The sequence below is a fragment of the Camelus ferus genome, chromosome 15 (genome assembly GCF_009834535.1).
Source record: "Camelus ferus isolate YT-003-E chromosome 15, BCGSAC_Cfer_1.0, whole genome shotgun sequence".
NCBI classification, from domain to species: Eukaryota; Metazoa; Chordata; class Mammalia; order Artiodactyla; family Camelidae; genus Camelus; species Camelus ferus.
Window position 1 is genome coordinate 18588488 of NC_045710.1, and position 124282 is coordinate 18712769.

The following is a 124282-nucleotide window of genomic DNA, read 5'->3' on the forward strand; positions in this document are numbered from 1 at the left end:
AATGGGGGACCTGACTGAGAGGTGCTGCGTTTCAGTCTCCTTTGGGCTGGTAAGACTGCATATTGTCCCCCACCCTTGTCGAAGCTCACACACTCCACAACAGTGATCCAGATGGGGGCAAGGGCTCATGTGACAGAGCTGAGTGGGTTACAAAGAGCAAGCAGCTCTAAGCACCAAAGCCCAGAAGGACAGCAATGTCCAAGGGGTCCCTTCTACAGAACAGGCTCTAATGGGAACCAGCAGCGGGGAACTCTGTCACATTCACACAGGCCTGCGTTCCTGGTGGGCGCCCTGGCCAAGCACCATCATAACCAATGTCCTGGAGGCCCAACAGGGACTGAGGGCACTGAAATCAATGTGGTACCAGGCCCATTCAACCAGAGCCTTGGTTGCCATATAGACCAGCTCCTCATTTACTGATGAGGGGACTGAGACCTGCATGTGACATGGCTCACTCGAGGTGGTAAAAACCAGGACTAGAATTCAGTCCTCCTGATTCATCGTTCAGGGCTCATCCCCTAATACCATAGAGGTGTGACCCCCAGAATGTTCCTCTAGCTTCAGGTAGATGTTTCTTTGCCATCCTGAGTGTGACCAAGATACCATGGGAGTTGTGTTTCTTCTGTGGCCCTGCCCCATGACCCTCCTTCCAGACTGCCACCATTTCTCCAATGACTCCAGTTATAAGCCTGAAATAAGTAAACCATGTGTGTTCATTCCTCATTCACTTCACTTTCTCCGTTTGACTCTCACCCCCACATACAGAGACTTCTGGCCTTCTTCTATTTTTCTCCTCCAAGTTCCTTGCCTGCTTTTGTTTACCTTTATGATTTTTAATTCCTGTGCCTAATTTGAAAAGGTTTTTCCTCCATTATTCCAGGTAAAGTAAAAGGATAAGGTAGTTGTTCTGCGTTGCCCAATGTTCATCTTCCAGCTGAGACCTCACCCCTGCTGGTAAAGTGGGTGTGGTGGGCAGCATAACGCCTCCGCCCAGAGATGTCCACATCACAATCCCTGGAACCTGTGGCTATGTTAGGTTAGCTGGCAAAGGGGAATAAAGGAGCAGACGGAATTAAGTTGCTTATCAATTGACCTGAAAATAGGGAGAGTATCCTGGATTATCCAGGTGGGCCCAACTTAATTGCAAGGGTCCATAAAATGGGCGTGGGGGGTGGGGCAGGAGGTCAGAGTGATGCAATGTGAGGAGGACTTGATCCGCTGTTGCTGGTTTTGAAGACAGAAGGGAGCTATGAGTGAAGGAATTCGGTCAGCCTCTAGATGCTGGGAAAGACAGGGAAATATTCTCCTTGAGAGCCTCCACGAAGGACCACTGCCCTGCAGATATGGTATTTTAGCCCAGTGAGACCCTGACAGACTTCTGCCTTTCAGAACTGGAAGATAATAAGTGTGTGTTGTTTTAAACCACTAAGTTTGTGGCAATTTGTTACAGCAACAACAGGAAACTAATAGAGTGGGTCAAACTGCTTCAGTATGCTCACTCTTCTTCTTGCCCCCACACTAGACACCCAGCCATCCTCCTTGATCCAGTCTTTTGACTGTTCCCTCAAACCCTGTTAAGTACCTGCCCAAGCCCACTTCCATGGCTAGGCTGCTCTTCGAACACCCAGAGCTCAGGGATGTAAAGCCGCTGCCTCCTCCCCAACCTCTGGAACACTTGGGATAGTGAACTGTAATTTTCTGTTTACACATTTGTCTCCCACACAGACTTTGAGTTCCTCTCAAGCAAGTCAGGTGTGTCTTCTAGCTCCACCTAGCACTGTGCTAGGTGCTTAAGTAGAGAAAGTGCTTAGGAAATGCTGCTGGATAAGTAAGTGAATGACTTCTAGCCTCTACATGCCAAGTTCCAACAGATGAGCTACCAGACCATTCTAAGGAACGATAGAAATAAAGCTCCTCCCCACCCTTCTATATATCTCCACCATGGAATACTCTCCTTTGCATCTATGGAAAGCCTGTTCTGTTTCTCTTCCAAAAACAGTGCCTTTTCTGTAGCCATTCATGTGACACAGAGGAGGTAGAACAAAGGGGATATTGTCAGAGTAGAGCTAAACCAATGATCTGAAAAAAATGAACTGATTAATGATCAGCTCAGGTATGGTCCTTGGCAAAAGCACTCCATCTCAGAGTTACCTGAAGCAAAATCAGCTATGATCAGGTCTGAAGGAGCTGGAGGGAAGGCAGGAAGAAGCAAGAGCTATTATCTCCCACCTCCTATATTTTCCCCACCCCAACTCATCCTTCATATATCCCCATTTACCTTTCCAAAAGTGGATCATGCCAATTTCCTACTGGCTTCCCAGGGTCTAGAGGATAAAGTTTGAAATTGGCAAGCAAGGCCCATGACATATGGGGCTCAGATCCCTTTCCAACCTCATCACCTCCAAAGTCCATTAAGCACTGTCACATTGAACTACTTCCACTCTCCCAGCCTTGCCCTGCTGGGTCCCATCTCTAGGCCTTATCTTAAACCAATAAATCCATACAACTGGTTTGTTCTCTCCACTTGTCCTGATCCCCAACCAATGAAAATTCCTCAAGACCCATCTCAGATGCCATCTCCTTCAGGAAGCCTTCTCTAATCTCCTTCCTAAGGAATTCATTACTCTCTAAGCTATTCATCCTGGGGAAATTGGACTCTTATTTCTTACTATAAGGACTTCCCTGTCTTGTCCCCAGTATGGCAGGTATGAATCTCATATTCAAATGTAGGCGTGTACATGAAATAGCACATTTCCTTAATTGTGATAAATCACTTCCAGTTCACCTTCCCTCATCCTCTCCTGCTGGGATGCTTCAAGTTTTGAGGACTCACATGATACTACAAGCTTGGTGGAAGGCCCTCCAGAGAAGTGAATGTGTAAGCAGTAACCTGTTTGAGTGGTTCCTCAGGTCTGGGGCTCTTGATCATTCCCTGTCACAGCTGGGACTTGGGACTGTCTCTTGTGGTGGCAGTCAGAGCCCTTCTTTCACCTTGCCTGGAAGGGGAAACCCAGCCCTGGCTGTCCCAGGCCCCCAGACTTTTCTCTGCCTCCTATCAGAAGAACTCTCCACTCCTAGCTTCCTACTCTCCACTCCTAGCTTCCTGCCCTCCACTCATTGCATATTCCCACAAGCTCCATCCTCTTCCTTGACCCTTCACAATAGATTTTTATAGCCCATTATACCCAAAGTTAATTCCTAGCAACAGAAACACTAGCACTTTCCTAGAAGGAAGGACGCATTTACTCTTCAGACTCTCCTGGGAGGTAAGGAGAACTATTTTCATTCCATCCTTCTTGCACAACTAGAACTGAAAGAAAAACAGAAACAGTTAAATTTCCACCAAGTCACCCAATGTCTTCACACAGTAGGTGCTCAATAAAAGTTTTCTGAACATAATAGCCTCTCATTTCAACATCTTTGCCAGGCTGTTTTTGGCTGCGAAGGAGCCCGAACACCCATCAGACCCCTTGCTAGGCAGAACCCTGCAAACACGGAAAGACTACAAGTCCCAGGCTGCCTTGCGGGTGGCGTCACGCGCCGCGAGGCCCTGCGAGGAGACGTGGCAGAGCGTGGCGCGTCCGAACCGGACGGGAAAGCCCAGGGTGGTGGCCGTGGCGGGAGGGTCGGAGCCATGGCGGCCAGGATGGCGGGTGGGGGGCGCTGGGAGGTAGTGAAGAAGGGGCGGCGGCCTGGGGCCGGCGGCAGTGGTAAAGGCGGCGGAGGGGACCGCCGGGCGCTCGGGGAGGCGAATGGAGTGTGGAAGTACGACTTGACCCGTGAGTACCCACCGGGCCCGCCGCCGGCCCCGGGCCTGCACCCCCAGGTTGTAGCGAGCAGCCACCGGAGCCCAGAGGGTCACAATACCCCTGGGCTTCTCGAGGCGCGAGCTCTTCAGCCGTTTGGTACCTCCCAGTTGAGCCGGCACTACGCCGGCGTTGTCTCTCTTGAGCCTCTCAAGAGGTAGACGCCGCGAGGGAGGTCGCTGTCCTTACCTCGCAGATGAGTAAACTGAGGCTCCCCGAAGTTAGATGCCTTTCCCAGGACCATATATCAGAGGGATCCGGGATTCTGGTCTTTGGACGCTCCGCTGACTGTACACACGCCCTACCAGCTGTTCCCGGGCCCTAGCCTGGCCTCTCCTTGCAGATGTCCGAAAGCTAGGGAGAGACATCCTAGTGCATCCTACATGGTGTCCTCTCCATAAGTAACCAGCAGGTCGGGGATGGGGATGAGGACTGGGACACACTAGGCCCTGCAGTGAGAGAAATGACCCACCACACACTCTCCACATTCACCAAGTATTATTCTAAGTGGTGCCTTTTTCCTCGAAGCATCCTGAAAGAGTGGAGAAATCTTGCCACTTGTTGATTATAGAGTTGTCACATCTGAACCAAGAGGAATTGAGATAGAACCAAGACGGGAAAATCCTGACCTCCCAGACTGGTAGCCATTCAACAAAGTAGCCAGCCCTCTGTGCCCAACTCCTCCAGTTCTCACATACTCTGATTTCCTAATGAAGAAATGCCTCATCTCTGTGAAAGCCCATGAACTCAAGAGCTGTGATGATTGAAAGAATCAACCAGGAGGGCTCCCTGCCCGGCTTCTTAAGCAGAACAGCAAGAAGGGGCTTTGAGGCAGGCTCCTCAGGGGAAGGGACCACTACTCCTCTGAGGCCCTCCTGACTCAAGGCAGGCCCCCTTTCTCTGCCTGTCATCACCCCAGCTCCAATCCAGACGACAAGCACTCTGTACGAGCGGGGCTTTGAGAAAATCATGAAGCGGCAGAATAAGGAGCAGGTTCCACCCCCTGCTGTGGAGCCTAAAAAACCGGGAAACAAGAAACAGACTAAGAAGGTAGCGACCCTCGCCAACCAGAACCAGAAGCAAGGCCGCTTTCGCAGCCTGGAGGAGGCACTGAAAGCTGTGAGTGTGCCCTAGACTTTAGGCAGGGAAAGAATGTTGACATGAGGTGTAGAGAAAGGGAAAGGAGCGGGAGGGGGACGGGCCTGTGGAATGTGGGACACTGCTGGTTGAGAGGAGGCATTCAGGAGAGGATGGAAACCCCAAGGGATACAGTGTTTGCACTCTGGATAGAAAAGAAATAAATTCATAGAGAAACAGATTAGTGAGAGGAGAGCCTTGAAAATCCAGGGATACCAGAGAGGGTTTAAAGATACCCTTGTGGTTCCTCCTACCACGGAAGGAGTGATCTTTCATTTTCCACCTTACCTCCTATTTTTCCCCTTGAACATGTGAAGAGTCCATCAATATTAGGCCTTGAGATCAGCAGGTACACCTGTCCTAGTCTCTAAAACCTGGCATTCTACATACTTACATTTAAAAGTAGAAGTCATTTGTTCTTCCTAGTTCAGCCATTTTCCCGCTTCTGCCCCATTACCCTACACCCACAACTCACCATGAGGGGCCTGTGTTCCTGGCAGCTGGACATGGCAGCTCTGCAGAGGGAACTGGACAAGAGCCAGAGCGTGTTCTCTGGGAACCCATCCGTGTGGCTGAAGGACCTGGCCAGCTATCTCAACTACAAGCTCCAAGTACCTCCAAGTGAACCCACACTAAGCCAGCATACTCACGGTCAGTTCTCCCAACTCCCTCAAGCTCAGACAAGTTCAAGAAAATTGTGAAAGGGCTGTATGTAAGCACTTCACTTAGTGACTGAGTCCAGTGTCCCCTACTGCTTTGATTTACATGGGTGATTTGCCTATTGTCAAATCATCATGGCTTGAAAGTTTCTGGGCCTCATTGAAATAAGGAGGATGCCAGCCACAGTGCAGTGACCTGTGCCTCCACCTACAGTTCTCAGGGAGCAAATCAGAGCTGGCAGAGGCTCCAGGTCGTGGCACTCACGGGAGGCCTGTCGGCCCCAGATTATCCCTACAGCTTGGTGAGCCGGGAGCTGCGTGGGATCATCCGAGGGCTACTGGCGAAGGCAGCAGGGTGCCTGGAGCTCTTTTTTGACCACTGTCTGTTCACCATGCTACAGGAACTGGATAAGACACCAGGTGAGAGGGGCCTGTGAGGAATAGCCCAGCCCCGTCTTGGGAGCCTACTCCCTTTTTCCTGCTTCCAGAGTGGCTAGATGGTTCTGTTTCCAGTAGAGAAACATGCTAATTCCAATACTCTGGGAAAGGGAGGAGAAAGTTAGGACTTCCTGGGCCTGAGTTCTGGGCTCTCAGCTGCCAAAAGGGAGACTACAGTTTGGGATGTAGGTCTGAGAACATACATCTCTCTAGGGGAGTCACTACATGGTTACCGCATCTGTATCCAGGCCATTCTGCAAGACAAACCCAAGATTGCCACCACGAACCTGGGCAAGGTGAGCTCAGGGTTGTTGTGGGGACATTAGGAGGCTGGGACTGAGGAACTGGGAAGAATCTACACTGTTAGACTCAATTAAGGGATAGTGGGAGACCTTCTGAGACCAGTAATAACAGCTAACACCGTTAGCGCTTACTGTATCTACTTTGTATATATGTGAGGCAGGTACTGCTGTTATTCCCGTTTTATAGATGAGAAGATTGAGCCACAGAGGGGTTCAGTAACTTTCCTAGAGTTGGTCAACTAGTAAGTGGAAAATATGGGTGAAGGCCACAGCGGTGCCAGAGCCTGTGCTCTGAGTCACTCCACCACACTCCCGTACTGCTCCACTGTCCTGCCTATCCCTCCTCTCCAAGCTGGCATCTCTCTTCCTCCCTGGCTTTCGGGGTGCTCCTAGTGCTTTGCCCTTTCCCACCCTGCCTCCCTCACCGGTCTCCTCAGTTCCTGGAACTGCTGAGGTCCCACCAGAGCCGACCAGCGAAGTGTCTGACCATCATGTGGGCCCTGGGTCAAGCAGGTTTTGCGAACCTCACCGAGGGACTGAAAGGTAATGAGGAAGTGGGGAAGAAAGAAGGATGGTTTGGGAACCAGAAAGCTCCTCTTTAATGTCCCCAGTGGGTTCAATCCTGAGGCTTCCTCCCTGACCTTTGCAGTGTGGCTGGGGATCATGCTGCCTGTGCTGGGCATCAAGTCTCTGTCTCCTTTCGCCATTGCCTACCTAGATCGGCTGCTCCTGTGAGTGATGGCAGTGCCAGGGGCAGGGAGAAGTGCGGATCAGCAAGGGGAAGGCCCAGGGTGTTGGCAGGTGGCTATTTCAGCAAAATGGGATGCTGTGATCCTGGTTTCCTTAGATAGGAGGAAAATCAAGACCAGCTCCTTCCAACTCAGGATGTGAATGGTCAAGAAGGAAAGAGAGAGAGCCCTTAAGGGGTGGGGAATGGGGTAGAGTTTATGTCCTTTTTCCTAGATGATGTTCTCAGCTGGGACCGTGGTCTGGGTAGGTGGTCCCTAGTAAGCCTGTTTCTTTCTTCCTCCATAGGATGCACCCCAACCTCACCAAGGGCTTTGGCATGATTGGCCCCAAGGACTTCTTCCCACTTCTGGACTTTGCCTATATGCCCAACAACTCCCTGACTCCCAGGTAGGAATGCCCTGGGGCACAACCTGCTGTGAAGGATCCCAGCAGAGGGTTAGTAGGAGACAGTATGGCCCTATCCCTTCTCCTCCAGCCACCCTAGGTCTGAGATTATCAGCCTGCAAGTTCAAGGGGCCAGGGAACCCCTGCAATTATATGGCCCTTAAGTGTGATTGGCATATGGGCTTTTTCCTGGGGAGAGAACCCATGACTCGAAGCAAATTTTCCAAGGAGTCTGTGGGTCTAGAAAGATTCAGAACTATTGCAAGGTCTTTAGTGACTCCCCACCCGTCAGGCAGGGTACAGACTCTGAGGCAGGCAGAAGGGACACAGGGCACAGGTCCATTCAGAGTCTGTGCCTGACTCTGCTCTCAACCCCCTACAGCCTGCAGGAGCAGCTGTGTCAGCTCTACCCACGGCTCAAGGTGCTAGCATTTGGAGCAAAGCCAGAATCCACCCTGCATACCTACTTCCCCTCCTTCCTGTCCAGAGCCACTCCCAGCTGCCCTCCAGAGATGAAAAAAGAGGTGAGGAAATGGTGGGAGCTCCTTTTTCCTTCCCAGGAGTCTGCTGCATCAGTCCCTGTATGCTGACAAAGGCCCTGCTTCAGGGAGCCCACTTCCAGGGCATCCCCTTAGCTCACTCCTGACAGCTGCCTGCCCTGCTACCTCATTCTCTGCCCTCAGAGTTAGATGGAGTTGAAACAGCACATTCAGGTCTGACCAGTCTCTGATGTCCTGCCCCTTGCAGACAAGTGAACTTTGAGCTCAGGAGCCCCAGCCTCCCCCTTTATAGCCTCTTGGAGGTTTCTGGGGCCTGGGCACAATTTCTCCATCCCTTAGGGTGGACTTGTTACCAGGGTGGCCTCACTTAGAAGAGGGGGATTGCCTCCCAGTACTCTCCCTGCCACCAGCTCCATGCCCAGCAGTCTCTCCCTTCTCCTGTCCCCTGTGCAGCTCCTGAGCAGCCTGACTGAGTGCCTGACGGTGGACCCCCTCAGCACCAGCGTCTGGAGGCAGCTGTACCCCAAACATCTGTCACAGTCCAGGCAGGTGGCAGTGAGGGGGGTCACCTGCCTCTTAGCCACACAGAGAGGCCTTAATTCATGCTTCCTGGTGTGTCCCTGTCCTAGAGGAGAAGAGGAACATTTGTCACTGTTGTTCAGGCTCATGCCTCTCAAGTTTAGTGGGAACGTTGCTGGGAGGCCTCTAGGGAGCAGCTCCTCTGTGGGTGGGATGTGGAGTCTTTCAGCCTGAAGGAGTGGGGGGCCTCGTGGAGGGCAGGAGGGTGGGAGGGGCCAAGCGGGCCCCCTGATTGGAAAGGGTTGTGCTTTTCCCACAGTCTGCTGCTGGAGCACTTGCTCAGGTCCTGGGAGCAGATTCCCAAGAAGGTGAGGACATGGCAGGCTGAGCCTCATCTGGGTTCTGGGTTCGTACCCCTCAGCCACTGGCCCCCCTTTCTGAGAAGGTGCTCTGTTAGCGCATCTGGCATGGAAAGGAAGCAGACTGGAATCTCAGGGTTTCCTCCCGGGCCAAATCTTATGTTCTCAGCCCAGACTTTTCTTGTCCTATAGACGCAGAAGTCTTTGCAAGAAACCATTCAGTTCTTCAAGCTTACCAACCAGGAGCTGCTAAGGAAGGGCAGCTGCAGCAACCAGGAGGTCACCACCTGTGACGTGGCCTGCAAGGTGCCAGTGCGCAGCCCTCCCTAACACACCGTTCTGCATCTGTCTCGGCACACCCTAGGCTGGGCCGGTATCACATTCCTGCCCTGCTTGTCCCTGGAGCTCCTACTACCTCTGGGGCAATGTGAGGGCCTGATCCTTTTCCTGGAAGGCCTAGCCTGAGGCCTGCCTTAGGAGGCAGGGACCAGCCCCTCTCCCTTCTGACCGCTGCTCCCTACCCTTTCTCCTTCTAGAGGCTGTTGCAGCAGGCGCGGGGCTTCCGGCTGCCCTGGACACGGCTACTCCTGTTGGTGCTGGTCTTTGCCATAGGTTTCCTGTGCCACGACTTCCGGTCACACGGCTCTTTCCAAGGTGAGCAGGGATTGACAGGCGAGGGAGACACCACAGGGCTCTCCATGGGGCCTCTGTGGGGACACAGAGCTGGGTGTAGCACTCCCCAGTCCCAGCATACGCCACGAGACAAACACTTTTCAGACAGGTTTTTCTGTCCACAACTATGACATTACCAGTTCAGGTCTGACTAGTGCTTTGCAGTATAGAAATGCTTGCATATTCACAGTCCCATTTGAGTAGATTTTATCTCCTTTTTAACCTCTGAGGAAATTGAGACTCAGAAAGATTTACCAGTTAGCATAAGGTCACACCTGGTGAGTAGAATGGCTGACCCTCATACCCAAAGCTTCCTGACACCTCAGTCCAGGGCTCCACCTGGCTGCACCCTTCCTGCTCCCCTGGCTTGCATCCCTCTCTCCAGGCGTGCTCCCGAGCAGACTGGAGCCAGGTCTGCGGCCCCGTAAGCACACTAAGTTCTGCCCTATCCCTTACTTGGCCTGCTCTGGTGCCTGTAGTGTCTGTCTCCCCAGTCCCTGTTCCCCTCACCTCCCAGCTCATCTGAGACTCCCTTTGTTCAGCCTCCCTTTCTGGCCGGTTGCTTCACTCATCTGGTTTTTTGCCTGCTGGCCAACAAGCGTGTATGAGGATCTACTCCTACAGCCTGCAAGGCTACAGGTGAGCACCTCCCAGGGAGGGAAGGGGCAGGTGGGAGAGAAGGCTTGCATATTCCTGTGGTGACAGCATTGACAATCAGTGGGAAGTGATTGTGGTTTTCTTTCCCAAAGCCTCCCTTGCCCCAGCTATTCTTAGGGAGCCAAGCTACATGGGGAAACTCAAGAGACCTCCTTTCTTCTGTCTTCTCCTACAGCTGGCTAGAGGAGACATTGCCAGCCTGGGGCTCCCATCTGCTGACCATGGTGAGGCCCAGCTTACAGCTGGCCTGGACCCACACCAATGCCACAGTCAGCTTCCTTTCTGCCCACTGTGCCTCCCACCTTGCCTGGTTTGGTGACAGCCTCACCAGCCTCTCCCAGAGGGTAAGCCAGAGACAGATCAAAGAAGGGCTGTTTTCGCCAGGGGTTGAGTTCTTGGGAAGGTGCAGCCCCACATGGACTGCATTCCCCAGGCCCTCTAACCCCATCTGTTCTCCACGGTCCAGCTACAGATCCAGTTCCCCGATGCCCTGAACCAGCTGCTCCATTCTCTGAGGGAGCTGCTCCTGTTTCTTTACCAGAATGTCCTGCTGCCCATGTGGCACATGCTGCTTGAGGCCTTGTCCCGGGTGCAGGAGCACTGCCACAAGGCATGCAGGTGAGATCCCCACCCAGGGCTCCAGCCCTGTGGCCCCATGCCCTTCTCCAGGGACAAGCCTTCTCTGTTCAGTCTCTTGCTCTGTCCTGCCCCCTGCTCATCCCCTGGCCACTCTGGGAGCGGGTTGTGGGTCTGCACTGCAGCCCTGTCACTTAACACAGGTGAATACGTATCACCACTTCCCAACCCCGACACATGTTCTGCTTTCCTCCCAGAGGTGAGGTGACCTGGGACTGCCTGAAGACACAGCTCAGTGAGGCTGTCCACTGGACCTGGCTTTGCTTACAGGACATTACAGTGGCTTTCTTGGACTGGGCACTTACCATGATCTCCCAGCAGTAGGCCCTGCTCCCCGTCTGGAACAGACCATCTGAGACTGCTGCGGGATAGCAGGTGGCAGTTCTGCATGGTAGTCTTTGTTACTTGGTGCCTAAGTTCTCTCTCCTAGGCAAGTGGCTGGCTGCCTCTGCCTCAGTTCTTCCATCTTTGGTGGCAACTGAGCCCAGAAGTAGCTCAGCCTCCTACCCATGATTCCGCTGACCACTTCTCTGCCCGATTGCACATAGCTCCCAGCCTCTGACCTTGGGCTGGTGGCCTCTCTCGTCTCCTCTCTTGTCTCCTGCTCTCCACTTCCCTCTCTCTTATTCCTGAAGCCTCAAACAGCTTGTTTCCAAAAATGTGAGACTCCAGCAAGTGGCTTCTGCTTTCTTCTGACAAATGAGTCCTACTCCCAGACCTTAGCCACAGCAGGAAAAAGAAAGGGACCTCCAGAAGAATACAGCACCACAGTGGGCAGTAGGAGCTTCACTTCTGCCCACAGCCTGGGTGTGGCTGTCAGTGGACATGGAGGCCTGGGTGGAAAATGCTCATCTTAGGTCCTTCAAGGCCCTTCAATGCCTCTTCCATCGTATCCCTTCCACTTCCTCACTCTCCATTCCCCTTCAGTGCCGAGAGTCTCTGTCTCAGTATTCAGCCTCTCTCCGCTGCCCACCACCACTGTCTTTATGGAGAGCAGAGCCCAGGTAGTCATGTGCCTTGGGCCCAGGGAACCTTGCAACAGCCTGTTGAGACAGGATGCAGCATGTGGCTCATGGGTATGTCTACTTGGTGGAATAAAGGATACATTTGATTTCTAGCTTTCCTCTGTGCATCTTCATACAGGAATTCTCATAGTTGTGGGCGGAACAACAAAATTTGGGCACCTGCATGTTCTTTGCCCTCTGCACTTCTGGAGGTCATAGCCACTGGCTGTAGTTGAGCCTCTGGCAAGGAAAGCCCACATCCATCATTCTAAAGTTTGGCCTATTGAGGGCTCTAGACACACTCCTCTTGCTCACGTGTTGTCTCACTTGTCCTAGTGATTCCTGTCCCAAGGTTTGCCTTGGTAGCCTGAGTATTTTACGCTTTGAAAAGCAGGGGAGAGTTTCCTAGGGGAATTCTTGGCTGGTGATCAGGGAGTGTCTTCTTCTTTGCCAGGACCTTAATTTATTAATTGGTTTATTTTATAGGCAGTGAGTGAAAGATTTAGAATTCCAAGAGACATACGAGTCAAGGGTTTATCACCAGTCCCTTTTAATTTTTAACTTGGGACTGTAATAAGTCAGCTAACTGCATAGGTTTTCAGTTCTCAACTCAAGTTTCCTTGACTATTTCAAAATACAAGCAGTGCCCACTCCAACTCCAGGGGCTGATTTCTGCTTCCACCATAAACCCCTGAGAGATGTCCAGCAGGGATGAGGGCCAGCCACCACTTTCCTTCTCAGAAACTGCCCTGAGATGCTACTTCAGTAAGATTATAAAGTAGCAAGTATAGAAAAATCTTGACACAAAGCAAAGTCATGAGGACTATAGCATCTCACATTTTTGTTCCCTTTCCTTGTTAGGACATAACCACATTGCCAAGTTGGGCAGAACCCTGCTCTTCTCGTGGCAGTCAGCCATGACTATTTTTCCCAGGAAAAAACCCTGCCTGGCAAAGGACCAAGGTTCAGGACTGCTAGGCAGGACTGCCCAAGGGTCCCGAAACATGTTCCATTGCCTCAGTACTTCCTTACCAATCAGAAACAGATGCACTCAATTCCTAAGAATAGTGAATCCTTGTAACTGGCCTGTATTCAAGGCAAGCTGAAGAAAGGGGGCTGATGTGGGCCTAGATTGGCACCAGCACAGACAAATAAAATGATGACACTCTGTCCTACAGAGACATTGAGTCCAACCAAGGCTGCTGGACTGAATTCTTTTAATCCAGCAACTCAAGAGAATCTCACAAGTGCTTCACTGGTTTCTAATGTGTGTACTTTTTTCCCTTTGGGGTTCATTTAATTTCTGACATATAATCTTAGTGTGCAACATTTTTCCTTTAACTCAGATTAACTCGAGTCTCCACAGCCTCTCACAGGGACACTGACCCCTTAATTAGCTTTATTCGATAGAGTGGTTTGATCTGATACTGGAATTGTCATAATTTTTATTCTGTCAGTAGTCCAACACTGTACTGGCTGGCTGTTAAAGTCAAACCAGACATCCAGATGTTTCATTGTTGCATAACTGTCAACAAACAGAAATCCAAGCTGAGCCAGTGAGTTGAACCAGTGTGGACCGGTGGAGTACACTGACAGTGGGGTTGTTGTAAGAACAGAAATAAACTGACACCTCAAGGATTGTGTCTAGACATTTTAACTTTCCTTTTCACACACAGCTGGAGTTCTACAGATAACATATCATATGTAACTGAAGGGCAGTTTGAATATGGTTATCTCTCACAACTTAGTTATTACCAGTTCTTACAAGGACTCACAAATTATACCACGACTCATTAGGAACACTTCTTTACATTTCTCTAAGTCTTAAAGCATGGTTTTGGTTTCCTCTGGCTACTTGTACCCAGCACACAGCTTCAGCTTTACAGCAGGGCAGCTTTCTGGGGAGCCCGACTTAGTATGGATAGATAATGTTGCTGGACTCACCTGCGGCATTGCCCGTCCATTCTGAATGCCACCACTCTTAGAATGGAGTGTTCCACAGAGATGGGCATGCCTGCCCTGCCCTATTCCAGAATGACTCAGTTGTTCGATTACACAGAAATTTCCATGGTTGGATGACCTCTGAGTATTTTAATATACCTTATCTCTCCTAAAGGAGTTTGGATTTAAGTGAACACTTAAAGTGATTTCATCCTTTTTCTACATAATCTTCATGGTTCTGCTCCCAAAAGGACTTGAAGGGACAGAGGACCTTGCATTTCCCTACACGGCATTCCGTTTTTAGTTTCATTGTCCAGACTTGAGGTGTAAGAAGGAATTTGGGGGCAGGCAGGGGGAGCTTTCACCTTTCAGGGTATGAGTGAATATTAATTGAATAGTGAATATTCTCCCTATTAATAAAAACATTGAATTCAGACACATGTCTTGCTATAATTTTTCACTATGTTAGCACAGAAGTTACTGATTTTTTAATAAATTTTATTTTTTACAGCAGTTTTAAGTTCACATCAAAACTGTGCAAGTACACTCCCTTTGCTCTATACTTGTACAACTTCCCCCACTGCCAACATCAGTGACCCTATGCTGACATGTCATGATCACCTGAAGTCTATAGTTTACATTAATCAGACTTTGTATGACTTCAATCTTTTAATATTTATCAAGACTTGTTACCTAACGTGCACTATTCTGGAGAATGTTCCATGTATACACTTGGGAAGAATGTGTATTCTGCTGCTGTTAGGCGGAATGTTCTGTGTAGGTGTGTTTGGTCTAGTTGATACGTTCATCAAGGCTCCACTTCTTTACTGAGCTTACATAAATACATTCTTAATGTTAAAGAACTCTTACAAGTCAGTAAGAAAAGCACTAAACAACAATAAAAATACGGGTAAAAGACAATTCATAAAGGAAATGCAAATGAACAATAGACTTGGAAAAAGAAAAGTTCATTTCATTGGTGAAGAAGTACAAATTTAAAATAAGATGCTACTTACTGTTGCCTATCATGTTAACAAAGGTTTTTTTGTTTTGTTTTTTGTTTTTGTTTTTTTTTTTGTTTGTTTTTTTAAGTGATGCTATGCTCAGTGAATGCTATGATAGAAATTGGTATAATGTTTCTGGGAAGTAATCTGGTAATATTTATCAAAAGCCTTAAAAGTTTCATACTGTTTAACCAAGTAATTCCACTCCTATGATTGTATTCTAGAGAATAGAGAAGTAAACAGAAATAGGACAAAGATTTATATGCAAGAAGATTTATTGTAGCAGTAATAATAGTGAAAATTTGGATTTAAACTGTCCAACAATAAGATGAATATTTCAATAAATTTTGGTAAAAAGTAAAAGATGGCAAATGGCTATTCAAATTGTGATTTCAAAGAATCTTTAATGTCATAGGAAAATGCTTATTAATTGAGTTCACTTTATTGAAACATCAGCTATAATAAAAAAATACAAAAAGTGTTGGCAAGGATCTGGAGAAACTGGAACCCTCTGACATTGGTGGTGGTAATGTAAATTTGTTCAACTGCTGTGGAAAAGTTTGGTGGTTCCTCAAAGAGTTAAACATATAATTAGCATAGAACTCAGCAATTCCATTTCTAGGAATATACCCAAGAGAAATGAAAACGTGTATCTACACACTTTAACACAAATGTTTATAGCAGTATTATTCATTGAAGTCAAAATGTGGAAATAGGCCAAACATCTATCAACAGAAGAATGGATAAACAAAGGAATGGAATATTATGTAGCAGTAAAAAGGGATGAAGTACTGATACATGCTACAATTTGGATGAAGCTCGAAAACATTATGATAAATAAAAGAAATCAGATACAAAATCAGATACATATTTTAAGAGTTCCTTTATATGAAGTCTCCAGAATAGGCAAATCCGTAGAGACAGAAAGCAGATTAGTTGTTGCCAGGGGCTGGGGGATGTGGGGGTGGGAGTGATTACTTACAGGGTACAGAGTGTTCTAGGGTGATTTTTTTTTAAGTTTCGAAACTAGAGAGACGTAATCGTTTATACAACATTGTGAATGCACTAAATGCCACTGAATTGTTCATACTTTAGTTAACTGTGTTATGTGACTTTCACTCAAAACAAACAAACAAACAAAAACAATTAAATATGTTCTTCTACCCCTGACTCCCTCAAGAAAGAGGAGTGAGATAGCGAGCGCGCTAAACGCCGCTCCAAGAAAACTATACCAAGCTAACGCTCTCGCACACATGGTAGCATTTGCAGCAGCAGAAATGAAGTTAAATGAAGAAATAAATGGGAAGATGTTAACCTCCTGCTTTGTGGATGGACGCAATTGTGAATGAACCCCGTTCTGTGACAACAGAAAACAGATTTAAAGCTCAGCCTGAAATAACAAACAAAGCTCAGGCTGAGAAAACCCATAAAACGTTGGAGCTTCAAGGGGCTTGAATCCCCTGTCCGATCTGGATTTGCCCAGGGCGACTGTGACTCCAGGTAGCGCAGGAGGTTGCCGCAGAGCTGGCAATGGAGACTAGGCGTCCCCGCACACCCACCCCGCCACACTGCGAGGCAAAGCTCCATAGACAAGTTGGGTTTTAGGCTTTTTGTTGTTGTTGTTTTAAAACCCCGGGAGATTTCGTAGGCAAAGTATTGTCGACTGGCATGCCAGGCGCCTGGAAAGAGAGATGCAGGTGTGAGGCGGGCAGAGCGGAGGCCGAGTGGATGCCAGCTGCCGGGACTCTCCGCCCGGTCCAGGGCCCCGCCCGCAGTCGCTAATCCGGGGCAACCCGCGCCCTGCGCCTCCCGGCCCGCCTCCAGGAGCTCGGTGGTTTGTATCTTTCTTGTTCGTAGGAGGAAGAGATCCTGACAAAGTATGGGTTAATTAAATAAATGAATGTCCTTCACATCAGGAGGGCAGTAGGATTTTATTGGCGCCCCTGGAGATGACGGAGGGAAATGTGGAGCAGAGATAGAGAATAAGCCGTCCGCCTTGCAAACCGGCATGCGCTTGGCGATTGTAGAGCTCGTGTGCGTACCGGCCCCGCTGGAGAAACGCGGCCCAGAGTTAGCCTTGTGGGCCGTCTCTAAGCGTCCGCCTTTCCTGTAGCCACGGCGGGTGGAGGTTGTGGGTATAGTTTTGTAAAAAGCAAGGAAACAGAAGAGAAGTTTATTGCCCGTGTTTCCCTCCACCAGGGCTGGAAAGTGGATCTTTTGGCAGCATCATTTGCTCTCACTTCTGTCTCCGGCTTCCTCTGTTCTTGGTAGACTGGAGGAACTCCGCTCAGGCGAGCTCCTTTTGAAGATGGAGACCAGGAGTCCCCCAAATTACTGAGACCCTGGAATAGTACGGCCTCAGTAAGTATTAGAGGGCAGTCTCCGAGCTGTTAAAAAGCCGGAGCCTTCGATAGCTCAGTTGGTAGAGCGGAGGACTGTAGTGTACTAAATGTTGGCAATCCTTAGGTCGCTGGTTCGATTCCGGCTCGAAGGACTTCGCGTGAAATTTTTAACCTTCCTCCCTTTCATGGGAGGAAAGCTTTACAACGAAAGTCCATTGTTAATTTGCATGAGCACCGCCAATGTTCCGTGAAACACATAATGCAGTTAAGTAGTCAGGGCATAGGTAACCTGTTGTGGGTTACAAGCAAAGGAATGTTAACCTGTGCTTTTAAATAGAGCTTTATTATTGCATATATATAATTATTACATGTGTACTTTAAAAAATCTTGCCCACGGTAAATGAATGTACTGTATTGTGGTGAGTCCAATGGTCAGCGTACACCCCAGAAAAACCTGTAAGGCAAAGGAAAAGAAGCCGACACCAGCTGGGGGATTAGCTCAAATGGTAGAGCGCTCGCTTAGCATGCGAGAGGTAGCGGGATCGATGCCCGCATCCTCCACTTCGTTTTTTTCCCTCGCATTGTAGGATCCCCAAACCTGGGGAGAGCTACTGAACCGGTTGGGTGTGCTGTAGTACACAGAGAAGCTTGGTAGCCAATGATTAGCTTTACACACGGTCCTTTTATTTTGCAGGTGAGTCTTTTCCAATGTCCTTGCTCACTTTGTCTTCTCCTCCTCTGTGTGGGCAGGCCGTTAACCGTCTTCCGAGAAGACGCGGGTGAAGCCCTCACGCCGGTCCTGGGGGCCGAGCCCCCAAGCTGCACAGGATCAGGTACCCGCTAAACGTGCGAGGGAACCCCGGCGTGCTGACCAATGGCAGCAAGCTTTACTGGGCGGGTAGCCAGCTGTCCCCGCGGCCAATAGGCGAGAGACTTCTTGTTTCCTGGCAGAGCGGGGTCCCGGCACCGCGGCGCTCGGGTTTTGTTTGGGTCCTGGGCGGAGGGCCCGGGTGCCGGGGCCCAGGTGGCGCCTCGCTAGCGGGAGAGGGAGCGGGATCACCGGCCCGGAGAGAGGTGAGGGGCTCTGCGTGGAGTGCGGGCCCCGCCGGCCCGGCCCCGCCCCCTTCTCAGCCCCTTTCTGCCCGGAACCCCTCTGGAATCCCACCCCGCCCCACCGCCCGGCTGCCCCACCCTGCCCCTCGGCCGGGCTGTCCCCGGCCCCACCCCCACTTCGGTTGGCCCCACCTCTGACCCCTGCTCCCCGCCTTCCTACCCTCCCTCGAGTGTAGGAGGGCTGCCCCGACCCACCCCATGCCTCCAAACCGGACCCTGCCCGGGGCGAGCTCGGTCCGTGTGTGAGGGTCCTTCAGAGTTGAGGGTCGAGAAGCCACACCCCTGCCCCCAAGTGGGTCTCTATTGGCCACTTTTTTGAGGGGTGCTTAGAACACCTATTACCCACTCAACAACTACCAAGGTAGCTTTTTCAGGGGCTTCAGTGCTTACATGACGGGAGGGGATGGAAATAGACCCAGTACCCTCACTGGAATTGAGCTACAGCCTCCAGGTGAACAAGTGGCTCTGCCCGGTTTCTTTGGCTTGGCCAAGGCCACGCCTGTCTAATTTTCTTCCATAGCAGGCGTTGGGTAGTAACAAAAAGTAAGTACTAGACCTTCCAGGGCTCAGGGGAGCAACAGAAGAATGGTCAGTACTTGTGAGGACAAAGGAGTGGAGAGAGGAAGCTGCCCATTTAAAGTTAGAAACTTGGTTCTCTCCGCTGTGCTCGGCTGGAGAGTGGGAAGCCCATCTAGGAACCAGAGATCGGAATGATCCATCATTCAAGCTGGCCATGTGCTGTGGTGGGTGTATCTTGGCTAGGTTTGGGCAATCTGACCTCTCTAATTGTATTCTGTAATCTTTGGGCTGCAAAGAAGCTTAGAGCTCAGTATTTTTCAACAAACTTAAGCCACTGAGTACTTCATTTTGGAATACACAAGCTGTAGTAAAATAGGGTCCTTTTAGGTCAGTTAAAACCCTTATTGTGGGGACAGAATACTGCTTATTCTTGGCCTTTGCTGGAAGGCTACTTCTACTTTTTCTAATGGGATAGAGCTTCTTGCTTCTTAGGGCACTCCCTGAGAGTAGCTCTTATGTACCCAGAGATACCCAAAGAACTTGTTTTCATGTTTCTTCCCTCTCCTCCCCACCCCACCCCAATTTTTCCCCAGCTCTCAGGGCCTGAGTGGGGCAGGAGGATGCTTTCCCAGCCCCACCATGGAGCTGCGCTGTGGGGGATTGCTGTTCAGTTCTCGCTTTGATTCAGGGAACCTAGCTCACGTGGAGAAGGTGGAATCTGTGTCTAGTGATGGGGAAGGAGTGGCAGGTGGGGCATCAGCCTCCACCAGCAGCATTGCCTCTTCCCCTGACTATGAGTTCAACGTGTGGACCCGACCAGACTGTGCTGAAACAGAATTTGAGAATGGGAACAGGTAAGAGTAGAGTGATGGAGAGGGGAAGAAGAGGGGCTGTCCCCATATCCCTGCTTCCATTAGCCCTTTGACTTAGAGTTTGTGCCAGCACACTACCCTTCCTCCCCCACCCCTCCTCCCTCTCTCCTTCCTTCCCTCCTTTCTAAGCAGCCCTTTCCCAGTCTGGCTTGCTCCACTCTCCCACATAGCCCCTCTCCCATAACTCCATGTGTAATGACCTGTCTCTCTTACTCTGGCACTCAGGTCATGGTTCTACTTCAGTATCCGGGGAGGAACTCCAGGGAAACTCATCAAGATCAACATTATGAACATGAACAAGCAAAGCAAGCTGTATTCCCAGGGCATGGCCCCCTTTGTGCGCACACTGCCCACCCGGCCACGCTGGGAACGCATTCGAGACCGGCCCACCTTTGAGGTAAGTCCTCCGTGAGGAGGAAAGACAGACTTGGGTGCTAAAGGCAGAGGAGAGAAAGGAAAGAGGAGTTCCCTTTGAAACAGAGTGCTGGGCAGGTGGGACGCCAGGTTTTTGTTCCTCTGGTGCCAGCTGGAGTCCAGAATAAGCCCCTGCCTCAGGAAGCCTAGAACGAGCTGGTTGTCACGTGGAGAGTCTCAGAGGGAGGGCAGCTAATAAAGGTGATGAGGGTGTGAGGTCAGTTCTCAGTGACCCCGGTAGGATCTCAGTTCTGACACCGATGGCATGATGGCCCTCCCTCTCCCTCCTCTGCTCCTCAGATGACAGAGACGCAGTTTGTGTTATCCTTTGTTCACCGTTTCGTGGAAGGCCGAGGGGCCACCACCTTCTTCGCCTTCTGCTACCCCTTCTCCTACAGTGACTGCCAGGATTTGCTAAACCAGCTAGACCAGCGCTTTCTGGAGAACCACCCTACCCACAGCAGGTGCCAACCCCATTCTTACTCTTGTCACACAGCCCTGGGCCAGACGGCACCTCTGCTACTCCTGGAACTTGCCCTAAGGGCCCTGAACCAAAACCTCATCTGTTCTTTTCTCTGTACAGAACGTGGGACTTTGGGTACCTTTGATAAATGTCTCTGTGTGACTTTGATCTCAGCATACCACCACTCCACTCCACTCATCCACCTGTCTAGTTTAAACCTCTTAGTATCCCAGCTCCAGAATTTAGCCAGCACTGCCATTGCTCAGCGTAACTTTTATTCCTGCCCCAACAGAGACCAGTTCTCTGTGTCTCTGCAAAGTCATCTATCTTAGGGTGCCATAATCTGGGGAAAAAAATAGTAAGTCCATTCTGTCCTATATACTGCATTCTAGTCATATGGACCCACCCAAATCCTCAGCCTCATTTAACACTGTGAGGGGCAGTAAGGCCCCAGAGGTTAGGGTGCAGGACCAGATGCTACAAATCCTGGGCTCATGACAAGGCCCACCTGTTGACAGGACTTGAGGGGCTTCTCCTGGCTTCATGATTTTTATCCCAACAGCCCCCTGGATACCATCTATTACCACCGGGAGATCCTCTGCTATTCTCTGGATGGACTTCGTGTAGATCTGCTAACGATCAGTTCCTGCCATGGGCTTCGAGAAGATCGAGAGCCCCGTTTAGAGCAGCTATTTCCTGATGTAGCCACCCCCCGACCATTCTGTTTCACAGGCAAGAGGGTGAGTAGGAAGAGCATAAAGGTAGTCCCTTGGCCTGTGCCCAGCTCCAGGCTGAAGGCCATGTTATTGCTCGGCAGTGTGGACACAGCCTCAGCCTGCATTCTGAGGCGAGTGTGATAGCTCCTACTCCGTTTACAGATTCAGCCAGCTGGAAATCCAGTGGCTATTTCCAACTCATCCCACCGCCGTCCCCTCTCTGTTACCGTGGAACATAGAGCAACTGAGCTAATGACTGCTCTCCTCTCCACCTCAGATATTCTTCTTAAGCAGTAGGGTACACCCCGGGGAGACTCCATCTAGCTTTGTCTTCAACGGCTTTCTGGACTTCATCCTTCGACCTGATGACCCCCGAGCTCAAACCCTACGTCGCCTCTTCGTCTTTAAGCTGATTCCCATGTTGAACCCCGATGGTGTAGTCCGGGGCCACTACCGGTAAGAAGCCTCCCCAGCCTGTCTGGATTGTTCCCAGTCCCCTCGTGCCCTGCATCTCAATGAAATGCTGTCGGCCTCTCCTCTTAACTTCTGTACTCCCAGTCCTCCTGCACCCTAACAAGGCCAGATCCATCTGATCGCCCAGTGACCTGAGAAGGCGTGTGAGCCCATCTAGCAGCAGTCTGTAGAAGGAGCAGGGCCAGAATGACTGCAGGCCCGTCTGGTAGAGGGAGCTGTCTTTTAGGTCTCTGCGAGAGAGGCGATAGCTGAGCAGAGGGCCTGTCTGCAAGTCTTTCTTTCCTAATGCAACTTCAGCCTCTCATTTTATAAGTTAGCCTCCTTTTCATCTACCATAGTGTCCCCTTCGCTGGCTCTGCCCTCTAGACCCTGCTTCAGCCCTTGTTTCCCTACAGCACAGACTCGCGTGGAGTGAATCTGAACCGTCAGTACCTGAAGCCTGATGCAGTCCTGCACCCGGCCATCTACGGGGCTAAAGCTGTGCTTCTCTACCACCATGTGCACTCCCGTCTGAACCCCCAGAGTCCCTCTGAGCACCAGCACAGCCCCCATCTCCCTCCTGATGCTCCCTTTTCTGACCTTGAGAAAGCCAGCAATCTCCAAAATGAAGCTCCCCTTGGGCATTCCTCTGACGGGGATAACCCCGACGCCTGGACACACACTGACCCAGCAGAAGAGAAGCCTGGCAGCATGTGGATTATGCCACACCAGTCTGCTGAGGCTGAGCAGCCGGCGCCTGACACCATCCCCCCTAGAGAGAGTGGTGTGGCTTACTATGTGGACCTGCACGGACATGCTTCCAAAAGGGGATGCTTCATGTATGGAAACAGCTTTAGTGATGAGAACACCCAGGTAGGAATCTACAGAATGTCATGTGAGTGTGGGAAGTGTTGCAGGTTAGGAGGTAAAGGTTAGGCCGTGAACAGAGGGAAGGAGCCCTGGCAGGCTGCAAGAAGGAGACAACTTCTGAGTGAGCTTCACCGGGCCAAGAAGAGACAGCAGGGGGCCCTTATGTCTCAGTCGTTACATCAGGCCCTTTGAAAGAGGGTCAAGCTGTCAGTATTGTAACCTCTTCTAGAGTTTGGGAAACCAGGGGAGAAGGAGAATTTTGCATTATTGGAGACAAGAAAAGCTTAAAGAAAGGTAGAATTGTACCTTTCCAATACCTTGAAATAATGTCAAATGTCCAGTGAGAATTTAAGAAACACTGACTACTACTGATGGTCCTGAAGGTATCTGCTGTGTTAAGGCATAGGGCCCCATGCTTGCTGTTGCTTCCTTGCCCTCGTCCCTTCTTTCTCTCTGTCTCTCCTTCTGAGTTGCCTTTTTCCTCTCCCAAACAGGTGGAAAATATGCTGTATCCAAAGCTCATCTCCTTGAATTCAGCCCACTTTGACTTCCAGGGCTGCAATTTCTCAGAGAAGAACATGTATGCCCGAGACCGTAGAGACGGCCAGTCTAAAGAGGGAAGCGGCCGGGTTGCAATCTACAAAGCCTCAGGGATAATCCACAGGTTGGGTGGAAACTGGGATACAGTTGGTGAAATAGCTTCCCAAAGAAAACAATTCCCAGTCTAGGGTATTTGAGGGGCAGGGGATGGCCCAAGTCTTCTCAAAAGACAGACTCACAGTTAGTGTTACTGTCTTTAGTCTGGGATACTAGCTTTTGGGGACCTTCCTAGGAATATGGTAAAGTACCAAAGTCAGTTGCTAGTTGCTGGGGATTAGCACTTTCTACTTGTGTGCACGTTTTCCAGACAATTATCTCTAAGAACACCTAGTCTGTCCCCCACGGTTCTGTCTAGATTCTGTCCAGGCAGGACATTGATAAAGGTCTCTGTGTCTTAGCTACACACTTGAATGCAACTACAACACTGGACGCTCAGTAAACAGCATCCCTGCCGCCTGCCATGACAACGGGCGTGCCAGCCCCCCTCCCCCGCCGGCTTTCCCCTCCAGATACACTGTGGAACTGTTTGAGCAGGTATGAATGCAGGGCATGAGTAGGGAAAGGGGGAACCTCAAAGTCTGGAGAGGCCGTCACTCCTGCTGCCTGACTTTAAGGCCCTCTGAGGAGAGGCTCACCACTATCGCCATCTCACTGCGTGTTTATTTTCCTCAGTTAACAGGCGCAGGCCTCTGACTGTAATGGTATTGAGAGGATGAATAGGCATTACTTCTGCCCCCCCGCCCTGCCACAGAGAATTCCCTAGCACACCTGAGTCACATTCTTGCTTCTGAAATTGACTTCCTCCTTCTGTTGGGTTTGTTCACTCTTGATGACCCCGGTGTAGGAGGCACACCAGGAGAAGGAAGAGCTGTGGGTTCTAGAAGGGATCCAGATGCCTTCACCTGCTGGGAGAACTCCTTCCTGGTGCCAAAAGAAGGCCCGCCTGCCCCTGCTCACGATGGACGAGGGCCCCAGATGGGCGGGTGATGGTTTAGGCAATGGCTGTAAATTCACTTGTGATAAACAACATGGGCACAAGAGTTGGGATACTCATTGAGTAAATTTGAGGCCTGGCTTCCCCTTCCCTTCCACTGTGCTGTGTACCCCAAGCCAACACAGCACCCTGGGTTGGAAGACCAAGACGCTGAGCCAAACCAGACTCCTCCCACAGGTGGGACGAGCTATGGCCATTGCAGCTCTGGACATGGCAGAATGCAATCCGTGGCCCCGAATTGTGCTGTCAGAGCACAGCAGCCTCACGAACCTCCGGGCCTGGATGCTAAAACACGTGCGCAGCAGCCGAGGCCTGAGCACCACTGTGAACACAGGTGTCAACAAGAAGAGAGGCTCTCGAACTCCACCCAAAAGTAACAAGTAAGACCTACAGGGTAGAAGGGAGAAAGGGTATGAAAGGGGAACAGGGCTTTAGAGTGAGGAGTTCCAAGGAATTTGTGTTCCCAACTTCTAAAAGGATTGGAAAAAGGGATCTTCTCCCCTTTTACCTGGAACCACATACTTGCTAGATATCTGAAAAGCAGGCTAGGGGACTCTCTGTTCCAGAGCCCTGCACGAAATCAAATATTGGGGGGTGGGGGCAGGTCTCAGCTTCCAGTGGTGGTTAATGACTGAGGGGTCCAAGGGCAGCACCAAGGCAGTAAGGGGGGATTTACTGGGAGTTAAAGCTGCTCAGGTGGCCCTTATGGCTCTCAGTATCTTGTCTGGAGCAGCGGGTGTATGTGAACAAGGGCTCCCAGCCATCCTAAGATACCGCAGGTTAGATACCTCATCGTGGACACGATTCCCTCCCTGCTCCCTTGGAATGAGTCCCTGTGCTTTTGCATCCCAGAGGTGATGCTTTACTGAGCATGGGGAAGGACTTGAGACAGCCTCCCTGGCCCGGGGTTAACTAGCATCTGCTTCTTTGCAGTGGGCTGCCTGTTTCGTGCACTGAAAATACCTTGAGCCGCATGAGAAGTTTTAGCACTGGCACAAGTGCTGGTGGTAGCAGCAGCAGCCAACAAAATTCTCCACAGATGAAGAACTCCCCCAGCTTTCCTTTTCATGGCAGTCGGCCTGCAGGGCTGCCAGGCCTGGGCTCCAGCACCCAAAAGGTCAGCCACCGGGTGCTGGGCCCCGTCAGAGGTAAGCTAGTCTGGGAGCCCCTGCAGCAGGTGTTCAGTTGTTTGGGGCATTGCTGGGGAAAGTGAGAGCTTGAAGATGCACACTTGGCCTGGGACCAAGGGGTGAATCAATAAAATTAGTTTATAGCAGAATCTGCAGCCTCTCCTGCGACCTTGGTGTTCCCTGCGGCATGAGCTCCAGACGGTACTGTATGTGGCATAGGCGGGAGTCCGGGCTCTCTGGGTTTCAGCACATGCTGGGAGGCAAGGGAGTTTCCAACAAAGGAACACTGGCTAGAGCGGGGCCACGCCGAGACAAGGAGCCTGCGCGTCAAGGACAGGGTTGCTCTGTCTCGTTGGGAACATTGTAGGAAGTGCCTCACCATCCAAATTGCTGCACTGTAGACAGATCGAGAGTCCTATGCAGGGTCTCTATGGGCTGAAATTGTTCCTGGCTTCAGAGCCTGTTCAGAAAGCGTTATCAGAAGGATTTCAGCTCTTCCCAAGAAAAATGGAACAACAGACAGCTTCTGTTCCAGGCTTACAAAGCGGCAGTCTAGCCCCTTCCAGCAGTGGTCATAACTGCTAAACTGTGCCCCTAGGTTTGGCCAAGGAGACCCTGCTTGATAAGACAAGAGATTCTGGGTCAAAATGTATCCCAGAAACAGATGGTTCTTTAGGGGAAAAGAAGAGGAAGGGACTACAGAGCCATTCCTGGGGAGTGGCCTGACCTGGAGCAGGGATACTATTTTGTAGTGCCACTTCTGGAAGTAACACTAAATCGCAAATCAACATTGTATACGGTTTCTGGGCGACATAAATCTTGCCAGAGTATGGAGGCTTACATGCTAGAACAAGCTCTGCTTGTCTCAAGCTGCACTCATCCTTGTTAGCACTTCCCTGCTACTCAGCTCGCATCAAAGCTTTTGATGCAGAGCAGAAACATGCCTTGGGGTCAGGGGCTGTGAAATCTGGCTGCACTAGTTAGAGCAGCCAGAGGAGAGAGAGCAGTGTCCTTACTAGCTTTGACCAGTAAGATATTCTGTCCACGATGGGCACCATAGTTACCTCTACTTATGTTCCAAGCCCTACTCTTTGACAGTCCATCTTCACTGGGAAAGGACACTTTGCATTGTTGTTGATTGGAGGAGAGTATCTAAGCAATAACAATGCCTTATATTTAAATAGCAGTAAACAGTAAACAAAACAGTATCACATATATATTTCATTTAATTCTCATAAGAACACTGTGGGATAGACGGCATTTCCACTTTCCTGATGAGGAAACTGAGGGTGTTTAATGATAACTTGTCCAGGATTGCACAGCTGTTAAGTGGCAGTTATTCAAACTTACATCTTTTCATGCTCCAGTATACCTGAGTTTCCGATCTGAAATCTGGATAGTTATTTCTTCTTTTAATTTCTTTCCCCCTTAACTCATAGTTCCCAGGAAGGAATATCAGCACCGTAAGTTCTCTTTCCCTGACTACAAAAGGGAAATAGTAAAGAGCCTTTTCTAGCCATCATTGGAGGATTCTAGGCAGTCTTTAATCAATATTTTATTAACATCTTCCCTGCCCACCCACTCCCAATGCAGAGTGCTGTATTAAGCTCCTTGAGTGAGAGACATGTCTTCTGTTTCTTTATAACTTCCCCCAAATAACTGATAGAAAATAGGCCTAGACCATATAGAGGAATTCCTGGTTGACTGATCTGAAACTTGATAGGGGACACAGGGCGGTAAACACAGCGTAAAAGCACACACTCATTACAAACAGGGAACTTGGGGAGCCACTGCTGTAGATAAACACAAGAGTAATTACCCAAAGAATGAGCAGTTGAGAAACGGTTTTGAAGAATGGGTGGTGGTATATGGTTTGACAGAACATTCCAAACATGACAGTGATAGCCAGGACCAGAGCTGCTGCGTAGAGAGGACAGGAAGCATGCACACTAGCTAGCTTGAAGGGCCAAGCCCTTCACACAGAAACCAGGGGAAGAGAGGTGGAAGAAGTTCAAATGTCCTGAAAACAAAGATTATGAGTTAACAAGACATATGGCAACAACTGAGCTTCTGAGAATGATGGGAACACAGGATTGGCTTAGGAGAGCTGTCTGTGAGCTGTATACATCAGGCAGGGAGGAGGAGGGGGGATTCTTGCAGTAGTTTATACATGAGATGACTGGTGCCTGTACCAGAGTCTGGAAAGGAGTGATGAATGTACATATTAGAAGCAGAAGTAGCAGGATTCAGTGATGGTGGAAGAAAGATGAATTAAGAGAGCTTCAAGACTATGCTAAAGGAGAAAGTCATGATGACATTAAGACATTGATAGAAGAAAAGTGCTGAGTTTATCTATTTTAGACATGCTTAGATGTCATGGGCTATCTACATGGATACCCCCCACAATCAGAAAAAGGGCCAAACTGTAAAAAGGTGACATCAGGGTTGGATCTGCCAGTCATCCACATACAGGTGCAGGTGAAACCAAGTGAGAAGCTATGTTCCCCCAGAGGAATGAGCTTAAAAGCAGAAACAGAGTTTGAGTTCAGAGACACCCTAAGGACTTGCATAAGTATTTGTAAGAACTAAGAAACTGTCTCTAAAGTCAAAGGATCAAGAAGGTTCCTAATAATACCAAACAGGAATACTTTAAAGAGTTGAAAGATCAGAGCCAGGAATCTTGACTCCTATGTTCTCCTGAGCCTTTGCTGGTGCTAAAATTTTTGCTGCTTCATCTCTTAAAGTTCCTGATTGTGACTCCAGGATGGGAGACTGGCCCTGCTTGGGATAGGGACCTGTGATGCATACTGTGGTATTTGAACTTGGCATCTTCAACTAACCCTTGGAAAAACTTGTTTATTTTGTTTGGTGTGATTTGTCCTGTGCTGTAGCCATTTCCTTGGTTCCACACATCTGGGTCCTTCGCCCATGCCATGTCAAGGCATACTTTTGTCTTCCAATATAGAAAGAACACAACCCTCATATCTCTAAGATCTAACCATAAAACAACTATAAATATACTTTCCAAACCCAAAGATTAGGATTGTGTTAAAGTTTTTCACTTGTGAACTTACTTGTAAGAAAATTTCCACTAATGTATATAAATTATATCACATTTAATTAATGACTCTCCTTTATTGGCTAGAACAAAACATGAGATTGGGCTATCCAGAAAATTTGAGAGTAGAAATTTCAGAAAAGATCTAGGTAGCCCAGCCAAAAGCTTAGGGCAGAGATTCAGGGAACTAGTCTGGCAGGTTCTGTCCTCAGAGGTTGGGGGATGACATTTTAGAAAGTCAAAAAGTAGCTAACTTGGGGTGAACAGGAATGTTGCTGGGGAAGGAGGCTGGAAGCCTGAGTAAGCTTTGCCTCCCAGCACACCCCTGACATTAGTGCCAGGATCTTCTTTACCTTATTCTTCCCCTGCTCCAAAACAGGCCAAGAACCACCTTCCCAGACTCATGGTCAAGTTCTTGTCTGTAGGCCTCAGAAGTGCAGATGAGAGACCACTGGGGAATAGCTAACGTAACAGCTGAAGTCTGCAAGATACTGGTGTAAAAGCAGATGCAGACAGCTCAAAGGAGGACCTGCTGGGGAGAGGGCAGGTAGTAAACCAGCTTCTCCTGTTAACTGTGTTGATAAAAACAGGGCAGGGACTAGAGTGAGGCCAGTGAGGGGCTCAGGACACACAATTTCACTAGCTCTCAGGGTCGGGCAAGGGCGTCCTTAATTGTACCCTAGGTGCCTCATTCACTTCATCCTAATCCTGGCCCTGGATTCAAGCAAGTCTTAATAACTGAAACTCATTCCCTGGCCCTCTACCCTACCCATTGGGATACTGGTGTAAAAGACCAAAGGCGTAAGTGTACAGGCGGGAGCCTTTGGCTGTCAGCCTACCACTGCCACTCCCTCCCAGCCCCTGCACTTAAAGCTGAGGTTACTAGAATTCCTCCCTGGCCTCTGTGATGCCTGGTCTCAGCTGACGGGTAGCTTTTGGTAGAGCAGCTAAAGTCCAATGGTGAGTGGAGTTTCCTTTGAGAAGTGAGTCAAAGGACATAGGAGAAGGGCCTTCTGCACCATGACCACTTTTACTTTTTCCACTGCAAGAAAGTTTCATATTAAATAATGGATTAAAACATATTTGACAGCAGGAAACATCTCCTAATACATCTGTTTATTCCCTTAGCACCTAGCACCATACTCGGGACTTATTAAATGATCAGCAAATATTTGTTGAACAAGTAAAAGGCAAGAATTGGGAGCAGAATGAAGGTCTCACCTGTCCACCTGTCAGAGGGCATAAATTGGGTCTGCAATCATCCTAGGGATCCAGTGGGATCTGGGTTGCTACCTGTAGGGACAGTTCTAAAGATGTTTCAGGGGGCTGATGCAGGACCTAGGCGCAAGTTACATAACTGCTCCTCTGAATTGTGAGCCCTTAGAATATCCATTCTGACTTATACAATGGTGAGGTCAGTCTGGCTCTACGTCTCAGACCTCCACCCCCGGACTGTCCTGCCACTCCCAAATGGAACCTATTGCTAGTTACCATAAAACACCATCTCACAACCTCTGGACGCAGAGCTGGTCATACCATCACTTGTGCTCAGCCTTAAGCTGCTGTTTCTATAGCTTAGAACCAAGAAAGAAGAGAGTTGCGGCTCCTCTCTTTAATTCTTGTCTCAATGGGGACTGAGTAGGCCTGGATTATACTAGCGCCCAAAAGTCAAAACATGAGAAACTGGGCTGTGCTTACACTGCCAAATTTACAGGAAGGCCCAGCCAGATCTTAAGACAGTCTTTTAAGTGATGATTGAAATGCTGTATTTTCATGCCTTACACTTTTCAGACCTGGCCTTTCCCCGAAACCAGACCTTATCTCCTATCCTGAAACTCTTTGAGGGCAGGATTCCTGAGTTGTATCCCGTTATCTTTCCCATGATCCCCACATTTCACACTGACATTTTTTACATTATTTGCCTGTTTTGCTTTGTACCTTCTTGAGCATTACTCAGTTTCTTACTAGAACCTACAAATGTCCCAGAGGCCTTCATTCACTTTCTTGCTTGCTCTCCATCACATTCTTTCTTGGGGGTGGAGTGAGGCTTCATCCCTTAACATGGTTTCAGCATGCTTCTGTGTATAGGTATTTCTCACATCATCTAGAAGCCTGTTATTTCCCCTTCTGACATAAAGTTCATTATTTCTGCCTGCTGTACACAATCACTTGACATCATCTTGACATCCCTGTTTTAACCAAAGAATCAGCCAGGTCTGGGCTCTACAGTACCTCTAAATCATTGGTAGTGGGTAATGTTTCAAGTTTTTTGAGTGTGGCCATGAATCTGACTTCTGTTATTACTAGCCCCCCTACCGGCCCCCTAAGAGCTGGTTGTTTTTGACTCCTGGCTATGGTCTTAGACTCTAACTGGTACCCAGCACCTCAGCAAACTCAAAGCTAGAGCAGCTTCCATCGTGAGATCTTTCCCTTTCTTCTAGTCTTTATTCATTCAAGTATCAATTTTTAAAAATTTGGTTTGGGATCCTCCAGAAGTCACCTTGTCACTGCTAGTGTAGCCAGACAAGATGAAGTTACTGTCACCTACTTCCTAGGCCGGAGGCTTTTCACATGTAACACATGTTGCTTTTAGGCATTAACTGGCATCCTGGAACTGTTGTCAAATTCAGCTCCACAAAGGTTAATAGCTCATTTGGTCTGAGAGCATTTGGTACCTGCTGTCCCTCTGTGATAAGGACCTGCCAAGCCTCAAAGCCTCCCTCCCCCGTCTAGTCACCATCTACCCGACTGGGACCCCACCATTTGGAACCTGTAGCAGTGAGGCTGTAGCCACAAATAGACCAGGACAGCTACCCCATAGAGTATAACCATATGCCCTTAGTCAGCTCATGGTCTACACTGGGTGTCTGCTATCTGGGCAAACAAAACGTTTACTAAAGTCTCTGGTTTTCCAGGCAGTACTTTATAGGCACTGGGATATACAGTATTGGAGAGGACAAGGTCTCTACCCTCAAGAGACTCAAGTTCCAATGAGAATATTAGTTAACATATATTGAGCACTTCCTGTGTGCCAGGACTATTGTAAGTACTTTACATGTACCAACATTTAATTAAGAAGACAAACCATAAACAATTACTAGCCAACTGAACAAAGGACAATGAAAGAAGATGGAACAATTAGTTCTACTGTTAATGCTCAAGGACACTTCACAGAGGTGACATTTGAGATGGGACATATAAGAAGTCCAGGGTTTCACTAGAAGAGGAAGCAGACAATGTAGAGGAACCACACAGCTAGTAGCCACAGAGGCTAGAGCAGAGGATGTGAAGGATCAAGTCAGCATCCTACTAAGGATGTGCAGACTGGAACCAGAGTGGGCAGGGCTTTGAATGCCGTATTAAAAGGTTTAGACTTAATCACTTAAAACACCTTCAGTATCTCCCCCTTGCCTGAGCCAAAATGATTTTTGTTCAGGTCTGCATTTTAGAGTAATAATGTCTGGCATCTGTGTGAAGGATGGATTGTAAAAGGGAAGAGATTCAAGCTAGGGAAACCAGTGGGGAATTTTTTTCAAAAGCCTGGATGAGAGATAAAGACCTGTATCTAGACATGGGCAAGGGAGAGTAAAGGAGGAATTCAAGTGAAGGCAGAAGTAGAATTGAAACAAGATTTCTAGAAGATTCTTCACCAAAATGGGGAGAACAAAAGAAAGGGAGGAGAAAACGAATTTTGTTTGGGTCATGAGAGACTGCCAGTAGAAACACCCAGTAGAGGTTAGAACTGCAGTTCAGGAACGAAGGGCTAGAGGGAGACTTGGGAGTTTTGAGCATGGAGAGCAAGAGAGGACCAAGGATAAATGGTGGGGACCACTGACAGTTAAGGAGCAGGGCAAGTAGTTGAAGAGGAGCAGTTAGAGGTAAGAGGAGAACCTAGGAAAGCCAAGCTCTAACTTATATTCCAGAAGGATGAACTGGTGGGTGAGTAGTTGGTCAGCTACAGAGAGGTGAAGTAGGATGAGGGCTGGATGAAAACTGGATAGCTGGAATAAATTATTAGCTGTCATTCTATCCAACTTAGATTTACTTCAGAAGAGGAATGCTGGTGTGATGACAAGCTTGAAAACCAGCATCTTCTGACCAAGGAGAGCCAGTGGGGCAGTGGAGTGACAATGCCTCTTACTTGCCCTTTTATCTGCTTATGTCCCTTCCACTCAGAGCCCCGAAGCCAGGACAGGAGACGGCAGCAGCCACTGACCCATCACCCTACATCAAGCAGCCTGGCCCCATCCCCAGCTCCTGCTAGTTCTAACCCAGTCTCTTCACACAGCATGGGCTCCTGCCTACTGCCCAATTCACTCAGCATAGCAGGTCTGTACCCACTGCCGCTGAAATCTGGGTTGGCCAGCCTCCTTCCTTTCTTACCTCCCAGGGCGTAGACCAGGCTCCTGACTAGGCTTGAGGAAACCTCTGCTGCCACGTGACCTGGACCTCCTTCTTGACTTGATGTAATGCAGGCCACTCCAGACCAGGGGCATCAGTTATCCTCCTGGATTATCCTAAACCCCTAACATTGATGCCCTTGTACAGGAAGCTGGGGTTTAATGAACATCTTTGTATAATAAAATAAGAGTTACCATTTATTGAGTGTTTGCTATTTGGCAGGCACTGCTCTAAGCACATTATCTTGTTTAATCTTTACTTTTACAGTTGAGGAACCTGAGGACTTCTCCTACCTGCTCTTATTCAAGCTCCCTGACTCCAAGAGCTGGGCAACATTAGACAAAACTGAAGAATGAAAAAAAGCATAGGCCTTTCACGTGTCATCACTGCAAATGTTATATGACCATATCATCCATACAGAGCCTAGGTCATCTGCTCTCCTTTTAAGTTGTGTGAAGGACTGGACGGGAATGATTTCTAAGACTCCAGTCTAACATCTTCTACCTCCCTCAGAGCCTACCACTCCCAACCTGTTAACCAGTCTTGGGTACTGCTCACTTGATCCTCACATGCTTACATATATGACTGTGATAACTCTAAGGTCTATAAATTCAGAGCAGTTCAGCTTGAGTGGGCTCTGATTTAAGCTCCAAGGTGCTGGTCCACCCCTTGGACCAGATTAGAGCATGTCATGCTTCTCAGTCAGGGGCAATTCTGCTGACTAGAGGATATTTAGTAACGTCTGGAGAGATTTTGGTCATTACAGTGGGGAGAGGGGAGGGGAGGAAATGCTATCTACTGGGTAAAGGCCAGGGATGCTGCTGAATATCCTAAAACACACAAGGCAGCCGCCCACAACAAAGAATTATCCATCCCCAAGTGCCACTATTGCCAATATTGAGAAAACCTGATCTAAAGGAAGTTACCTCCCTTTCTCCATGGCCCCATCCTGATACCAGTTTCCTTTGTTCCCTAGGGAGCAGCTGCTCATTCCTGTCCTCAGGGGACAAGCCAGAAGCTGTCGTGGTGATTGGGAAAGGTCTGCTAGGAGCTGGACCTCGGATCCCCTGTATCAGGACCCGACTGCAGGTAACATTTTGGGTCTTTCCCCAGTCCCCAGCATAACAACTCTGGCAGAGCCCAGCAAGGCGCTGTTTACCTGGGTAGTGGAAGGGAAAACCCCTAGCACTGCTTTACACCCACTCCCCACAACTACAGCAGAGAGCTGCTCTGATGCCTGAGTGTCTGTCTGTCCAGTGTCCCCCGTCTCCTTCAGCCGGGACTCTTGCTTGCTTCCAACCCCAGTATCCCTGCCAGATACACCCTAACCTCAGCCTGCTAGCTTTGGCTTTGCCTGCCCCTGCCCTTAGCTTCTCCTCTCTTTCTGCCCAGACCTGCCCGAGGAGAGTTCCCGCCAGGAGGGGTCCCGGATTCCCCAGGTAACACATCTGGTTGCTGCTCCTAGGAACAGCCATGCCACCAACTCCAATTCAGTCCAGATCCCCAGGCTAGGTTGGCTAAAGTTGGGTACAGGCAGAAGCTGACTGGATGGGTGAAGCTTAAGGTACTCTGGCAGGGGCTGAGACACAGAAGGCTCTGAGGGAGATTTACTAATCCTCCATTTTTCCACACAGTGCTTTACTCAGCCAGATCTTGGCCATGGTATAGCCGTGGTGCTTAAATGCTGGGTCCTTTTGCCTCCCTTAGTTCAGAAAGGCTTGGAGTATTCATAGACTGAACCCCACAGTTTTCTAGCTATTATCCTGCCTTACCCTGTCAGCTAGGAACAGTGCCCAGGAATTCAAGGTCCCAGTACCCATGTTGACCCCAGTACTACACTCATACATGTGGAAACTCTAGAAGTAAACTTTGAAGCAAAAGAGTTCATGGAAGAATCCAGCCTCTTATCCCACGCCCTGTCCACACAGGCTAGGCCCAGGTTGGGCCGGGGCTCACCGCCGACTCGCAGAGGGATGAAAGGCTCTTCTGGCCCCACATCCCCTATCCCTCAGACCAGGGAGAGCAATGAGCCGGAGCTGGGACCCCGCTCTGCACCACGGTGAGCACCGGGGTCCAGTCCCTCACCCCACCTCTCACTTCTGGCCCCTCAACTTCATTTCTACCATTCAGAATCATTTTCTTCCTTCCCTACTCCCTTTGACCACAAAAAGACTAAATGTGCTTTCATTAAGAATCTAGTCCCTGATTTTTTTCCCCTTGTTCCCTCAGTCTTCACTACAGCGGACAAGAAAACAACCTCTAGTTAGGGCCTACGGCCTTGGAGCTGGCTGGTTCCAGGATCGGTCCACTGTGCAGTACTCAAACTGCCTGTCCTCACCTATCCTGCCTCTCTCATCTCCCAGCCCCTGGCTAACAGATCAGAAGGGCAGAGTTTTCACAACCCTGATTCCTCTCTTTTCTCTATTGCAGGCTGCCCCAGGCCAGGCCCTCACGGCCCCGCTCCGCCCCTGCCTTTTCTCCTATTTCCTGTAGTCTGTCAGACTCCCAGTCCCGGATTTGTTACAGCAGGGGGCCCTTGAGCCAAACAGAGGTTTGCTTCGTCCCTAAATCTCCCCCACTCACTGTCTCTCCCCGGGTCTGATGTCTTGACCTTCATGCCCAGGATACAGTCCCAAGATGGGGAACACACTGAGAAATGTGCTAGTCTCGTTCCTCAGCTGCTGATTCCACGTGACAACCATAACTCCTTGGGACACCAGCCACAGTGTTCTGAGGCATTGCAGAGCATCACCCTGAGACAGACAAAGCAGGGACTTGCCACCCCTTCCCTCCCTCCACAGCACAAGATTTTGGGACCACAAAGAAAACTATATTTTTATATTGAGGGGAGGGAGTAGAAAAGAAAGAAGCCCCTATACTGGGCCCTAGTCAGTGGCAGCTTCTTGTTCCATAGGGTTAAGGAAGACTTTGAGGAAATAAAAGTTGTTTGGGAAAATCCAGGTGTGGTTGCTTTGTATGTTGTGATGGGCAGAAGGGATGAAGTGAAGTGTGAAGGCCCCTCACACCCTCCATCTTGCCTCAGACTATGTCCTGGAATCCTAGAAAAGAGGGGGAAAGACCTGAGGTAAGGAAAATGCTGCAGCTTTCTTCTGGGGTAATCTTTCAAGAATCAACTCCCATCCAGCCTGTTCCCCCCTACAATTTTACAGTTCTGACCCACACTTACGGTTGGTTTCCAAACCTTTCACACAACTCCTCCCCCTCACACACCCCCTTCTTCTTTGACTTCGGTCAGCAGTAGCCAATCCCTAAATCAGTGCCCCCTGTCACTGAGCATGGAAATTATCTATCTTTACAATCCCTCACAAAAGAATTATGCCTAAATAAAAACCTAAACAACTTTGGAAAAGTGAGGACTACTTAAGAACCCAAATCTTCATACTTGTATGGCATCTTCAGTGTCTATTTCTTCGCATGTCAGTGCCTCCTTGTACCTACACTCCCAACTTGGTCATCTGGGGACCATATGAAGATGGGGACTGAGGGGGTTTAGGGAACCCACCCCTGTTGTAGCAGGGAGCAGTTTAAGACGGGGGGGGGGGGGTGGCACCGCAAGACACTCCCTACTCTGTGCGGACAAAGGGGCCCAGTTCTGGGCTGTTAACATGCTTGGCCCAACACTTTTCTGATTTGAAGTTTCGAACCCTGCAGGCCCTGACGCGGCCTCGCCACTCCACTCTCCGGGGGCTGGGCGCTACAGCCCCGGACCGTTACCTGGGGCGGAGAAAGCGCCACTTTCATTCCTGCTTCTTGGGATTGTTGACGGCCACGTAATGATAGAGAACGACAAGCAGGAAGAGCGACACGCCCAGCATGTTGGCGAAGATGGCGAGCTGCACGTCCGTGATCATGCTGCGAAGAGAAGGGAATGTGCCTAGGACCAGCGCATTCCTCGCCCAGACCCAGACCTGTCCTCGCCCCCCTGGTTCAACCACGGCCTATGGGCCGTGGCCCGCGCCTGCGTGCCTCTCACCTGATCAGCTCCGCTCTGCTCCGACGCGGTCTGCGCGCTAGCTCAAGGTAGGAGACCTGAACCGGAAGTTTGCAGCGCCAGCCCAGTCGCAAACCAGGCACTTCCGGCCGTGCGGCTCGGCCAGTACGGGCTCTCTAGCCCTGCCGTCTCGCCTGCTCCCGCGCGAGGGGCGGGGTCTCGGGTGGGGCTGTGGAGGGACGGGCCGTCGTAGGGGGCCGACGGGCAGCGGAAGCGCGCCCTGAACGCAGCGCGGCGCAGCTGGCTGCAGCTGGCGCGGCGGAGAACGCTGCTAGTGGTGCTGTGGCCGCCTCCCGGGAGCCAAGGAGTGTGCTACAGCAAGGGTTCGGCGGCGGGTCCTGGCGGGAGGCTCGGCATGACCCTAGACTCCAGTCCCCCTTTTTGTCCCGGCGCCCCGCGCTGCTGCCCACCCTTCGCTTCCCCTCCCGGCCCAGCCAGGTGCTTCCTTTGCGCCCGCCCCCAGGGTCCCCTCCCTGGCCGGGACGGCGGAGAAAGGGATGAGAGGCGGCGCAGAATGGGGACAGGGCTGGGGCGGCCGGGTGCCTCTCCTCGGCGCCAGCCTTTCTGCCCCACATCTGCCAAGTAGAGCGATCCTGCCTGTGATCTGACCGGTGCCTCCTTTACCCGAACTCCCTCCCTCCATCCCACCCCTAGAGGTAGGCGTAGGAAATTGGGCGGACCCTCCCGGAATCAAAACCCAAAACGTGGGACTTTGGCCAAGTGGGAAATCACCCCCGGATATGAGGGAGGGGGAAGGGGAGGAAGGGCTGGGACTGGCAAGAGGGGTTGTGTGGGTTAGAAGCAGAGTGGGCCACCGAGGAGAAAAAAGAAAGATAACTGTGGGTAGATGTCCTAGAGTCTCTGGTGAGGGGAGAGGCACTCCGGCTCTACAACCCTCTGCCCAGCCAGAACCTACTCCCCCCTCACTCCTTGCTTTCCCTCAGCTTCACCATAAAAGGGAACGGCACTGAGCCAGGCTGGGGCCGGGGGCTGGGCTGTTGCTCTGGAGCTGTCAGGGGTAATGGAAGCCAGTTGCTTTGCGGTAGAGGGGGGCCAGGGCTCAGGGGACGCCTCTGCTTCTCTGAGCCAAAGAAAACTACAGGAGCTGCTATAGGGCTGGAACAGCTGGGTAAGGGGACTGACTTACTGCCTGTGTGCACTATGAGCTAAGGGTGCACTAGCCGGGAGGGGGCTTCCCCAGCCTAGGACCATCAGCAGTTTGTTCTCCATGCTCCAGCCCAGTGACTCCTAAACTCAGTCTTTGCCTTTAGCAGTCTGTAATTCCCCTGGACTCCACTTACTCATCCTCCAGCCCCCACCCAGTTTTTCCCCAGAGGTTTCCTATTTAAAATCCCAAGCCTATGTCCCCTCCACATTAACTGTGAAACCCCAGCCATGTACTCCCTCATGTGTCCCTCAGTGAGCTGTCTGTTTCCAGCTCTGCTCTAGGAGAATGAGGGTCTAGGTCTAAAGGATTACACACATTATGCTTTGGATCCCCTGGAAATTTGAAGCAGATCTAAGTGCAACCAGACGTTTAGATCTACTGTTGAAACAGAACTGGACCCTGGAAAGTAGACTTTCTAGGCTACAAATGACGTGAGGGAAGGCCTTGGAAGTGCTTCAGCTTTCCAAGGCTGTCCTGAAACCAACTGACCCAGGTGCAAAGTAAACTAGACTGTTAGAGCTGAAGGTCACTTTATAAAGAAGGAAACTGAGGCCCAGAAGGTAATTGATTTGACCAAGTTTCTACAGATGGTTAGAGACAGTGTCACCTGATCTTTCCTCTGTTTCACATTCCGTGTCAGACTGTCAACTCAATAGGTTGTCCTAGGGTCAGGGCCAAGCGGAAAAGGATTTGTTTTGGAACCATCCATAAGTGTCCTTCCCCTCCCAGAACTTCCTGTGCCTAGGTCAGGGAGTCTTTATCAGCCTTGAATGGGTCATTTGGCCGAGTGCCTGGAGGAACATTTTAACCCAGTTAAAAATGGTCTTCAGGACTAAACTAGACTCAGCTAAGAACTAGCAATCTTGAAAAAAGCTTGGGTGGAAAAATGTGGGAGAGGAGACAGACGAAGCCTCATCTTGGGGGGAATTAAGGGAGAGAGAGGATATGGGGGTGCAGGAGACACATGTGGAGCTTAATCTCTGATTAGTGTGACATTTTCAAGGAGGAGACATGTGGTCAGGATTAGGCTCAGGAGTGAAAAAGCAACAAGACCTGGAAAAAGGGGACTGGGCACGAGTCCAGGGAGGCTGGCTCCTAAAGTACCTGTGGGAAGGATTGGAAGGAAAAGGAAAATGTGTACATTTGTGGATGAGTGGACTTTTGGTCAAGAGTCCCCACAATCTTGAGTTCCCATCTGGGTTTGCATGACCCAAGGCCCAATTCATATTAGTCCCCCTTTTTCCTTCCAGTATTCAGTCTTCTGACAGAGGGCTACAGACATAGAAGTGCTCCTTACTGCTTGTGCCCCTGGCTGTCCTGGCCCCCTGCACATGACCTCATTGCTCAGTCAGTGATGGTTGACAGAAGGAGTTAGTTGCCTGGTATAGCCAAGATTCCCCATTGGCACTAGACCCTTGGAAATCTCCTGTCTTGGAGAGGTTATAAACCAGATCTTGTCCTAGTGCCCCAGGGACTCAGCCTTTTTTGGTCTCAGGAATTCTCTTGCCAGTTGCTTTGGAAATCTGTGGCTGCCTATCATCCCCCACCACCGCCACCATGACATTCTCTCTGACCTTAGTCTCCATTGTGCCTGTTCGCCCAGCACCTCAGGCCTCCCCAGTGAACCCAGGGTCACTGATTTCTTTGAGATCTCATAAACGTCATGTCAGCCCCTAAGTCTTGGCTCCTAATCACAGGACTAAATGAAATGCAACCTACTGCAATTATATGTCAAAGCCAACATATTTCAGTTGACACACTTAAAATACAACAGATTTTTCAACTTAAGGGTTCAGGCAAAGGAATGGGTGACAACTGGGCAGTGACAAGATGGCTAGGATGACTTTTCAGGTTGCCAGAGACCCTTGAAGGGAGAGAAAAAGGGGACAAGCAGAGAAAGCAAACCCACAGCAGCAGCCAGGGCAACCTGGAGGGATAGAGGGTTGGCTCCTTGCCGGAGCCAGGGCCAGGGCCAGGGCCGAGAACTGATGCGGAGACCAGAGACGAAGCTGCAGCCTTCCACTGTCAGCGACTTTCAATCAGGATCTTCCAGGACCATTACCTTCAAGTCTCCCTCCATGCTGATCCCCACACCTCTAAGGGACAGCCACAAAATTCCATTTCTGTTGGTTCCAGTGTTTACTTTCACCATCCTGTCTTTTCATCAACATTTCTCCCAGTCATCGGGATCATATTCTGCGCCATAGGACCTCTGAGGCAGATCACTCAGAGTCACATTGAAGATTTGGTGGCATCCATTCTCATGGCTGCCAACTATTGCCCTGCAAATGGTTCCCAGAATCAAAAACCACATTGCTAACCATCTCCTGGATGTTTATTTCCATCAAGATATGTTACTCTCATCTTAAACTCAAGATGCCCAAACTAAAACCATCTTTCTTTCCTTCAAACCTGCTCCTCTTCTCGACTTATCCATCCTGGCTCAAATTCTGGAATCTTCTTCTCTGGTGTCTCCCTTCTTCTGGTCCCTCACTACCCAGGCAGTCACCAAGCAGTCACAGCCTTCTCTTCCAAGTCTACATCACTTCCCAGTGTAAGATTTAGAAGGAACCTGAGATGACAGACAGCAGACCCCCACTGGAGTCGAGGGATTTGCTCAAAGTAATAACACTACTTAGAGCAGAAGCTGGAACCAGCATCCTTGTGCCCTAACACCCTGCGCATTGCTCTTGCTGAGAATATCTTCTTTCTGCATTTGTATCAACCCCCTACTCAAAAACTTGTAACCAGTTATCTGAGCCTCTCCCTAATCTTTCTGCAATTGACTTCTCTGACTTTCTGTCCCACTTCTTCCTGACCCAAAGAAGAGCTAACATTTATGGAGCATTTACCACATGCCAGGCACTATTTTAAGTGCTTTCATGGAATAACTTAATCCTCACAAACCTAAGAAGGGGGGTACTATTATTATTCCCATGCTAAGATGAGGAAACTGAGACAGACCACTTCCCCAACCTGAAGTCTCTCCCCTCCCCTGGTCTCTGTTCTTTACTTTTCCCCCAACATTGGTCAGGTTCTTTTTCTTCCGACAGCCCTGCTCTGACTCCCCGCAGCAGCCAACTGTCTCCCCTCCTCTTACCCAGAGCACGTCATCCGTCTGTCTGGCCCCCTGGCATTCTGTCTGTCCTGCCTTGTGTTTGTTCTCTGTTGGGCGCAGTGTGTTCCAGTCCCCAGCAGGCCCGGCTGCTCCTTACTGAGTCTTACACGTGCCTTTGCCGCCTGGGCACCTCCCTCCGCAGGGCCCGCGCAGTGCCCTTGCCTCCTTTCTGTCTAGTACTTCTGCTCCCCTCTCCCAGGCGGCCTACCACACAGGGAGACCTGTACGGAACACAACTCTGGGGGCCAGACGGTGAGGGGGGCCAGCTAACACATTCAGACATCTCACCGGGAACCTACGGGCCACGCTGATGGTTGAGTTCACTTCCTTGCCTGCCTCAGAGGCTATCAGACTTGGTTCCATGCTAGAGAGTGACTTACATCGATCTAAGTAGTTAGGACCCAACTTTCCTCCCTCCTTCCCCTCCCACGTGGCTGACCATCAACAAGACAAGCCTGAGACCCATATTCACTTGGCCTTTTGAGAATGAGGGTCTTTCTTCTCTTTCCCATGTCCTCTCAGCGCTTGACAGAAGACTGCTCTCCATTTCCAGATTCCTTTTTTCTCCTTCTGGCTTCTCTGAATTTCCTGCCTGCCTCAGTGGAGTCCTTCTCCTTTCCCTCCCTGGCCCAGTAGCCCTCTGTCCTCTCCTCTTTTTTCCTCCCACGCCACTGACCTAGGTACTATATAGATTCTAATCAGAGCCCTGCTCTTGACTTGCTGTGTTACCTTGGACAAGTTACTTTCCCACTCTGGGCCTCAGCGTTCACATCTATAAAAGGAGGCAGCTAGACAAGATGATGAGTGACGTCCTGCTGAGTCCTGCAAGTTCACTCTCCCTTTTCCAGCTCTCCCCTCCAGCTCTCCCCTCTGAGCTTGTCCCTCAGGTCTTCTCTCCCAGGGGAGGACTGCCCTGGCCCCAGGAGAGCTGTGGCTCCAGCTCCTGTTCCCTGCCTAAGTGACCAGCCCTGCGCCTCCTCCCCAGCTCTGGCCCCGGCTCCACTCCATGTGGCCCATCTAAGAGGCTGGCCCCAGGCCCGGCGGCAACTCCACATTTCTCTGTTTTTCCTTTTTTTTTCTCTCTTTCCCGGAGTTAACAAGAAGCAGATGTGGCGCACGATGGTTGGAGAGGTGGGGGGAGGAAGGGGGAGGCTGGACCGCCAGCCAGACAGGGGGGAAGGGAGGGGAGTGAGGGAGAGAGAGAGGCGGGAGGCCAGGGCCCGCCCCACAGCCACTCTTGCGCCTCTGAGCAGCCACAGGGGCCAAGCCCTGTCACCCCCAGGATCTAGTCATTGGGGAAAACAGATAGGGAGACCAGAGGAGGGCCAGCTGGGGCGAGGGGGTGGAGGCCCAGGAAGCAGCATCTGAGAGGACCAGGCACTGGAGGCTGGGGGGCACAGAGAACAAACTCCCCTCACAAGTAGAGAAGAGGAGAGCGGAAGGAACCAAGGGAGGGACAGACAGGAGTCCGAGGAGGGAAGAGGAGGGGGAGAGGGGTCAGGCCAGGCGGCCAAGGAGGAGGCGTGTGGCTGGGGGCTGCTGGCAGGAAGCTGGGGACAGGACCCGACCGGCACTACCCCTCAGAGCAGCGGCACCCCCGCTCCGGGCAGAGGCGCCAGTAGTCAGGCCAGGATGTGCCTCTGAGGGCCACCACGGAGCACCACCACCATGGCCCCCGGCGCCCTCTGGAGCTGCTACCTCTGCTGCCTGCTGACCACAGCTGTGGGGGCAGCCAGCTACCCTCCTCGCGGTTACAGCCTCTACACTGGGAGTGGCGGGGCCCTCAGCCCTGGGGGAGCCCAGGCCCAGAGTGCCCCTCGGCCTGCCAGCCGCCACAGGTAAGTCTGGGTCCCAGCCCAAGGCTGGAAGTAGGTGGGAGGGTGGGGGGTAAGGTGGGTATCCTGGCCCCTCCCTTGGTACCCTCCCTGGGCTGTCCCCCCTAATGCAGGGAAGGGGGAAGAGGAACCCAGCCATCAGGTGGCTTCTTGCAGGCCAACCTTCCTGCAGGGCACTTCCAGGGCCCCCTGAACGGATAGGTACCCCCAGTCTAACCTCATAACCTCAGGGGCATCAGCTTCCACGTTAGGTGCCCAAGGTGCCCAGGGAAACTACTTCGAGGGGCGAGGGGCTGGCTTTCCTGCCAGCTGCCAGCTGCACACCAGCCTGGGATTCTCAGCCGACCTCTGATCCCTTTGGAGGGCTCCCTCAGCCCTGCCCGTAATCCACGATTCTGATACCACTCCTGCCTTGCTCCTTTCGGCTCTCCAGCCGGACATGGACCAGAGGTCAGCATGAATGGGGCCCAGAGTGCAGAACTGTGAGCCCCAAGGCGGGCAGGGCTTGTCAATGGCTTATTCTCTCCTTAACCCTGAACTGGACCCCTGCCTGCCCTGTCCTCTCCCCTGAGGGGAGGGTGGAAGCCAGCATCCAGGGGAACACCAGAGGAACTGGCCAGCCAGCTCACACCAGCCATGCCAAGCTGGGGATTGAGACAGAAAGGGACAGGAATGAATGCATGGATTCAGAGGCCCCCCCAGGCGCCCCCAGCCATGAGGATCAACATCTTGTAGTTGTGGTTTTCCATTCTGTGCCTCCTTCCTCCATCTTGAAAAGTCTTTATCGACTCCTGCTGCACAGGAAGGCGTAGGGGGAGCTGCCCCTGCCAAATCCCTGGTTCTCACTGGTCCCCAAGGCCCTTCATCTTTTTACCCTCCCTTAGCTCCTCTGGTAGCCCCAGGGCCTTCCTCCGGGGAGTGTGTCTCTGGCCCTTGGGCCCAGGTGGGGTTGTGCCCGCAGGAACTGGTGTGCCTATGTGGTGACCCGGACAGTAAGCTGTGTCCTTGAGGATGGAGTGGAGACCTTCGTCAAGCCCGACTACCAGCCCTGTGGCTGGGGCCAGCCCCAGTGTTCCCGCAGCATCATGTGAGCCCCACTGCTGGGGGATGGGTACTTGGTGAGGGCTGGGCTAGGGCAGCCAACCCAGGGAATTTGTACAAAGCAGGTAGCAAGGGGCAGGACCAGGGGCTTCCACTCAGAACCACTCTGAGGAGTTGCTGAGGCAACAGTTTGGCTGGTGGGATACTGAGGGCAAACTTACCTCCACCACCCTGCCAGCACCCCAGGGCCTTCTCTGGGCTGGGTCATGCTCAAGGAGAGGAGTTCAAAGTTCCAGCACAGGACAAGGGGAGGAAGAACAGAGATTTGGCCCTTGGCCAAAAAGCTGACAGCTGTCAACTGAGCAAGGCCACATGCTGGTCAGTAAGGGGGACCCAGCCTGAGGGATGGCCTAGCCCACCAGGAGCCGTCCATTTCTGAGGACAGGGGCCAGGATCACTGACAGTACAGGGAGGAGTAAAGAGGCCTCCCTCTGCCTCTCCCAGGTACCGCAGCTTCCTCCGCCCTCGCTACCGTGTGGCCTACAAGACAGTGACGGACATGGAGTGGAGGTGCTGCCAGGGGTACGGGGGCGATGACTGCGCCGAGGGCCCTGCCCCTGCGCTGGGTCCTGCACCTACCACACCGCGCCCACGGCCCCAGCCGGCCCGCCCCAACCTCTCTGGCTCCAGTGCGGGCAGCCACCTGAGTGGACTGGGCGGGGAGGGTGAGTATGGGAGCCGCTTGGGGAGAGGATTGGGTGATAGCACTGGGGAGAAAGTGTGGGGCCAGGCTGCTGAGGGAGCAGAAGAAAGGGACAGAAGGGAGTTAATGAGATCCCTGAAATTCCCACAGGCAAGAGAGAGAGAGGGAGAGAAAATGTGTGTGTGTGTCTGTGTCTGTGTCTGTGTGTCTGTGTGTGTCTGTGTCTCTGTTCTCTGTGTGTCTGTGTGTCTGTGTCTGTGTGTCTGTGTGTCTGTGTCTGTGTGTCTGTGTGTCTGTGTGAGTGACAGAGACAGAGAGATCTAGTGAAACCCAGAGGAAAGGCAGGCAAAGAGACTGCTCGCACACGCCCACGTGTGGCCAAGATCCTTCCTAGTTGGGAACAGCTGTGCGAGGAAGGGGGAATTCCTTCGAGAAGCTTGGCCCAAGGGGATAGACAGCTGAGACTACAAGTCCTAGCATGCACTGCAACTGACTACAGATCCCAGGCCCCTCAGTGGCCTCTGGAGACTGCAGAACCCAGAATGCTGCAGTCCTGGTTGCCAGGCACCGCGGATGTGCTGTGTTTGCCTGCCAGGGAGATAGCCGTGCTGTAATTATGGAAACAGGAACTTCTGGCTGACTCTCCCATCATCCAGCCAGAACCCCTACAGCTTGCCTCAGAGCTGCTTTTGTCCCTGGGGTGGTATGGAGAGGTGCCACCCAGCAATAGCCACTGTTGTGGGGTGCACAGTGCCTCCCCCACACTCCCATTTCACTCACCCTGAGGGAGCAATATAGTGTCATTCCCATTTTTTCAGATAGGGAAACAGTTTCCATAAAGTTAAGAGGCATTCTGGACGGTGGAAAGGACCTGGGCTCTGTGGTCAGATCTGGGTTTGAAATTTAGCTCAGCCACTTATTAAACTTGTAATCCGTGGCCCAGTTAATTAATCTTTCTGGTCCTGTTTCCCAGTTTATAAAGTGGGAAGAGCTAATGGTATCTACTCAATGGAGGAAAGTGCCATGGTACACATTTGGCTTACAGGCATTCAGTGAATGGAGTTTCTTCGATTTTTTTCTTGCCCAAGTCACCCAGCTAAGGAGTGGCCATATGAGCTGGGACCTCTGCCATCTTGTTGGGGCTGGGGAGAGCAGGACCTATGAGGTAGGCACTGAGCTCTGAGATCTAGTCCCTCTGCCTAATGTGTCCCCTCTCTGCCAGGTCCTGGGGAATCAGAGAAGGTGCAGCAGCTGGAGGAGCAGGTACAGAGCCTGACAAAGGAGCTGCAGGGCCTTCGGGGTGTCCTGCAGGGACTGAGTGGGCGCCTGGCAGAAGATGTCCAGAGGGCTGTGGAGACGGCTTTTAATGGGAGGCAGCAGCCAGCAGATGCAGCTGCCCGTCCTGGCGTGCACGAAACCCTCAACGAGATCCAGCAGCAGCTGCAGCTCCTGGATAACCGCGTCTCCACCCACGACCAGGAGCTGGGCCATCTCAACAACCATCACAGTGGTGGTGGTAGCAGTGGTGGCAGGGCCATGGACTCAACCCCGGCTCCTCCTGGCCACAGTGAGGAGTTGATGCGGGAGCTGGAGCAGCGGCTGCAGGAGCCCTGCTCTGTGTGCCTGGCAGGGCTGGATGGCTTCCGCCGGCAGCAGCAGGAGGACAGGGAGCGGCTGCGAGCACTGGAGAAGCTACTGGCCTCCGTGGAGGAGCGGCAGCGGCAGCTCGCTGGGCAGGCACTGGGCCGCTGGCCCCCTCAGGAGTGCTGCCCTCCGGAGCTGGGCCGGCGACTGGCTGAGCTAGAGCGGAGGCTGGATGTAGTGGCCAGCTCAGTGACAGTGCTGAGCGGGCGGCGAGGCGCCAACCTGGGAGGAGCAGCTGGGCAGGGAGGCCACCCCCCAGGCTACACCAGCTTAGTGTCCCGCCTCTCTCGCCTAGAGGACCGATTCAATTCCACCCTAGGCCCCTCGGAGGAGCAGGAGGAGGGCTGGCCCGGGCATCCTGGAGGGCTGGGCCACTGGCTGCCTGCTGCTCGGGGCCGACTAGAGAAGCTGGAAGGGTTGCTGGCCAATGTGAGCGGGGAGCTGGGTGGGCGGCTGGATCTGCTGGAAGAGCAGGTGGCAGGAGCTGTGCAGGCATGTGGGCAGCTCTGCTCTGGAGCCCCAGGGGAGCAGGACTCCCAGGTCAGTGAGATCCTCAGTGCCTTGGAGCGCAGGGTGCTGGACAGTGAGGGGCAGCTGCGGCTGGTAGGCTCAGGCCTGCACAAGGTGGAAGCAGCTGGGGAGGCCCAGCAGGCCGCGCTGGAGGGACTGCAAGGTGTCGTGGGCCATCTCCAGGGTCGTGTCGATGCACTGGATGAGACAGCTGCAGAGTTCACACTGCAGCTGAATCTCACAGCTGCACGGCTGGGCCAACTGGAGGGTCTGCTGCAGGCCCGTGGGGATGAGGGCTGTGGGGCCTGCGGTGGTGTCCAGGAGGAACTGGGCCGCCTTCGGGATGGTGTGGAGCGCTGCTCCTGCCCACTGTTACCCCCACGGGGCCCGGGGGCCGGCCCGGGTGTCGGGGGACCAAGCCGTGGGCCTCTGGATGGCTTCAGTGTCTTTGGGGGCAGCTCAGGCTCAGCCCTCCAGGCCCTGCAAGGAGAGCTCTCTGAGGTTATTCTCACCTTCAGCTCCCTCAATGACTCACTGCATGAGCTCCAGACCACCGTGGAGGGCCAGGGTGCTGATCTGGCTGACCTGGGAGCCACCAAGGACCGCATCATCTCTGAGATTAACAGGCTGCAGCAGGAGGCCACAGAGCATGCTACAGAGAGTGAGGAGCGCTTCCGAGGCCTGGAAGAAGGACAGGCACAGGCTGGCCAGTGCCCCAGCCTAGAGGGGCGATTGGGCCGCCTTGAGGGAGTCTGTGAGAGGTTAGACACAGTGGCCGGGGGACTGCAAGGCCTGCGTGAAGGCCTTTCCAGACACGTGGCTGGGCTCTGGGCCAGGCTACGGGAAACCAACAGCACCAGCCAGACCCAGGCAGCCCTGCTGGAGAAGCTGCTGGAGGGGCAGGCTGGCCTGGGCAAGCGGCTTGGTGCCCTTAACAGCTCCCTACTGCTCCTGGAAGACCGACTTCACCAGCTCAGTCTGACGGACCTCACTGGTGAGAGGGGAAGAGGGGGTGCAGAGTGAGGGGCCTCTTTCAAGTCCTTTCTTTCTCCTCCCTTGACCCTAAGACAGCCCCGCCCTAACCTCATCTACTTTCTCCTGGCCCTGCCCAGTATGAATTGCAGACCCACCACTGTCCCAGGGCTTGGTTTGTCCACAAGAGATGACCCAAGGTCCCAGCTCCCTGCCCTCCCCTGATGGCTCAGACAGGCCTTTGGGTGGAGGCGGGGTGCTGCACTGCCAGCTAGATACCCAGCATGGGCAGTGAAGGGCCTTGTCACCTGTCCATGGAGCCACCATTTTCCTTGTCCTTTGGAAATTCCTCTTATGGCTCTTCTTCAACCTAGCTTTGTCACTGTAGGGCCTGCAGGTGAGGCTGGGCCCCCAGGGCCTCCTGGGATGCAGGGACCCCCAGGCCCTGCTGGACCTCCAGGACCTCCAGGCAAGGATGGACAAGAGGGGCCAATTGGGCCACCAGGTACGTGTGCTGAGATCCTTGCTGTGGCCAGGGTAATCACCCACCTAGGCTGACCTGGGCTTGACATTCCACTCTGACCTTGACAGAGAAGGAGGGAAGGAGGCGAGGAACTGGGGCTCCTACATAGCTGATAATGACAAGGAAAGTGACTAGGAGCTAGGATAGTCATTGTGTTGGCCAACTGGCTACAGTGGCCTCACTGCTGTGTTGAAGGCTGAGCCTACGAAGGCTGAGCCTACAAAGGCTGTGTAGGTGTGAAAGGCTGGGGGCTAGGGCTCATAGCCCAACAGTTGAATAGAACGGACCTTCTCTATTCCTCCTTTTCTTGATACCCCCATTCCTGCTTTGGAGTCTGCATAGCACCTAGCACAGTGCAAAAGACTCAACAGATGTTTGCTGAGTGACTTAGCAAAAGCTGCCCTACTTCTCACTGCTCCCTTTCCTCTTCCCACAGGTCCCCAAGGTGAACAGGGTAAGTTCCTCTCATTCAGTGCTGGAGGGAGGGGAACTGAACTAAGGTTTGGAGGATACCTCAGGCAGCTATGGGGTTAGAGAGGGAAAGGGGGCTGGACAGCTCTGCACCAAGCATCCACTCTGACACCCTCTTCACCCCCACCCAGGAGTGGAGGGGGCACCAGCACCCTCTGTGCCCCGGGTGGCCTTTTCAGCTGCCCTGAGTTTGCCCCGGTCTGAACCAGGCACAGTGCCCTTCGACAGAGTCCTACTCAACGATGGGGGCTACTATGATCCAGAGACTGGTAAGCTCGGGCACTGGGGCGAGTCAGGGAGGCTGTGCAGTGATATGTCCCTATTCTTGACTTTTCAGACAAGGTGAATCTTCGTTCTTTGGTTTGGGGAGACCCGTGTTCTTGCCTTCATTTATTCATTCTCACCACAGTTTGGGCTGAAGGGTGGGGTTGGGAGGGGAGGCGCCCTGGGTCCAGAGCTCTCTTCTGGGGGCCTGCTCTTGCCCAGGCAGTTTGAAGTGCTGGGGATGCGGAAATGAACAAAACTGAATGCCCTGCCTTCGTGGAGCTTACATTACAAGAGAGGAGAAAAGACCCAGCAGGTCCCTCTCTGGTCCAGGAGTTCTGGATGGCCTCCCAGAGGCCTTCCCAGTCCCTGCCACCTGTCCCCTCCTGACCGCCACTCTTGCCCCCAGGCGTGTTCACGGCGCCACTGGCTGGACGCTACTTGCTGAGCGCAGTGCTGACTGGGCACCGGCACGAGAAAGTGGAGGCGGTGCTGTCTCGCTCCAACCTGGGCGTGGCTCGTATAGACTCTGGCGGGTACGAGCCTGAGGGCCTGGAGAATAAGCCGGTGGCGGAAAGCCAGCCCAGCCCAGGCGCCCTGGGCGTCTTCAGCCTCATCCTGCCGCTGCAGGCTGGGGACACCGTCTGCATCGACCTGGTCATGGGGCAGCTGGCGCACTCGGAGGAGCCGCTCACCATCTTCAGCGGAGCCCTGCTCTACGGGGACCTGGAGCTAGAACAGGCGTAGACCAGGGGCTGGGCCCGACCGGCCCAAAGTGTCTACGCCGGCCAAAGAGCCAGCTGGGGCGGCGGCTCCCCGGGGTCTTGCCAGGGACGGGGCGCCGACCCTGAGCGGGCCGCTGTCTCCGTACCCGCCGCGGCACAGGCGCCCAGAGTAACCTCCTCCTCACGGTCGGAGCGTACGGGTCGAGGACTCTGGGGGTCGCCTTATTGGGACTTTTGGTCTGATCACCGTCCCCTGCAAGACCTGGACTGCGAAAGAGCCGATCCTTGCACCCTTTCCTCCCCCAGCTGGCTTTTTGGCTGATTCCCTGGGCTCCGGGGCTCTCCCGAGGGGGCTCCGGTCCCCATTGCCATACTAAACTATTCAGGAATAAAGACACTTGGTTTTTCTAAAAAACAAAACAAAACGAGAAAAGCTGTCTGCTCCAGTATGTGTTCAGGGGTACACAGGAATTCACAGGGGATTGGGTGAGGGATCCCTGGGTTCCGGACCCTGCTCGCGCCCTCCGCTCTGCCTGGGGTGGCTCTGCCCGCAGTCACTCGACGCGCGGGCGGGAAGTGCGCCGAGACTGGCTCTCCTCCAGGTCGCCCTTTCCGCCGACGTCCGCCAGAGGGCGTTGGGAGCTGAGACCACAGCGCCGGCGGGCGATGTCTCCGGTCACGTGACCACTGCCGCTCACCTTGCGGGCCCCGGCTGCTTAGCGGCGGACGCTAGGCCTCGGGCTGCGATTGGCCGGACTTCAGGGGCGGGGCGGGGCAGCGGCGGCGGCGCGAGCAGCTGCGCGGGATGCAGGGGGGCTAGGCCGCAGCTGCGAGGCCCGACTCATCTCTTCCTGTCTAGGGTCTGGGGTGGGAGCTGCCGGTGCAAGAGAGGGCAGGGTAAGAGGTGCCTTTCTACCGCACTTTCTGTTGGCATTCATGAGGTTGCCTAGCTGCCCCTTGGACAGCTTTACATTAGCTCCGAATCCGTGTGACAAGTGAGGAAATTGAGGCCGAGAAGTGGGATGCGTGGCCATATCCTGTGCCACACAACCTGCTAAGGGGAGGCCGGAGATCAAAACCTCGGGGTCTGCGCCCCCAGGCCCGCCGGGATAGGTGAGCGTGGAGAGCAAGAGCCCGGCTCCGTCCCCGGTACCCCACTGCACCCCTCGCCGCTTCGGGAAGCTCCCTGGAGGAGGAGCTCGGGACGCGGAGGAGGAGCCAGGGCAGCCCCTGGGAGCGGGGACACGATCCTCCGGGATAAGAGGCAGAGCGCGAGAGGAACCCCGTCAGCCATGCGTGCAGAAAGCTCCGGGAGAAGCCTCATGGAAGAGAAGCAGATCCTGTGCGTGGGGCTAGTGGTGTTGGACGTCATCAATGTGGTGGACAAGTACCCGGAGGAGGACACAGACACCAGGTAGGGGCGTCCGGGCCCCTCGGAAACCCCAGGGGCCGCTACAGTCCCGCTTTGTGCCCGGCAGCCAAGACTACAGGGCTGCTGAGCCAGAGGCCCCGCAGCGAGTCTGTGAGAGCCTGCCTCCGGAGCCGGGAGCCGGTGCCCCGTGCCCTTCTGCCAGGACCTGGGGAAAGAATTGAGGCCTTCAGTAATAAGACCCAGGCTTTGGATAGCACTGTGTTCGCCAATTCCCAGTTCAACCCTGAGACCGTGTCAGACATCATTATCCCCATTTTACTAAGTAGAATAAGCAAGTAGAGACTCTGGGGGTCGCAGTGGCTTATCCAAGGGCACGTAGCTAGAAAGGTGCAGGATCAGTTTCTTCCTTTTTAACAAGACCTATGCACTTGCTTCCCACCAGCATTTACTTCTAATTTATTTACCACATATATATCCCATCTGTTTCTTTAAAAAAAATTTTTTTGATGTAGCTTACAATAAGAACATATGTGAAGTTAGACTATTCAAGAACATTTTAAACCATCGTGATTGAGTTTCAGTTAGCTCAAGGCTTGCTGGCGCTGTGGGCAAATTTGGAGATGCTGAGTTATTGGTAGAGCTGGTTCATGAGCCACAACAGTCTTCTCTCTGGTGCAGAATTCCAGAAGGAGTTTACCAGGAGTCCTTTTTTACAATAGTCAGTGAACAGCATAGTGGGAAACATCCTTTTCAGTTGTCTGGTAGAAGTTGAAGAGTCATTTGTTGGTTCTCATATTTACTCTTGATAAGACCCACTCCATTACACTATAATCCCAAGACACTAATTTTTTTTCCCAGGACACTTCTGTGCCCCAGAATCCATAGCCTTCTCTCAGTGCAGTCTAGTGCTTAGAATCCTGAGAAGAATTGCTTCTTGGCTATCAATTTTCTCAGCCAAGAATTGGATAAAAAGCTAGTTTGGGATTGAGCTCCGGCAAGACACAACAGCATCGGTGGCTATGAGGCTAATTGAGGGGGCATCCTTCAGGCGTGGGTCCTCACAGCGCTATCACCACGTTATCCCGTACTTTCTTCACAGCAGCCTATGGGAAGCATGTAGGGGTCAGCTACATCCTCTATTTATAGATGAGGAAGCTAAAGATTTGGAGAAATTAAATAATTTTTAAAGGCGTGTAGTTAATGAGAGGCAGAGCAGTAGTTACAGCTCAGGTGTCCTAACCCCGAGGCTGGTGCTCCAGTCCTCTACCGTCTTTTGTGTCCTCCGCTTCCTTTGCTGCTGCCCATCTCATGGAGTTGATTCTTTGCTTCCAGCTGCTTTGTTTGCTGAAGATTAGAGCTCCTTGCCAGGGGTGCAGAGACAGTGGGGGAGGGGCACAAGACTGCTGCTGTGTGCACCTAGCCCGCCCACCAAGGTCAAGCCAGCCCTAGGACTTGGTGCACAGCAAGGAATTTGGTTTACTCTCAGGAGAACAGCGTGAATTCTAAGGCCACTGGTTCTCCAAGAACTGTGGAGGGCCTGGAGAGGACCCAGAGTGCCTGTTCCACTAGAGCCATGTCCCGTTCCCTTTATGTCGGGAAGCTAAGGAGATCGTGCTAGTCCCATGCTGATGGGGGCTAGTTCTGAAGGTGGGCACTAAGCAAGGCGCCTCTCTAACGAGACCCTTCCCAAGTCCTCCATGCTCCCTGCCCTTCAGGGGGTACCTCCCCCTGCCCCGGACGTGGCTCTGCTTCTCTGCAGAGCTGATTGGTTGTCCACAGGGCTTCTCTCCTGTGCTCCCATCCTACCCAGCCCAGCTCCTGGACTCTGTTCTGCCTCTCAGATGAGCAAACCTGAGTGGAGACCCGGCCCTGCGCAGGCATCTCAGCCTCACCTGTCCTGGGCTCACTCCATAGGCAGCTGCAGACTCAGGAGCTGCCACCTGGAACTCGGCCCTGAGGAATGGCCCTGCCTCCCAGAGTCCAAGCTAAGAAGACACTTCCAAGAGGCATCTTCATGCTCAGCAGAGCATTTCTGTACAGGAAGTTGGGCATCCATGTGACTGAAGGGTTTTCAGGGTAAAATTGTATCTCCTTTCTCTGAAACCTCATCCAAGCTGAGGCCCAACTGCTCTCCATTCAGAAATGCAGAGTACTTGCAGGGGTTCTGAGGTCAGGAAGCCCAGGTTCTGGTATCAGCTTTTTCATTAACGGTTGATGTGATCTTGAGCAAGTCCAGTCCCTCCAGGCTTCTTCTCTTTTCTCTGCATGAAAATTTCTCTAAAGCTCATAGCTTGAGAAATGTTTGACCCTTCACTGATTAGGATCCTTCCTTCTCATGAGATCAGGGTCCTCTTTTCCCAAGGCTGAAAAGAACTTCAGGATTAAAGTTTGTGTATAAATATGCCTTACCCTAAAAATTCTACTTCATTTGTTTCTCTTAGTGGTTCTTTGATATTTGTTCCTCTTGTTGTAAGCTGCGACAAGTAGTAGTATTATTATTATTATTATTATTATTATTATTATTATTATTATTATTATTTATTATTATTATTATTATTGGAACGGAAGAATAGAAACAACAGCCTGCACTGTTTGCCTCACATTATTTTTGGAGCACAAATGAGAAATCATTGAAGTACTTTGACTATGTATGCGTAAGTTATAATTTTTGTTGTTGATAATGACAATGAAGCCCTTCAGGTATATCTTGAGTTAATTTCCTTTTTTTAGATTTTCAGTCAAGATGGAGAAAAACAAAGGGAAAAAAGAAGGTAATCATGTGATGTGATGGATGTGTTAACCAACCATATTGTAGTACTCATTTCATGATATATACGTATATCAAATCATCATGTTATGTATCTTAAGTTTACAGAATGCTGTATGTCAATTATATTTCAATAAAGCTGAAAAAAAGGTGGAGGGGGTCAAACAAAGATAGAGAAAACTGGTCTCCACCCAATAATCCTAACTTTTGATATGGTAAAAGTTAGCACCTCCTCCCTCTTCTTAAATGATCATGATGTCCAGGCTTGCTTCCTGTCTTACTCATTTTAACCCGAGTTATTACTAAAGTGGGCCCTGCTATGACAGGAGCAGCAGTAGATTTGCCAGCTTTGGGAAGAGGCACTTGGAGTTATCCAGCTCCCACGGAAGAGGCTTGCTGGGGAAGAGCTGGGTCACTGTAACTGAGGAGGGGGGAACCCAGAGTCAGTGGAGCCCTCAGGTTGTGATGGGCCTGAGTGAGTACTTTCCTGATGTCATAAGAATAGGTGAAAGACAGAAATTCATCACTGTGAATTTGAATTTAGCCTGGGCTGGGGAACAGACTTGGTCCTCAGCCGAGCCCCTTCTCTTCACTGAGCCTTAGCTGCCCACCTGGAAAACGAGAAGGCTGGGTCTGGACGCTTTCTGAGGGGATCTCCTGGCTTTTACATTCTGTGGGATCTACCCAGGGCTCGGCTGGCTTATCCCGGCACCAGACTGCTGGAGCTGCAGGGGCCTCCTTGTGTTTTGCAGGTGCTTGTCCCAGAGATGGCAGCGTGGAGGCAACGCATCCAACTCCTGCACTGTCCTCTCCCTGCTTGGAGCCCCCTGTGCCTTCATGGGCTCTCTGGCCCGAGGCCACGTTGCCAAGTGAGTGGAGGGCGCAGGGGAGGCCAGCCTGCAGCGTTGGGGGAGGAGAAGGAAGCCTTGGCCCTGGGTGGGCAGCCTCTGAGAAGTGGTCTGCGGCCACCAGAAATGGGTGGAGGGGGAGGAGTGGAGTACCAGCATCCCAGACCCTCCCTGGTGTGGCTTATCTGCTGCTCAGTTGTTAACATTGCTCCTGTTAAAGGTTTCACTTCAAGCCTGTTTCCTTGGCCACTCCCTGGAGCCCGCTTCAGCTTCCCACCTTCTTCCTTGCTTCCAACAGACTCTCTGCGGTGGATGTGACTTTGCCCTTCTCAAGTCCCTTATCCTGGCTGTGCTGGTTGCAGAGGGCAGTTAGGGACATGCTGTACCTGCCCTCCCTCAGGGATGTCCTGCATCCATGGTCCCAGAGTCCAGGCCCGCAGTGTCTTTCCCAGCTCAGGGGGCAGGGCCTGTGCTTTGTCCCTGTTGTTCACTGAAGCAGTGAGAGCTCCCTGCCCAAGGGCACCCCGATGCCCTGTGCTAAAACTCGGCCTGGACCCACTCCTCCCAGCTCGTTGGCTGGGAGCCTGCAGCCCGTAGTGGCCCACACACTTTCTCCATGTTGGCTGCCGCAGAGACCCGAGAGCCCTTTGACCCCGGGCACTGCTGACTCAGCAAGCGCTTATCAGGAGGTGAGGCCCACACTCTGCCCATTGTGGGCACAGGGGCAGGCTGCCAGGCTGCTGGCCTGTAAAGCACAGCCCTTTGAACTCTAGTTGGAGAGGGGCTGCTGCCAGAGCCCAGCCCCAAACCGCAGCCAGATTCCCTTCCTGAAGAACTGGCATGAAGCAAATAAGGGGGCAAGACCCTGCCCCATGAGGTGGGACAGAGGGACCCGGAGCCAACAGCTGCTCACCTATCAACCCTCTTCAGCAGCTGCCTCCCTCCACGCTAGAGCAAGACTGCGGCTCTTGCTTTGAGGGGTGGACCCACCTTCATGTAGCAATCATGCCATAGGTAGGCCATTCGTGATTCTCCTCTCGTGTTCAGCAAACACTGAATGAGTACCTACCATGTGCCCAGTGCTGTGGGTGCAAAAAGTATTTGGCAAACCAAACCATATTTTCCATGCTGTGGGAAAGCTACTATTTAAAGGATCCTTGAGATGTAAAACAAGGAACGATGCCCCAGCATGGTACCTTTACACAAATCTGTATTGTCCAGCCTTGATGTTGCCAAAGGTGGGGTCCTGCCATAGTGAGAAAGGCCAGGATGGTGGCTGGACTACTGGGCATAGTTACCAGCTCCTGGTTATAGGACACTGCATTTCCAGAGAGCCAGGAGGGGTGGGGTACTTTCCTTGTTCTGCTGGTGCAGTCCTCCTGAGGGGCTGCCCTCTCCCCATTCACTCTGATTGGAGGGGATTCTGAGCAAGAGTCCTGGACCCTGTCAGTCCATACTGAGGGGCCTCAGGCACTGGGAGGCCTCATCATGCTGTGAAAGGAGAGGGTGGTGAGCAGGCCCCCGAGGGAGTACCACTTCCTGGCTGGGCATCATGGAGGCAGGTGCAGAATGAGAGGAATCATGTTAGGACTGGAAGGGACTTCAGAGAGAGGAGTACCATGGGGATGAGATGCAGAGGGCAACTAGGGGACAAAGTATCACCTTGGTAATTATTAATTCTGCCTGGACCTTGCATCATACAGGCCACAGTGCCCTCACCTGCTTGGTTCAAATAGGGTATGTGTTCTAGGTTCTAAGTCTAACCCCTCTAGCTTTATGAACTTAAGTAGATTCTTTCCAGCTTGAGTCAGACTGAAGGACAGGGTCAAGGTTGGCTTCAATCAGGACCTAAAAGAATGTCCCTTAGTGTTTTTCTCACTAAGTTCCAGTGCACCCCTGCCTCTCCTGCCCCCACACAGCCTGTGACGGTGAATCCCCTCCTAGCCCCTCTGCTTGCACCCCAGGGTCCCTAGTGGCCCTGCCACCTACCCTTCAGACCCCAAACCCTCCGCCGAACTGTGCCTCCCCCACATTACTCCGCTCCGGCAGTTTTGTCCTGGACGACCTCCGCCGCTATGCCGTGGACCTACGCTACACGGTCTTTCAGACCACGGGCTCCGTCCCCATCTCCACAGTCATCGTCAATGAGGCCAGTGGTAGCCGCACCATCCTGCATGCCTACAGGTTTGTGCACCTGTCTGTGTGCGCCTTGCCAGCTGCCATCGCCATCACTGAGCTCCCAGAGCAGGACCCTTCTCTCCGAGGCCCAGCACTGCTCCTCGCCCCACGGGAGGTCCAGGCCACCTGTAGCCTCTAATGTGTGTCTCCTTGCCCTTCCCTTGGCTCGGGCTCCACCCCAAGCTTCCTGGTGGCTGACTTCAGGCAGCGGGGCGTGGACGTGTCTCAGGTGGCCTGGCAGAGCAGGGGGGAGACCCCGTGCTCTTGCTGCATCGTCAACACCTCCAGTGGCTCCCGTACCATTGTGCTCTATGACACGTAAGGCCCCCTGGCCTCCCCTGCCACAGCCCACCAATCAGTTTCCTTACTCGCCACTGAGGGCATCCTATTGCCCACCTCTGTGGCCTCTCTCTTTGTACCAGAAATTGTCCCTGTGCCAAACTGTTCAGTGATTTCTGAATTGCTTCCAATTAGGGGAGGAGTGAGGTGGGAAGGGATGGGCTTTGCTCTGCCTGGTAACTTGCCCTTGGTCAACACCAAGGATGCGCAGGCAGGCCTGTGCAAAATATAATTTATGATGTGATTCTGCCATAATTAGCCAATCAGCAGCCTGGGTGTGGGTATGGGGAAATTGTTCTGAGGACAGAGGGTTGGGAGATGTGATTCAAACCATCTTGAACCCTGAAGGGGGCCCACTGGAATTTCCAGGGTCAACCCCGGAGTTGCCAGCCTACAGCATGGTACCAGGGACTGGGTTTGGACGTTTGAAAAAGATAAGCCCCTCCAGATTCCCAGCATAATGAAGTCAGACCAGATGCCACACACCTTAGCCAGGGAAATAGGAACATTGGGTCAGCAGCTCAGGGCCATCTGATGTATTGCTAACCTTGGGGGAGGGAGACCCTTCTCATCTCTCCCAGGTTCCCTCCTGAAGAAGGTTTAGTTTACTAGTGTGGATCTAGTGTGTGCCAGGTGCTCTGTTGGGGCTGAGATGGCCCAAGCCCATCTGCCCTGGGGTTCAGACTGTTCCTGCTGCCCAGCATGACCTCTGGACCTGGGGGAGGGGCAGTCATCCTAGGACAAGCTTTATAACCAGTAGCCTTGGGCTCTGTGTTTCCCAGTGAATGAGTAGATAGGCATACATGCTAGAGGTGATCTTCCCACTGGACAACCCTAGTCATCTGCCCAGTAAGTAACAATCTGTAGCAACTTTGATGAATACAACATAGGTATTCTTGGGAAGGGAGGGAGCTCTGAGGAGAAATGTTTATGGCCCACTGGCCTCGGTCCAAGCATATCCACACACATTATCTCCAGCTGCACCAGGCCTGTGAGGCGGGGGGTTTCAGCCCCATTTACCAATGGGGGAGCACCTCAGAAAGGCCTCGGTCACCCAGCTAGTTAAATCGAGGGAGGATTCAGCCACAGAACATGGAGGGGAGGACACTGCTGTGTGTAGGTCTCTGGCCAAGGAAGGTCAAGGCGGACCCTTCCCAGGTCTCCACACCTAAGCTGGCCAAAAATAAACTTGCCCTCAAGCACCAACCGTGATCTCAGGGTCATAACACGGAGCTAACCAACTCAGAACAATGGTGCTGTCATCGCTGGGGCGCCAGAAGTGAGTAGGACCAGACCTGAGCTCTGGGCAGAACAGCTATGGCCTTTGTAGTTTCCCAGGCACTGCATGCTGGGAGCTGCTGGCAAGGGGAGATTCTGGGAACTGTAGTCCCTGGTGCTTTTAGAGCATTTTGGGAGATGTGGTCTCTACCGCACGTGGAACTGGCCCCTTGCTTGACACATGCTATGGCTGAGTTTGCCCTTAGATAATATCACAGCCTCAAACACAGGAAGGGGCACCCTATCACCACTTCCAGTCCCCTGTCTGGGTGGAGCTGACTCTGGTGAGGAGGAGTGGTCCTGAGTTTTGCCTGGATCAGAGTCTGTCCTGGAGCTGAGCCTCAAAAGCCTGTGCTGTGGGTAGATCCAGCTTCCTGCCATGCTGCAGGCTGCGCCAGGTAGAGATCCTGGCCCTGGCTGGCCTCACCATGCCCCTTCTCTGTCCTTTCTGTCCTGTGACTCAGGAACCTGCCAGATGTGTCTGCCAAAGACTTTGAGCAAGTTGATCTGACCCGGTTCAAGTGGATCCACATTGAGGCAAGCCCTGCCCTACCTGTGTTTTGAGGGTCTCAACCCGCCAGCTCCTCTACATGTTGTGCCTCCGTCTCGGTTTCTTTTAAAAAGTTTTTTTTTTTTAATTTATTATTATTTTAACATTTACTGAATCCTACTCTATTTTTTTTTTTGAAGGGGGAGGTAATTAGGTTTGTTTATTTAGTTATTATTATTTTTAATGGAGGTACTGGGGATTGAACCTAGGACCTCGTTCATGCTAAGCATGTGCTCTGCCATTTGAGCTATACCGTCCCCCCTTCTCAGTTTCTTTGAAGCATGGAGTACCTTAGAGATAAATGAACCCAACCCCCTTGTCCCCTCTCCATCTTTATGTTTTCAGGTAGGAAACTAAGGCCCAGAAAGATTGGGTGACTTACTCAAGGTCACACGGCAGGATGTGGGCACCAGAAGCAGAATGCTGGCTCCAGGCAAAGTCCTGTGCCTTCTGTGTTACAGGCTGCCCCACTTCCTCCTAACCAGACCTCTGGCAGGATCCTGCCTGTGGGAGGCGTGGCCCATTACTTCTAGGGAGGCAGGAATGAAGGTCTTACTTAGCTCCCAAAAAGGGAACTAGAATTTTCATTCCAAGAGAAAGTTTCAGAGTCTGGGTGGGAGGAGACCCCAAGAAGCCCTCAGTTCTAATCCTAGCCCTGTCATTTGAATTACTGTAGGTCTTTAGGAAAGTCTCTCTTTTATTCTTTAGTCTTCTCATCTGTGAAATGGGAGGGTTGGTCAGTAAGGTCTTGGTCCATCACAGTGCTAGAATTTTGAGACTTAGGATGGGATTTCAGCCTAGCCTCCCTGGCCCCTCTCCCCCTTACCCATACTTCTAGCAGGGACAGAAGAATGAGCCAGATGGGCTGGGTAGTGCCTAGGTGGTCCTGAGCTGCCCGCCCTGCCCTGCTCTGCCCCAGGGCCGGAACGCATCGGAGCAAGTGAAGATGCTGCAGCGGATAGAACAGCACAATGCCGGGCAGCCTCCAGAACAGAAGATCCAGGTGTCCGTGGAGGTGGAGAAGCCGCGAGAGGAACTGTACCAGCTGTTTGGCTACGGAGACGTGGTGAGCATTCCCCGCAGCCTCCCCTTGCCACATCCAGCTTAATTTGGTTCTTAAAGAGAGTCCGAGCGTTCCCTTGTCCTGCCTACCACACTTGGGATGGCATCTTGTGGCTTGGTGATGTTGGCAGGTAGGGGCAAAGCAAAGAGGCAGACCTCACAGAGGCCAAGGAGTAGACTTTCTCCGCCCTAGTGGTGGCATAGGTATGAGGGCAGCCGGAGGGCTTGGACAGGACCAAGCCAGCCAGCCACAGGGCCAGCCCGCGTGGACGCACCTCCTCCCTGGGCCTCCTGCCTTTTCCTCCGTCAAATGTTGGAATAGGACTGTTCTCCCAGGTGTCCTCCAACTCTGGGGTGGGAGCCACCCAGGGTGAGAGCAGATGGGAAGGCGCCTTGCACATGGTAAATTTGGAATGTAAATGGGATCTGGGTGATAATTCTAGCATCACAGCAGAAGCTGGTGGGGCCTCCACCTTGGCTGCACTTAACAGATGTGGATGCCTGAGCCCCACCCTCTTTTTTTATTTGGTTGGTAGGAGTGGATCCTGGGCTGAAGTATTTTTTAACAAAACTTTCTGGTGATTATAATATGTAGCTGGTGTGGAAGAAGCTCTAGAACCCCTACCCCTTTGTTTTAAAGATGAAGAAATCAGGCCTAGAGGGCATAACCGTAAGAGAAAAGCAAAACAATAAAAAAGGCCCTGAGAGCCACGGTTTAACTTGCTATTGGTAGATTTCACCACAAGATGGCGCTGAAGACTCACTTTGGGTTTTCAATTGTGAGGAAATTCATTGATCTTAGAATAAATAGGGCTTTTTTGTTACAATTTACATGGCTGTTCTCTAGCATATTTTGAGCAAATATGACACTGTGTTCCTGAGGGACAGCGAGATGCTGTTGGGGGACTTAAGTGGCCACTTTGGAGGAGTCGCGTTACAATATCAATGCCAGGCTGCTTGGTGAGTGACAGCTGGGGCTAGAGCCCTGGTGACTGTCAGCCTCTCTTCCACTACTCACAGGTGTTTGTCAGCAAAGATGTGGCCAAGCACTTGGGGTTCCGGTCAGCAGTGGAGGCCCTGAGGGGCCTGTACGGTCGAGTGAGGACAGGGTGAGCTGGGGGAGCCAGGCAAAAGCCCTGGGTGTGGGGAGTGAGTGCGCCTGACCTCCGGGTCTGCCCCAGAGGCGGAGGAGGTGGGGCGGGGGCAGGGCTGGGCTGACACCCAGCTGAGTGGAGGGTCTCTCAGGGCTTCGCTCATCTGTGCCTGGGCCGAGGAGGGCGCGGATGCCCTGGGCCCTGACGGCCGGCTGCTCCACTCTGACGCTTTCCCGCCGCCCCGGGTTGTGGACACACTGGGGGCAGGAGACACCTTCAACGCCTCGGTCATCTTCAGCCTGTCCCAGGGTGAGTACTCCAACAGGAAGCACGGGGCTGCTGCCTGCTCCTGCTGGAACACCAGGCTGATCCAGCTGCCTGTCCCTCCCTCCAGGGAAGAGCATGCAGGAGGCGCTGACGTTTGGCTGCCAGGTGGCCGGCAAGAAGTGCGGTCTGCAGGGCTTCGATGGCATCGTGTGAGTGCCCTGTAGTTGGGGCACGGGCTCACACCCCTGACCTGCCGCAAGTCTGGCAGCACTGGCTGCCGTTGGTTTCTTCTCTCCAGCTAGCCTGGCATCAGGCTGCCCTGCTCCCTGGGCAGATGCCAGCTGTGAGAGGGCCCCCCTGTGACCTGGTGTCGCATGTGGCAGAGCCGCAGAGCAAATAAACCCCTTTCCCAGAGCCATCTCCCTTCTGGCAGTCTGTTCATCCTTGATGTCCAGGCTGCTCTGGCTGGGGATTCTGGAAGCTTTCATCATGTAGTCCTTCACCCTCTTTTTCTCTGTTCCCCAAATTCACCTCCTGCCCAGGCCCCAAGGAGGCACCCGCCCAGACCAGAGCAGCAGGAAGTGCCCCAGGCTTGCCACCAGCTGTGCCCTTGCTGGCGCCCAGCCCTCCCTGGTGAAGAGCAGCCACTGGGCCTGGTAGAGGCCAGACTTCCTGGTAGGGGAGGAGACTTAACCCCTTGCTCCCCAGGGAAACTTCTGAAAAAACACAAGCCCTGAGATATGCTCCTCTGGGCTGTCATGAGACTCAAGTCCCGTGGCTGCAGGAGTGTCCACATGGCTGAGCCAAACTGACAGGCTGGGTAGGGAGCCTAGTCTGTGGTTTGGTGGAGCCTTTGCAGTTTAAAAATATCTCCCCAGTCATTGCCACCGAGTCTGACCGCCTCACCCTTGGAGCCACCTCGTAGTTAAGGTGGTACCTCAGCCACAGATGTGACCCAGGATACAGAGTGTTGCTGTCCCTGGGTCTGAGGGCATATTAGAATGGTGGATTTCCACATGGGAGTTGGGACAGGGGGAGTGAGGCCATAGAGTATGATAAAGGGTGAGACAGACCTGAATTCAAATGTGCCACTTCATTAGCTGTGTCACCTTGGGTACGTTACTGAACTCACCTCCAATTTCCTCATCTATCAAATGGAACTAATTTTGCTTAGTGATAGAATTATCATAAGGATAAAATCAGATGGTAGATAAAATGCCTGCCATGCTGCCCAGTGTGTACTAGGCTCTCAACAAATGGTAGTTATTGTTAATATTTTCAGGCGTTGGGGGCAGATACAGGATGATGAGGAAGATCTGCTCTGAACAGGCCTCTGGGGGTCTGACACCAGGTGAGAGGGGACCAGGAGTGGCTGGGCTGCAGGAAGAGGCTAAGCTCTCCTGCCCGGGTTGTCTGCAGCTGGCTGTGGCCTAGTGCGGTACGCTGCTGTGTCTCAGCACCATCTGGGAACACTGGAAAAGCTGAATCCCTGCCCCTCCCAGAGGCCTGTCCAGTCCCCTACCCCCTGCAGCCTGAGGTCAGAGCAGGAGGGATGAGTTCATTCAGTTCTTTATTGGTTGTCCGGGCCCTAAAGCTGCCCTTCAACTTAGGGTCTCCCTGAGCTGCACAGAAAGACCTGCCGCCTACTGGGGCCAGGAACAGGGCACAGAGGGGGTCATCGTCCCAACATACACACCCCACCCACCCTTCACGGTTTATGTTCTAGCACTGAGACTTCTAGGGGTGCAAACCTGTATCCTCAAGGTTTATATCTCTTCATTCTCCAGCTGAATAGCATGGACCTCAAACTCATTTGGGGTGTTCTCAGACTCCAGTGTTTCCCCTGGGAGATCTTCTGCTCCCTCTCCAGTGTCCCTGGCCTCTGCCTGTCTCCCAATCTCCCCTCCTGGGCCTGGGGCTTCTTTTTCAGCCTCTGCCTGTCCCTCAGCCTCCTGTACAGGCTCCGAGGACTCCCTTCTGGCCTCCATCTGTCCCCCAGCTTCTTCTCCAGGACCCAGGGCTTCATGTACTTCTTGTCTTGATGGGGTTTTAGCCAGCAGAGGCTGCGTCTCAGCTTCTTGTGGCCCCAGGGGCTCTTTGGGCTCTGCAAGCCTGGGGGCCTCTCCAGGGAAGTTGATGAGCTCTGCAGGGGTCATGAGCCCATCCCCATTCAGGTCCTGGGTCTCCAGCACCTTATCCACTACCAGGATCACCTGTGGAAGGGTCTACAGTGACTGGAGATGCTCCCAGGAGCCTTGACCCACCCAACAACACCCTCTGCATCCCGCCATGCAGGCTTTGAGCCCTCCTTTTACAAGGGATTCACCCAAAGAATCATGATGAAAAAAACCAAAGCCACAAGGAGCTGGGTCTTCTTCTTGGGAGAAGGGGCCTCCCATCCATCAGGGCTTACCGGGTTGGTGGTGGGAGAGTCAGCAGCTCCAGGGGCCAGAGCTGCTGTCAACATGGACAACAGCTCTAGGCCATCCAGTTGTCCACTCTGGTCATAGTCATGGAGGGCAAAGAGGTAGAGGAGAACTAAGAAGGAAAGGCTGGATCAGAAGAGGCATCAGGGGATAGGTGGAGGAGGCAGGAGTCCTGGGATGGCCCGAGGTCGGTCCAAGCTCAGGCTGCCCTGAGCCTCCGGTCCACTGGCCCTAACAGCCCAGCCCAGGTCCTCACCCTGTTCCCGGCTCATGTGCTCCGGCTCCTCTTCCATCTTCTCTAGTCCCTTTAGGTAGCTCTGCAGAAGTCTGGCAGAAAAGCAGAAAATCAGCCCCCAAGAAGCCAGTCTGCAGGCCCAGGCCTGACCCTCAGGTCCCCAGCCCAGCCTACTCACCGAAGCTGCTCCTGGCCTGGCTGGAAGGGGTTGGGCAGAGGCAGATGCTGCACTTCAGGGACCAGCCTGGAGGAAGGAGGGAAGGACCAGCCTTGCAAAGAGCCTCCCTGAGGGCCCAGCCTGGCAGCAGCCTTCTATCCCCAAGCTCCTGGTACAGTTCCCTCCCCAGACCCAAAGCAAGCTGCTTCTCTGGATTCCCAAAACTTTGTGGGGACGAGGCCCTTCTGGCTTCCTCAGAAGCAGAACATTACTGCCCAGACTCTGCTCTTCCAGATTCCTAACTTTAATGTTAAGTGAAAATCTCAATAAAACATCCAGTTAGGAGGAGGTCACACCTAGAAGGTACAAGTTTAAGACCCAAGAAAACAGCACAGTGGGCAGCAGGACAACATGGATCGTGGCAACTCTTCTACTGTGATGCTGGGAGCTCAGGGACAGGTCTCTGGCTGAGCCCAGTGGTACTGCCCAGTGTTACACAGACCTGAGTTGCTCCATGACATGAAATGGACTCTTTGTTTTCCCCAAGTTGAGGGCACATATATTGGTTTTGGAGTTTCAATCTGCTCTGTCCGTCTTTAAAGCTCAAGATTTGCTCCCACTTCTGGACAGGGATCCCTGTTTGCCCAAGTCTATCCAGACCTCTGATGCCAGAGAGCTGGCAGGAGCTGGTGCAGCACTTTTGTCACTGCTGCCAGCCCTGTTGCTGTTCTGTATCTGTCCCCCGGCCCCACCCAGCTTTCCCACCGCATTGCATTAACACACAAAACCACAAGAAAGTATTCAAATAAAATAGAAATGATATGCTAATTATCTCTATTTCTTTGGCGTTCCTACTACAGAGTCTTGATAAGGGGACTGCAGCCCCTTCCCTGACCCATAGCTTCACACCTCACTGGAAATGAACCCCTGGTTTCCAAGCAAGTCCAGAAAACATGTGTTGAATACCCACTTTGCACAGGCACTAGGCAGAGGTTGAGGTGGGTCGGGATGATACAGAAGTCAGGGAGCGTGTGCCCCAGTCTTCTGCCTCCCAGAGGGGCCCACCACCCCTCCGATTCTCCAGAGACACTGCCTGCTCCAGGCCCACGGCCCTGCCCTCTGAATCCCGTTACCTCATGGTTCCATCCTTGGGAGCAGCCTGATTCAGGGGCAGCGGCAGCAGCAGCAAAACTAGTATTTTCATTGTCAGTGGTAACATCCTTCCTGTAACTGGAAGTAGGAACAGAGTTAGGGGGTCAGAGGGAAGGGGTATCTGCCACAGAGGCAGGGATCGGTGGGTTGGGCCTCTCTCCCTGCCTCCACCTGCAGCCCAGGTGACAGGACTCCTGCTCAGGGAGGAGTCACACACAGACATCAGTAACCCCCCCTCCCATGGAACTTTACTCAAAATAAATCTTATTCCCTCTCCAGCTTGTAAAGTGCATGAAGCAGATCTGCTCTAGGAGAAGCCACACTGTGGGCAGAAGCCCCTCCACACACCCCACTCCCCTTGCCTTGCCAGCCCCCCAGGTGCTCAGAAAAGTGCAGTTTAAGTATATCTGATCTAGTTCAGTCCACTCATTTTATGGATGGAAACTAGCTCAGAGAGGTTAAGAAAAAGGCCAAATTAGAAATGCAGAGAGTTACAAAAAGACCAAGCCTTAAACAGAGAGGGAAACAGATTGTTGGTTTGTATTTATGAATTACTCACTGAAGAACAAGTCAAAAGGGGCTCAGACTGCTTGAAACAGTTCTACACTCAGGTAGGGATCAAGGTTGATCAAGGATCAGCAAATCAAGGTCAATCCAACAGTGGTCCCAGGAATTGCTATTTACTAAAGGCAGTTAGGAAAACCAGATCCCAGTATGAAGGAAAAAACAGTCAATTTCCTTTAGATCTACATTGTGTAGGCCCATTGGCAGCACAATCACTTGATTATATGAAAGCAGTCAAACAGAGGATCCATCAAAAGCACCAAGCATGAAGCGTTCTGATTAGTCCTGAGAGTGTACGTATCATGTGAGTTTCTGAGGAAGAAGAAGCCCTCTAAAGCCAACGCCTGAGACCTCAAACTCATCTCAAGAAAGACAAATCATCAGGTGCAGAGGATCAGGAACCCTCTGAAATGGTACCATGCACTCTGGCTGGCATTGAATTTTCCTGGAGAAATATCCATAGCTTTCAGCAGATTCTCAAAGAGTTCCATGACCCTGACAGGGTTCGGAACCACTGCAAGGGGGGATGTCAGCTTCCTAAGAATGTGGGGTAGAGCCGGTGAGCATCTGGCCAACTGGCAGGTACATGTGGGGACCCAGCTGTAGCTGTGCAAATAGAGCTGTTTTGAGGAAGAAGCAGCAAAACATGGAAGTCCACGAGAAAATGAGGCTACTGAGAGTCATAGAAACTGTCTCCACTTTTCTACACATACATTGGCCCCAACAGATATATAGTTTGTTGGTGTCCATAATCCCCTGTGGCCAAATAGGTGCAGAAGCCACAGCTGCCTTAAAGGTGTTTGTGAACTTCCACTGGCAACATAGATCCTTGGACTTCAGTTGTTGTAGCCAAGAGAGAAGATAGGTCTTAGACCTGTCCAAGGGAGCAGTTAGAACTGAGGTCTCCATACTCCTGGGGACTCTTAGAGGTCCCACCACAGTGGACACACCTCAGTGAAAGGATGGACCAGAACAATATCCAGACTTCCACATCTGGGAGTATAAGAGTAAATGTCCCAAAGAAAGTAACTACAAAGCCGGATAAAAACAGAAAGTATCTTTTTTAATGCATTGAGTTGGCAAGAAAGTAAGAAATACCCAGGGTACAAAAGCACAGTGAAAACAGTCATTTCTGGTGAAAAACTGTGCTTGAAATCAGCTTTTGCCTGAAAAGTATCTGCCAAACCAAACCAACTTAACTTCAACTACCAGTTGAGTACTTTGTACAATAGAGGAAACCAGAGATAAAGCCTGGGCCCTCCCAATGTAAAGAGACTAATAGGAGATTACCCACACAAATTTTGGATTCAAACAGCTTTTCTCTCAAAATACAATTTATACAAAGTTTTTAAAAACATAGATTTTTTTTAAAAAAATGCAGTGAGTGAGTTAAACAGATTAGACACGGATGGTATGAGAATTAATGAACTGGAAAATAAATCTGAATAAATTATCCAGAATGCAGTTCATTGGGTCAAAGACATAGAAAATATAAAACAAAGGTTAAGCAGCATGGAGGATGGAAGCAATAATAGAGAAAATCAGACAGAAGCAGTATTTGAAGAAATAATATCAGAGATTTTTCCACTATGTTTCAAAACACTAATATTCCCATCCAGGAAGCCCAACAATCCCAGGCAGATTAAATAATCAGAAACACACGTCTAGAGCTATTATTCTAAAACAACAGAACACTGAGAAAAAGAAAAGATCTTAAGAGCAGTCAGAAAGAAAAAACACCCACAGACCTACAATCAATTAGTATTTGACAAAGGAGGCAAGAATATACAATGGAGAAAAGACAGTCTCTTCAGCAAGTGGTGTTGGGGAACTGGACAGTAGCATGTAAATCAGTGAAGTTAGAACACTCCCTCACACCATACACACAAATAAACTCAAAATGGCTTAAAGACATAAACATAAGACAAGACACTACAAACCTCCTAGAAGAAAACATAGGCAAAACATTTTCTGAATAAATCTTAGCAATGTTCTCCTAGGGTAGTCTCCCAAGGCAATGAAAATAAAAGCAAAAATAAACAAATGGGACCTAGTTAAATTTCCAAGATTTTGCACAGCAAAGGAAACCATAAGCAAAACAAAACAACAACCTACAGAATGGGAGAAAATATTTGCTAATGATGTGACTGACAAAGGTTTAATTTCCAGAATATACAAACAGCTCATACAACTTAATAACAAAACAACAAACAACCCAATCTAAAAATGGGCAGAAAACCTAAACAAGCAATTCTCCAATGAAGACACAGAAATGGCCCATAGGCACATGAAAAAATGCTCAATATCGCTAATTATCAGAGAAATGCAAATCTAAACTACAATGAGGTATCACCTCACACCAGTCAGAATGCCATCATTAAAAAGTCCACAAGCGATAAATGCTGGAGAGGGTGTGGAGAAAAGAGAACCCTCCTACACTTTGGTCATAATGTAGTTTGGTCCAGACATTATGGAAAATAGTATGGAAATGCCTCAAAAAACTAAAAATAGACTTACCATATGATCCAGCAATCCCACTCCTGGCCATATATCCGGGGGAACTCTAATTAGAAAAGATACATGCACCTCAATGTTCATAACAGCACTATACAATATACAATAGCCAAGACATGGAAGCAACCTAAATGTCCACTGACAGATGACTGGATAAAGAAGATGTGGTATATTTATACAATAGAATACCACTCAGCCATAAAAAAGAATAAAATAATGCCATTTGCAGCAACATGAATGGACCTGGAGATCGTCATTCTAAGTGAATTAAGTCAGAAAGAGAAAGAAAAATACCATAGGATACCACTCATATATGGAATCTAAAAAAAGAAAAAAGGAGAGATTGAATCAAGATGGTGGAGTAGTGGGACCATGAACTCGCCTCTCCTTGCAACTACAACAAAACCACAACTGACTTCTTAACAGCCATTGAGAAAAAAGACTGGAGTCTAACAAAAAGGATCCGCTTCAAGTGGAAACATTGAGACAGAACCACAACAGGAAGGTAGGAGGGGTGCGCTCACAATATAGTTGGGTCCCATACCCTCTGGGTGGGCAATCCACAAACTGAAGAACAATTAAGTCACAGAGGCACTTTCACAGGAGCGAGAGTTCTGACTCCCACATCAGTCTCTCCAGACCAGGGTTCCAGCAGTGGGAGGAGGAGACCCCAGGGCATCTGGTTTTGAAGACCAGTGGGGCTTAACTTCAGGAGCCCCACAGGACTGGGAGAGACAGATTTAACTCTCTTGGGAGGCGCACACAGGATCTTGAGTGCACCAGGTCCAGGGGCAGAGACGGTGATTGCATAGGAACCTGGGCCAGACCAGCCTGCTAGTTTTGGAAGTTCTCCTGGGGAGTTAGGGGACTGCTGCAGCTCACACAGGGGACATAGAAGCTGGTGGTGGACACTCTGGGAGTGTTCATCTTCATGAGCTTCCCTGGAGGCTGACATCTTGATTGGATTAATAACACCAAGACCCAGCCCCACCCAACAGCCAGTAGGCTTAAGGGCTAGGAACCCTCAGGCCAAACAACATACTGGGTGGAAACACAGCCTCATTCATCAGCACACTTTCTGAGCTACAAACACCCCTAGGCAGGGCCCTACCCACCAGAGGTCCAGGCCAAGCTTCACCCAGCAGTGGGCAAGCACCAACCCTCCTGTCAGGAAACCTACATAAGCCTCTAGCCCCGCCTCATCCACCAGGGGGCAGATACCAGAAATAAGAAAACAATAGCCCCAAGCCTGTGGAAGGAATCCACAAACACAGGCCAGACTTTACACTGGGACCAGCTCGACCCTGCCCCTTGGGTGACAAGAGAGGAGTGTACTGCTGGGATGCACAGGACATCTCCCACAAAGGGCCACTTCTCCAAGGTCGAGAATCTTAACTAGCCCATCTAAAAACACAAAGAGAAAGACAGACAAAATGAGGCAGCAGAGGAATATCCTCCAGGACAAGACACAAGATAAAATCACAGAAGAAGAAATAAGTGATGAGGAAATAGGCAATTTATCTGAGAAAGAGTTTAAAATGATGATGGTGAAGATGTTTAGAGAACTCAAGAGAAGTATAGCTGCACAGAGTGAGGTCAAACTGTAATAATTCTACATAATAAAACTGGAAAGAAATAAAATAAAATAAATTAAAAAAGAAAAGACACTAATGAACTCATCTACAAAACAGAAACAGACTCATAGACATAGTAAACAATCTTATGGTTACTGGGGGAAAAGGGGTGGGAAGGGATAAATTTAGGAGTTTAAGATTTGTAAATATTAACTACTATATATAAAAATAGATAAAAAACAAATTTCTTCTGTATAGCACAGGAAACTATATTCAATATCTTGTAGTAACCTTTAATGAAAGAGAATATGAAAATGAATATAAGTATGTATATGTATAACTGGGACATTATGCTGTACACCAGAAACTGACACAGTGCAACTGACTATACTTCAGTTAAAAAATAGTGACATAACATTGTAAACTGATTGTAACTCAATGAAAAAATAAAAACAAAAATGAACAAACAAATAAATAAATAAAAGAGAAAGAAAGAAAAATAAATCACCTAAAAGGAAGAGTAATTAGACTGACAGCAACAGTGTTACCAGAACACAGTAGTTTAGTATTTTAATATGTTGAGAAAGGGGTGGAAACTGCCATTCTAGAATTCTATTCTCAGCAAAATTATCTTTCAAGAATGAGAAAACAAAAAAAATGAGTCAAACAAAAAAATTTTAGATAAAATTTAGATAAACCACAAATTAGAGAATTTACTACCAACATTCCTCTTTTAAAGGAAATTTTAAGAGATATAATTCACAAAAAGGAAAAATGATCCCAGAAGGAAGGTTTGAAATGCAAGCGAGTGTTTGAAATGCAATGGTGAACAGAGACATCAGAAAGTACATGGGAAAATCTAAACAGAGACTGTTAAATAGTGATAATTATGTTAATATATGGGGCAAAAAAGGTAGCCTGAACTACAATATTGGACAACATTATGATGTATGGTGACGATGGTTGCTTGGGAAGAAAATAGACATGTTGATCAACTTTGTTAAATGTGCATGTAAATTTTTTTTTAAACTACTGAAAAAATAGAAATAGAATGCTTGACCTCAAACCAGCAGAGAAAAAAGGGAATGGAATTTTTAAAAAAATCAATTCAAAGGAAGTCAGGGAAAAAGGAAAAAAAACCTAAAATTAAATAAATTAATTAAAATGGAAAAGAAATAGAAAGCATAAAATAAGATGGTAAAAATACATCCAAGTATACTATTAATCATAATAAACATGAATTGGATATATTTAAAAATAAAAGTGAATAGTTAAAAAAACATAAATTGCATAAGCTTATCAGTTAAGAATAGAGATTATCAAAAGGTATATAAAGCAACATACAGTTACATGCAATTTTCAAGAGATTAGCCTAAAAGGCAAAGACACCGAAAGGTTGAAAGCAAAATTACAGAAGTATATACAAAGAAATACTAGACCAAAAAAAGCTGGCATAGCTTTATTGACATTAGACTAAATAGGCATTAAGGTGAAAAGCATTATTATAGATAAACATTACAAAAATGCTTAAAAGCTTAATCCCCTAGAAAGATAATTCTGAATTTGTATGTAGCTAATAACACAGCCTCAAAACATCTAAAACAAAAACTGGCATAACGCTATATACCTAATAGAACGGGCAAAATCCAGAACACTGACAACACAATTATGAATTATTCCCAGCATAATTGGGAAGCAATCAAGATACCCTTGTATGGATAAACAAACTGTAGTATATCCAGACAAAGAATATTATTCGGTGCTAAAAAGGAATGAATTATTCAGCCATGAAAAGACTTGGAGGAATCTTAAATGCATGTTACTAAGTGAAAGAAAACAATTTAAAAAGGCTACACACTATGGTTCCAACTATGCGACATTCTGGAAAAAGCAAAACTGTGGAGACAATAAAAAGATCAATGGTTGCCAAGGACTGGGGGTGAGAGGGATGAACAGGCGAAGCACTGGGGATTCTCAGGGCAGTGAAAATACTCTGTATAATGTTATAATAATGGATACATGTCATTGTACATTTGTTCAAATCCATAGAATGTACAACACCAAGAGTGAACCCTAAGATAAACTATGGACTTTGGATGATTATTATTTGTCAGTATGGGTTCATCAGTTCATCATGTACCACTCTAGTGGGGCATGTTCGTAATGGATGATGCTGTGCACGTGTAGGGCAGGAGGTACATGGGAAACCTCTGTACCTTCCTCTCAATTTTGCTGTGAACCTAAAACTGCTCTAAAAAAAATAAAGTCTTAAAAAAAAAAAACTGGCATAACCTGAATTAGAAAAATGTAATCTGCCATTATGGTGGGAGAATTGAACATACTTCATACAGCAAAACTGATACCAAAAGAAACAGCATATTTTAATGGTCCTATAAGTACAATAAAGAAATTGAATTAGTATTAGCGTATATTGTTTGAGGAACTGTAAACCTTAGCTATTTCTAGAGAGCAATCTGAAAAACTGTATTAATTGCCATAAAACAATATCATACTGGGGCTTACACAAGGAATAACACAAATGGAAAAAATTATAAAGATATTTATAGCTGTGCTGTTAATACTAGTCAAAGAATTGTAAACAATCTGAATGTGTAACATTTAGGCAATGGCTAAGCAAATCATATTACATGACAAAGTCACTAAAAATGATACATATTTCAAATTCGTAAGTTTTAAAGGAAAAAACAGACAGATTTGAGTATATCAAAAGTTTAAACTTCTGTATTATGAAAGACACTATGAATGAAGTTCAAGAAGATAAGTGATGGAGGACTGGAGGGAATGCAACTCGGATTCGAGGCTATTTGGGTTTTCAGTAGGATGGAGTTCACCACCACCTGGGCCTCCACAGGGGGCTAGAGACAGAAACCTCCACAGAAACCCCATGGAGACTGAGTGGAAATCCAAGAACTGCAGAGTTATGTGCCTAAATTTTGAGGATTAGAGAGAAGGCCCTGCGCACAGGGTGCCTGGGTGGTTAGGAAACAATAGATTAGGGAGAGTCTAGGTGACTGGGCAGGAGGGCCACCTCACCCAGTTCTTTGTATCCAGAGTGCTGCTGGTTTGAAGAGAGAGGGCTGAGGGTTCCAGACTGAGGGGCACAAAATGGCTGAGACGGCCAGCTGGCCAGAAGAGGCCAAAAGGAGAATGCCAGAGGGTATGGACCCTGGGACCAGATGCCACAGAGAATACCATGGAAGCATCAGGAGAAGTCAAGACCTTTGGTGACAAAGACCAGGAAGGTGAGCATCAGTCAGGAAGGCAAGTGTAAACATGTCTGTAGAATAAGGACAAATGGTCTTTATTGCTTTAATATTTATTGAGCACCTACTATCAGTGAGGCACTCTTATAAGTAAGATCATAAAGGTAAAATTACTTATCCTTTTTCTTCCATAAAGCTACAAATACATAAGTAGGAAAAGATACGAATGCTAAAACAATGACTAAGAGAAAGAAAGAGAAACACAGAATTGCTAAGAGGTGGCACAGCCCAGAGTTTCAGGGTACGGGTCCTAACTTCATGCTACCTAAGTTTAAATGCAGGCTCTGCAACTCACCAGATGTGTGACTTCGGAGTTTCAGAATCTCCGTCTGTAACATGAGACTGATGAGAGGCCCTCTCATGGGGTGCATTGAGGGTTAAATGAGACAAGACGTGTACAGCGCAGCACCTGGTTAAGGCATTTTCCTTCCAGAAGTTTTTCTAGACTGCTCTGCGGTAGCTTCACACATCCTGACATCCTGGTCTCCCCACCTGGATACCATCAAATTGCTTTCTCCTCCCCATCTGTTTAGCACCAGGACCTAGCCCTACAGGAGGCACCAGAGTAATTTAAATAGCTCAGAACTGTCAAAACCTATCATCCAAGCTTAATGTGTTACCATCCACTAGCAGTTGCCTTTTAAAAGAGGATGTTTGTAAACTACATAGAATGATGCTGGTGGTAGCAGTTCAGGCGTAAAGGGGAAGCACCTGCCAGATCCCACTAATATACTCACTCATCATTGGTCAACTGTGATGGTGTGAGAAACATGTCTACAAATTCTTTTTTGTGGGAAATAGCTGGAGTCAAATTTGCCTTTCCTTGTGTATGATTCGGACTTAGAGACTCACATCTACTAAATAGCTGAAATGATACTACACGACTTCCACGTCTAGATCATAAAAGGCAACATGATTTACACCTGGTTCATCTCTCTTTCTCTCTCTCTCTCCCTCTCTCCATGCAGATATGCATCTCTGAAGCCCTGAACCTCCATGCAGGAAGTGTGCCATGCTGAAAAGACAATGTAGAGAAACCACATAGAGATAAGGATGCTTGAGCCGTCCCAGTTGTGCTAGGTTCCAGCTGCTCACTTCCCTGCCTGAGGGCCAGACAGGTAAGAGAGAAAAACTCCAGATGATTCCAAGCCCCAGCCTTCAGCTGCCCCAGCCAACACTGCTGGAGCAGAACTGAACTTGTCTCTGCAGCCCTGCCCAGACTGTACACTCACAAGCAAAGTCAATGCTATTGTTTTCAGCCACTAAGTTTTGAGGTGGTTTGTCAAATTGTCATAAGGATTAGAACTGGCTTCTTGGCAGTCACACAGGGCCCTGCTCTCAGAAGGGCTCTGGGCTTAGTTGTGCTCTGCTGTCTCTGTCTTGAAATTCTTAATCTTATTTTTGTCCTGGGCCCTGAGAAGTAGGACCTGGTCCTGAAGCCTGCCCACATGAATTACTCTCACTCTCCTCCTCTTGGTCCTATATAACTGTCACATGCATGCAACTATTCAGCATGTGCAGTGGACAGAGAATAGAACTGTGGAACATAGCCAGGCCTAGGTTCAAATCCCAGCTCCACCACAGACTGTCTCTGCAACCTTGGGTAAGTTAATTATCCTGCATAATGGAGATAATAACAATATTTACCTCACAGAGTTACAGTGAATATTAAGTAGAAAACAAATTACTCAAAAAAAAAAAAAAGAAAGAAAGAAAACGAATTACTCCTTGCACAAGCTAATACAGTAGTTCTCATTCTTGTCCCTGCCTCTGCTATCTTCTCAATTTAAAGAATCCTCCATACCCACATCAGAGTAATCTTCCTTTGCTAGCATTCCACTGCTCCAAAAACTTCAATGGCTGCCTACTTCTGTTACAATGCAGTCCTCACCTGGACATTCAAAGCCTTCTACAATCAGATATCAAGTTACCATTTTAGACTCACCTTCCAGTGTTCCATTATACTAACACTGTCTCAAACAGGGGGTTACTGGAGTCCCCTGAAGTACTTTTCACTTTCAATTTTCAGTGCTTTTGCCCAAGCTGTTCTATGCTCTACCTGGAATATCCTGGGCCCTCCTGACAACCTTAACATCCTAGTTCATTATAACAAATAATTGCATGTAGACTTTTAGTGTCATCTAAGTAATATTCTCTTAAGTAATGCTTCCAACTGTGACATTTTTAGTATAGGTAACTCAACTGTATTATTTAAAGGAAGTCAGGCTAAGGCACCTCAAGCAACATGTAATGAGTTTGGTGTGATAGTGATTTGTTCACACGTACACATCTCTAACTATTTACAAAAGCTTTTATATGCAACAGGATTAAAGCAGTTATTGAACCACTGCCTGTCAAATAAAAATGTTCCTAATAATTTTCAATTACTATAATGTACATAAACATAATGACCACCACATAAATCCACCACAACTGTTAGAGTTGTGACATAATTCAATAGAGTTATTCATATCACACACACACACACACACACACACACACACACACACACACACACACACTCACATTCACTATGACCTTCTGGCCTCTGATTTTTTTCAAGCCTTTGCACCAGTGCACAGGAGGAGAGCCTTGGCGTTAAAACTCCGATCAAATCTGGCCTCTCACTGTGCTAATGGTATGATCTAGGCAGGTGTCAATGTCTCTGAGCCCTGGGACCTTCACTGTAAAAAACATGGATAGCAGTATCTATCTCTTAGGGGCTTGGAGAGGATGCAACGGAATAATGTAGGTTGAGTGGCTGGTAGCAAGCCGATGCTCCTTGCGTATTTCAGAAACTCTGAGATGTCGCAGGGGCCTTTTCTTTCGCTTAACTTCCCATCCAATGCAAAAATTGCTTGCACAGTATCCTTGTCAATGGCCATCAGCCTCCGCTGGACTCTCCAGGACAGGAGCCTAGCACCTCACAGGTCATCCATTCCATTTTTGGCTAATGCTAACTGTCGGAAGTTATTTTGAACTGAATCCTCTCCTTTATCTCTCTGGTGCCCCTGTAACTCTCAGCACCGCCCCCGCCCCCAAGAGAAGAGGCAGTGGTGATACAGCCAAAGGGGTCCCACACCTGAGAGCTCCACTTCCAGCTAGTAATAACCTCGGCCCCTCTGCAGTCCCTCTTTTCCTCGTGTGTCAAGAGAGAATGAAACGCCTGCCAGCCTCCCCCACCCCCACGCCACTCCCACTCCACCCCCCAGCCCCCAACCCAGGACCGTCAGAGCGACGAATGAGACACTGGAGGGAAAAGCGCCTGGGGGATTATGAACCCCCTTCATCACAGCGAGGGAGCTCAGACTCGATTTCTGAGGCCTCCCTTTACCTGCTCTCAGGAATAACCTCCTCCAAGAGGCGCCCAGAGGAGAGAACCACCTCTCTGGCGGCATCCGAGCCGCAGGAGATGCAGTGGGACTGCAGCCTTCAGCATCTGATCCAGAGGCCCAGAGGCCGCCTTGGTCCAGGGTCCCGCCCCGCGGCGCGCGCGTCCCCGGCTGCCCGTGGTGGGGTCCCTGGCCCCCACCCCACCGGCCCCGGGCCGCCCTCCGGGGCTGGGCTCGCACCCACCTGCGGCGGCGCGGCGCGAGCCGGGTCCGGCTTGGTCGTCGCTGGAGGCTGCGCGCCGCCGCGCCTAGGCTCCCGCCGCCGCCCGGCCCTCCCCCGGGCCGCTCCACGTGGCCGCTCCACGTCGCCCTCCTGGCCGCGGCCGCCGCCCTGGCCCGGGCAGAGTCCGGAGAGCCAGCGGCCGCGGGCAGGGCCCCCGCCCCGCGCGGACAGGCCCGCAGAGCCGGGCCCTCCAGACTGACACCCAGCGAGAATGCGTGTGTGTGTGTGTGTGTGTGTGTGTTTGTGAGAGAGAGAGAAAGACACGGACAACTGGAGAGACAGAGAGGCAAAGAGACAGATGAAGCTGGTGTGGAGAGAAGTTCGGTGATGCTGGGGATGCCGCTGCCTGCGGGGACCCAGATGTGTGACAAGAGAGAATGCAACTTACTGTTAGGGTGTGTGATTGTGACCGGTGCATGCTGTGTGTCTGAGGGACTTGTGACACAGTAGGGGGTATTTTGGGTGGCTGTGTATCCAGTATGACAGTACCTGAGAAGGCATGGCCAATGGGTGACTGATTGTCCGGGTGTGACAATTCAGGATGTTAGTAGTGTGTGTGTTAGGGTATGTGGGTGAACTCTTCCTGAGTTGTTTGTGATGCTCAAGTGACACCTGTGACTGACTGCTGGTTTCCTGTGAAGGTATCATTATGTGACTGTGACTGCACATCACTGAGAAGTGGCTCTGTATGAGACATGGCAGGTGGGGTGAGAGGGGGCCTGGGAAAAGTATCATCTTAAGGGTGACAGTGGCATTTGTTTGCCAGCGTAGTGTAGCAGTGTGTGGCTATAGATTTGTGGTCAAATTGCACTGTCACCTTCTTTTGTCACAGTGGCCAGTTCCCCCACCTACGCTTCAGACTACATTCTCACCCACTGGCCCAAGGACTATTTCTCTGAGCGAATGACTTATCTCTCTGGAATCTTCAACTTCTCCATTACCTCCTTCCCATCAACATCGATTAGAACAACAAACGCACTTCCATCAAGGTCACCTTATCTTCTTGCCTGTGGTGGACAGGTGGACGAGTGTTGGACACTACCTCCTCAGATCATGGTATCATCGGTTTTGGCAACACCATTCCTCTCTCTAGTCATTTCTTCTTAGTTTCTTTAAGCGTTGGTGTTCCTTTGGGCTCTCTCCTCACTCTCCATCTGTTCATGTGTTCATCTATTCATGTAGCTTCTGTTATCTCTTATGGGTTGAATTATGTCCTTCAAAAATTCATGTGTTGAAGTCCTAACCCCCAGTATCTCAGAATGTGACTTTATTTGGAAATAGGGTAATTGCAGATATAATTAGTGAAGATAAGGTCACACAGGAGTAAGATGGGCCCCTAATCCAATATGATTGATGTCCATATTAAAAGGGGAAATTTGGAGACACACACACACACACAGAGAACAGCATGTGAAGATGCGGACAGAGATTGGAGTGAAGCTTGTACATGCCAAGGAATGTTAAAGATTCCCAGCAAACTGCCAGAAGCTAGAAGAGAGGCATGGAACAGATTCTTCCTCACTGCTCTCAGAAAGAACCAGTCCTGCAGACACCTTGAACTTCTAGTTTCCAGAACTGTGAGACTGTTAGGCAGTGAGATAGAAATGAGCACTGGGCAGGGAGAGAGGGAGGGGAAGGGAGCAACCCAGAAAATAGCAGTATGCCTGCACTCAGCATAAAGGGCTCCAAAAACTTTCTCTAAGTGAGGGCCAGCAAAGAAGCCAGGTAGGATCCAACACTGCAGCCGCGGCAGCCGCACAATAGAGAGAGGGACCTGGCTCAACCTGACCTAATGCTCATTGTAATGTAATTAGCATTACAGTTTGAGCCCCCTCTGGTGGGTTTCTCTGTGTGCTTCAAGGGTAAGAACCTGCCCAAAAGGGGATGGGCGTGTCTGAGCGCAAGGAACCTGAGCTGTCAGTCAGCCTGAGCATTCAAAGAACCTGAGCCACAAATCACAAAAACGCCCCTGAGCCAGGATATAAACAGGAAAAAAACAAAGGAATGGCACCATTTTTCCTCTCTTAGATTGACCGTCTCCCAATTCTCGGGAGTGTACTATCTTTTACTACCTTTTTACTTTACTAATGAAATCTTGTTTATATCACACTTTCTGTTTCTTGTTAAAAATTTTTTTTTCGGGTGACTAAGAACCGAGGTAATTCTTATTTCCTTCCTCCCAGTAACAAGACAATAAATTTCTGCTGTTTAAGACAACCAGTTTGCAACACTTTGTTATGGCAACCCTGCAAGCTAATGTATCATCTAAATGCTGATAACGACCATATCTCAAATTACAATCTCTGAGCCCCAGACCACTTCAAGAACTGAACAGCCTACTGATTTGTGCTTGGATCTTAATTTTTAGAGGTGACTGAGTGACAACACAGAGAAGTTAATGCCATTGAAAGAAAAGTTAATGTTACAGTTCCCTTAGAAGAGGCATAGCTTACCACACAGGACCACAGAAGGAAGCAAGGTCAAAAGGCAGAAAGGAGCAAGGGGAAGGCATAGGCCACAGCACTTATTAAGCTAGAAAAGCAAGACAGGACAGTGTAAACAGTTTAGGATTGGCTAGTTTGAATAATTTCAGAGGGCTTTAAGGCATATGGGCTATCCCTAGGTGTCTGGTCCCTAGCCCTGGGTTCATTTAGGACAAGGGAAATATTGGTTTGGTATATGAGATTTGGATAAAGGAAGTGGTTCAGAGTATGGACTCTGGATCTCAGGGGAGATGTGAACAACTTTGGCTGTTAGATTGTGATTAATGGATGCCAAACAGAAATTTGAAACCTAAGAAAACAATTAGAACACCAACCAGAACCCCACTGTCTATGTGTCTGAGTCAGAATGCATCATCTTCCTCCTTAAAACTTCCCTTCCCCTGGTTTTCCAATTTCAGGAACAAGCACCACCATGCATCCCTGAATCTATGCAGACCCCAGAAATCTGGGGGTCATCCATGATTCCTCCTTCTTCCCCCACTTCCAACCTACTACCAAGTCCTATTAATTCTACTTCCTATCTTAAAGATCTTCACTCATCTCCCCAGCTTCCCCCAGTCCAGACAGCCACGGTCCATGCCAAAGTTCTGTTAACAGCCTAACTGACCACTCTACTTCCATTTTCATCCCCCTCCAATTCATTCTCCAAGTAGCCTGGATAATTCTTCTAAAACATAACTCTGATCATGTTGCCCATTTCTTAAGATTCTTTGATGGCTTTCCTCTACTCTTAGGATAAACTCTAACATCCTTTATGCAGCTGCCCACAACCTGGTTCTTGACCATCTCAGATGATCCAGCAACACCAAATTTCTTTTGATTCCTTTAAGAAGTCTCTCACATCCAGGCTTTTGCTTGTCCTGTTCCCTCTCCTGGGACAACTACTCTCTCCCTTCCTTCACCTTGCCTTGGAAACTTGTGCTTATTTATTTATTTCACCTTAAATGTATTGTCATTTAACATCTGGGTATGCTTTCTCTGATCCTCAGAATCTGGGCACCCACCCCAGGGCTCCCACCGCAGGAGTACTTCCCTTATCTAGCACCAAGCTATACTGCAGGGGTTCAAACCTGACTACACATTTGCAGCTTCTAGAGAGCTTTGAAGTTATATTGCTACCTAGGCTCCTCTCCAGACCAACTCTATAAGGGGGTGGGGCCTGGGCACTGGGGTTTTAAAAACTTCCAGATGAGTCCAATCTTCAGTCAAGGTTGATAGTCACTGCTCTAGGAGATTACTAATTTGTTTCCACATCCCAAAGAAGATAGGAACAGAATCCGTTGGGGTATCCCACGTGCCTGGTACAGAGTGGGGTGATGAGTAAATATTTGTTGTACTTGTGATAGGGATGTATGAGACAGCGTAGAGTGACTTTAACCTATATGTGTGACTCCATGTGGAATGCCACTCAGCAGCTGAAATGTGACTATGTAACACTGGGGTGTCACAGTGTGAACAACGTATCCAGTGTGTGAGGATCACTGTGAATGGCTGAACACTGTGGGGCTGTAGGGTTGTCACCACGTGAGCGGCTGCGTCCTTTGTGTGACTGACTGGCTGGGGAACTCTGGCCAGGATGCCTGACTCGCCGCGCCAGGGCAGAGTTTGAGGAGGAAGGAGCTGGAGCTGCCCCTCACCAAGATGGCGGCTTTGGGGGAGGCCACTAGTCTACAAGGGGCTGCCACCGGCCTGCGAAACGTAAGCAGAGGCGGAGCCGCGGCTGGGGAAGCCTTTGGCTGGTCACTCGGTTCAGCTCCGGGAAGGGCGGCGGGCGCAGCCGGCCACCCCAGCAACGTCCTGGCACCGCCCCTCGCCACGCCCGCCGCGGGGAGGCGGGACGGTGGGCGGAGCCCGGATCCCCAAACCGCCGAGCAGTGGAACCGGAACCTACACAGGCCGTCCAATGGCGTGTAACGGGCGGGGTCCAGCGCGCACCTGCCAGGTGACTAGTGGAAGTTCAGGCACTGGAGCCAGTCAAGAACTTGGGAGACAAAATCCCCGACCACAATATGCTGAGCTACTTCCTGAGCCCCCAGAATGACACCTGGACAGAGCCTTTCAGTCTGCTTTTGGGTCTTGGCGCTTCCCTCTACTTGGGCTACTACTGGACATGGGTGCCCCAGGTGCGTGCGGATCCAGAACTCTTGCCGGCGGGTTTGGGATATGCGGGTCTAGTGCGCATCTTCCAGCAGGGGCTCGAGCCCTTTGTGGGAGCTGGCTTGCTTGGGCTTCTTGCCTAGGGTGAAATTTGACGCGCCAACCCCACCACCACTCACGCCCAGCGCTCTGGCCAGGCCCCGCAGTTCTATTACCACCTAGTGGAGGTGGTAATAGCTCAGGATTTATGGAGAAACCTAACTGTCCTTGTTCTTTCCACCTTAAGTTCTAGCTTCTCCATGTTCAGTACAATGGGAAAATCTGAAAAGATTGATTTTTGATGAACTTTTCTAAATTTTTGATTAACTTTTTTGATGAGATTTTTATTCTCACTGAAATTTAGATTTATTTTTTTGATGAGGTTTTATTCTCACTAAAATTTAGATAAAATACATAATTCACACATACAGAAAAATCTAAATCTTTTTAATCTTCACTAAACTTGGCTCTGTGTAGCTGAGTCTAAAAAACCTACTGATTCAAGCTCTTTAAAAAGATCTATAGGGAAATTTAATGTTACCTAAACTTTTCTGTATTTTCAGAGCTATATACATTCATATGTATTATTGATAAAATACATCTGGCTTAATGAAACAATTTTTAAAAGCCAAATCTCACAATGTCCTATAAACCTCACTTTACATGTCTAATTTGGAAAGTCAGTCGTTTCAGAACAGAGCTGTACTTTTGCTTGCAACCGGCCACACAGAGGTCAGAGACCTATGCCACTTTATACTCCAAACTCTTCCTTGATTTCCAAATACTGGTTAAAATGCAAGGAAAGTGCCATTCTGGATGCAGTTTGGATTGTCCAGTTTGGTCATGGGTTGATACTGATTCTTCCACAGTGACTAATGACATATTACTAGTTAATTCTCAGAGATAAGTCAAGAAAAGACTTCACTAGAGTTAAAATGAAACTAACCCAGATAAATCAAACCTGTCATTTGTTAGTTCCTTGTTCGACACTACTGAGCTATTTGATCAAAGATTTAATAAATTGCTAACTCAAAATCTTGGCAGTTAGGAGGTAATAGAGTAAAATAACTAAAAGCACAGGCTCTAGAGTCAGACAGACTTGGGTTTGGATCCCAGCTCTGACACTAACTAGATTTGACACACTTTGACAACTCACTCAATATTCAAACCTGTTCCCACAGGTGGGTCATAGTACCTATCTCAAAGAGCTGTTGTGAGGATCACAGGATAGAATTATGTAAAATACTTAGCACAATGCCTGGCACATGAGTACTCACTTACGAATACTACTTACTAATACTCAACTTACTATTAGTAGTGGTAGTATCATAATTATTAATTCCACTTTGCCTCTTGCTTGCTGTGTGACTTTGGGCAAACAACCTCTAGAGTCATAGTTTCTTCATTTATATCTCATTTCATAAGGTTGGGTTTAGCCTAGTGTCAGCAAATAGCCTACGATGAATCACAGGTGTTTTTATTCCAGGGCTGTTGTGTTGTGCTGACACAACAGTCACACTACCAACTTGGCCTCCCTAGTTCATTTACTTGGCCCCTTTTGACTGCAAGAAGAGATAGGTCTTCAGGTTCCTTCAGGCCTGCGACAGAAATGCAATTTCTATTTCTTGAGCCTGAGGCCTTCTGTCTTTGTACAGCATACTCCCCCTCATAAGCCTTCTGTGTGTATAGGCCCTCTCATTCACTTGATGTGTATCCAGAAGAACTAAGCAGAGGGGTTGATGTCAGGGCTAAGCGCCCACTGACCTCATCTGCCCCGTCATCCTATCCCTGTTACCTTTCCTCTGGCTGGCATGAAGAAGAGAAAATCTGTTCATATTGGGACTATTCCTCCTTTAGGGTATGGTCTAACAGCAGGGGCTGTTAAATAAGAAAATGGGATATTGTGGTAAAAAGCAGCACTTCTAAAGTGAGTGCACATAGTAGGGGATGGGAATATGCAACAGCAGAATGCTAAAGTCATACTAGTATGGCAAGAGCTGGCTTTGAGATGAAGGAGTATGGATAATTCAACTGCAAGGCACAAGTTGCTGGCTGAATGGTGCTGCATTTCTTCAGCCTCTGTCCAGGACCCCAACCTTTGCAGCAGAGGATTAGCTGGGCAACTTGTTTTATATTATCTGATCTCTCCAAAATGGGTTTGAGTCGGATAGGCTGAGTGGGGGAGTCAGCATCCAGTCAACTGCAGCAGTTCCCAGCCCTGGTTCTGAGTTGGCTCAGGGTCAGCTCTGGAGAGGTGGCACTCTAGGACTGGAATTCTTTGGGGCTCTAGTGGGACTGTATTACCAGAGGTGACTTGGCCATTCCAGACTGAGGTATGCTAGATTTCTCACCCCCAGATGAAGCAGTGCTCTCCAGGCTGGCCTCTGGGAAGGGGTCACTCTGGTGTCCGTACCTCACTGGCTTGGTGCAAAAATCAGGGGAGTGAGGCAGATTGTGTTGTGTGATTACAGAGGCCTCAACTGGTGACAGGGTCCCAGTTCCTGGCCTTCCTGGAGCAGCACTGTCCAGTCACTATGGAGACATTCTACCCTACACTCTGGTGTTTTGAGGGTCGGCTACAAACCATCTTCCGTGTCTTACTGCAGTCTCGGCCTCTAGTTCTTTACTCGAGGTAAGATGGGACAGAAGGGGGTGAACACGAAGCTGCAAGTATAGGGGAGTCCCATTCGTCTACCAAGGTAACCTCTGAGAGTGGCTATACGGGAGGGCAATTTAACTGCACAACCATAAGGTAATAGTCAATCTTTTATGTCCCCATTACACTTTCTTATGGTCTTACTATTTTGGACAATGCATGCCCTCAAATGATGCTGATGGGAAGTTGTGGGGGTTGTTTGACGAGGGAGAGGGGCGCAAAACCTTTTGAAGTACATGGAGTTCCCAACATCATCTTTGTGTGCCCTTTTCTCTAAAACCACAGTGAAGTTCTCCAAACCCCAGATGGAGGACAGATCCTCCTAGACTGGGCCAGTCAGCATGACAGCTGTCAATACCCTGACCCTACCACCCAGCCCATTGTATTACTGCTTCCTGGTATCACAGGCAGTAGCCAGGAGACATATATCCTGCACCTAGTTAACCAAGCTTTGAAGGATGGCTATAGGTAAGGATGGGCACAGCCCAGAAGAATTGGGTGGTGTCTGATAACTTGTAATGGGAGGGAGGGGTCATTTCAGACCCTGATAGCTGTGGGGAGAAGGTGCCATATGAAGGGCCCCTTTGACTGAGGTCTTTCTGAAAAACTACCAAAAGGGGAGTGGGGCTTCTAGGGAGGGTCTGGCTAATATGTACCTGTGTGCACCACAGGGCTGTCGTATTTAACAACCGGGGCTGTCGTGGGGAAGAACTGCTGGTGAGTACCCTCCTTCCTTGTAGTGGCTTCACCCCACTCCCTTCAGAGATCCTGGGCCCTGCGGCTCTACCCACCTGTCCTTCCATTTCCCTTTTATTTCTTGAGCCCTTTCATTTTTCTGCCTTCTGGTCAGGGCCTCCCTCCCTACCCAATGATCTGGTTTGCCTCAGACCTACAGGGCTTTCTGTGCCAGCAATACTGAAGATCTGGAGACAGTCGTGAACCACATAAAGCGCCGTTACTCCCAAGCTCCACTGCTGGCCGTGGGCGTCTCTCTCGGAGGGTAAAATAAAGACTGCCTGCCAAAGGCCCAGCCTTCCTTTCTCTCTTTCCCCCTCCATGTCTTCTCCCCACCTCCTGTCCCAGCTCCCCAGCGCAAACCTTTCTTTCATGGCCCCTGGTCCAATCCTACAGGGTATTAGTGCTGAACCACCTAGCACGAATGGGGCGGGCTGCAGGGTTGGTGGCAGCATTGACTTTCTCTGCATGCTGGGATTCCTCTGAGACCACCCGCTCCCTGGAGACCCCACTGAACTCACTGCTCTTCAATCAGTGCCTCACTGCTGGGCTCTGCCAAATTGTGAACCGGTAGGGTCTTGGCCAAGTGGGAGGGGGCAACAGACAGGGTGGGATGGCAGACATGCCAGGTTCTCCCAGTGCTCGGAGTCAGTTCTATGTCTGGGTTTTCTCATTCATGAGATAAGACAGAGGCTGGCTCTGGGTCAGGCCCAGGAGTAGAGCCAAACCACTATGTGTTCTTTTGCAGAAATAGAAAAGTGATGGAAAAGGTGGTGAATGTAGACTTTGTGCTACAGGTATAATCTTTCAACCATCCCCTCTCTGCCCAAAATTGTTCTCCCAATATCTTATTCCCTATCCTCAGTCCTAGCCTATCCCACCCTCCACCACCTACAGGCCCGCACAATCCGCCAGTTTGATGAGCGCTACACAGCCGTGGCCTTTGGATTTCAAGACTGTGCCTCTTACTACCGAGCAGCGAGCCCAAGAACCAAGGTAGATGCCATCGAGATCCCTGTGCTCTGCCTCAATGCAGCTGACGACCCCTTCTCCTCAGTCCATGGTGAGCACCCTGAATCAGATGCTTTGGGCCCCATTGGAAGTGGGCCGTAAGGTGCAAGTGGAAAGAGCCTGGGCTCTCGGCAGGGGCAGGGTTCCTGACCTCCTCTCCAACCCCTCCCCCAGCCCTTCCCCTACAGGCTGCCCAACATTCTCCCCATGTCGCACTGCTCGTCACAGCCCGGGGTGGCCACATAGGCTACCTGGAAGGGCTGCTCCCCTGGCAGCACTGCTACATGAACCGCGTCTTTCATCAGTACACCAGAGCCGTCTTCCAGCACCCACAGGAGCTGCTCTGCCTCAGAGCTCCCACACCTCCTGAGGGAGGTAAGAGCTGACAAGAGTACCATTTGGGGTCTCAGTTCAGTCTTCCCTTGTTTATTAAATAACAACTTTTCCTGCCAAATGGACTGAGGTTCATTTTCCCTTTTCTCGAGGCTAGGGTAGACTATTCAGGAACTTGCTGCATATTTAGCCTGGCTGGCTTGAAGCTACCCAGCTGAACCCAAAGATTACTGCCTGAGTCTTCCTTTTGCCCTTTCCTTCCCTAATAGCAAGTCCCAGGCCAGTGCCTGTCCCAGCAAATGCCAGGGGCTCATGTGCAGAGCAACTGCCACAAGGCTGTGAGGGGAAGAGAAGAAAAGGGCAGTTTCTGCAGAAAGGACAGCAGCCTCCAAGTTCCTGGGCATCTTCACACATCTCTGGAGAAAGGACAAGCTCAACTCCAGAGCCTCTGGTAGGCAGAGGGAAGGAGGCAGGTGGTGTGGGCCGGGCTTGACACCATGGTCCTGGGCGGATCCAAAGGTGATGAATGCAAGGTTCCCAGGACTCAGGGTCACCCACGGTCACAGCCAAGCTCTAACTGGGAATGGCAGGCATTGCCCACTAGTCTCATCAGAGGCAACCTCAGCTGTGGACCCAGGTGGAGTGAGCAGTGGAGTCCAGGCCTCCATTCTGGTCTAGAAGGTGGCAGTGTCTGGGCCCCTGGTTCCCTGGGAGCAGGGAGGCTAAAGAAAACCTGGGAAGGCACTCTGGAGCAGCAGGATGCTCATCACAATAAGCCCGACACACAGTAGCAGCAGCAGCCACACAGGAACAGTCCCTGCAGGAGGGGGAAGGGATGAAGTCAGTAAGCAAAGGGGAGTCACAGCCCAAAGAACAGAACCATTCGAGGAGGGGGTAGGTGACTACAAGCAAGCAACCCACTCAGCAGGGGGCAAGTTTTTGCTACAGCTAAAGGTAGGGTGGTACCCCCTCACCCCAGTGACTCACTTCGTGAGGGCAGCAGGTGCAGCTGGCAGCGACTGTCCACAGCCACAGAGAACAGGGCAGTTTCATGGGACCCAAGGAGCTCCGGACCACGACCCTTCTCAGGTAGAAAAGCCACATCTGTCACCACAATGCCATGGGCCTCCCTCACATAGTAGAGGCGCTGTGGACAACAGGAAAACGAGTAAGGGAAGGCCCAGTTGGGAACATTCCTTCTGGAAAATATGCCCTCTGCCCCTAGAAGCCTTTCCCTCTATAGGCTGGGCCAGACCCCTTCCCACACACTCAGTGTAGAAGCAAGCCTAGAATCCCCACCCCCAGAGAGTCCTCAGGGCTGTGCCCACCTCCACCCATTACCTGGAGAGAGAAAGCTATGTAGATGGCAACAGAGCCAGTGACCGTGCCCAGGCCTAGGAAGGTGCCCGATTCACTGCAACAAACAATAAAGTGCTCACTGTCCTGGAGTCCCATGCAGCAACATTCATTCAGTAACAATAGTCCTCAGGCAGGCAGGCAGGCAGCACATCTTCCCCCCAGGTGCCCCCACACCCAGCCAAGTCACCACAGTCTCACACCTGACACTAAGGCAGGAGATGACTTCATGGCCACAGGACTTGGTCTGAAGAGGCAAGAAGGTGGAGCCATCCCAGGCTGTGAGGTAGCAGGGTTGGGGCTGGCGCAGACGCTTGTGGGGAATCTGCACCGTGAAGAGTCGCAGCCCGGCAGGCTGGTCTGGAACCTGCCCAAACCTGGAGGCCGGGTGAGAGGCTGTTCAGCTCCTGGGGCCTGCCCAACCTTCCTCGGAGGTTGGTGCCCTCCTGCACCCTGGTCAGGCCCTGGGGGTAATGCCTGAAAAGGCTCCGATCCTTCCCAGCTCCCCAGTCTCTTCCCACTCCCCATTACAACTAGGCTATGCCTCTTTCAGCCACCCTCTGGGGTCTTCACACCTGCAGGCCTGGTAGCGGTAAGGCGTGTTAGAAAAGGTGGGTCCATTCTCCTGCCAGTGCAGCTGTGTCACCAGTTGATCCTTCTGCCACACGGAGGCATTAAGGTCCCAGCCCACAGTTACCAACTAGTCAGGAATCAAGATTCCAAGGATGAACAGTTAGGGGATCCACTTATGGGACAAGCAGCATAATCACCTACTTTCTCCACCCTCTCACCTCCTCACCTTGCCATCAGGCCCCAAAGCCAGGTCCTCAATCTCCCCTTCATGGGCTTTGAACTCCAGAACTTTCTCCAAAGTCGGTACCTGCAGCCAAACCACCACCGTAGTTAGCCTAGTTACCGGGCTAGAGCACAATGATCCCCACCCCTCTCTGCTAACAGCCACTCAGTGCAGTCTTCACTCAAGTTTCCCAGAACCCATGTTCAGTTTCTCACAACTCTGGCCTTGCAGCTACTGACACTCATCCTCTAACCTCCCAAAACCACACCTTCCAGACACGAACGTAGCCATCCGTCCCTCCAGTGGCAAGCAAGGTATTATCATGGTTGAAGCATACAACTTTCTGCAGTGGATCAGCGCTGAAGTCTGTCTGCACCGCCTGCAAATTCTCCACACTAAGTTCTACCCCCTCCTGGTGGGTTTCAGCTCCAGACTTCTTCTCTGCAGGGGCAGCCCCTTTCCTTTGCCAAGGCCCCTGTTCCTTGGAACCTGCAACACAAACAGCCTGCCAGGTTCCAGGCTTCTAAAGTAGTCATAACCCCTTCTCTAGTGGTGAACATCGAGCGAATTCTCGCCTGTTACGAGAACCTCACCTTCAGCCCCACATCTTCAGAGACCAAGATGAGAGAGCTCTTACTCATTTAACCCTTTTCACAAAGCTAGAGCAGGGGCTCTCACCTGCCTTCTCTGCTTTGTTTTTGCCCTTCTGCTGATGGGTCTTGAAGCGCAGTAGCTGACAGTGGGCATCCTGCCCTGCAGCCAGGATATTACCAGCCAGCGCTAAGTTCATGGTGGCCCGAGCCTCAGTATCATGGGAGTGCAGTAGGGAGGCGCTGAGGCGCCCATTAATCTGCTCCAGCTGCAGAAAGTGCTGTGGGAGAGGGAACCAGGATGAGCAAGGTTCAGAGGGCACCTCAAGAGCAAACTTACAACCTGTAGTCTGAAGGCTTACTGCACTTTGTAGTTCACAAGGCTTTTAAAGATCTTTTTTCTTTTGAGCCTCACAAATCTGTACAGCAAGCAACGCTGGGATTATCACCTGCAGTTTACAGAATATGGTAACTCTCAGAAGAGTGAAGAAACCAAGCTTATGCTGAACTCTCGCCTCTGTTGGAGGGCAGACAGGCAAGTCTATGTGGCCTCCCCGGAAAAAGCCAGGATAAGACCCCGGGGGCTGTTCCTGAAGTCGAGTTGAAGCCTTCCTGCCTTGGCAGTGCTGTGTGCAGTTTCATTTTACCTTAGGATTCTCTCAATTGACCAGTGAGTTCTCGACTGAAGTTCGCGCCAGGACCCCCAGCATGCCGGGGAGTCGCACCTGGCAGGGACAGGGTCCGCAGCAGAAGAGCGGCCCACACATGAGACCCTCCCAGAATCGCCCTCAGCCCTGGCGTGACCCGGCCCCAGTGGCCCTGTACTCTCACCACGCCATTCTTTATGCCGGTCTTGGCGGCGCCTCCTCCGCCCGCGGCTATGAGCAGCCCCGCGCTGGGATCGACCTGCAGCGCGTACAACGGGAACGGGGCCCGGTACAGCTCTGGCGCCCGGCGCCGACCCATCCCGCTCGCCGCGCGTTTCACTGTCTGCGCCGAAGCACCCGGGACATGCCGCGCCCGGCCTTCGACGACTTCTCTGGCCGCTGCTGACCTTGGTCCCCTCGCTGCCGGGAAAACTCCCGACCCCTCTCACACCTGTGGGGTTGGGGAAATTCTCTAATCACACACGAATCCCTATCTCGGCCCAAGGCAGGCTAACCCTGTCTCGCCGACTCGCAGTGCGCAAGCGCACCGAGCACGACTCTCCTCACGCAGGCGCGGAGCAGTCAACGCGCGTCAGCACTCGCCGGCCGTGGCCTGCAGGAATCCGGGCGCTAGGATGCCGGTCTTCTCCCCCTTGTGACGTCAGACTACGCCATCTTTTTGGGGGGCAGTGGAGGCTCGCGGCCGCTTCACGGAAGCGTCCTTGGGGGTTCTGGAGGAGCTGGGTGAATCAGTAAAGGTTAAGGGAGGTTAATAAACCTTTAATAAAGAAATCCTTGGGTTAGGACTATCCACACTTCAGGAGGGATAGGCAGACTCATGGAGCGCAGCCTTTATGTTTTACCCCAGAGACGAAGTGATTTGTCCAAGGTCACGCTCCAGAAACGTGACCCGTCTCTTTTGCCTCTTAACGGAGGCAGCGTGGACTTTAAAACAAACCTGGCTTCAAATCCCGAATCTACCGCTTCCTAGTATTAGGAAAAAAAACACTTCTTACCTTAACAATTAACACCTGTCCTCTGTGCCCAGGTGGGAGTTAGTTGGCCATTGTCAAGGCTCCGCACCTAATCCTGCGCCTCAGGGTTTGTGGGTGGGGGCTGCTCCCCTCTGATACACTCAAGGAGGCAACTGGAACCCCAAGACAGGGCAGGTCTCTGCCTGACACCCCATCCTTCTGAGGGGGTCCTTAGATTTCTGGTGTCCTATAGGAGTGATGCAGGAAAAACGGATGCGGGGCGTGAGGAGGGCTGTGTCCCAGGCTTTGGATGAGCCCCTGGGACGTGCCCTGCCAAGTGTGGGTCCTTGGCTTCAGGCAGGAAAGAATTCAGGAGCAAGCCACAGTTGGGTAAAGGTAGATTTATTTAGAGAGATACATCGAAAGGCAAGAGAAAGGCCATGAGGTGTGGGGGTTGGGTGCTCAGATTAGAGTATAAGTAGGTACACACTCCATAGAGTGCAGGCCATCTCTAAAGTGGGAGAGACAGGGCAGTGGCCGCAAGTTGTGTTGCCTGTTTTTATGGGCTCAGTGGCCTCATATGCTAATAAGTGGAAGGACAAGTCTTGACTAGCCTGGGGAAGGGGCTGGGATTCCCAGTAAGTTGGCCATTTCCCACTCTGACCTCTTGTGGCTAGCCCTGGGACTGTCATGGCGCCTGCTGGCATGTTATTCACCATGCTAGTATATTACAATGGGCATATAATGAAGCTCAAGTTCTACTAGAAGTCAAATCTCCCACCATCTTGAGCCTCAAGGCCTACTAGAGGGTTGAATCCTCCACCATTTTGATGTTAGTTGCTGTATCATTCCTTGAATGGCTGTGCCCTGCCCGCTCCTGTCTCAGGAGGACCCCATGTTTCTCTGCAAGTGAACGCTAGTCATGCCCTTCCCTCCAAGGAGACACCTCCTGCTGCTCCCCTGGCATGCATCAGCATGCATCCTTATTAATCTAAGGTGTGGCCAGAGGAAGGGGCCTGGTGGCTTCATCTCTGGGGATGCCATTATCTGTCCCACCGAATTGAATTAAATGTGTGAAGGGCCTGGCAGGGCCCTCTGCACATCTCAGGTGCTCAGGCCTTCTGAGTCCTTTGCCCTCCTCAGATACATGGCCATTCTGTTTCTTTTGACTCTCTTTGTTGGGTTCCAGTCCTCCTGAAGGTACAACCACCCACTGTGTCTGCTCAGTAAGACACAAGCACAAGTTTCACAGGGTCAGGCTTTATTGGATACACTGAAGGCTAAGTGGGGCCTCAGGTGCCCTTGGTCCTCTTCAGCCAGGAGAGAACAGACTCCACAAGGGGCTCCCAGGATTCAGGGCTGGAGAACACACCTGACCTCCAGCCAGCCAGCCCTTCAGAGTGTCTCGGGGGCTCCCCGAGATCTGGGGCCTGGCAGGGATGGTGGGGTTTGGAGGAGGTGCTCCAGGGAGCCTTCGTGGCTCTGAAACTAGGGTAGTGACTTTCGGGGAATGGGTTCTAGAGAGGCAGACTTCTTTGGAGCAGAGGAAGGCCTGGGCTTCAGGGAGACAGTGAACTGTTTTGGTGCCTGAGTTGGAGAACCTGAACAGCCTGTGGAGTTTGGTGATTGAAGACCTACAGACCTAAGGCTCCCAATCTGTGAGGATGTGCCTGGGTCTTGATCTGCCTGGGCCTGGGCTGCTGGGGTTCGAGCTGCTGGGGCCTGAGGTGCCTGGATTTGACACCCACGGGCCTGAGAAGCCTCGTTCTGAGGCCCTACTTCCCCCAGCCTTCTTTCTGGCAACAGATGCAAGGCCCTGGCCTGGCCCCGAGACAGGCGGAGACCAAAGCCAATGCCTATGCGGAGTGGTCCGGATTCCTGGTCCTGTGCACAGGGCAGCAGCTGGGGGAAAGCAAGCAGTTTGGGTCCAGTCCTGTACTTGGGGATGGGGCAAGAGGGGCTGCGGGGCCGGAGACACACCAGGCATACAGGATACTCCACAACTGGGGCCTGGCCGGGTCTGCCTAGCCACAGGCGCTGCAAAAGCAGTAGCTGCAGGTCGCGGGCGATGCGGTGGTGCCCCAGATGGACCACCAGGACCTGGGCCAAGGCTCCTGGGTCCCTGAACTCTGCAGGGTCCCTCTCGCTTGCCACGCATCCCCCCTCCACCCCAAGGGACCCGAGGTCCCTGTACTGATGCGAGTGCCATGTCTGGCTGTTAGAGCTGACCTCACCAGAAGGTAGGCTGGAGCTGGGGGAGGTGAGGGTAGAGCTAGGCAGGTCTTCAGGATGGGAAGGAGACTGGCAACCGGAGACCAGGAGAGAGGAGTTCTGCGGCTGAGAGGGAGAAGAGGAGTGAGTGAGAGTGGGAGAGGGATATAGCCAGTGGGAAGGTGAGGAAGACCGTGGCAGGGAGAGAGAGAGGTAATTCTGATGAAAGAAAGTGGGGGAACTTGGGAGAGAGGAGAAGGGATGTAGGAGAAAGTCAGAATTTGAGTCAGAAGAGTAGAAATGGGAGCCCGCAGAGTGGGACCGTGAGGGAGGGGAGCAAGGGGGGTGGGTGGGACGGAGTGATTGTTGGGGAGGCAGAGGTTGTAGGTTGCAAGGAAGGGAGTCCACAAGTTGTGAGGGGCCCTGAGGGGGCTGCCCAGGGGGTGCTGTGTTCTGTAGCAGCGCCTGATCCTTGTTTTGAGGCAACATTGCCTTGAGTCCAGAAGAGACTGGAGTGTCAAGAGCAGAGATTAGAGACCTGGCAGAGGCAGGACCGATATCTCTGAGGCCAGAAGTGGGTGACAAATCAAGGCCCTCTGTGCACAGAATGTGGCTCCAGCCTGGTGTTGGTGTGGCTGTTGGTGTGAGGCCAAGGAGACACCAAGCCCTGTAGCACCAGGCTCTCTGGGTGTTTAGGCAGGAGCTTGGCTCTAAATTTGGCCTCTCACTCCTTTGCAGTCGGCCATTGATGAGGGATGTAGAGGATGGAGAATCAGAACTGCCTCTTGGGAGCTGAGGGACAGCAGCAATTATCTGGGTAGGCCAGGGAGGATGACACAGCCCTTAGGATCTGTGGAGAAAAAAACAGAGCTCAAGATATTGAGAGAATGGGTCTGTTTCTGGCTCTGCCTAATGTACCATGCAGGCTGTTTCACCAAGAACTTAAATATCACCTCTGGGGTCAGAAGAGCTGACAAAATGCTCCAGGGAAGGTGAAAGTTAGGAGGGGAGGAATAGGGAAGGAGGGAGGGTAGGATGGGTTGGATAGAGTTAGAGGAGGGGGCTTGGGGGATGGAGGCTGAGATGGGACTAGAAATAGCGAGTGTTCTGGCGCTGTGAGCTCTTACCAATGAGGGTCCCTCTGAGCTGTGTTTCTGAAGGCACTTCAGCGACACGGGGACCTGGGAGAGAGAGGAACAGAGTCAACAAATGATGGATAAGTTCATCCCTGCCCCCAGCATCTGTCACCCTAAACTCACTCTGACCCAGATTTCTGTCCGAGTCTTGCCCTCTGTCCTTCAGCCAGGAGGAGGTCTTCTGTTACGGACTTTTGTTCTCCTAAATCTGAAACAAAGATTCTGCAAGCATCCTGGTTTCCTGGCACTCTGGTTGCCCTAATCCCTGTGGTCCCTAATGCTAATGTCCCCTGGCTTAGCCTGGACCCAGCCAAGATGGCTTATCACGATCAGCAGCAGCAGTGGGGCCAGCTGGTGAAAGCCTAGAAGTCAAGGACTTTGTCTAAGGGGTGGTGTTGCCGCCCCACTTGGGAGCTGGGAGCCCCATTTCCTGGGGTCAGTACTCCCTGGAATCCAGTACCTGTGTCACAAAGGTCAGGTGCTGACATCACATACTCTTCTCCTCAAGGCTCTGGGACCTTCTTTCAGAGATCATCCTGAGGCTGGCCCTTGACAAAACTGAAGCAAGCAAAATTCTTTGGGGCACCCAAGTCTCCCCTTCAGGGCCTAGTCCCCACCTCTGCTCTCTGCCCATATACTTTAAACCTCCCACCACCTCCTCCAGCCAGGGGTCTCCCCAGCCATACAGCCTGTTTGGGCTGGACACTCCCTTCAACTGTTGGTTTTCATTTGTTTTCTGAGCACTGACTTACGCTCCACACCTTATATGCTTATATGTTTTTAATAGCTATTTTCTTTCTTTTTTTTTTTTATTATTGAAGTACAGTCAATTACAATGTGTCAATCTCTGGTGTACAGCACAATGTCCCAGTCATGCATATATATATGTGTTCATATTTTAATAGCTATTTTATCAATAGCTCTATTGAGATGTAATTCATGTACCATGCAATCCACCCACTTAAAGTGTGCAGTATCCTCACAGGGTTGTACAACCATCACCGCAATCTAATTTTAGGACATAGTTATACCCAGGAAAAGAAATCTCATACCCATAGTCACTCTTCATTCCCCCCCACCCTCGCCAGTCCCTGGAAACTACAAATCTACTTTGTTTCTATGGATTTGCCTATTTTACACATTTCATGAGTGGAATCATACAATACATGGCCTTTCGTGTCTGACTTCTTTCACTTAGCATAATATATTCAAGTTTCATTCATGTAGCATTTATCGTTACTTTATTTCTTTTTATTGCAAATAAAATTCCTTTATATAGATGTGCCATATTTTATTTTCCCGTTTATCAATTGGTGGACTTTTTTTTTTTTTTTTTACTTTTTTGGCAATTATGAACAATGCTGCTGTGAACATTCTTGTACAAGTTTTGTACAGACATACGTTTTCATTGATCTTGAGTAGATACCTAGGAGTAGAATTCCTGAATCACATGATAAGTCTATATTTAACACTTTGAAGAACTGCCAAACTGTCTTCCAAATCATCTGTACCATTTTTCAATCCCACCAGCAAGGTATGAGGGGTCCAAGTTTTCCTATCCTCACCAACACATGTTACTGTCTGTCTTTTTGATTTTCGCAAAACTAGTTAGGTGTGAAATAGTATAATATTGTGATTTTGATTTACATTCTCTTAATGGTTAATGATGTTGAGTGTCCTTTCATGTGCACGTTGGCTATTTGTTTATCTTCTTTGGAGAAATATCTGTTCAAATCTTTAGCCTATCTTTTAGTTAGGTCACATAGATTTGCTCTGTTTTCTTCTGAGACTTTTGTAGTTTTTACCTGTTAAAATTACATCTATGATCCACTTTGAGTTAAATTTTGAATGTGGTTGAAGGGGTCCAACTTCATTCTTTTGCATGTAAATATCCAGTTGTCCCAACACCATTTGTTGAAGAGACTGTTTTTTCCCCACTGAATTGTCATGGTATCCTTGTCAAAAATCTGTTGGCCATTGTTTAAGTTTCCTATTGCCCCTGTAACAAATTACCTCATACTTAGTGGCTTGACACAATACAAATATATTATCTTACAGTTCTGTAGATTAGAAGTCCAACATGGGTCTCACTGGGCTAAAATCAAGATGTTGGCAGGGCTGTGTTCCTTTCTGAAGGCTCTAAGGGAGAATTCATTATCTTGCCTCTTCCAGCTTCTGAAGGTTGTGCACATTCCTTGGTTTGTGGTCCCTCTCCTCAATCTTCAAAGCCATCATCATTGTATCTCCATGATCATTCTTGTGGCTCTAAACAACTCTGCCTCCCTTTTCAATTTTTTTTTTTTTTGAATAAAGGTAGATTTATTTAGAGAGAGACACCGAAAGGCAAGAGAAAGGCCACAAGGTATGGGGGTTGGGTGCTCAGATTAGAGTTAAAGTAGGTACACACTCCATAGACAGAGTGCGGGCTGTCTCCAAAGAAGGAGAGAGAGAGAGGGCAGTGAACCCTTTCAATTTTTAACTACACTTGTGATTACATTGGGCCCAATCCAGGACAATTTATCCTAAAGTCAGCTGATTAGCAACCTTAATTTACCCTTCCCATGTAACCTAATATTTTCACAGGTTACAGGGACTAAAACATGGACATTTAGGAGAGGTATTACCTTGCTTACCAAAACCATAAATGTCCTTCCTTTCCAATCTGGATGCTGGTTTCTTTTTCTTGCCTACTTGCCTTGATAGAAGAAGAATATTGAATAAAAGATGAGAGTGGACATCCTTGTTGTGTTCCTGATCTTAGGGAGAAAGCATTCACCACTAAATCTAGTGTTAGCTGTGGGTTTTTCATAGATACTCTTTATCAGGTTGAGGGAATTTACTGAAGCGGTTTGATCATAAAAGGATATTGGATTCTGTCAAACACTTTTTATTCATTTGTTGAGTGATCATATGGTTGTTGTCCTTTATTTTATTAATGTAGTGTGTTAAACAGCAATTCATTTTCGAGTGTTAAGCAAACTCTCCATTTCCACTGGGACATGATGTATAATTCTTTTTACATGTTGCTGGATTCTGTTTGTATTTTGTTGAGGAATTTTCTGTCTTTATTTGTAAGGGATATTGGTCTGTAGTTTTCCTGTGATGTCTAGTTTTAGTATCTCCGTAAAACTGGGCATCATAGAATGAGTTGGGACGTGTTCCCTCCTGTTCCATTTGTTGGAACAATTTATGAAGGACTGATACTCATTTTTATCTCAATATTTGGTAGAATTCACCAGTGAAGCTGTCTGAGTCTGGGCTTTTCTTGTGGGAGGTTTTTATATTACTAATTCAATCTCTGACAGTATTTTTTCCCAGATTTTCTGTATCTTCTTGAGTCAATTTTGGTAGTTTGTGTTTTTCTAGGAAATTGTCTTTTCCTCTAAGTTATCTATTTTTGTTGGCATATAGTTGTTTATAGTATTCCCCTTTAATCCTTTTTCTTTATGTATGGTCAATAAGAATGTTCCCTTTTTCATTTATTTTAGTAATTTGAGTCCTCTTTTTCTCTTGGTCAACCTAGATGAAGTTTTCCAATTTTGTTGATCTTAGAACCAACTTTTTTTTCACTTTCTCCAATGTTTTTCTATTCTCTATTTTATTTATTTTTGCTCTAATCTTCATTATTTCTTTCCTTCTGCTTGCTCTGAGTTTAGTTTATTCTTCCCTTTCTGGTTTCCTAAGGTAAGTAGGTTATTGGTTTGAGATTTTTATTGTTTTTTATATATAGACGTTTATAGCTATAAATTCTCCCTCTTTCTTACTGCTTTAGCTGCATCCCATAAGTTTTGCTGCATTGTTTTTCTGTTTTCATTAATCTTAAAGTATTTTCTAATTTCCCTTGCAATTTCTTCTTTGACATACTGATTATTTGGAAGTATGTTGTTTAATTTCTATACATTTGTGAATTTCCTAGATTTATTCTTTTGTTGATTTCTAACTTAATTCCATTGTGGTTGGAGAACATACTTTGCAGGAAATTTATCTTTTTAAATCTTCAAAGGCTTTTTTTTATGCCCTAACATATGATCTATTTTGGAAAATGTTTCATGCACACTTCAGAATAATGTATATTCTGTTGTTGTTGAGTGTTCTTTGATGTCTGTTCAATTTAGTCAGTTTATCGCATTGGTTGAATCTTCTGTATATTTTTTGGTTTTCTGCCTAATTGTTGAATACTGTAAATTTAAGAAAGATTGATAGACCAGACATAAGCCTTTCTATAAGCTTGTTTCTTAGATGAAAGGAGGCCCTGCAGTCTTCAGTGAGGCTCTCAGGACTCTCTCCCTTCAGAAGCAAGGCTTCCTTAGACAGCTCCCAAGGGATGAAGAGTCAAGGTCATTAAATTAAAACTTCTAATACCACCTCTTCTCCATTCCACAGTAAATCTGAATTCAGACTATCCCAGAGAGGGACAAAATACCTTGTTTCCAATGTCAGGATTTGCCCTTAACAGAAATATATATGTATTAGTCTGGGTTCTTCAGAGAAACAAACCAATGGGATATATCTGTCTGTGTCTGTGTCTGTGTTTGTGTCTGTGTCTAGATCTATCTAGATATAGATATATGCTATTGGTATCTTCCTAAGAAATTGTTTCATCTAAGTTATCTACTTTTGTTGGTGTATGGTTGAGTATATCTATATACCATATACATATATGGTATATGTGTGTATGTATGTGTGTGTGTATGTATATGTATACATATATACACACACACATATATATATGTGAGAGAGAGAGAGAAATTTGTTATAAGGAATTGGCTCATGCAGTGAGGGAGTATGCAAAGTCCCAAGGTTCACAGTCAGCAAGCTAGAGACCAGGAGAGCCAATGGTATAAGTTCCAGTCCAAGTCTGAGTCCAAAGGCAGGAGAAGACAGATGTCCTAGCTTGAAGACAGGCAGAGAGGGTAAATTCTCCTTTACTCCACCATTTTGTTCTATTCAGGCCTTCCATGAATTGGACAAGGCCCACTCACATTAGAGAGAGCAATTTGCATATTAGTCTGCTGATTCAGATGTTAATCTCATCTGGAATCATCCTCAAAGGCACACCCAGAATAATGTTTAACCAAATATCTGGGCACCTCTTGGCCCAGTCAGACTGACGTAAAAAATTAGCCATCACAGTATATAAGTGAAAGGTGACGTGCTTTTTCAAGAGTCTGTGATGCTTAGATTAAAGGAGGCTTTGCCCATTTCAGCATTTCTAATTGTCTCCCTTTTTTGGTGCCCTGGAGGTTTTTTTCACCCCAGGGCAAGTCATCATAATAAAATTAGGACTGAGTAAGAAGTATGGCTACTATAAAGTGACAGAGGGTTCTTATGAAAAGGTGGGTGGTGGGAAAGCAGAACCAGGCAAAATCTCAGGCATATCAGTTTTAGGAAGGAGGTAATATGGAACTTGAGATCCAGCCTTAGGGACTGAGGGGTCCCTGAGATGCGGACTTTCAGTGCTAAAACCAAAACTGTTTCAGATAAACTGGGATAATTGGTCACCCTAGAACTTGAATCCTTTTGGAAAATATTCTTCTTCCCCCTAAGGGTATGAGGGCCCCAGTTTGAAGATTACTGTTCAAAAAAAATTTCTATAGTAATGTCAGTTTACACTAGCCACTTTCTCCCTTGCTTTGTGTTAATTACTATATGATTAATAAAACTTTACTGACCAAGCAAATGGAAACACTCTAAGCATTTGGCATCCAAGTTGGGAACATGATATTGTAATGCAGTTGTTTTCTGTTCTGCTAGCTGTTTCCTGTTGTAGGTGTGATCTAACATACACTTTTTCCAAGAAGTAGTGGAGAAGAACACTGGACAAGAACACGGTGTTCTGTTTCTTTCAAATGCTCTATAGCAAGCTCTTTCCAGAAATCCACAAGTGTTTGTTGAGAGGATGAATGAATGAGTAAATTGATTTATCTAAAAAAACTTTACATTTGCCCTTTTCTTTTTCTTTCTTTTCTGTTTAGGTTCTACATTATAATATGACAGGAAGGGGCTGCTTACAGAACTACTTTGAGTGTTCTTGGAGAAATCCTGATTATAAGAGAGGTGTCAGACAACAGAAATAGTAAATATTCAAAAAGGGAAAAAAGATAAATTCTAGAATCTCAAATCAGTCAAATTTCTAGTTGCCTGCCAGGAAAATTTTACTCTCTATTATTAAGAAGAATGTATGTGAGCTCTTAGAAAGGAGCTCTTAGGAAATGGATGGTCACAATGGCCAGAGTCGGTTCAAGTAAAACAATCTGTAGAGAACAGGCAACCGTCCAGAAGTGGCATATATGCCGTGTCATCAGGGAAGGCAGTTATATCTGACCTTTCACTTTCCAGGATAAGAAACGTGCTCTTGAACATGCCAACTAAAACACACAGCCTGTAGTCAGTGCCAGAATGCCAATTCATAAATTTACTCTAAAAAAGTATTTCACACAGACAGGCGATAATTAGCATATTCTAACCCTCTACAGTGTATTTGGAAGGTCAAAATGTAATCAGAATCCACATAATTGATTTACCATGAGAAGTCATAGTTGTAGGGATTGACTTACCACTTTCAAAATCATCAATAGTCTCAAATCATGTAGACAGAACTGCCTAGGAGTCAGAAGGAGGCTAGAAACATGGTTTCAGAACAAGAAAAATTGTGCAATTTAATAAATTGATTGCCTGAGAGCACCAAGCGAAGAGAGTTGGTTTCACTCATCTCAACAGAAATACTCAAAGTCTGTTGGGCCAAGCTCTATCTTTTCTGAACAGTGCTGGGATGAGTATCATTGAATTTGTCTCTGTGACTCTTCTTACTTTTCCAAAGTTGATCAACACATTCCCTCAAACCAGCTACTATGGAGACTTGCTAGACCGGTATTAAAGTTTGCATACCTACACTCGAATGTACAGTGAGTTGCCTTTGCAGTTCTGCAATGCATTTTACCTTATTCCCAAGTGCTTGTTTGTGCCTAAGCATAGTCTTTAAGTACTTCTCACATTACTCTTATTTCCTACTTTGTAAATGGGTTTTCTAGCCTGGGAATTAAAATAATCCCTATGGATATTGATTTCATCAAGGCTTTGACAGAGTATTGTGGGGGGAAACTGTGAGCCAGCCAGTTGAACCATGACTGCTTTTTTGCCTTTTAGCACTTACTGTTCTTTGAAGTATAAAAACAATACACAAATTCCATTACATAAAATCCAAACAATGCACATGTGTACAGAGTAAAATTTTAAAATTGGCCTTGACACTCTTCCTATTTTTGCTCTCTCCAGGGCTATCCACTGTTTATCCTCTACTTTGGAATATATTTAATACTTAAGTGTATTAATTAGAATCTAGGGGGAGGGTATAGCTTAAGTGGTAGAGCTCATGCTTAGCATGTATGAGGTCGTGGGTTGGATCCCCAGTAGCTTCCTCTAAAAATAAAGAAATAAACCTAATTACCTCCCCCACCAAAAACAAATAAACAAACAAACAAAAAGTATCTCTGCTTATGTATCTCCGCTTAATCTATCAGTTTCTGAAAGGGGCATGTTAAAATCAACTATAATTGTTGATTTATCTATTTCTTCCTGCATTTCTGTCAGTTGATGCTTGATGTATTTTTGAGGCTATATTATTAGGTACAAAAATATGTTTATAAAAAAAAAGTTTATGATGATTATGTCTTCTTGTTCTGTTGTTCTTTTTATCATTTAGCAAATTACAATACACTTTAAAGACAAACCAACCCAGCTTTCTTCTCCAGAAGTTGGAAAATGAATAGTAAGGCAAAACTGAAGAAGTAAGAAGGAAGAAAATTAAAATGATAAGGCTTAAAAATTAGTGAAATGGAGGACGCTTTAAAAGAATATCGATTCACACTCATTAGGATAGCAATTATGAAACAAAAACAAAACAGACAATAACAAGTGTTGCAGAGGATGTGGAGAAATTGGAACTCTTGTACACAGCTGACAGTATGTAAAATGCTGCAGCTACAATGAAAAATAGTATGGCAGTCCCTTGAAAAATTAAAAATAGAATTATAATCCAGCAATTTCATTTCTGGGCATATACTCAAAAGAATCAAAAGCAGGGTCTCAAAGAGATATTTGTACACTCATGTTCATGGCAGCATTATTCAAAATAGTGCAAAGGTAGAAACAACCCAATGTCCTTCAATAGATGAATGGATAAACAAAATGTGATAAATACATACAATGGAATATTATTCAGCCTTAAAAAGGAAGACAGTTCTGATGTGTGCTGCAACATGGATGAACCTTTTGGACATGCTAAGTGAAATAAATCACAGTCACAAAAGGACAAATACTGCATGATTCTACTCATATGGGATACTTAGAATAGTCAACTTCTTAGAGACAGAAAGTTCAGTGGTATAGGGGTTGGGGGAAGGGGGAGTTATTGTTTGGTGAGTACAGAATTTCAGTTTTACAATATGAAAAATATTCCTTGGATGGATGGCAGTGATGTTTGCTCAACAGTGTGAATGCCACTGAACTGTATACTTTAAAATGGCTAAAATGGTACATTTTATCATAATTTTCTAATAAATAAATAATTTTCAAAGATATAGAATATTGAAATAAAGACAAAGTCTGGTCTTTGAAAAGATTGATAATCTAGGTATTTTTCTGGCAACGTTGAACAAGAACAGAAAAGAGTTGGGTGCAAATGAAATACAGGACAAAAAAAAGGGGAAGTATCTGGAGACATAATGGAGACTGAAAAATAATAAAAGAGGACTCCCATTTGGGGCTGGAAGTAGTGAAACTTCCAGGGCATTTCTACAGCACCTGAAGCACTAGGAGAAGAATGAGTGACTGTTCCTGAAGGAGAGCGGGCAACTGTGGCAGGCTTTCTGTCCCTTCAGCTTGCCTCTTCCTAACTAGCTGTGTGGAGGGTCCAGTGGAGCTCAGCAAACATCCTGGTCCTTGCCTTCAAAGACCTCACTTCTAGCACAGGGATAGATGTGTTAAGTAATCCACCCGAGACAGAACAGCATAGGGTGAAGGGCAGCCTTCCAAGTCCAACTGACTGCCTGGACTTTCATCCACCTCCATCACTTACTAGATGTTTGACATTGAGCAAGTTATTTCACCTCCTGATACCTCAGTTTTCCCATCTGTGAAATAATGATACAAGTCTTTTTTTCTCAAAAGGTTAATTTGAGAAATAAGATAATACATAATTTGAGAAATAAGATAATAAGATAATACATATTAATACTTAGCACAGTGCCTGGCATGTAGTGATCTAAGAACACTGAGCTTTTAGGAAGCTAGCCAGGATGTGGTTGCGCATAAATTGGGGCACCAATCAAACTGGGAGATGTGGGTCCTGGACTCTGTGGGGTTTGAAGAAATCCTCACAGATCCTTTAAGCATAACCCAAAGGATGGGCAGCCTTTCCCCTGGCAGGGCTGGAGGAAGGTCTTCCAGGGGGACAGAAAGGTAAAAGTAGAAGCACTGGGTTGGAAATAGGAGGCATGGTTGGGGGATGGGGAGTAGAGCCCTGTGGCTGGAGGTCGTGTTCACTGACAGGGGGAGGAAAGTTCTTTTCAGTGATGTGCACAGGCCAGCTTCTGACACAGAGAAGGAAGCTCAGGGCCCTTCCATGGACTGTAGCCCCAGTGCTGAAGTTACAGGTCTACCCCAGGACTACGGTCAGGGTCAGGCAGGCTCCTGGAAGGGAGCTCCCTTCCCACCATCCTCCTGCCTTCTTCAGCAGGGGCCTCCTCCCAGGGCTTGGCCACTCCCAGCATCCAGCACCCCCACCCCTTGGCCGGTTGGGAGGCAGTCAGGAGGCTTTTCGTGGGGGCTGTGCCGGGTGGGCGTTTTTCCCAGAGCAAGGAGCGGAGCAGGACTGAGCTAGCGATAGCTCCCTCAGATATAAACGTTGCTGGCAGGATGACCAGCCTGTCCCGGCTAGTGTGAGCCCAAGGGCTCCTCAGCCACTGTGTTCCTGTCCTGGGGCTGCAGCACCACAGCGCAGGGTGTGGCATGTCACAGGGGGAGGCTGGAGAGGCACTGGCCATGCCAGCAGTGGGGCCGAGCCCAGCCAGGGCCACGCCACGGTTGCTAGCAGGCACTGACAGGAAGAGGAGCCGCCTGAACAGGACAGGGCAGGACCTGTGGGAAGAGACCGGCTGGAGCCACCAAAGATGGAGCAGAGCTGCGCCTAGCCTGCGAGGGGCCAGGGCCAGGAGCCTGGCTCGTGGCCGGGTAAGGAAACACCAGACCTGAAGAGGGAGCTGGGGGAGGAAGGGGTTGGAGGGGATGCGATGTCACCTCTGATGGCCAAGCCTCACTCACTGTTACTGTCCTGCCCCAGAGAGGGGACACTGGCCGCTTCCACTCCAAGTCTCCATGCTTGGGTGGTTGGGATAAATTAGAGCTCGTCTTAACCAGAGTGTGGGTCAGAGAGCTGGCCCAACTCATTTCTCTCGAGGAAACTGAGGCCTGGAGGATGTGAGTTTCCTAAGGTTCCAGAGCAGTGGTCAGCGGCAGGGCCAGAGTGTTTTGGTGCTCTTCAGCACAGCTGCCTTCTCATCTCCAGAGCTGGCTGGGTCCAGGGTCAGACCTACAGAGCAGAGTGTAGCTACATGTGCCTTGTGTCCCCAGGGCATCCTGATAAGTAGGATTCATACTCAGGTGTGGATGGAACAAGGGCTAGGGGGAAACACAGTGGAAGATGAGAAAGAGAATAGGAGCCAGTTATGAGCCCAGGCAAGGCCTCCTCTCCATTTCCTCTGCTGTAAAGTGGGGCTGGCCTGAGAGCAAAGAGGGGACAAAGCTCTAAGGCTCTCGGGTCCCTGCTGTCCTGTGTGCTACTACTCTGGCAGGACACCTCGCCCTAGGATGCTCTTAGCATCCAGGGACAATGGAGATGCATCAGACCCACTCACCTGGTGTCCTCTGTGCAGAGCGAGGCCAGTCCTGAGAATGCTGCGCGGGAGCGGAGTCGGGTGAGGACGCTGCGCCAGGCCTTCCTGGCCCTGCAGGCCACTCTGCCTGCCGTGCCGCCTGACACCAAGCTGTCCAAGTTGGATGTGCTGGTGCTGGCCACCAGCTACATAGCCCACCTCACCCGCATGCTTGGCCATGAGATGCCTGGCCCTGCCTGGCCACCCTTCCTGCGTGGACTCCGTTACTTACACCCTCTCAAGGTAGGTCATAGGCCAAGGGCCTTGGGAAAGGGAGTTTGGGATGGGGGATGCTGGACTCAGGCCCCCTGCCCTGGGCAGAGCTGATGTTGGGGCCGAGTGCTTCCTGCTGTTTCAGAAGGAGGAGCTGAGGCTGGCTCTTGGGACTGCACTGACTCTGTGTTTCTCATGGGGTGCGATGCGGGTGGCTATTGAAAATGACTTCATGAGTATGTGGTTCCTCAAGAGGAGGGAAATTCTTAAAGGCCCCAAGGCTCTGGGGCACTTAGTGGTAGAGGAGAAAAGGTGGCAGTTTCCAGGGCTGGGGCCTGGGAAAGGAAAGGAAACACCTAGGAGATTCCTAGATTCCAGGGAGCATCACCCCATCATACAGTACCTTGGTGTCCTCCAGACTTCTGTCTCAGGAGCCCCTTCTGGAAGAACAAAAGTCTAAGGAAGCATCTCTCTGGAAGCAACCAAGCTGGGTAGGAAAGGGGTTGGGGCTGGGGGAGGGGGGGCTTCCTGCACCCACCACTTACCTGCCTGCAGCCTACCTTTCCTGAACCTCAGTTTTATTATACGTGAAAAGGAAGATAATGTGAGTTTTAACTTTGCTTCCAGTGTATGAAATGAGATCACAAAGGAAAAGTATGATTAACAATAATCATCTCAATAACAGCTAACACTACTTGGGGGCTAAAATTATGCCAGGAGCTAGACTATGTGCTTTAGTGCATTTTTATCTTTTAATCCACATAAAGACTAAATGAGGATTACTTTACAGATAAGGAAAACAAAGTTTAGGGAGGTTAAGTGGCTGAATGCAGTTTGAATCTCAGAGTATGTGACTTCAGACCCTGGGCTCATAGCCACTAAGCAGGCCCCAGGAGGAGGTGGAGGGGGGGCAGCACTGTAAGTTGCTGATTACAGAGTGTAACTATTATAAAGGGCCATCTTTGCCTTGTGAGGACAATTTTATTTTTAAGGAGGCTACTTTTCACCATCTCTCTCCCTTAAACATCATGGTTTTAAAATGTCTTGAAATTTTTTTTCCTTTCATACAAATACAACTAAAATGCAAGAATTTGAGACTAAAAGGGGCAACTCTGAAATGCCAGTGGTGGCACCTGGTGCAGGGTCCTGGAGTGGCATAGTTGTTTCCTTAGCTGTAAGATGGTGGCCAAGGTAAGGCCCTTGCATGGAGTGGGTGATGGATAAAAATGTTGAAGAATGAATAAATGAGAGCCTGGCTTGATCTAGAACTCTGGCAGCTTGGTAGGGTGGGGCAGCTAACCAAGACCAGTGGCCCAGGTGGAGGGCTGTCAAGAGGAGGGTAGACCTCAGGGCAGAGTAAACCTGGAGTTTTCTGGGACTGCCCATGCTCCTGCTGGAAGGATGGACAATCCTGGGAGGTGCCCTGCTTAGAGGGAGCAGGCAGCACTAATGTCTGGGGCCAGAGGCACTTGGGCTGGGTGCTGGGCAAGAGAAGAGGTCAGTCCTATTCAGTGTCAGGAGGAGACTCTCCCTGCCCCATCTCTGCTGCCCTCTCCACTGCCTAGCCCCTGGCTGCTGCCAGCCCTGCTGGCCACCTCCCTCCCCACCATGGGGTGCCGTTGCTCTCCTCAGACAGCTCCTCCTGCGCCTCTCAGACAGGTTCAAGTGGTCAGGAGAATGTGTGAGACCTTGAGTGGTGGTGAGCCTGAGACCACTGTCATTGGAGCGGCCCTGGCAGGGGAGGGTCCCAGGAAGGGAGGCTAGGGAAGGAGGAGTTTTGGACGCCAAGGACTATGAGGGGCTGCCCTACTGCGCATGTCTCACGTTCCCTCCCCGTGTCTTGCAGAAGTGGCCAATGCGATCTCGCCTCTATGCCGGAGGCCTGGGATGCTCTGGCCTGGACTCCACCACAGCCGCCACCTCGGGACAAAGAGCAAAGGAGGCAGAGGCTGGGCCCCAAGTCTCTGGAGAGGCAGATGCTCTTCTTCCCACCAGGCCTGTCTCACCAGCATCTGCTGACAAGTGATCATCACAGTTGCCCTTTTCTCCTGGACTGTGACCCGAGCTTAGGGACCTGGATTCCTTGTCAGTTCATTTTGACTCTCACCCATCGGATCACTCGAGCTCGGCTCCCAGGTTCCAGCACACAGGCCAGGCGAAGCGGTGGGCACTTCAGGAGGACTAAAGAGCAGATCCTCATCTTGTCCCCAGGGGGGTTATTCCCCAGTGCCTCTTCTGTGGCAATTACAAGGGAAGTGGGAGAGGAAAGGGTTTGATTGGGTTGGAAGTTGAGTCAGGGCACCATTCCTTGCTTTTCTCCCCTCAGGCTCCCACAGACCCTCTGGAGATTCCAAGAGGACAGACACTGCTGCCCAGGGACAGGGGTAGGAACTTGGGCTGGCAGCAGCTGCGGGTGCTGATGGGAAAGCCAGGGGCCAAACAAGCTCTTGGCAGCTGTGAATGTGAACAGACCTCAGTCGGGGTCACATAGGCAGAGGGGAAACTGAAGAAGGGAATATGCTTTGTTACTGCACTGCAAGATGCTTACCTGATGTCAGAGAGGCAGGGAGGAATTTAGGAATCTTGTATCTGCATTACGGTCTCTCCAGCTGTCCCCTCATCATTACATTTTCTCCCTCTCTGGACCCTGTACCCTTCCATTCTTTTGATATGAGTTATATTTACAGGTAAAGCCATCAAGCTTACATTCCTTACATTCCAGGATCCCGAGAAACTTCCACATAATCCAAGCTGCCTAGCATGACATCTTACCCCAGAGGCAGCTCTACCTTAACTGAACCAGGGAGCACCTGAAGGCCTAGCATAGGAAGGATTATGATAGACTCAGTTATATCCTCGAAGGACCTTAGAAGGAGAACGTGTATCTTTTCCAGGGGATAATAATTACACTCTTCACTTTGCATTATGTTAGAAACCTAACCTCCAGGACAAACAAGATAGGCCTGGGTTCACCAGGATCCTTGTATGATTTTGGCCTAAGGCCTCACTGGCTCAGGAGTTATTTCTACACTCTGTCTACAAATGAGCTGCCTGGGGCCAGCTCCTCCCTGCAGACACTGTCCTCCCAGGCTCTCCCTAAGTCCTACCACAGGGTGCCAGAAATCTGATAGTGCTTTAATGAAATTTATCTCTGATCTTGAAGAAATAGTTTGAGGAAAAATCAGAGTCTATACATATGGAAAGTAACTTTCCAGATCAGATGTGGCTTTAGATCAGGCACCTGAAGTGCAGAAGGAGGACTCACCTTGTCACTAAACTTCAGTGCCTCAGAGTGGAAGGGCATGGGCCAGGCCAACTAGTGTCCCAGTAGGAGCAGCCCTTGGAGCCACCATTGATATTATGAGAATAAACAAGGTTCTGGGTCAACTGGGAGCGGCTGGGGGTCTGGGTTCTCCTGTGAGGAGCTGCTATTCCTCCACAGGCCTGGCCAGGGCAGCAGGGGAAAGGGGCCGAGGGGGTGACTCAGCAAGTTGGGGTGGAGGGAGAAAGGGAGACACAGAACGTCCCAGCCGCGGCTGCAGGGGATGTGGGAGAGCAGCCGGACTGTGGCTCAGAGCCATGGGGCAGAAGGCCTCAGCCAAGGCCAAACACGTAAATCTACCAAGTTTCTGCTGAGGGGCCTGGAGAGCTTGTGCAGAGCTGCTTCTGGGCAGCTGGATGGGGCCAGTCAGGGCAGAGACCAGGTGTAGGGTGGCCATGAGCACAGTGTTCTTCACAAGACCATAAAAGTCCAGCTCAAGTGTTCTATTTTTAAAGCCAAATAACAGTATCTTCCTTGTTGAGTGTGAGCATCTTTCAAAAAGGAGCAGATGAATTTCCTCCTGGGCCGAGACCAGGGATGGAACTGGGAAGGCTGGCTTTGGGTATGCACTGGGGTCACCCCACAGCATGGGGTTTCTCCTGATAACTCAGGAGTCTTGGGTTTGGAGCTTGCTCTACCCACCCCACTAGACGCCAGCTTCTGCCTAGTAATATCAGATCCTTTGGTGGAGGGACCACATTACCCTGGTAGAGAAGACAAGGAGGGCCAAAGAAGGAGGCAGCTGGTGGAGGGCTGGGAAGGACAAGTGCCATCATTACAAGTCTAGAGGCAGACTTAGCCTCTAGATCTTTCCAGGCAAAGCTGCTTTCCTTAGAGCTCTGGCCAGTCCCCATGGAGTCCAGAGGCCATCTCTTCTAGCCAGACAGTGCCCAGCACAGTCAGGCCAGGGAGCAAAAGGGATGCAAGGGGGCAGGCAGAGCCAAAGGAAGGACTAGGGGATGACTGGGAATAACCAGAGGAAATGTCAGGTTGGAGACTTGGATTCATAAATGAGCCAGAATCAGGAGTAACCCCCTCTTCCTCTGCAGCAGAGGAAGAAAAACATCCTCTTACTGGGAGACCCTGGGAACAGGGCTATGACACTCCAAAAGGAAACAGGAGCCCAGATGACAAAAGACATCAGGTAGCCTGGCTCAGGAGTGAGAAAGATGGCTGGTCGACTTGGGTATCTTGTACCACCCACCCCATCCCCAGGTGCCCGTGACTCAAGGCGGACTTGAGGTGAGGGTGGAGGCAGTGATGGCAAGGACAGCTCCCTGGGGGCTGGATGTGCGTGTGCTTTCTGAGGAGCAGCAGAATCACAGGGCAGAGGCTCAAATGGCCTATGGGAGAAGCAGAGCTGGCCAAGGGATGTCTAAGTATTAAGGTGGAGATTGCAGATTTCACCAAATTGGGAACCAGAGTATGAGAAATAGAAAATCTAGTCTTATCCGAGAAATTCCTTTTCTCTTCCTCTAGAAGGAGCCAGACTGGGATGAGTCAGACGGCACTGTTCTCTCCCTTTTGTGGCACAAGCCTAAACCCAGGGCCCCTGTAAGCATGATGTTCGAGATCAGGGGTTGGCAAACTATGGCCACTGGGCCAAATCCAGCCCCTGATTTTGTAAATAAGTTTTCATTGCAGAACAGTCACACCTATTTGTTTACGTACAGTCTATGGCTACTTTCCTGATACAACGGCTGGGTTAAATAGCTGCAACAGACTGTAAAGCCTAAAATAATTACTGAGTTCCTGTGAAGGAATCCTGGCCCTTTACAGAAAAAGTTTGCTGACTGATCAGAAATATGCAAAGTGTGGTCTGGGAAACTGTGCTGTAAGTGGCCAAAACTATTTTCGTAATACAAGATGCTATTTGCCTTTTTCACTCTTACTCCCTCATGAATGTAATGGAATTTTCCTTATGCCATGTGATATTGCAGCAACAGATTGAATACACAAGCAGATAGGAGAATCCAGCTGTCAGTTACAACAGACATGAAAGATATTTGCAAAAAGGTAAAACAATGCCACTCTGCTCACTAAATATTTTCCAATATAGAAAATAATTATTTTTCATTGAAATGTTATGTATATTCACATATAGTGGGTTAATTAATGTTATTTTTAAATGAACATTTTTAAAGTCCCTATTTAATTTCTAATATGGTAAATATTGGTAGAAATAACCCACATAAGCAAAAGCTTTTCAGAGCTCTACTTTTCTAAGAATGTAAAGGGCCCCTGGAGGGTGGGTATAGCTCGGTGGTTAAGTGCATGCTTAGCATGTGTGAGGTCCTGGGTTTAATCCCCCTGTACCTCCATTAAAAAAAAAAAAGAATGTAAAGGTGTCCTGAGACCAAAAATGTTTAGAATCTCTGCTCTGGAATAGATTAACAATGGTCAGTAAAGCGCTAACCCCATCCCTACACCCCTGTGTGTGACAGCTTTACCCTCTGCCTGGGGCAGACACAGTGAATCCGTCCTGGCCTTTGAGAGACAACGGGCTCGGGGTGAAAGGGGTGTGCCTGGCAGAGTGTGGACAGAGGCCCAAGTCCTGAAGCCCGATCACAGTGAGGTCGCCTAGAGGATGAAGGTGGGGCTGATGCCCTGGTGGGCTGAGCCTTCCTCAGCCACTGCCATGGCCTCCTTGTCCCTGCTGCCCCTCAGCACCCTGTTACTCATCTTCTCCGGAAACGCAGTGGTGTCCACAGACAGGTCCTGGGGAACACAGAGCAAAGGGAGCAGTGGGGTGAACATGAGGCAAAGGGGTGGTGCGGGAGTTCATGCAGGAAAGGCAACCCTGCTTTGTCCTGACAGAAAGGAGACCAGCGAGGGGCAGTGGGGAGGAAGTGAGAAGCAATCCTGCAAACCCGGAGGTGAGCACAGGGGCGGGCAGGGAGAGGAAAGGCCAGCAGCTCTGGGCCCCCCTGCTTCTTGGGGCCAAGACCCTCCTGCCCACCAAGCCCCCTGCTCCCCTGTGGGAAGGAGCCGGGGCAGCTGCTGCAGGATGGCCTAGACTCAGGCCAGTCATCAGAGAAAGGGGGGCTGGGGAGGAGACAGAAAAGGGAAGGGAGGGAACCCCCACCAAAGGCCCAGCAGGAGTCTGAGAGGGAAGGGAGGGGCCATCTGGATGACAGAGGTCCTACCTGGCTGCGGGTTTTGCAGTGCAATCGCTTCTGACAGGACAGGGGCAGGAGGGCAAGGAGTCTTGGCAACACTGGGTAAATGGTCTGAGGGTTCAGGGTCCGGCCCCGCATTCCCCCTGAAGACAAAGCACCCCTGAGGCTCCAACTGTGCAACCAGTGCCCACCTTGCAGCCATTTGGTCTCGGTGCTCCGAACCCCCACCCCCATCCACCTCCTAGATCTCAGCCAAGAAGTCTGACTGTTCCAGATGCCCAGGAGCCCAGGATTCCCTGAGCTCCAGACTCCAGACTCTAGATCCCCTGAACTCTCTCCCTCATCTCGCTGGTCCTTGTTTCTCTGGGCACCCATCCCATACCACCTCATTGGTGAACAGTTACCTGTGCCCACCCCTATCCTGCTGGGTTCCATAGTTCTCTGTGCTCTGGCCAGCATGTGGCCTCCAAAAGAACCACCACGGCTCCTGCTTTGATGATGAGAAACCCCAGGAGTGGGTATCTATCTCCCCTTTGTTGAGCCTGGGGGTTTCCTACTCCCCTACCCCTGGACTGGCTGCTGGAGACACTGGGAAAAGGAGGACAGGAACTTTCCCTCTCTGGGGGCTCTGCCTCCCCAGCCTCAGGTTGGGAGAGGAGCCCCCTGCCCCCAGCCCCATCACAGCTAGGGCCAGCTGCTGAGCAGTGACACAAAGCACAAGGGACCACCTCAACTGCCCAGGGCAGGAAGTGGCAAGAGTGCGTGTAACCGACAGGAGGAGCTGAAAAGTCAGAGGAGCTGACCACCAGCCACTGGTGAGATCGTGGGGACAGAGCGGGAACTAAGGACCAGTTGAATTAGCTGAAAAGTTATAAAAGGGCAAAGGTGATTGAGTGTTTTTTAACCTGGAAAAAATGACAAATTGTCAAATTATGGGAATAAGAACACTCTTCCACATTCAGGATGCTGGGAGGAGGAAAACACATTGGTAAAATCAGGCTCATCTAAATAACAGCAGTTCTGTCAAGGTTTCAATGGGTCAGAACCTCTGGGCTGGGTCCAAGTCAGATGAAAATAGATTCTGTATTACACATCCCAGAAACCACAGCCAACTATACGGTGGCCGGCAGAGCCCTGGGACAGGTACACTCTCTCTACAGAGGCACACTTTGACTAGGGCTTGGGGAGGGAGCCAGGTGAATGTAAAACTGTCAAGATGTGATATGCTCTGAGAAGTGCAGTCGCATAAACCAGAAGTTGAAGCAAAGCTCAGCTCGAGCTGCTGACGTGTGGGCATGTGCCAAGGCTGCCGAGAAGGGCTATGCCTTATCACAAGAGGCCATTGGCCCTGACACTGGGAGGGCTGCCAGACATGGGAAGTGCTGGTCAGCAAAGCTCCTCTTCCTTCACAGGCCAGGGCTGGCTTAATGTGCCTCCAACACAGTGGTAGTATTCCACCAACTGGCCGAGGAGGTGAGGGTCCTTTTGACCAGTCTTCCCAGGTGACTATTGGCAACAACATGCTGACACCACCATTTCCCTGGACATAAGGGCAGACAAGGGAGACCGATTTTGCTTTTGGAAGGTCGTCATAAAAATATGCCTTTGACTCAGACAGTCATTATTCTTGTACATTACTAGAAAATGAACACTTGCTTGTGCCTTTGAAAGGTGGAACTCTACATGGGGGGAAAATGGTGCTACTAAAAAATTATGAAATTCTAGGCTGTGTTTTGATGACTACAGGACTTAGGGTAAACAGGTTTTCATGGGGATCCTGTCATACATGTGCCATGGAAGCGGGGCGCTGGGGGAGAAGCCTCAATAGCCTTTTTTTGAAAGGCAGCATCTCTTTGTAGAAGAGATTTTAATATTGCAAAAAGCAGCTGCTAGAAACACTATCTGTGAAGTGATGGAGTGTTTTTAATGCCATGCTTATTTAAGACCAAGAATGGAAAGGGGCTGGTCTCCTGCATACTAAAAGAAGTGGGAGCCACCAGTACCCTCCCAGGAACAGTAAAAATCCTAAGTTGCTCCTCCAAAAGCCCTTTGAGAAGGAAAAAAGTGTTCTTTCCAGCTTAAGAAGACACAGATTGGTGGGGCTTTCTTCCCACCATCTTTACTGAAGGATTTTTTTTTTCTTTAAAGCGTTTCAAGGATGATCTCTGTACAAAGTCAGAGTTGAAATTGTCTAGAAGTCGCCCACAAAGACCTAAATTGACAAAGCATCTTTGTTGAAATTTCCCCTCTGGCTTCTTTAACAGACTCTTCAAGTAAATTTACATCCTCAGTCAGGAAGATCATCTAGTTTGAAGCAACTCCTAGGTCTTCCTAAATTGCAAAACTGTGAAAGAAGATGGCTCTGATCTTGACAGAAGGGTATCGTTTGAGGGGATCTGTTCTCCCAAAGTCATTATTTTTCTCCCAGCCTAATATGGTCCTGGATGGTCCTCTCACAACCAGGTGCAATAATTGCTGTCCTTATGGAACTTTCATTCTGTTTGTGCCCAAGCATGCAATTTACAGGAATGTCTCCTGAGACACCCTAAACAAACAAGAAGAAACAGCAGGAAAGAGAAAACTTGGGTTTGTAAAACTTTGCTGACTGCTGAAGTAGAAATCACCTGCCCTATGGGGCTCCTGCATGACTGACATATTTTCTTAGAAAAATTATTGGACTTCCGTATCTGACAACATAGTGGACTAAATGTACAAGGAAATCTTCCTAGTATGGAACAATCAAAATGATGGATGAATTTTCTAATGTTTTATTTTTCATAATTTTTTACTGAATTATAGTCAGTTTACAATGTTGTGTTAATTTCTGGGGTTTCAGCATAATGTTTCAGTTATACATATATATATATATATATATATATATATATATATATATATATATATATTCCTTTTCATATTATTTTTCATTATAGGTTATTACAAGACATTGAATATAGCTCCCTATGCTATTCAGTAGAACCTTGTTTATCTATTTTATATATAGGAGTTAGTATCTGCAAATCCCAAACTCTCAATTAATCCCTCCACCCTACCATACCCTGCTGGTAACTTTAAGTGTGTTTTATGTCTGTGAGTCTGTTTCTGTTTTGTAAATAAGTTCATTTGTGTCTTCTTTTTTAGATTCCACATATAAATGATATTGCATTTTTCTTTCTCTTTCTGGCTTTCTTCAGTATGACAACCTCCAGGTCCATCCATGTTGCTGCATATGTCATTATTTTATTCTTTTTTATGGCTGAAGAGTATATATATATACCACAACTTCTTTATCCAGTCATCTGTCTGTCCATGGACATTTAGGTTGCTTCCATGTCTTGGCTATTGTAAATAATGCTGCTATGAACGTTGGAGTGCATGTATCTTTTCGAATTAGAGTTTCCTCCAGATATATGCCCAGGAGTGGATTACTGGATCATACGGTAAGTCTATTTTTAGTTTTTAAAGGAATCTCCATACTGTTTTCCATAATAACTGCACCATAAAATGTTTTAAAATGCATTGCTGGGCTTGCAGAGAAGTAAGGGAAAGGAATAAGAGAAGGGATAAGAAAGTATAAAACCAAAATTGGTAAGCCAGCACTGAAGCCAGTATGGCCTTGGTGGCATCTGCAGATTTCTGGTGCCAAAGGCCAGAGTTTTAAAAAGCCAAATCTGGGGACAAGAGACAAGGCCCAGGAACCGTACAAAATGGGAAGTTGGATCAAAGACTGTCACCCTCTGTTGGGATCCCCAAACATCCTCAGTGAACAAAGGAAAGAAGACAGTACTTGTCCCAGTAGGTCTTGGCTTGGTGCAGGAGGTGAGGGAGGGAGTCTCCTACAGATATTTAAGCCCTTAAAATTTGGGAGACCCCAAAATTCCCCAATTTTATTTAAGTAACCTCCATTTAGTAGTGTTTCGATGCAGAAGCAAGTACAATTCTTCTCTTGAAGAACATACTTTAAACCAGGCTTTGAAGGATTCCCATGGATAAAATTCCAACAGACTTAAGCTCATAACAAATAATTCTAAAAGTCAGAAGGAAATTTGCCACCAAAATCAGTGATAGCAGAAAACACTGAACTTGCAAGTGGTAGAATCACACTTGCAATGACTGTGGATATTGTAATTTTTAGGTACAGGATATACATTAAATGTGTTTAATATGTTTAAAGAAATATAGAGTACTTTGAAAAGGTAATACAGAAGAATAAACTGTCAAACATGATCAGGTAGAATTGGGGGGAAATATAGAATTTCTAGAAATTAAAAATATAGTATTTCAATTAGAAACCCACTGGATGATTAGCAACTGCTGAAAACAGAACAAGTCAGAAAATAGATCTGAAGAAATTACTAGAATTCAGTACCTGTGGACAAACAGATGAAAAATAGAAAAAGAAGAATATAAGAGATCTTCATGGCCCTGGAATAAGGAGCTATTTCTTAAAGAAGACACAAACAGCACTAACCCTAGAGGAAAAAACTGATAAATTATACTACGTAAAATTAGAAACATCTATTTATCGCAAGATGCCATTGAGAGAGTGAAAAAAGCAAGTTCACAGACTGGGAGAGAATATACATATAATCAAAAGGGCCTGTATCAAGAATATACTTAATAAACCCCACAAAGGAAAAAGGAAGACTGACCGTCTGATTGAAAATGGGCTAGAGACTTGATTGGGCACCTTTCTAAAGAAGATATCCAAGTGATCAAAGATAGTCAACTTCAATAGTAATTAGAAATATGCAAATTGAAATCAAAAGATACCACTACACATTAACCAGATGGTTAATATCTGTATCTATTAAATCCAGCAAGTACACACCTAGATATATGCTCCCAAAATATGAGTGCACAGAGAACATCAAAAGATATGTACACGAATGCTCAAAGCAGCATTATCTGTGATGGCCCCAAACCGGAAACTTGTATTCATGCCCCATGGCTGCTGGGACTGGACTTCTGCAAACCATATTTCTTTGCCAGCTGGCACCTTGTTAGGTTCCGCCAGTAGGGAGTGCTAGAAGTCTGCAAGTTGGGAGGAGAGAGAAGGGAGTAGTTTCTTGTGATTTGTTTTCTTAACCTGAGTGAGGTGGCAAAAGATTTTTTTCCCGGCAGTTGCACTTGGTTTGAGTTTCCAGCTTTTTCCCTTTCTCAGAACCAGCCTTTATTATGTCTCTAAATACGCCTTAACTGCACCAACTGTCCAGTACTACTTTCTCTGAGTTCTGAGTTCCACCTCCTCCCAGCTACTGGAATCCTGTAACTCCCACCTCCTACCTTTATTAACCACCACGTGTCCAGGGGCTTCCTTCTGGTGCCACCTCTATGTTTCCTGGGCCCTTCCCTTTGGCTTTTGCAGTCTCCATAATCCATTCTCTCTGTTAAAAATAAATGGTATGGTTTTTGTGTTCCCAACTGGACCTTAAACTACACTACAGCCAAATGTCAATTCTTTTGGCATCTGACCTGCCTCCTGAACAGAAATGCATTGAACATCTCTCCTCTTTTAAATTGAAGCTGAGAGCTGTGACACAGTTCACAGGTCCTCATGGCCTTGCTTGGTTGATTGTTGATGGTGTCTTGACATGGTCACAGCAATCACCCAGAGCCAAAGAGGACAACGAAGGTCACAACAACCCTTATGAACACTATCTGGCTGGATGTTTTTTTTGCTCCTGTGAATGTGTATGGGAAAATGGCATCTTTCCTAAAGTGTTCATGACTCTGCTCATAAAAGTTGCTGAGGAAACTGAATTTGAGAGCATCAGACTCCAGAGTTGCCTTGCTGTTACTATGGCCACCATTGTGTATTGTGTGTGTTTAATAACATCACTGTAAGGGCTGATTTTTTAACCAGGTTGTAAACGTATGTGCACAGCTTGCTCAGCAAACGAACAAGAAGGTTGTATCATTTGTGAGCAAACAACATGAACTGAAAACCTTAATGGGCCATGATCTTTCAGCGTTCTTCCCCTAGTAGGCTTTATGAATTATTATAAAACCATTCCACCTGCTCTCCACCCCAAAATAACCTCATGGTATATAATTTTCCTAACCCACTTAAATACATATCTCCATAGTTCCCACTATTTAAATCTGTGTCTAAATAAAACAGAATACAGGCGTTTAGTCAAAAATCTATTTTAACTTATACTTTAAGCCAAAATATTCTCATGAGATTTTCCTGATATATACATTCTAGATGCCAACCTTTGGTTCTGCCCAGAGGCATTATCCAACATCTTGGGATCTCAGCTCCTGATCTCCTCAATTTATGCAATTTACTATTCCCTCGCTGCGGCCACACACTCCTACAGTCATACTTTTTACCTTATCATCACCAATAACTGCACTGTCTCCAAAATCTCTTTTTCAAGCATTCTGATTTGATATTTTGATCCCTATCTGCTCTCCTCCCATCTCACTCAGGCTAGTGCTTGCAGTCCAGTATTTCTTCAACCTTACTGAGACTTCTGATTTATCTACCACCTTCTGTCTTACTAACCATCTTCCCTCGGGTCCTTCTGCTTCCTCTTCACTCATCTCAGATTCCATGTTCATTATTACAATTGCTCCCTTGCTAATACCTTCTCCCTTGCCCCCTCCCCCTCCATTGTTTTGGCTTAACAACATCCTGACTGTGTACTGTCACAGCTGGAGGTGAAACCACAACTGTGCTCCCGGCCTCTCTTGAAATGCTCACCATAATTCTCAAATGGGCACTCAGCACTGTGGCAACCTTCCCTCATATGTTCCCTTTCCCACATTCTAACACATTTATTTCCCATCTCTTTTTTTCCACTAGAGACTTCTCAGCTGGCCTTTGCCAGATACTTCATGAGAAAACAAGAGCACTGAGGCTGGAAGCCCTCCATCGACCACACCTACCAATTTCCCAACTGTGCCCACGCTCACAATGGATGAAGCTTGTCCTCTATGTGGGCCTGGATCCCACCCACTCACCCTTCTAAAGGGCCCCCCTCCTAAAAGTATTCCACCAGCCTCCTTCTGCATCCTTACTTTTTTTCTCACCACTGGATCATTTCTCCCATTTATATCAGACTATAAATTCTCTCTAGTATAGCATCTTCCACTAAAAAAACCTCCCTTGACCCTGTATCCCCCATCCACTACATTTCTCTGCCGCACCACATAACAAAACTTTTAAAAAATACTCTCCATTGTTTTTCCTCATTTACTCGCTCCAGCCAGGTGTCCATGTCCACCTCTGAAATAGCCCCCTTTTGCCAAATCCAGTGTTCATTTCTATGGCCTCATCTTAGTGTGGTTTTTATTTTTCAGTATCATTTGACCCTTTAGACAACCTCGTCCTTCTTGGAACACTTTTCTTTTCTAGGTTCCCTAACCAACTATTCCTTCTCAGTTTCCTTCCTGGCTTCTCCTCCGCTGCTCTACTTCTAAATGTAAAAGTAGCATGGAGAAAATTAGCAAGGCAAAAGTCACCAGAAGCAAAATCAAAAGGCAAATGACAAATTGGACAAGAGTATTTACAGTTCAAGTTGTGGACATGGTGATGTCACTAACATCCAAAGAGCTCCGAGAAATTAATAAGAAAAAGACCAATAACCCAATAGAAAGACAGGGAAAGAATATGAACAGATAGGTCTCAGGAAAGGGAATCAGATGCCCTTTAACATATAAAGAGATAGCTGCACATTAATAATAAAGAGAAATAAAGACTAAAACTACAGTGAAATTTTCAACTATCATGTTGATAAAAAATCCAAGTTTCGCAGCATGATCATGGGAAAACAGGTCTCATATATTGCTGTGACATTAATATGAAAAGATCTCTGAGATAGAGAGAAATGAGCACAACGTACAAAACAGCATGTATTTTATGCTCCCAGAACATATATGATTTCTATTTGTATTTACATAAGGAAACACACACATGTAAAACAATGAAAAGCAGTTACTTGATGGAGGGGGAACTGGAGTGGATGGGTGAATCTTTTAAAGGTACTCTTCTTAAGATTATTTGGCTTTTGAACCTTATGAATTTATTACTTATTTTTTAAAAGAGAAACAAAGAACGATGGTCCAAAGAGTGTCTTAAGTAAAACTTTTCTATGCATTGGCTTAAGGAACTCAAATGTGTTTCATCTTCAGAGGGAGATAGGGCATTATTATAAGCATGTCGTATGGATCCTGAGTTACACTTGAGTCCTGTACCCTTCAGAGATGATCATAATGTCCTGAAATGACATTTACAATGACAGGCAAGAGTATCACTAGGCATATGTTAATCTATTTGAATGCTCTACACTGATCCATGAATTGGCTATGTACAGACTCAAATTTTTACTAGGGCACCAGCTAAACTATCATCTGTTTCAATCACCATCTTCACCAGAAGCACTGGCATCTGTTGAATGACTTAGTTGCTAGAAAGAAAATATTCAAACCAAATACCCAAACGATAATTAACATCATTAGTCTTTGGAGAAATGCAAGTCAGTACCACGTCATACCTACATAGGATGGCCATAATTAAAAAAAAAAAAAAACAGAAAATAACAAATGCTAGTGAAGAAGTGAAGATACGAACCCTCATACATTGCTGGTGGGAATGTAAAATGATGCAACCATTGTGAAAAAAACTTGGTGGTTCTTCAAAAAGTTAAACAGAATTAGGATATAACCCAACAATTCCACTCCTTGGTATGTATCCAAAAGAACTGGAAACTAGTGTTCAAATATAAACCTGTACATGAACATTCATAGCTGCCTCATTCATAATAGCCCAAAAGTGGAAACAACCCATATGTCCACCAACTGACGGATGGATAAATAAAATGTGGTATATCTACAAAATGAAATATTACTTGACAATGAAAAGGAATGAAGTACCCATACATGCTACAACACAAATGAACCTTGAACACATTATGCTAAGTGAAAGAAGGCAGACACAAAGGTCACATGTTGTATAACCCCGTCTATGTGCTCCCAGCAGGAATCACTGTGATCCTTACAGAAAATACAGACCACTTCATCACTCTAGAAGTTATGTTATATTGTTACGTTGGTTGTATATCCAACCAGGGTGAACTGTGTAGATTGCCATTCAGGAAAGAAATTCTGTTGTGAAATTTTTATCTCTTTACCTTTTCAATATCTTCTTTTCTTCTTGTTCTTTTTCTTTAAATCATAAAAATGTATTTCAGTGTTATTTATAAGAACTTTCTTGTAGACATTGGGCCTCCAAAAATTTCATATTATCCCTGGTACAAAGCAGCTATCAATCTCCAAGACTTGCTCAAAAATTATCTTGAAAGTAGCAGCCAGTCTTGGATCTGAACCTCAGCTACTTAAGTTTCTGGATTTTGTTGTTTGCCAAAACGGTTTGCCATTTTATTTTGCTGGCTTCGCCTTCCTTTTGCCAAAGAATTACTAATATAATCAGTAATAGAAAATATTCATTGTCTTACAATGATGCATTCAGAAGTTTTTGTGTCAATTCTAAGTTAAAGAGATGCATAGGGAGAATCATCCCCTTTTCCTCTTCACTGGATGAAGTTATGTCTTCGTGCATTGTCTGGAATTGCTGCAGCCATCTTGAAACCCCAAGTAGAAGCATCACCAACATGCTAAGGATGGCAAGGCAGAAGGATGGACTTATTGGTCGATCAGATCTGTAATGACCTTATCAAGGCTCTGAGCTGACCTTGGACCACCTAGCCCCCAGATATCTTAAGTGAGATAATGACTGTCCCTATGGCTGCTATGTAGTTTTATTTCTAGTGATGTATTTGTTTAAATGGACTCACAAACTCTCAACAGAGGAACACTTTCATATTTGTTCCTGTTGCCCCAGTTCACAGAAGTATGAAATTACAAGTGGCAAGAATGTGATCAAGGTACAAGAATTCTTCTTTAAAAAAAAAAAGACAAAAATGAACTTATTTACAAAACAGAGCCAGACTCACAGACATAGAAAACAAATCTCTGGTTACCACGGGTGAAAGGGGATGGCAAAAAGATAAATTGGGAGTTCGGAATTTGCAGATGCTAACTACTAAATATAAAAATAGATAAACAACAAGGTCCTACTGTATGGCACTGGGAACTGCATTCAATACCTTGTAATGGCCTATAATGAAAAAGAATATGAAAAGGAATATATATACACATATAAATGAATCACTATGCTGTACTGCAGAAATTAATGCAACATTGTAAAATGACTGTACTTCAATAAAAATAAATAAATAAATAAAATACTCACCAGATAGCAAAACCTTAGTATAAAAAAATAAAATGCCTCATTATTAATTTTTATATTGAATACAGGTTGAAATGATAACAGTTTGGCTATGTTAAGTTGAAGAGAGTATATTATTAAAATTAATTTTACCTGGAAAAAAAAAAGGCACAGGGATTCTTATTTGAATGTTGGATGTGGCACCAAAGGCCAGTTTTGACATCTTAAAAGACTCTGTGCTTAATGACTGCTCAGTTTGGGAAGCTGAACCAAGCAAAGATAGTTATGAAACAGAGAAGCATTAGATATGATAAAAGGCAAATTATTGTTCATGATAAAAGGCAAATTATTTTTCTTGATAAAGGTAGAATACTGCTTTTTTTAAAAAATGTCCAAAAGTTTTGAAATGCACCCTTATGGCTACTGAATCCTACATGTACAATTGCAAAAACATTTTGTGTGTCTGTATCCTGGCATTACCTCCTATTTTAGAAAAAAATTAATTGGCAGGAAATTTTTTAAACATCAAAAGGGTGATTACAGAGTATCTAAAGTGCCAGAAAAAATAATATGGTGCAGTGGCTGTTTGTCAGCCCTTGTACAGGACGTTAACAACACATTTCCCAAACATTTCGTCAATGGGAATCCTCCTGGCAACAGAATGACAGTGTATTTATTTCATGCAAATGTGTGAACACAATGGTTGTGGATAACCCAAGAGGCAGAGCAGGGGGGTGGAGATTAAAGTGAAATGCGTCATCAAATATTTGTAGCGCCAGAATTTGGCATCATTCTCATCATTCACAACTAGCTATGACAGGGCACGAGAAGCCACGCAATCAATTGATTTGTGATGTGGAAATCTCTCAGTAGAGAGAACTGGAGAAGGGGCTCTCTAATTTGGTCTATGAATCAACACTAGTCTCAGGCTCACCCCTAGAAGCATACAAAGCTTTAGGAATGGAGCTACAACATAAATATAAATCAACATCCATGTCCTAGACCAATCCCCAAGTAGTACATGAAGGGGCAGACCCAAACAGCACAACAAAGTCTTCGAAAACTGAGCTTCTCACAGAAGGTGAGACAATACTTGTGACCTGAATCTCACTGGATTGGTTGCTTGCTAAAACAGCAGCAAAATAATCACATTATTCAGAGGATTTCACAGGACCCAGAACCTCACTTCTAGGTATTTACTCAAGTGAAATGGAATCCTATATTGACAGAAAACCTGGAAAACCACTACACAAATGTTTATGGGAGCTTTGTTTGTAATGACCAAAACCTGGAACCAATCCAACACATTGTGGCACATTTATAAAATGGATTGCTAGCAATTAGAAGGAAAAAAGCACTGATCCTACAACAACACAGATGACATTTTTTAAAATTGACATATACTCAGTTTATAATATTGTGTCAATTTCTGGTGTACAGCATAATAGTTCAGTCATACATATATTCGTTTTCATATTCTTTTTCATTATAGGTTACTACAAGACATTGAATATAGTTCCCTGTGTTCTGCAGTGGAAACTTGTTGTTTATCTACTTTATATGTAGTAGTTAGTATCTGCAAATCTCCCACTCCCAATTTATCCCTTCCCACCCACTTCTGCCCGACCCCAACCGTAAGTTTGCTTTCTATGTCTCTGAGTCTATTTCAACACAGATGACTTTTAAATGTATTAAGCAAGGTTTAAAAGGCCATCTACTGCATGATTCTATTTAAGTAAAACTCTGGAAAAGGCAAAAATACAGAGTTATCAGTGGTTGAGCCTTTGACTCCTGACCCTTTCTTGTGTTCTGCTGGGCCTACTGACTTTCTCTTTATTGATGCCCTCCTCTCCCCCATCTGTCTGCGGTGCCCCTCCCACAAGCTCCCTTCCATTTAAGCCTCTCCATTCCCCTAAATCAGTTATATCATTCATTCTTCTGCTTTCATTTTCCAAAATCGTGTTGAAATCTCTTGACTCCTGTCCTCATTTCTCCCTTCTTTTTACTCTGAGTTTATGATCTTTTCATTTCTTTACTGTTATTACAGTGGGGATTTGGGAGGGAATAGATAAACAGTTCAATCTTTCATGTTTACCTACCTGCACAAGCTCTTCTTCAATCAAGACTACAACATAAATATAGTTTGGGAAAAGGATATTATTTTTTCTTAAATATGTGTGTGTGTGTGTGTGTACACAGATATATGCACACACATATATATATCTCTGAAGTCTATCTCTGGCCAAACTCAGAAAACATAGATGTTTATCAGACATGATCTCCAGTAAGTATCTCCTTGCAAGCCATTGGATTTTTGTCTCCCAGAGGAGACACTTTAAAAAGGTTGTCACACAATTTCCAGTCTGACAGCCAGAATTTCTCAGGCTGTGGCCCAGAGTTCAT

The 124282-nt window shown here is 48.9% G+C and overlaps 11 protein-coding genes and 1 non-coding gene across 30 annotated transcripts; 7 read left to right on the forward strand and 5 right to left on the reverse strand.

Moving 5' to 3' along the window:
* The first annotated feature begins 3575 nt into the window (after positions 1 to 3575).
* On the forward strand, positions 3576 to 14200 carry TMEM214 (transmembrane protein 214). Of its 2 annotated transcripts, none has more exons than XM_032497219.1 (17): positions 3576 to 3779; positions 4696 to 4925; positions 5444 to 5594; positions 5888 to 6022; positions 6254 to 6336; positions 6780 to 6885; positions 6992 to 7073; positions 7378 to 7479; positions 7859 to 8000; positions 8430 to 8521; positions 8815 to 8863; positions 9047 to 9160; positions 9391 to 9508; positions 10069 to 10165; positions 10359 to 10527; positions 10650 to 10801; positions 11017 to 14200. In XM_032497219.1, the coding sequence occupies exons 1-17, from the start codon at positions 3635 to 3637 to the stop codon at positions 11141 to 11143; spliced, it is 2094 nt and encodes a 697-aa protein (XP_032353110.1). In that variant the 5' UTR covers positions 3576 to 3634; the 3' UTR covers positions 11144 to 14200. The 2 variants fall into 2 exon arrangements, with proteins under 2 accessions (XP_032353110.1, XP_032353111.1); XM_032497220.1 differs by having other exon boundaries at positions 3578 to 3779; positions 4726 to 4925.
* Positions 14201 to 17172: 2972 nt separating this feature from the next.
* Positions 17173 to 17262, forward strand: TRNAY-GUA. The gene is given in 2 exon segments: positions 17173 to 17209; positions 17227 to 17262. It is a non-coding gene; the product is annotated as a tRNA-Tyr (tRNA).
* A 765-nt stretch (positions 17263 to 18027) lies between these two features.
* On the forward strand, positions 18028 to 35669 carry AGBL5 (ATP/GTP binding protein like 5). 5 transcript variants are annotated; one of them, XR_004326189.1, is made up of 16 exons: positions 18028 to 18184; positions 19336 to 19596; positions 19840 to 20011; positions 20329 to 20492; positions 21054 to 21231; positions 21485 to 21663; positions 22077 to 22533; positions 23025 to 23194; positions 23529 to 23664; positions 24302 to 24504; positions 25058 to 25272; positions 32489 to 32641; positions 33690 to 33802; positions 34106 to 34152; positions 34642 to 34772; positions 35144 to 35285. XR_004326189.1 is itself a non-coding variant. In XM_032497216.1 (15 exons), the coding sequence occupies exons 2-15, from the start codon at positions 19382 to 19384 to the stop codon at positions 35313 to 35315; spliced, it is 2658 nt and encodes an 885-aa protein (XP_032353107.1). In that variant the 5' UTR covers positions 18028 to 18184; positions 19336 to 19381; the 3' UTR covers positions 35316 to 35669. The 5 variants fall into 5 exon arrangements, 3 of the variants coding, with proteins under 3 accessions (XP_032353107.1, XP_032353108.1, XP_032353109.1); XR_004326190.1 differs by lacking the exon at positions 32489 to 32641; XM_032497216.1 differs by lacking the exon at positions 34106 to 34152 and having other exon boundaries at positions 35144 to 35669.
* Positions 35522 to 36770, reverse strand: OST4 (oligosaccharyltransferase complex subunit 4, non-catalytic). Its single transcript, XM_006189708.3, has 3 exons — positions 36708 to 36770; positions 36449 to 36586; positions 35522 to 35772 (listed from the first exon to the last, which is right to left on the reverse strand). The coding sequence occupies exon 2, from the start codon at positions 36583 to 36585 to the stop codon at positions 36472 to 36474; it is 114 nt and encodes a 37-aa protein (XP_006189770.1). The 5' UTR covers position 36586; positions 36708 to 36770; the 3' UTR covers positions 35522 to 35772; positions 36449 to 36471.
* A 5455-nt stretch (positions 36771 to 42225) lies between these two features.
* EMILIN1 (elastin microfibril interfacer 1) lies at positions 42226 to 50132 on the forward strand. 3 transcript variants are annotated; one of them, XM_032497213.1, is made up of 8 exons: positions 42226 to 42849; positions 43790 to 43933; positions 44392 to 44612; positions 45813 to 47738; positions 48105 to 48221; positions 48676 to 48693; positions 48842 to 48979; positions 49384 to 50132. In XM_032497213.1, exons 1-8 carry the CDS (start codon positions 42680 to 42682, stop codon positions 49719 to 49721), a joined length of 3072 nt encoding a protein of 1023 aa, XP_032353104.1. In that variant the 5' UTR covers positions 42226 to 42679; the 3' UTR covers positions 49722 to 50132. The 3 variants fall into 3 exon arrangements, with proteins under 3 accessions (XP_032353104.1, XP_032353106.1, XP_032353105.1); XM_032497214.1 differs by having other exon boundaries at positions 42227 to 42849; positions 43808 to 43933; XM_032497215.1 differs by lacking the exon at positions 43790 to 43933.
* Positions 50133 to 50450: 318 nt separating this feature from the next.
* Positions 50451 to 65100, forward strand: KHK (ketohexokinase). Of its 9 annotated transcripts, XR_004326191.1 has the most exons (11): positions 50463 to 51113; positions 54591 to 54707; positions 57048 to 57182; positions 58946 to 59018; positions 59951 to 60097; positions 61114 to 61202; positions 61339 to 61496; positions 61582 to 61663; positions 61997 to 62129; positions 62737 to 62805; positions 64183 to 65100. XR_004326191.1 is itself a non-coding variant. In XM_032497221.1 (10 exons), exons 2-10 carry the CDS (start codon positions 50992 to 50994, stop codon positions 62112 to 62114), a joined length of 1041 nt encoding a protein of 346 aa, XP_032353112.1. In that variant the 5' UTR covers positions 50455 to 50596; positions 50799 to 50991; the 3' UTR covers positions 62115 to 62725. The 9 variants fall into 9 exon arrangements, 8 of the variants coding, with proteins under 8 accessions (XP_032353120.1, XP_032353119.1, XP_032353112.1 ...); XM_032497221.1 differs by lacking the exons at positions 62737 to 62805; positions 64183 to 65100 and having other exon boundaries at positions 50455 to 50596; positions 50799 to 51113; positions 61997 to 62725; XM_032497223.1 differs by lacking the exon at positions 61997 to 62129 and having other exon boundaries at positions 50465 to 51113.
* CGREF1 (cell growth regulator with EF-hand domain 1) lies at positions 63008 to 77091 on the reverse strand. 2 transcript variants are annotated; one of them, XM_032497231.1, is made up of 6 exons: positions 76937 to 77091; positions 65406 to 65502; positions 64294 to 64359; positions 64137 to 64207; positions 63868 to 63992; positions 63008 to 63667 (listed from the first exon to the last, which is right to left on the reverse strand). In XM_032497231.1, exons 2-6 carry the CDS (start codon positions 65489 to 65491, stop codon positions 63221 to 63223), a joined length of 795 nt encoding a protein of 264 aa, XP_032353122.1. In that variant the 5' UTR covers positions 65492 to 65502; positions 76937 to 77091; the 3' UTR covers positions 63008 to 63220. The 2 variants fall into 2 exon arrangements, with proteins under 2 accessions (XP_032353122.1, XP_032353121.1); XM_032497230.1 differs by lacking the exon at positions 76937 to 77091 and adding an exon at positions 76695 to 76831.
* A 3934-nt stretch (positions 77092 to 81025) lies between these two features.
* ABHD1 (abhydrolase domain containing 1) lies at positions 81026 to 86471 on the forward strand. Of its 3 annotated transcripts, none has more exons than XM_032497232.1 (9): positions 81029 to 81602; positions 84106 to 84247; positions 84557 to 84739; positions 84943 to 84988; positions 85159 to 85271; positions 85403 to 85576; positions 85755 to 85803; positions 85904 to 86069; positions 86192 to 86471. In XM_032497232.1, exons 1-9 carry the CDS (start codon positions 81590 to 81592, stop codon positions 86401 to 86403), a joined length of 1098 nt encoding a protein of 365 aa, XP_032353123.1. In that variant the 5' UTR covers positions 81029 to 81589; the 3' UTR covers positions 86404 to 86471. The 3 variants fall into 3 exon arrangements, with proteins under 3 accessions (XP_032353124.1, XP_032353123.1, XP_006189776.1); XM_006189714.3 differs by having other exon boundaries at positions 81069 to 81602; positions 84087 to 84247; XM_032497233.1 differs by lacking the exon at positions 85403 to 85576 and having other exon boundaries at positions 81026 to 81602; positions 84087 to 84247.
* PREB (prolactin regulatory element binding) lies at positions 86424 to 90289 on the reverse strand. The gene is made up of 9 exons (XM_006189713.3): positions 89924 to 90289; positions 89181 to 89373; positions 88771 to 88991; positions 88506 to 88586; positions 88282 to 88406; positions 87910 to 88083; positions 87692 to 87764; positions 87338 to 87497; positions 86424 to 87167 (listed from the first exon to the last, which is right to left on the reverse strand). Exons 1-9 carry the CDS (start codon positions 90056 to 90058, stop codon positions 87073 to 87075), a joined length of 1257 nt encoding a protein of 418 aa, XP_006189775.1. The 5' UTR covers positions 90059 to 90289; the 3' UTR covers positions 86424 to 87072.
* Positions 90290 to 92077: 1788 nt separating this feature from the next.
* Positions 92078 to 94476, reverse strand: PRR30 (proline rich 30). The gene is made up of 2 exons (XM_006189761.2): positions 94052 to 94476; positions 92078 to 93774 (listed from the first exon to the last, which is right to left on the reverse strand). The coding sequence occupies exon 2, from the start codon at positions 93411 to 93413 to the stop codon at positions 92202 to 92204; it is 1212 nt and encodes a 403-aa protein (XP_006189823.1). The 5' UTR covers positions 93414 to 93774; positions 94052 to 94476; the 3' UTR covers positions 92078 to 92201.
* Positions 94477 to 103925: 9449 nt separating this feature from the next.
* TCF23 (transcription factor 23) lies at positions 103926 to 110636 on the forward strand. Its single transcript, XM_006189715.3, has 3 exons — positions 103926 to 104290; positions 104992 to 105234; positions 107051 to 110636. The coding sequence occupies exons 1-3, from the start codon at positions 104069 to 104071 to the stop codon at positions 107228 to 107230; spliced, it is 645 nt and encodes a 214-aa protein (XP_006189777.1). The 5' UTR covers positions 103926 to 104068; the 3' UTR covers positions 107231 to 110636.
* Positions 110637 to 111106: 470 nt separating this feature from the next.
* Positions 111107 to 111849, reverse strand: LOC106730261 (sodium-dependent multivitamin transporter). Its single transcript, XM_014563467.2, has 2 exons — positions 111673 to 111849; positions 111107 to 111244 (listed from the first exon to the last, which is right to left on the reverse strand). The coding sequence occupies exons 1-2, from the start codon at positions 111781 to 111783 to the stop codon at positions 111107 to 111109; spliced, it is 249 nt and encodes an 82-aa protein (XP_014418953.1). The 5' UTR covers positions 111784 to 111849.
* Between the last annotated feature and the right edge of the window lie 12433 nt (positions 111850 to 124282).

Coding starts and splice junctions, on each gene's coding strand:
- TMEM214 (XM_032497219.1), top strand. CDS start 3,635: ATGGCGGCCAGGATGGCGGGTGGGGGGCGCTGGGAGGTAGTGAAGAAG. Junction 7,074..7,377: donor TACCTAGATCGGCTGCTCCT/GTGAGTGATGGC, acceptor CTTCCTCCATAG/GATGCACCCCAACCTCACCA. Junction 10,802..11,016: donor CACTGCCACAAGGCATGCAG/GTGAGATCCCCA, acceptor CTTTCCTCCCAG/AGGTGAGGTGACCTGGGACT.
- AGBL5 (XM_032497216.1), top strand. CDS start 19,382: ATGGAGCTGCGCTGTGGGGGATTGCTGTTCAGTTCTCGCTTTGATTCA. Junction 20,493..21,053: donor AACCACCCTACCCACAGCAG/GTGCCAACCCCA, acceptor TTATCCCAACAG/CCCCCTGGATACCATCTATT. Junction 21,232..21,484: donor TCTGTTTCACAGGCAAGAGG/GTGAGTAGGAAG, acceptor TCTCCACCTCAG/ATATTCTTCTTAAGCAGTAG.
- OST4 (XM_006189708.3), bottom strand. CDS start 36,585: ATGATCACGGACGTGCAGCTCGCCATCTTCGCCAACATGCTGGGCGTG.
- EMILIN1 (XM_032497213.1), top strand. CDS start 42,680: ATGGCCCCCGGCGCCCTCTGGAGCTGCTACCTCTGCTGCCTGCTGACC. Junction 43,934..44,391: donor CAGTGTTCCCGCAGCATCAT/GTGAGCCCCACT, acceptor TGCCTCTCCCAG/GTACCGCAGCTTCCTCCGCC. Junction 47,739..48,104: donor CAGTCTGACGGACCTCACTG/GTGAGAGGGGAA, acceptor TTGTCACTGTAG/GGCCTGCAGGTGAGGCTGGG.
- KHK (XM_032497221.1), top strand. CDS start 50,992: ATGCGTGCAGAAAGCTCCGGGAGAAGCCTCATGGAAGAGAAGCAGATC. Junction 51,114..54,590: donor GAGGAGGACACAGACACCAG/GTAGGGGCGTCC, acceptor TGTGTTTTGCAG/GTGCTTGTCCCAGAGATGGC. Junction 61,664..61,996: donor CAGGGCTTCGATGGCATCGT/GTGAGTGCCCTG, acceptor CCTCCTGCCCAG/GCCCCAAGGAGGCACCCGCC.
- CGREF1 (XM_032497230.1), bottom strand. CDS start 76,758: ATGCCGCCAGAGAGGTGGTTCTCTCCTCTGGGCGCCTCTTGGAGGAGG. Junction 65,503..76,694: donor GAGGTTATTCCTGAGAGCAG/GTAAAGGGAGGC, acceptor TCCTACTTCCAG/TTACAGGAAGGATGTTACCA. Junction 64,208..64,293: donor CCAGGCCAGGAGCAGCTTCG/GTGAGTAGGCTG, acceptor CTTTTCTGCCAG/ACTTCTGCAGAGCTACCTAA.
- ABHD1 (XM_006189714.3), top strand. CDS start 81,489: ATGCTGAGCTACTTCCTGAGCCCCCAGAATGACACCTGGACAGAGCCT. Junction 85,272..85,402: donor GTGGGCGTCTCTCTCGGAGG/GTAAAATAAAGA, acceptor CCAATCCTACAG/GGTATTAGTGCTGAACCACC. Junction 85,577..85,754: donor CTCTGCCAAATTGTGAACCG/GTAGGGTCTTGG, acceptor GTTCTTTTGCAG/AAATAGAAAAGTGATGGAAA.
- PREB (XM_006189713.3), bottom strand. CDS start 90,058: ATGGGTCGGCGCCGGGCGCCAGAGCTGTACCGGGCCCCGTTCCCGTTG. Junction 88,084..88,281: donor TACCGCTACCAGGCCTGCAG/GTGTGAAGACCC, acceptor CCCGGCCTCCAG/GTTTGGGCAGGTTCCAGACC. Junction 87,498..87,691: donor ACATAGCTTTCTCTCTCCAG/GTAATGGGTGGA, acceptor TGTTGTCCACAG/CGCCTCTACTATGTGAGGGA.
- PRR30 (XM_006189761.2), bottom strand. CDS start 93,413: ATGTTGCCTCAAAACAAGGATCAGGCGCTGCTACAGAACACAGCACCC.
- TCF23 (XM_006189715.3), top strand. CDS start 104,069: ATGTCACAGGGGGAGGCTGGAGAGGCACTGGCCATGCCAGCAGTGGGG. Junction 104,291..104,991: donor GGAGCCTGGCTCGTGGCCGG/GTAAGGAAACAC, acceptor TCCTCTGTGCAG/AGCGAGGCCAGTCCTGAGAA. Junction 105,235..107,050: donor GTTACTTACACCCTCTCAAG/GTAGGTCATAGG, acceptor CGTGTCTTGCAG/AAGTGGCCAATGCGATCTCG.
- LOC106730261 (XM_014563467.2), bottom strand. CDS start 111,783: ATGCGGGGCCGGACCCTGAACCCTCAGACCATTTACCCAGTGTTGCCA. Junction 111,245..111,672: donor ACTGCAAAACCCGCAGCCAG/GTAGGACCTCTG, acceptor TGTGTTCCCCAG/GACCTGTCTGTGGACACCAC.